This window comes from Dermacentor albipictus, chromosome 1, assembly GCF_038994185.2.
Source record: "Dermacentor albipictus isolate Rhodes 1998 colony chromosome 1, USDA_Dalb.pri_finalv2, whole genome shotgun sequence".
Classification (NCBI taxonomy): Eukaryota; Metazoa; Arthropoda; class Arachnida; order Ixodida; family Ixodidae; genus Dermacentor; species Dermacentor albipictus.
This window is the reverse complement of record NC_091821.1, coordinates 216,857,788-216,975,408: the sequence shown is the minus strand read 5'-3', so window position 1 is coordinate 216,975,408 and position 117,621 is coordinate 216,857,788. Positions and strand designations below refer to the sequence as shown.

General features: G+C 47.1%; 1 protein-coding gene across 1 annotated transcript; it reads left to right on the top strand.

Moving 5' to 3' along the window:
• The first annotated feature begins 13,445 nt into the window (after window positions 1-13,445).
• LOC139061379 (uncharacterized) lies at window positions 13,446-77,110 on the top strand. The gene is made up of 10 exons (XM_070541381.1): window positions 13,446-14,732; window positions 15,825-16,089; window positions 16,392-16,744; window positions 45,501-46,044; window positions 47,920-48,025; window positions 48,819-49,035; window positions 53,767-53,910; window positions 73,713-74,681; window positions 75,092-75,359; window positions 76,796-77,110. The coding sequence occupies exons 1-10, from the start codon at window positions 13,722-13,724 to the stop codon at window positions 77,026-77,028; spliced, it is 4,110 nt and encodes a 1,369-aa protein (XP_070397482.1). The 5' UTR covers window positions 13,446-13,721; the 3' UTR covers window positions 77,029-77,110.
• Window positions 77,111-117,621: the final 40,511 nt, after the last annotated feature.

The window sequence follows — 117,621 nt, the reverse complement described above, 5'->3', positions numbered from 1 at the left end:
CGATGTTACCCATTACAGGCTAAACTAAAAAGCCGAACATTTTTCGCTGACAATGAGCGAATTCACGCTTGTAAAAAGTCGCGCCGCGCTTGGGAATACAGCATACGATACGGCGAAGACAGTTCTTGCCGGGCGCTGCCGTGCTCTCTCTAAGCTTGGTTTGCCGCTTTATAGCAGAAATTCTTTCGGAGCAAATATCCCAGTGCTCGGTTGCCCAGCAGCTTTAAACTATTTGATGATAGTTTTCCTATTACCAGTATTTTGCCGAAAAATGAAGCCAAAGTAAATAAAACGCTCAATTACCTAATCCTCAACAAAATGAATAAAAAACTTCATTGATCAAGAAAACTAGCTCTAAAAAACTGATGCCTTGTATTCTCAGCCAGCTATTGAGAAACCAGCAATGCTTAACATGTTAACTGAATATATAGCAGCAGCACTAAAACTTCGAACTGATTAAATTTTGGAGGCATATATATGCTTGAAATCCTGCAATCAAATATAGTCAAAACTAACCTGCATGGATTAAAAGTACTATTTTACGAAAACTCTGCATACGTGGGCCGATCCCGGAGATCCCGATTTTTTTTGTCACGACCACTAAAAATTTGATAATGAACGGGTTTTTCATATCGTGTTTCCATAAACTGAAGCGATGTCATATGGCACGCATTTGTTGCCAATAGAATTCGCTTTACAGTAGAACATGACACTCAAGCATAGACAAGACGCTGCGCTTGTCCTATGTGCCCGTGTGTAGTGTTCCTTTACACAGCGTGCAACTTCGTGAAAATTTGCCAACTAGCCCAACGAGATGTTCTGATGATGTATCTGTATATACAGGTTCAACACCACCGCAACGACGCTAGAAGCGGAAAATATACTCACCAGAGACCGTAGGCGGCATCAACCGACTGAGGAATGATACACAAAGGTATCGCAAGTCAGCGAAGTCAGAGTTGCATGTGAGCCCAGAGTTCTGCCAAGTCTTGCAGCGCCAGGTGACGCTCCATAGGACACGGGCAAATGTTTTCTGGAGCACGTGGTCGCGAAGTTGTGCGGTGGTTCCACTCTACTGAAAGATAAGCTAAAGAGCAGTCAACTATAAGAAATATTTTGCTCTAATAAGTATCGCATAGACCTGCTGCAGTAGTTCTGCTATGCGTTGCTTAAGCTGCACATAAAGGACGCCAGTGTGGATCTCAAAAAACAGCGTGAGAGAAAGTCTGCCGCAAAACAAAGCTCCAGAAGCTTGAAAATTAGGAAACGTTTACTTACTCACACTTTATTAATTTTGTAATTCCGATAGTTCTTAGGGCTTGCTGCTGATTAGCCTATCTTCACAAAATATTTCAGCATATTTCAATACTTGCGTAAAGATTTTGCAGCGTATTCTTTCTGCAGACAATCATTGCATCCTCCTCTTTAAAGGTTATTACGTAGCTGCCATACATGTATCTTGCGATGCCGGAATCTTCTTGAGCGTACTTGAGTAAAATTGTGCAAGTCCTAATGTTGCTCGACACTCTTGACTTCAGTGCTTTCATTAATATGGCAATAGTGGGAGGGGGGGGGGGCTCCTTTCGGAAAAGTCACGAATAATCTCAATAAGCAAAGAAAGAATGCTGTGCCAGAAACGAGTGTTCTAATAATGTTGAAATGCTTTCGCCTCCTTGTTGTGTCGACACTGAAATTCTGATCACGGATGACCTCCAGGCAGTGATGAAACTCGTTACATAGCTCTAACACCTGTCCTATACTTCAAGCAAGTCGCACGAAACTGAGTATATAGGCTCTGTTAAAAGAAGTGCATAATGTACATTCAGCCTATAAGAGGAAGGTCTTGAAAACCATTCAAAAGTTTTGAGCAGGTTTTCCTGATGCATTGAATGCAGCCGGCTTTCGTTGCTATAAAGATATATACATACAGGGTGTCCCACGTTACTTTAACCACACATTAAAAATATGCGAATGCCTCTTCGCTGGATAGAACCAAGGCAATGTTGTTTGACGTTGCTTGGAGATACTCAGATTATTCGGGCCTGAACACAATACTTGATGTTTACTGGTAGCCGGCGGTAGAACTGTTCTAAAGCAACGCATTGCATTGTCTTTTCGGCGTCGCCGAGTGCACCCTCTTCTCTGAGCCATTCCTTCAGGTTTACCTCCAAGGTGTATGCAAAATCTGAATATGACTCACTCTTGGTCTTCTCGACTTCCCTGAATTTTCGCCTAAATGCTTCCGCTGACAATCTATACTTTTTAAGCAGGTTCGTTTTGCCTTCATCGAAGTCCTCTGCTTCTTTCTCCATGCGGGCGATGATATCAGCTACCTCACGTAGCAGTAACGTAAGCAAGCGTTGCGGCCACGTGTTTTTTGCGAATTTTGCCTTTTCACACGTGCGCTCAAACTGTCCCAGAAAAAGACCTATGTCCCTTCCTACTGCGTAGGGTGCCATCAAGTCTGTCATTCTGCGCTCGCTTTCACGTGCGTCTGTGCTAGGTCTTCCAGTATTTTGAGCTTTCAGGAGCTAAACCTCTAGGCGCTTCATTTCAAGTGCGTCGCGTGCAACACGGTCGCGGTCTTCTTTGGCCTCACGTGCTGCCCGCTCGCGCTTCTCTTTTTCTTTTAAGCGCTTATGTTCGTCTTCTTCCTCTGCAATGCTTTCTAGGCATTCCGTCAGTTCATCGTCGTCTGCCCCGGTCGCTTCGATCGCCTCAATGATCTCCGGCTTTCTGTTTGATTCGGCAATTTGGAGGCCCAATTATTTGGCCAAGCTCAACAATTCCAGCTTCTTTACTGCCTTCAAGTTCATGGCGGCCCTTAGTACTGCTAACTCTTCACTCTATAACAACCTTGACGTACTCGAACTTCCGTCAACGGTTCAAGAAAAATCACTGCACTGTACTTTTCAAAAAAAAATATGTAAAGCCAAGTGATATCTTAGTGAAGAAGAGCCGTGCACTGACCATATGCAGTCATGAATCCAGACACCTTCCTTCCGAACGTTGTTACCAGGACGAAGAGGCTACGATCTCGTAGTCGTCGTCCAAGTTGGGGTGTCCAGGGTTCCGTATCCCAATCGCTGCCAGTCAGTTTGTTGCGTACTCCAGGGTAGCGTATCGTACTGCTGCCAAGTTGTAGCGGCGCTTGCCTATCGAAGCTGGACCGACGTTACTTATTGGGCAGCGTGGCGTTGTCGGCGGGCTGCAGGCATCCGGTAGACCATGGCGACCAAGCAAGGGCGAGACGATTTCTAGTGCGAAACTTGTACGGTTTATTCAAAGGTTGATGAAAAATTAAGAGAAGAGAATGAAGTGTTCAAAAATACATTTCGGAGCCCCTTAAATAGGCTCTCTACATTCGTGGGCGGGATCTTGCTTCCGTCGACGTCACGTGACCGGCACAGAAAGAGGGCCCCTCCTCCTCTGCTTACACCGAGCCTGCTGCAAGGAAGAGGTCGTCCCGCCTCCTGGAATTGTAGACGCTTGTCCGCCCCTTCTGCTTCACGCTTCATTTCGACGAGGCCTGGTGGGAAAAGGTCGGGTGAGAGAAAGTTCTTTCTGCACGAGGAGCGGGACGCCAACAATAGCAGGCGAAGTCACGCCTCATTTCGACGAGGCAGGGTGACATGGTCGGTTGGAATTCTTTTCTGCACGTGGTGCCGGACGCCAACCCTGACAACTGTTAAACAAACAAAGCACTCTGCGTGGCAAGTCTGCACAGACAGCATCAAGGCGTAAGGACTTCCCAAACGTGACGCGAACCTTTGAGCTAAAATAGAACAACAATATCATATGCTGCAGCTAACAGCAATCGTCGCCTTGAGCTACCTTTCTTCTAACACATTTACCAAAAAAACACAATATCGAAGGCGTCCTCGGGCTAAAAGAATAAAGCTGTTAAAGAAGTATTTGCCTGTATAATCATTCCGATAGAACACAGCGTGATTACAAGCTTAGATTACAATTACTAGCCCCTTGCAAGCAAGGCGAGTCGAGAAACTCGCACTCAGAAAAAAAAAGAAAAATTTCTACATGTAGCATCAGCAACATTTCAACATGCGCAAAGCCACACATAGAACAGAAAAAAAAATGAACTGCATGACAGCTGGGGTGACAATATATGGGTCTGCATAAAACCAACAAAATCAGGCTTTGCAAGCCTCAGCAGCTTTAACATACAACACAATTCACTCGCACAGTCGTGCACCCTAGCTAGAGCAATACGGTAAAGAAGCAGCAACCGGTAGAAGCGGCAAGCGGCATTCTGAATATAAGGGAAATGTTTTTCAACCTGCATGCTGCATTGCGGACAAACCGAACAAAAAAGTGGGTAGGCCGTGGTCGACCTTTTCGCATACCCGTGCAAACATGATCGAGTGCAAAAAACACCGAGATGACACAAGACAATATGAGAGCAAGAAATTTCCTGCCGAGCAGCGTCGATTCCTTGCTGTCGTTGCTCCCGCTCCTGAGGCCTCGTGGGAAATGATTACAATCGTGCCAGCGGCACGTTTTTGCCGGCGTTTGAGCACCCCACCAAGCAATAATTATTCTTCGACATGCCTTGAAGGTTTGACCACCGCACGCATGTGAAATGTGTTGCTTATTTTTGCTCCGGAAACGTGAATCGAACAGAGAAACACGAGAAACGACGCAAAAAAAAAATTACGGCGGACGGCTGCCTTCTTTCCCGAGCGCATTTAGCAACGCCGCCACCGGTGGCGTGTTCATAGGCGCGCACTGCCGGTCAGCAGTCGAGATAAGCAAGAAATGTTTAGAGTATTGGTGAGTGAGTGAGTGAGTGAGTGAGTGAGTGAAGAAACTTTGTTATGGATGCCTGCAGAACGGTTAGCCTTCCCCTGTTAGGGAAGCGTCACCGTGACGCGGCCATGACGTCTTCGTGGCATGTGGCGCCTCTACTTCGGCCGCGGCCGCACTACTTCCTTTGGTCGGCCGCACTACTTCCTTTGGTCGGCCGCACTACTTCCTTTGGTCGGCCGCACTACTTCCTTTGGTCGACCGCGCATGCCCCTCTTTTAGGGTGGCAGCCTCCCTCCGGTTTAGCTCGGTCGTTGCCTTTCGAGGGCCGCCGAGATCTGCTCGACGGCCAGGGCTTGGACATCTTGGTCATAGCACCTCGTTGCGGCCTCGAGCCGCGGTGGGATCGTTGCTATCGTTGCAGCTTCGTGCGGATTTTTAGCACAGTCCCAAAGGATGTGAGCTGCAGTGGCTCTTTCCTTTTGGCACACACAACACAGGTCACTTATATAAACACTTGGACACACGTGCCTCATCAGCACCGGGGTGAATAACGACCCCGTTTGAAGTTGTCGATATAGAACCCCTTCCTTACGAGTCAATCCCGGATGAGGTGGCGGCATAGTCCTTCGCTCTAGTCTGTATCACTTCGCAATCTCGTTGTAGGAAGTCATGTTGTCTTTGGTTTCCCACCACCACGACGGGTCGACCGCAGTAGCAGCGGCACGGTTGGTTAGCCCTCGCGCCGCCGCGTTCGCCGTCTCGTTGTGGTTTGCGTTGCCGCGATCCGACACATCACTGCCCATGTGGGCCGGAAACCACTTTATCACTGCACACCGATTTTCACTCGCGAGATCGACCGCACGCAACACACGCGCGGCTTCACTACACACACCCTTGCTCTGGCGTAATTTCGCACTGCCGCCCTAGAATCACAGAGCACAGTCGTGCACTCGGGGTCGGCGATGGCCAGGGCAATGGCCACCTCCTCGGCTTGATGCGCCCCTCGAGTCCGCACACTCGCCGCTGTTCTCGTTGCGCCGGTCGATGCCCCGACGACTGCAGCAGCGTGGTGGAAAAAAAGTAGGGAGGAGATTGATACGTCCGTGCCCGTTACAGGCATAGGTAATGGCACAAGGTAGACAGAGAAGTGTTGAGGAAGAGAAAGAAGATTAAGGAGACGTATACAAAAATGCTAGAACGAAAAGCATGAATGGCATACCTGATTAAACCAAGCAGGATAGGTGACTATTTGTCACCACCCCGCTTCAAAAGTGATAATAATAATAATAATAATAATAATAATAATAATAATAATAATAATAATAATAATAATAATAATAATAATAATAATAATAATTGCTACGCGTATAGGGCCCATGTGTTCGCACTCTATTTATGAGTGCGAATATATGGGCGGCGAGCTTCCCACGACCCTGCCACCAGCCACTTTTGGCCACTCCACCGGCCGCACTGCTTGCTTAACCAGCGCCGCTTCGTCGGGAGTCGGCAACCAAAGTAGCGATTACGTGCAAGTTGACATGGCTGCAACTTTGTTCATGGGCGTCACGTTTGGGGCATCGCACTCGCGGTTCAAGCCCGATACACCGTGCAGCGTCCGAAATTTCGATTATGTCCGTTATACATTGGTGCTAAAGGTGTAGCTGCTGGATCCACAGGCATCGTTCAAGTCCGAAAAATCGGGTGTCAAAAAAAAAAAAAAAGATAATGAGTCATTCCGCTCTATGCAGGTGAATGACCAGCGAAGCTCTTCAGCACACGGCACAGAGGTGACACAGAATTTTGAACAAGGTTATACGAACACATTTATTTATATATATTTGCGTGCACGACTATATATATATATCCTCTGCATTACGAGCGCGATGAGCCCTTACATATTTTGCTTGCTTAGGGGGGTATGGGTATGAGCCATTACTAATGATGATAGTTTCTGTTGGTGCAGAGCACAATGCGCGGACGCATAGCCATAAACAGCTTCACTGTAAAATTGGTTGGCGAATGTATGACATTTTTGCAACCGGAATATATATTTTGAAGCACGTGGAAAACAAACCGATACCGTGTCGGATCCCGTATTTTCGATATTGTTATAGCAGGATGATATTCCATTAAAATAAAGCATGACCAACCAAATTATATATTTGCTTTGTTATCTCAGATACATTGTTATATCCGTGTTTGTCATATCGAGGTTCGACTGTACCATAAAACATGTTTCCATCTATTGGGAACTGAAAGACAGAGCCTCTGAGAGGGTCACTGTGTGGGCCGAAAAGTGTCGGGAGAGCAATATCATTTAGACGTACGTGGTAGGAACTCGGGATTTGCAAGTAAATGTAGAAATATCACTAGTGGACTCATCACTCACGCTAACTTCAAAACTTACCGCTGCCATGGGAGATGCGACTCGAAGATTGCGATCTGGAGGGGCGAATAGCTTTCCTAGGTCAGGCCCAGCGAGCAGCCCGCGCCAGTGGAGCTCTAGACCAAGGGCCCCACCCTGAGGAAGCCTATTTTTTTCCGTTATTATCTCTCTCTTTCAATAAAGATTTCCACACACAGACCAATATCGTCGGTACTATGAACGTTCAGCGGGCATGGCTAAGAACGTCCACTTGGGTGCATTTAATGTCCTGGGTTTCTGAGGAACGGATTTTAGTCGGACATCCGTCGGACGGAGCGTGCAAGCCGTCTGAGTATAGGTAGGTTATAGCGCTTACGCATGCTGTCCTCACCCACGCATGCTGCATAGAGTTGTCGAATCATAGTTGGTAAACAGCGCAGTGCCTTGCTCAGCAAGTGGCAAAAGCAACCATCTAAGCTTCTCATGGCACATAGACGTAACGATAGTGCACTCAATTTGCACTCCCCATAAGCAGGCCAGAGGGGGCCGAACCCTCCTTGCCCCACCCTGCCCTCTTTTGCGCACGCCTGTGTGTTTATGGAAGCTAGTATTAGGTATTTCACTCAGTGCCCTTCACGAATATAGTGCTGGTTATGTGACATTGATTAAACCGCAAACGTGTCTTCTCCTAGACCTTGTTTGTGGAACGTGGTCTTGGAGAAAACAGCTGGGCAATATGCCCTCGTATGCTACCATGAAGGCACCAGGCAGCTGAAGTGGATCATCTCGCTTTGCATTGAACCAGCAGAATTTCAAGGGAACTTAGCGGTTCGATGTTAGTCATGCAACAGGTCTATGTTGGCGTCTGAAGTGGGTGTTTTGAATGGGCATAAGGAGATCGAACACGTTGCGGCGAGAAATTTGTGCAACTGAAAGCAGGCGGTGCTGCTCTTTACCGCCTCCGCCTATGAGCGCCCTCGTGTGGAGCCGAAATGCGTCCACAATAATAAAATTCAAACAGTGCTCTCATGTCTATAAAATGCGTTCGAACTGCCTTGGATGAAGAAGCATTTATACTTTTGTGTTAACTTATAGTGTATGGAAGATTACGCTGCAATGAGTGTGATATATAGTTGTTGGGAAACCGCGGGACGTACTATGTATCACTATTTCGCGTACTGGCAGAGCTAAATGTTTGTGTCAAGAACGCGGTAGTGACTAGAAAATTTTGATAGGCAGCATTTTGAAACTAAAATGAATTCAGAAGACGAAATACGTAGAGATGTTCTATATTAATAATTTGGATCTTTAAAAAAGCTGGTCTTGTTGTGTCTAGAGAACCTATGTTTTGGCACGTAAAGCCTCAGAATTTTTTTTAAAATTACAGCTAGGAAAAGGGCTGATTGTTTCATTTGGGTGGCGGCTTATCGCAAGATGTTATTTCTGCGTTACCTCAGCAATAGTGCAATATTCCGAAGACCGTTTTGACGCCGCTTTTCACAACTTTAGCAGCCAGGGGACCTTGACAACGCTAGCAACAAGCTAGTAATCCTTTAATAAGATGGAGTTTCGGCGAACTCAACCCAGTTTTCTGTAACGGCTATCTGGCCGTTATCGTGGACCGATCCAGAAGGTAATGCAGTCTAAAAATCGGGGCCATTCCCATGGGTATGCGGAATCTAAATATCTGGGTCGATTCTGAGGTAGCGTAGTCTAAAAATGTAGGGCATTTCCGTGGGTATGTGCAGTAAAAAAATGCGGGCTGTTCCCGGGGGCATTTGCCACTGGGTATGAGCCTCATGGGCCACTGGTGATGTATCATTGATTATGTGCTGCTCTTCAATGAACTTGTTTGACGCCAACTTGAGTCCCTGGTTAATATGGGTCGTTCACGTAGGTATGTACCATTGGTTATGCGCTGCTTTTATGCTTTTATATGAACCTCTTTGACGCCCATTTGGGTCACTAGGTACAACAACAACAACAACAACAACAACAACAACAACAACAACAACAACAACAACAACAACAACAACAACAACAACAACAACAACAACAACAACAACAACAACAACAACAACAACAACAACAACAACAACAACAACAACAACAACAACAACAACAACAACAACACGTTCCATTCAGCATCAGTTCATAACACGTTGCAAGCAAAAGCATTAACCGTTCGCTGCAGAACAGTTCCCAAGAATCATTCTTTACCAAACCGTGAATACTTCGCATTACACAGACGTCAATTGAGTTAAGTCTGGTAAAATTTTTTTCAGCAAGGGGGCGCAACAATATGAACGAAATCTGCATTCGAAATCAAAAATGCTGCAGATGTAGTCGAATTTGCATATCGGGTGCTGTTGTCAGCACGTAAAAGTAACTTTTAACTTCAGATCTCATACTTCTCATCCACAGAACGCCTTCATGAGTCCTGCCTAGGCCGTGTGTATATCTCGGCCGGGGATTACGGAGAAATTGGGTGTTCACTCTCCAGGCCTGAGGCAGCTACCCTGTAACTATTGTGCCACATACCTGCAACGAACGGCGGAGCTGTTAACATTTACATATAACGACGGCGCAGCCACGTCGTCTGCAGCATGAGCAGCTTTCGTCATTCTGCATCTATAGTTGCTACACGGAGGCTCAAACCGCACAGTAGGCCTGCGTTAGCTGATGGCGAACGATTGGTTATTCGGGTCACAGTTTGATGCGTTAACGACCAACTGCTTTGTGCGCGTGTGATGCCTTGTGATTCTAAGCCTGCATCACAAACAATCGCATTGCGCACACAAATGGGATCCTTACTATGTGGAGTAAACGGGTTAATTTGTAGCAAACTCTGTACCAGTCGCTTTCAAAGTTTGCAACGTTTTGCGACTCGATAACCAGATTTTTCCACCTTGTCTCAGTTAAGATTTCTTGTGTGTGAAAAAAAATGTATGTTGGAAAAGTAGCCGTTTTCTCGCGGTCTGGAAGGATTTTTATGCCTAATGTAAAAATTTAAGTGAAAGTGAAAAATATTCGGGATACGTTTTGCGACTGTTCTCATCCGAACATACCCAACTGGCTCGTCCACTGTAGTGGCGCCATCGCGCTTTTCCGCTTGGCTGGTGCATCGTTCACGTACACAGGGAGCATTTCAGATAGCAGGTGTAATAAGAGATCAACGCCAGAAATACGTTTTCCCGACTCGTCTTCAAAACTTGCTATATGCGCTCTCGCGTGCTTGCTACTTCAACGTGCCGTATAGTAATTAAGAATACGGATGCAGGGGCCCTGAAAACTCATTCTCAACTCATTTCGTGGCTAGAAAGAGGCCAAAAAAGACACAATCTGAGTCACTGTTCTTCACTACAAGAAAAAGAACGGGTTAAGAATTCAGTATTTGTCTGATCTTTATTTTATTATTAGACCAAGACATATCGTTGAAATGACCATACATGGGTCTTAAAATAGGCTCAATTTTCTCAGCTAAAAGAAAACAATGCAACCAGTTTTTGCAGTACTAGATTTACCAGTCCTGCGTGGGTATACTATTAAATTTTCATAAAAATTGGCGATAGATATATATTTTTTTAAAACGTCTCGAAAACATTTCAATTTTCGCTAGTTTTGCAATTGCGGCATTTTAGGGAGTTTACAACGAAATAAATACGTGATGTGGTTGCATACTTCATTTATTAATTCGCATGAAACCTTTCGAAACTTTGTCAGAAATATTTTTGCAGCTTCGTCGTCTTAGCTAAAATCCCCCCCCCCCCCCCCCCACAAAATAAAGAAAACTGATTTCGAAGTTAGTCAGAGGCAGTTGCTCAAAAAACAAAGCTAGGTAATTTAAAAAATATATATAATGGGGGGGGGGACATAAATTAAACTTCTATTGGACGTTCCCTTGGGCGTTGTAGCGGCGTAGATTTACCGAAAACATCCTTTCTTTTGGGGGGGGGGGGGGTTACAATGCGTTAATTCTTGCGCGATAGGCCTTCGAATTTGTAAAATCTGCAAGTCGTTAAAACTATCTTTTCCACGTTTACTGCAATAAGAATTTTTTGCAAGAAATCCATGCTATGTTTCGCAAAACGAAGGTTGATTCCTTCCTAGAGAGAATTTCCCATCTCATTTAAAACTTTCACTGAGAACTACAAATAGTCGGGAACTCCCTTAGTTTGTCCTTATCGGAACACACCCAGTAGCAGCGTTTACCGATGTTCTTGCCATGACTTCGGTAGACTCGGCCAAGCAGAATTATTGACGCTTGTGACACCATCCCTGTATTTCTGACTTCATTTACAGACCTTTGTAGGAGGGCTCATAAACTTATCACTGCGCTGATTTGCTATTCGGCAAAGATTGTTCGCATGTTTTCAGGCTTTCCTTAACAAAACAGTCGCAACATAGCATTCCTCTTACTTGGTGTATGGAAGCAAGGATGCCGCTATAGAGTCCCGATTATTTTTACCGGAGTACTACGTGCAGCACGCGCTTGAACGCGATCTTTTTCATCAGTCGTGGCCGCCACCATTACGTGTCCGATGCACAATAACACCAGTCATATGAGAAATTATGTAACTCATACGGTTTTCCACTGAACGACCGTTCTAATACGAAAATCGTCTGTTGCTGAGGGCAGCAGGAAACTCATCATGGAGCGGAGGTCAGTGCAAGATCACAAAGCGCAGCAGCATCAAGAGTTGAGCGTTGTTGCTTTCCAGTGGCATCAGTGTAGCCAAAGCGGGATGCTTCGGCAGAGTTCTCTGAGCCCATGTAAAAGGCGAAGGAGGTAGGCTGTTTCCTTTCCTTTAAGTGCCACAGATGGCACTTAACAGAACAGAACACAAGTTTTAGAGAATGGGGACAATGGTTACTCTTGGGGTTTCTCGCAGAAAAAGAAATCAGGCGAATACCATGCACTGTGGAAATTGGTTTAAGGGGAGCTTTCTTTGGTGTTTGCGAGCAAAGTTGTTCTTATTTAGCGACAATTTGCGAAGCATAAACCACACGACGAAGTCGGACCTGTTTTCACCGTGAAACGACTTGCTCAACGTAAACTTGCAGCGCTCCAACACCGCCAGACATGGCTGACGGAAACCAGAGTCTACCACACACGTGACCACACCGAACCGAGCTCTTCCTGCACGAAGCGCTTATCAGAGTACATGTTTGCACACGTACACAAAAAAAAGAAAAAAAAAGGAAGCAAATGTTATAAAGAACCAACTCCAGTTGCTATTTAAGAATGCGATTAGCATTCTTTGGGAGGTGGTCATTTGTAGCACTGCATTGCAATATGTGTTATGGGTGGCACTCCCCTTACCACCGTTCCTTACCACCATTCCTTATCTGTACGCGGGAGCAAACCTACATTTCGAACGCCACTTCTTCGAGGACCACTTCAAAACCCCGTACAGCGCCTGCGACCGCTTCCGGTAGCAGACCAGAGGCGCAGCGTTATGCTTAAACAGTCTCAAGAAATCGCAATTGATACTAAAAAAAAAAGAATGCTACACCATGTCACCATATAGGAGGCTGTGGGTAAACGCATTGAAAAAAGAGCGGAAGAACAACAACAAAACAAACATAATACACGGTGTCGTTCCGCGGCTGTCTCATCACTTCATATCGATGTCGCCCGGGTTCGCGTTTTCGAGCAAGTGGGCACTCGCGGTTCCAGCCGCTCTTCTATGCGCATCGACGCTGCTCCACTTTGGACGTTTGTGGGCGAAATGATGACCGCGCTTCTCGTTGCTCATCGCAGCTACTCGACGCTGCTCCACTTCGGGTTTACGGGCCAGCATGCGCTCGCGTTCTAAACCATGTTTCGCTGCGTGTCCAGGACGTTCCTGCTAGTCGACGCTTCCGGGCCTCTGTTTCCTCCGCAATCAGTATGTGCTTCGGCTACACTTTATAGGAGTTACAGATCGCGTCTGCGCTCGGTTTATAATTTCCCTGGTTGCCCCGGGCGTGCTCGATTTGCACTATCTCTGGGACCGGTCCATCATGATACACAGCAGCCAGCACACGCAAAGTGTGTGGAAGAAGCAAAGAAAGCTTCGATTTAGATGTCGTATTTTGTTCAACCAGTCAGTCACCACAGAGGATAGTTCGAGGTCTGGCCCTTCGTGGAGCCATGACCCTTCGCGACTCATCGTTCAGTGCAGCAGCCAGCACTTACATAGTGGGCGGAAGAGGCAAAGAAAACATCGCTTTAAATAATTACAGCTGTAGCAGTGCTTGGTGCGTGCTTCTAGCAGCACGTATCAAAAACCGAGCGCCTAAATCAATGGGACATGAGGAGGAAGAGGAAGATGCCGAAGCTTCGCCTAGGGCGCGCGTTCGCCGTGCATGGCGTTTCTCTTCCGCTTCGAATATCTGCATAGAGTGCGCCGTGTAGCCCACCGGAAGACCATGGTGGGCGTTGGGAGAAGCTGAGGTTCAGCAGAAGGCGGCGTGGAGAAGCTCGCGTGGGCGATGACTTTCCGGTTTCACTGACCGCCTCCTGGTCTGCAGCAGCGAGTCGGGCGAGCGCCATGCTGCCGTGTAGCGTCGAGCACAGACCTTGCCGCAAGATGTGTCCTCATAGATGTGGAGCGCGTGCCACGTCGTCCAGCGGCAATGTGCCGTAAAGGCGCGGGGTGACGGCATGCAAGCGAGCAGCCCGGGCCAGGGTCTCCCAGAGCCGAGGGGCAGCGTGGGCGTCCTGTCCCCGGCGCAAGCGGAAGGACCTTGCTGGGACCCGCGGCAGCGCAAGCAGCGGCTGCGCAGAAATCTGCTCGTGGTGAGCGCCAGTTCATTCCTCGTCAACTCGGCCTTCTTGTCGCTGAGCCACCTGCAGACGAACGTGTTGAACGTCGAGAGCGGCCTAGGCACAGTGTCGCTGAGCGCCATTTCATCCTCGTTCGTGCTCTCGTGCATGTTCCTGGCGCCCTTCTTCATCAGCGTGGCGGGCCTCAAGATTACCATTGGCGCTTGCACTCTACTCTATACGCCGTACTTCATCGCCAACTTCTATCCACACTGGGTGACCGTGCTGCCCACATCTTTCGTACTGGGTTTCGGAGCAGGGCCATTGTGCACGGCCAACAGTGCGTACGTGGCCGAGCTGGCAACCCAGTACGCCGGACTACATCGCCAGAACGCCGACGCGGCGCTGGGCCGCTTCTTCGGCGTTTTCCTTATGTTCGGCCAGTTGTCGCAAGTGTTTGGAAATCTCCTGTCGTACGTGGTCCTCGGGGCCGGTGGCGCCACTACCGAAGGCACTGTGGTGAACCAGGAGGCCAGCAGTGACAAGCGCGCCAGTTGTGGAGTTAACTTTTGCCCTCAATCGGCGCTTCCGACCAACATGACAGCACCGTCAGTGACGAGCCGCTTCCAGTTGTGCGTGGTGTACACGGCTTTTGGTTGGATCGCCGCGCTGGTCGTCTTCCTGCTGCTCGATCCGCTTGAGCGCAAGGTGCAACGTCACGACAGGGCATCCCTGCAATTACTCATGCTCACTATGCGACACATGAAGAACCCGTACCAGATATTCATCATCCCTTTGACCATTTTCAGCGGATTGGAGATTGCGTTCATTGCGGACGACTTCACGAAGGTCCGTGATTAATTCGTGTGCAGTCTGCCCGACTGGGCTGAGTAGAGTCGCGAAACACGGAAAGCACATTCGCGCACTTGCAATGTATTGGTTGTTCTCGCTCAAAGTGTTTTTGACGGAATTACAAGAGCGCTAGTACTGCATTAGCATACAGTAGAAGCATGCCGTGAAATCATTATCCTCCTTCTGGTATTATTGATTCTGATGGAGAGTACGAAAACGTGCACAGCTTGTGCCATTTATCATGTGGTGAAACGCTCATGTCTACAACAACAAAAACATAGGCATTACATAACTTCACACTACCGACAGAGCATAAGCACCTCTCAGAAAGGTAATATTTATTGAATATACTTTTTATATTGCGCGCATGGAGCAAAGATTTCATTTTTATCAGGAGGTTTAAGGCCATGACTGCGCTTGGACCATCTAACAATGTAAATGAGCGCATTCTCTATCTCCCATCCTCCCTTTTCAAACCAACCCTCCTGAAACCCCCACTGTTGTTCCGTCTCGTATGGCCCCATATAAGCTTAACATCAGTTGTATAAAACAGTGTGTCATTTACCTTTATGCACGTAACGACTTTTCAGCGCTTGCATAACGCTTACTCCGATGTTTTCTCGCTGTGTAGACTGAAAAGCATTTCATAATATTCACATCAAAGCACAGATATAGCACGTTGTGCTTGATTATCGTTACGATGCACTGGCTATTCGGTGCAGTATGCTGGCTATCCTGTCATGTGGCGCAGTTTGTGAGGAGTAGCTCCTCCCAGCGGCGAGGTACCTACCCATTGGTATCCATCGATGCCGGTATCACTTGATCTTATCAGGGCAATTGAAATCCCTCCAATCAGGCAGGTAGGCTTGGATAGCCATGAATTTTGTGAGAAGGATTGAAATAGACCTATCCGTGTCGAGTATTTGCACTAGGAATATTAAATTTGCCTAATATCATCCTTCACAACGAGCTTGCGGCTGGTGCGTGGTGGGAAACAATGTTTTTTTTTTTACGGGGTACAGAACCCAAGGCGCACTTATTCTTCTGGCAGTCATTCGCGCTCCACGTGCCTTGCACGTCGTGTTGCAGGCGTACATCACATGCACATGGGGCGTATACTACGTGGGGTTGTTCTTGGTGAGCCTCGGCGTGTCTGGAGCTCTCTTCTCGCTAAGCTTCGGCTGGCTGCTGCACCTCACTGGCCGGCCGCAGATGGTGCTGCTCGGCGCCGTGGTGAACGTGGCCATGATCATTCTCATGCTCAGCTATGAGACCGGCTACCTTCTCCTGGTCCTACTCGTTGCCTCCGGGGTCTGGGGCATCGCCGACGCTGCCTGGACCACGCACCTCATCTGTAAGTCACTGGGTCTGTTTGTCGACGCCGCACATCCTTTCCAGAAGGCGACGCAAGATACTCCTTTCATGAATTGTGCATGAAAAGCATTGTCAGTAAAAGCTTAGATATGACGTACTCAACACTCGGCATGTCCATGCATAGAATGTTGACCTTGAAAGCGGTTGGCGAGCGCGTAGCAGTCGATGGATGCCTTCAAAGGCTACACACCTTATACCGTAAACATCAAAACTGAAAGTCGTACAGCGGCGTCAATGGCGCGTACTTTTTTTCGGCACCTGCAAACGTTTCCTTTGGCGCAGCCTTCTACGCCGTGGCCTTCTGGCAGAACCCGGAGGCAGCATTCGCCAACTGCCATCTGTGGCGATCCGTCGGCACCATCGCTTCGCTGAGCTACAGCAACCTCGTGTGTACCGACATGAAGCTGTACATTCTGCTGTGCGTGCTCACCGTAGGTGTGGCCGGGTACTTTGCCGTGGACGCCGAAGTGAAGCGCGCCGCTGCTGCCGTGGCGCTGCCGCACGCCACCGTGGTCAGCGCCACCGTGACGCCCCTCGTGAGCGCGGCCGGCCTGCAGCCGTTAACCGCGGCCCGAAGCCTCGACGCGGGCATTCCAGTCGTCATCCCCGCCCTGCTCACCTCGAACCCTGTGGCGGCACGATGAGCTCAGTAAACTGGCCCCATGCTGGCCCGTGCTCCTCTGCACTGGGGGCGCTCTCCGTGTTGCTCCTCTCTCGCCCGCCTGGGTGGACCGCCATCGGCGGCTGGGTGTGTGTGTGTTTGCGTGCGCCTACTTGTTGTCGTTTGGAAACTGAGCCTCGAGCCTCTGCCATGTTTCGCCTGACATAAGGAAACGATTATTAAATATGTCTCGTTCGTTACCAAGGTGGTGCGGCTGTACCATCGTATCGGAATCAGCGTGCCGAATGCGTTCAGTTAAAGATGAACACCGTGATCCCTCCCTCGGAAAGAAAACGGTGACCCCTTGGCCCAAGTAAATCTGTGTGCGCGCTAGATTTGCCAAGTTTAACGTTGCTACAATAACAGAGGGCGGCCGACAATTTACCCTTGTGTCAAAGTCGGCTTATATGCCGGGTGTTTCAGCGAACACTTCCCATCTTTTTTTAAGTGGCCTGCGGCAGATATCGTAATTCTAGTCCGTGAGCTGGTCTACTCGAAGAGGTGGACATTACTAGCGCAAGAAATTGAAAATGGATAATTGACTAATTAACAAGAAGGCACTAATTAAGTTTCTAACTAATTACCTTATGCACATATTTCAATTTACGAATTCTAGCCGGGGAGTTCGCAGGGCATTTGGAACGAATTCAGAGAATGACACCAGTTTCGAGATATTCCCGAACTTTGCGAAGAAATGCATTGGCGTTCCAGTTACTTTTGTGCTTCAATGCTCAAAATGACGTTTTGTTGAGAAAGTAAGTGGACCAAAAGTGCATTTTTACCGCAAATTTGACGGCGCTTATCTCGTAGGTGGTGTTATCCACACAATTCTTTTCAAGCGGATGTGCCTTGCAGTCTCACCCGCTAGAATTTGTAAATTGCAATATGTGCCATAAGGTCATTGGTTAAAAACATAATTAGTTACTCTTTGCTAATTAATCGCTCATGCACTTCATTTTTTTGTTCAAGTAATGTCCGCCTCTTCGAACAGACCAGCTCATGGGCTAGAATTGAGCCATCTGCCACAGGCAATTAAAAAAAATTTTCAATGTGTTCGCTGAAACACCCTGTATAATGTAGCTTGTGAAGATAGTTGACATTTTCGTTGCTTAACAGCGTTCTCGCTGTCACTGTGCGATGATAATCATAAAATATTAGGTGGTCATCATGCAAAAATAGCCGTTCTTGAGTTTGCTTGCGATAATCTAAAGCAGTCGGGTTGTGTTTATAAAGTGGGCAAAAGTGGACCGAGTCAGCTTGTCGAGCTGAAGTTTGCCTTGTGTGCATGCAGTTGAACGGTAGTTCAAGGGTGCTATTCTCAGACGATCACTTTCATGTGATAGTTTCACCTTCGCGAGACTCAGCCCATGAGAGCCAACGAAAGCTCCTTTCTCACGCTTGTCTGGTCCTTGTGCGCATACGACCAGTGCCGATCCTCGCGAAATCTCGCGAAAGTGAAACTACTTCCGAAAGTGATCGTCCGAGAATACGTTCCCAGCAAACGTTGAACTGCGGTGGCTCAGTGCGATATGCTTGCAAAAATGCATGTAAACGCGATACGGTGGAGTCTGTGGTTCTAACTAGCGGAGAAAAGCTGGATCCGCGTGCTTTGCTGTCTAATTCCGATGCAGGCTGCCGCTGGCACCTCTGCCTCGCAGAAACACGTGTACACGCTTTCGGGTTGGGCTGTTTCAGCCTGACTCGACCTTCCCACGTCGCGTTCGTGTATCGAACACACTTGAAAGTCTGCGCCGTTCGAATGTTGAAGAGGGCACGTAGTATTTGCGCTGAACCACCTCTATGATATAGAAATACGCTGGATACAGGAAATTTGGCTTTGAACTCGTGTACAAATGTACATGGCGCCCTTTAGATATCCATCCGTAAAATGTGCCAGCAAAACATGCAAATGAAGCATCAGATATTCTAGTGCCCGTTTCGAGAAAGGAGCAAAGTCCTTGTCAACTGCCGCATAAGAGTATTGTCTACCTTCTGTCGACACCGTGTCGCCTGGACAGCGCCGTCATCAGAAGTCTTCTCTACAGAGCCGTGATTTCACGTTCGGCCGAATGTCAGTTTAAAGGATCGGTTCCGCTTCATATACGTGTATTCCGATCTTATTTTACAGCAACAGCTGTTATGTGCTCTTCAAAGTACTAAAATATTTTGTAGTCGGCGATAAGAGTGTCGTGACTAAAGTTTAAGCTGATTCCCGACGCGGAGCTCCGTGTGGCCACCGTCTTCGTTGCTCTCCCAAAGCAGTTTAGAAGTGAAGGGGTGTTTCCTGTTGCAAGAGACTGGCAGTTGCGTACTTGGCACAGGTCTTCTGTGCAGTGCGTTTAAGCGTGCCAGTACAAATTACCCCAGTTTGTGACAAGCTTGTGCCAATGAGACTACGTTTGGATAAACGCCACGTACAATCATATAAATTGTGGACCAACACGGCAGCCCAGAAGTATGTACGTATAGTGCCTTTTAGCATTGCAATATATATGATTTTTGTAACCATGAATTGTGCGAACGCTCGTTAACGTGAGCTGTACTCTCTAGGTAAAGCTAGCTTCTCGCCGATCTAACGCGAGCTCGTACGATGTCGTCCGCCCTTGCCAACGCCTATAGGACACAATGTATACTATGTAAGAAGAGGTGTTTTCATGGGTTTCTTTGCTAGCGCTACCCCAAAAAAGCAGTCATCACAGTCCCCAGTACGTTTAGCTATAGACGACAGAAAAGGGATTTCAAGTATTCAGAAGATTCCTGCGTCTTTTCTTGTACATGTGTGTTCCTTGAAATTTATACCACGAACAACATTATTGACCATTCTGCGCTGTTTCGGGGCGATAACGTGCAGCTTTATAAATTAAATAAAAAATCCAGATCAAGAACTTTATTTTTTGCAGCCTTTCATATAATTTCATTGCACAGTTTCTGCTTGATAGCGCGTCGATTTTAAAGAAACAGATAAATAACGAGCTAAATCAAGGTTTTGGGATACTTATAATGTAATTCATTCGAATCCAGAGAAGACGGAAGCACTAAACATGCAAGCGGACTTCATCTTAAAGTTACCAACTAGCAGCCTGACGCGATGCATCAGCTTGAGTTTCCCGGTGATGCCATAGATTTTTGCAACATATGTTCGGGACTGGTTCATAGTTTATTGGTAAACAAAGCCCATATTCATTAGAGAGACGCAAATGACTCGCGCTAGTGCGTTACGAGAACTTTATTCACACAAAAACAGTCTAGACATGCTTTAGTATATCTGTAAATCCATGACGTGACGCTGACGGTCTGGCGCTGCAGTTAGGGCGGCCAATTGAAGGACGGAAACTCTGGCCTTGATTTCATCAGTTAACCTTCTTTGCCGTAAAATAAACAAAATAGCCTTGTAGAAAAAAAATCCAAAGTGAGCGATAGCTTTGTTGTTTAACCTGCTGCATATCCCTGCGCCATCTGCGAGTCATGACACTTTAGGACACATTAAAGCGGACACATGTAGTGGCAATCTCGCCGCCAACCACAATACCGAATGATAGCACGACATAGTATATATTGTTGTAATCACAGTACCCGTGTGTCACATCTTGTGCCACCTTGCCATAACCATTCTGGGGGGATTGGTCCAGAATGGGCGCACAGCAATACCACATACGCTGTGCCGAAGTTGTCCGTTCGGGCACATACCCAGTGTTGCATTTCTTCTGCTCGACAAGACAGCAGCCAGTACATACCCAGCGATCCAAGTTGACTCTCCTACCGCTTTTTATTGTGCGAGGTTGCCCGGCGTCCATCTAAGGTGGGCGAGGTAGCTAAACAAGTTATCACTTCATACTTCACCAGGCTAACGCTCCAAGGGATATATCTAGCTAGTACACAAATACCCAAGAACTGGACAAAGGGACGCCCACCCGACTTAGACGCTTTTCGCAAAGCAGTTTTCTCTAGAGGAACGCGATGGCGCTTTCGGCGGCACGCGGCACGTTGCCTCAGCGAAAGCGAACGAATACGAAACCATTACCACTTCTGCCCTGCGACTGTGCGATCAGCTGTCGGAAATGCAACTGGGTGTTCGCAAGTGCACTATGCTCCATTCATGCAGCAAAACGTGGAGCGCTACAGGAAAGACGTGGGCTGTAATCATCATCAGCCTGGCTACACCCACTGCAGGGCAAAGACCTCTCCGGTCATATGCTAATTGTGGCCATGTTGTCCCTGCAAACTTCTTAATCTCATCCACCCACCTAAGTTTCTGCCTCCCCCTGCTACGCTTCGCGTCTCTTGAAATGCAGTCCGTAACTCTTAATGAACATCGGTTATCTTCCCTCCTCATTACATGTCCTGCCCATGCCCATTTCTTTTCCTCGATTTCAACTAAGATGTCATTAACTTGCGTTTGTTCCCTCACCCAATCTGCTCTCTTCTTATCCATTAACGTTACACCCATCATTTTTATTTCCATAGCTCGTTGCGTCGTCCTCAATTTAAGTAGAACCCTTTTCGTAAGCCTCCTGGTTTCTGCCCCGTAGGTGAGTACGTGGGAGACACAGCTGTTATGCACTTTTCTCTTGAGGGATAATGGCAACCTGTTGTTCGTGATCTGAGAATGTCTGCCAAATGCACCCCAGCCCATTCTTATTCTGATTATTGCAGCCTCATGATCCGGATCCGTGGTCACTACCTGTCCTAAGTAGATGTATTCTCTAACCAGTTCCAGTGCCTCGCTACCTATCGTAAACTGCTGTTCCCTTCGGATAGTGTTAAACATTACTTTAGTTTTCTGCAGATTAATTTTTAGACCCACCCTTCCGCTTTGCCTCTCCAGGTCAGTGAGCATGCATTGCAATTTGTCCCCTGAGTTACTAAGTAAGGCAATATCATCAGCGAATCGCAAGTTACTAAGGTATTCTCCATTAACTCTTATCACCAGTTCTTCCCAATCCAGGTCTTTGAATACCTCTTGTAAACACGCTGTGAATAGCATTGGAGAGTTCGTATCTCCCTGCCTGACGCCCTTCTTTATTGGGATGTTGTTTCTTTATGAAAGATTACGGTGGCTGTGGAGCCGCTATAGATATCTTTCAGTATTTTTACATACGGCTCGTCTACACCCTGATTCCATAATGCCTGCATGACTGCTGAGGTTTCGACTGAATCAAACGCTTTCTCGTAATCAATGAAAGCTATATATAAGGGTTGGTCATATTCCGCACATTTCTCTATCACCTGATTGATAGTGTGAATATGGTCTATTGTTGAGTGGCCTTTACGAAATACTGCCTTGCCCTTTGGTTGACAGAAGTGTAAGGTGTTCTTCATTGTATTTGCGATTACATGTGCTGTAGTTGGCTGCAAAAATGGATTCTTGCATATTAAGGATTGGAATGAATCTGTGTAACAGAATTCACGGACTGCTGCTACATAAGGACTGCCTGTGTTGCAGGCCCTTCGCGATGCACGTCTTTCCTCAGGGATAAAAGAAAATTCACTCATCTGCCAGCGTTGTATAGCTAACCTCCAATGCAAGGATTTCAGCCCCAGAACTGGGACAAAGGAAGTAGCGCCGCTTCCTGGCATAGTAAGTTTCTTGCACGTTATCTGTACGCATCTACCCAACTGAAACGCAAACTTACGCCCATCAACAACGTATCAAGAATAAGTGATTGGGTGCAGACTTGAATAAATCCGCCGAAGCATGGGTGACGGTGACTACAGCGACAGCACAGAAATGTTCGAAGCTGAATGTTTCGTGAAGGTACACAGATTGAGCGAGTGAGTAGCGATAATACGCCTTTGCAACACGCTAGTGCAAAGTACAGAATATCTTTGTTCCAAGCCTTGTGCGCAGCAAGAAGAAATGGTCGCAACTGAGCACACCCGTGAAGGATTAGGAAGAAAATAAACTATAGATAGTGGCATCGAGGAACGTTACTGTCAGAAGCATGACAAGCCGCTTCTTCAAAGTGTTTGTCAAATAAAGGAAGAAGAGAAAAACACACTGATCGTGATTTAATTCATCAGTGGAAAGTTTGGACAGCTTGGAATAGATTTCTAGCGCCGCATTCAGTACAAGCACTGTGTATACTACTCACGCCGTTTGGACCGGGCGTAATATGCTCCGAAAGCGCATACGTGCACTGTGAAGCTGCGGCCAAAACTTCGTGTCGTTCACCCAGTCACGGTCTACGTTATCCAGCGAAACAGTGGTTTGCTGAGCCCTACCGGCAACGGGCACGTCCATTGTAATCACGGAGGGAACGGAGGAAGCTGAGACAAGCAATGGTCGCGTCACCACGTGATCAAACATGGCGGCGCCCTCGGGATTGCCGTGAAAAGGGGTTTACATAGAGTCAATGCTGGAGCGTCACACGCTGGAAGTGGGGAAGATGTGAGTTCGGTTCCCACCGGCGGCTCAGTTTTCTCTTTGTCAACTGTGATTTCCAGTTTCCTATTATTTTTGCATTTCAAGTATCGGAACACCTTCCTCTGTACTTTCCCTGCTTCATTGTCTGTTGACTGCAGCTGCGTATGACCAATTTCAGTCGCTGCCAGTGATTGTTTCTTGCATTCCGGGTCACAAAAATGCGGCTCCCGTTTCTTGTACGTGTGCATCATGATAAATATGACAGTTACATACAAAGCATTGCTGCGACTCTTAGCAGGCTTTCAGAACCGTTTCAACCCCGTTGACATACACACAACATCCACTGTTATTGCAGATTATTTCCCTTTCAATCAGATAATAATAATAATAATAATAATAATAATAATAATAATAATAATAATAATAATAATAATAATAATAATAATAGTAATGATGATGATGATTTTTTGTGGTGTACATTGTTAGCAGTAATATCTGCTGTGCTCATGGGATTTTGTTTAGTTATTAGACTTGCTTATGTGGGTTTTTAAAATGACATCACATTATAAAGATTAAAATTTGGCCATCTGCGATTTAGGGAGGCATTCGGCACTGCAACTTTGGGGGGGGGGGGAGCAACGGGGCGAGTTTGCGGCGGGCGCACTGGTTTGCGCAACGCTGTCAAGCTCACTGAGCTTATTGAGGGGCTTGTAAAAGTTGACGGTCACTTTAGCATACGCCAGAGAGGATGAAGGGGAAAGCCTGTGCGCTCACGAGACATTCATTACATTACTTAACATTATCATTTGAATGCCTTGTTACTTCCTATCGTTTTCTCCCACCCAGCAATGGTCTAGGGTTCGAATCTTTGTGAATTTGGGTACCATGACACCGGACATCGGATTTTTCGACCCATGAGCCATCTAAGGCTTTCGCCTTAATAAAGGGGCAGCCGTGGTCTACGTATGTGTGGGCGTTGCTATATAACAATAGGTGTGGTCAATGTGTAGGGGCTACTTTGCGATAACTGCATGGTACACTCTATACCGATCGTTTCTTACCGGCGTTCATGGTCGAGAATTGCTTGGTGGCGTTAGGGCTCTGATGCTCGGAGTAAGAGTTGGTTTTGTCCTTGTGTCTTAGCGTTTACACCGACAAGGACAGCGGGGACAGTCCGCTTACCGCTTCTTGTGGTCCTTGTGAGGCACTTGAACATTTGATATTGCAGGCTCCTGCTTTCTCCGCGCAAAGCACATCGCCACTGAGATACTATTGTCTTTTCCTGCTGTGTAAGACCCTCGATGAAAGCGTGTACTATGCCAGTGGTTGTGCGTCTCGACACAGAAGTGCTCATGGCATCCTCCTTTCTTTTCCTAGGAGAAACTGATCTGCTTTGCAGCGCGCACATTCTTTTTTTTTGTTTCCGAGTGACGATACCTCGGATGTTTTCTTTTTTTTCATTTTGGAGTATACTTTCTTCTTTTTCAAGTTACTGCGAACAGAAGTAATGCTGTTCCTACTCCCGTGCTCTAGTTTTTGTCGTTCTGGTCTGTCATATTGTTGGTCGTTTCCTCTTTCCTTGCCGTCTTGCTATCTTCAATGTCTATGTTTGTATCTTCTACTTTTTAAACAGTAGGCAGGCCTTGTGCCCTTTCCCGTTGCATTGACAACCTGCTCGTTTCCTTCTTTTCTCTCTGTCTATATTTGTATACATGTATGAAAATAGTAATTAATCAATTGATCAATTGTTTACTTAGCGTGCCTAGGAACGACCTTAAGGTCCGCATACTGGTGCACGGGTATAGTAAAAAAGAAAATTAAGTCGAAGATAATTACACCAGAATGTGAGTAAAGACGAGGGAAAACATACAGAGACAAAGAAAAAATAAAGGACATTGTAAATAAAAATAAGATAGCACCATATAAGTAAAAGGACAATTATGAAAAAGAACACTTGGCAGTCAACAAGAGGAGCAGGAATAGCGGCCAGCAGAACGCAAAGCTAATTTATAACAAAAAGACGGAGAGGAGAAATAAGATTTGTGCAATATGGGGAAATAACTGACACAACAATGGGGTGACGCTGTATCGAAACAATGACAGCGGCTTATAAAAAATTTTGAGATCAGTAAGATAAGTTTAATGACTTTGTATTGTATGCTCATTATAGAATAAATAAATAAATAAAATGAATAAATGAATAAATAGACAAATCTTATTGATGCACCCAGGAACAACCTGCCGGTCTTGGTCCTGGCGCACGCGAGAATGGGCATAATGTAAACACACAGCCGGTCAAGCGTTCATATCACAATATTTGGTTCGGTACATGCATCAAATGAGTATCCGGTCAAAGTAACTGTAGCTCATCACGACAAGAATACACATGAAACAAAGAAGTATTCGAAGGTGCATTGTAACATCAAACATACATGGTATTTGTTAAATTGAACAAGACGGATATATATACATCAATACACAAGAATGAAAAGTAGATATTTTATACGATAACGGGTTTCAATATACCACACAAAAGACATTCATTGAGATTTCTGGAATTAGGTTATGACATGGAGCCAAATGATGCTTGGAAAGTGCGCAGATGTTTGGGATAGATGTCACTTTCGAGTGAGTGTTCTTTGCCGGCGCGCAGAATCTTAGCCATTTGATTAGCTGAGACGCGAGAAGTAAATACATGAAAAATTTTAGACACCTTAGTTATTTTTCATGGAATTATTAAACTACCACCATTTAATATTTTTGTACAATCAATGAGGCTATTTATAGGCTTGAATGTGAAGGTCTAGTCAGCTTGGGTGTGTCTGTACTCCACGTCTTCTTCACCGAGCTAGGACTGAGAGCGAGGCTGTTCACGGCCGACCTGCCTCGGGCAACTGTATTGCAGTGTAGACACAAATAACTTCCGAACTCTGTCTACTCGATCTTTGTTGGAACGACATGTACAGTTACAAACGACAGCGACATATTCTAGCAAAGTTTGGCAGAAGGATGTGTAATGCTTAAGAAATACACCTGCATTTTTAAGTTCCCTCGAGATTCGACTTGTGCCCAGGGGGCTCACGCCACGCTTAGTGATACAGTCCATGTGGGGCGAGAAGGCAAGTTTGGAACCAAAGATGACTCCTAGGTCAGTAACGTCGCCCTCCCCAGAGAGTGTGTGTTTACCCAGGTGATGAGGAAAACGCAGTTTATCTGTCTTGCGTGCACATATGACACCACTTTCGTCTTTTTGCCGTTTAACACCGGTTGAACACCAGTCAGCAAAGGCGGATATGTCTTGTTGAAGTAGAATGCAGTCACGGAGGTTGTGAATTTATTTGAACATCTTTATGTCGTCTGCATGAAACAAGAAAGACGAGTTCTGTATGATTTTGGATATATGATTTACGAATAGCCAAAGGAGAAGCGGTCCAAGGGCAGAGATCTGTGGCACACCACTGGTAGATATGTACTGGCTTGAGGGCTGTCCGTTCTAGCTAACATAGCGTTGTCGGTCTGGCAGGTATTCTTGCAGCAAAGGTATCATTGATGCGGAAACACCGGATTCAGTGAGTTTTGGGACCACTGACAACATAAAACGCCTTGCTTAGGCCACAGTAAACAGCGTCCGGCTGCCTGCTGTTCTTCATCGCTTCAGATGCGCAGCTCATGAAAGTGGCGAAGTTTGTTGTTGCTGAACAGCCCGGGTTAAACGAATGTTGATTAGGTATTAGACTGCTGCGCACACTCCATGGGATTAATGTGTGCGGGATAGACTCAATGATTTAGCAGCAAGATAAGAGGAGAGATATCGGTCTGTAATGTTTCGCGTCTGTTTTATAGGAAGTTTGACCCCCCCCCGTGGGCTTTAGTGTTGCGCCGCTAAGCACGAGGTCGCGTGATCGAATCCCGGCCACGGCGGCCATACTTCGATGGGGGCGAAATGCAAAAAAACACCCTTATACATAGATTAAAGAACCCCAGGCTGTCAAAATTAATCCGGTGTCCCCCACTACGGCGTGCCTCATAATCAGATCGAGGTATTGGTACGTCATTTAATTTAATTTTTTTCTAGCCCGTTTGTACACAGGAATGGTGCGATATATTTTCCATGGTATGGAAAACGGGTTTTGAGGCGGGTATCGTATATGCAAGTTAATATTGGAGTAAGCCGAACTGTGCATGATATAATAATAATAATAATAATAATAATAATAATAATATTTGGGGTTTTACGTGCCAAAACCACTTTCTGATTATGAGGCACGCCGTAGTGGAGGACTCCGGAAATTTTGACCACCTGGGGTTCTTTAACGTGCACCTAAATCTAAGCACACGGGTGTTTTCGCATTTCGCCCCCATCGAAATGCGGCCGCCGTGGCCGGGATTCGATCCCGCGACCTCGTGCTCAGCAGCCCAACACCATAGCCACTGAGCAACCACGGCGGATCGTGCATGATATACATAAAGCCATAGGAATACCATCAGGGCGACATGAAAGCGACGGCTTTGCACTGCGAATGCCTTTGAATGTAAGTTCTTCGCTGCAGTTGACGCAGAGCCTGGCGCATAGCCACTGGGTAATGGATGGTCAAACGAAATGGGGTCACTGTTACTGCTGAAAATTAATTGAAAGTATTGTGCAAACGCATTTGAGACGTTTTCAATAATTTCATGATTGCTTGTTAAAGGAAGGGCAGTATCTGTTTCACTTTATGTAGTCCTCATTCGCGTATATTTTCAGATATTTCTGGGTTTTTTAGAGATATCATTTTCGACTGAGCTAATGTTGTTAATCAGATCACATGGATATAGTTTCTTATGGCGATATCAGTGCTCCTAGAATTCAGTTTTCCATTTCTCCGATCTGCTTTTCGCTCATTTGTGGGCGCGCACTTTGCATTTCGGTGACATGCGGAATTCAGTTGAAAACCAAAATGGGTAGCTTAAAGAACGACATCTCTTTAGCGGTTCGCACAGACGCATTCCCTCCCGCAGGGTGCCAGTGAAACGTTAGACTTGAAAATTCGCCATTATCTGACGTTAATATAGGGGACCAGTCTGCATTAGAAAGATAGTAATAAAAGCTGACGTAATCACCAAGGGCGAAATTATACTGCGGAGAGGCCGACGCTTTCGGTGTGTTTCTTTTGAAGCCTTCTTGTCCGTTTATTGCCCCAATTGAAAGAGAAGTGTGACACTTGTCCGTCCGAACTAGTTCCGTGTCATCATGGGAGATACCCATACTTTCACTGTTCGACAAACACGAATATGTTACCATAAGAGTTCGGCGTGCAGTTCAACTGCTGAAAGTCCTTAAAAGAAACGAAATTAAGGAGGTTGGATCCTTTATGTGTACTATAGTTGTTAAAGTGAGGTATTTAGAGGTTATCCTGTTGTATTCCAGTTACGTTAAAATGTCCAAGAACTATAAATTCATGCTTAGGGTGAGAAGTGATGAAGTCCTCAATTGATGATAAATGCTCTTGGAACCAAGACGGATGCGTAGAGAGTGATATGTAAAATGCACCTAATAGTAAGCGCTTTACCCCTTCGCAGGACAGGGCTACCCATAGACATCCAGGCACGGATTCCAAGTCCACACGCACGCAAGCGCAATACGAACAGCGATCAGCACTCCTCCGCCGATGCTCTTTCCGCCATTGGTGTCATGGTCGCTGCAGCAGGCGCGTTGCGACGCGTGCATCTGCACCGTTTTTTCTGTGTGTTTTTTTCGCTTCAGTCACAGCATGTGAAACAACCTTTATAGTTAGGTGGAAAATAATTTGATGAGGATATGCAGAAAGAAAGCCACGTCTCTGTTAAAACTAATACAGAAAGGGATGCAAGGAAATTGCAACGACATTAACAATAGCTGTTGTCCACAAACCGCGAACATTCTGATTGTACACATTAAAATTTATGCTCATGATCATTGATAATGCTATCTAACTAACTTGCATGAAGCAGACTTTCGCGGACAGGTCATTCGAATGTCTTTAATAGGAATTCTTATGGCCACATGAAGGGATCACGCAGGGGTTGCAACGGTTTTTCATCAGAGGAGACATACGAGGCGTACGATCGATCGATCGATCAATCAATCAATCAATCAATCAATCAATCAATCAATCAATCAATCAATCAATCAATCAATCAATCAATCAATCAATCAATCAATCAATCAATCAATCAATCAATCAATCAATCAATCAATCAATCAATCAATCAATCAATCAATCAATTTTATTTCATTTGGATAGAAGGAGTACGGGACTAAAAGCTTGAGCAGCTGACGAGGTCCCGACTCTGTTTCAGTTGGCAAAACAGCAGAATGACGGTCAGTCATGCAAGAAGAGTTCAAATAAATCTACGAATATTACATAACATCGAGTAACACAAAATTTTGTAACAAAGCGCGAAATAATAGAACCCATTTGCATAGGTTTGAAATGACACGAACATGAAAAGCAGCGATAGACAAGAAGATGGGGAAAAAATTCGAAAGGATGTACTATTCCTGAAAATAAATGGACTGGGCGGAGTGTTTAAAGAGACAACTTTGATTACACGAAGGCTCGAAATTTTCATAGTTTAATAAGTTTAGAAGGGAAGGTAGCTTGTAAGACAAATATTGTTCATCGTAAGTAGTTCTAGGGGTGGGTACAGTCCACAATTTTTTGTGCCTGGTTGGATGAACACTTGTGTTTGCTTTTAACTCAGCAAGATTAATTATGGCATCGATACCATACTTAACAAAAGCTTTATAACACAACTTCAGCCTTTAATTATATAAAGAGAACATTGGAAGAATTTCGTACTTTATAAAAAGAAGTTTTGTAGAAGAAGCAGAATGTACAGCAGCAATATGTCATATGGCTCTTTTTTGCAGCAAATCCAGCTTGCGCAAATTGGTTACACCAGTAGTACACCACAATATGCTGCAGTACAGCAACAGAGAGGACACTAATAGTTTGTAGATCATAATCTTCGCCTTTGTAGGAAGAATACATCGCGTTCGTGCAAGGACACCAATAGCAGATGACATCTTTGAATGGAGGTTTTCAGCATGTACACATTCCATGCAAGGTGCTTTGAAAAATGTGTTTCAAGGGTTTTAACAGAATCCACCATATCTAACTGCTGAGAGCCCAGAAATAAATTCAGCTTCTTTGTCAGTGTTTTTCCTTTAGGCGTGTACAAAAAAACTTGTGTTCTTGAATGGTTTATTTTTAAAGAATTCACCGAGGACCAGACATATAGGTCAGGCAGCATTTTGTTAGCCATCGCTTCTATCTCTGCTTCCAAATTCTCTGTAATAAAAACTGTCGTGTCATCAGCATACGAGACGAATATGGCGTTGTCTGTGCAGTGTACAATGTCATTTACGTAAATAAAAAATAAGAGTGGCCATAGTATGCTTCCCTGTGGCACACAAACAACGACCGGATTCCTTGCAGTTGTTTCATTCTTTGTATCTACGAATTGTATTCTGTTTGAAAGACAGGATTCTAAAAGCGCATGCGCTGTTCCACGCACACCATAGTTTTCTAATTTGCTAAGAAGGATGGTATGATCAGTGAAGTCAAATGCCTTGGAAAAATCTACGTATATGCCTAATGCCATTTGATTAGGACTAAATGCACCTATAATTATTTCTTTTTGAGTCAAGAGGGCTGTTTCGGTAGAGCGATGCTTCCTAAACCCATGTTGAAGATCTTAAAACAAATTGTGGTGATTAAAAAATGATAGCAATCTGACATGCATTAATTTCTCAATACCTTTCGAAAACACTGGCATTACCGAAATAGGTCGATAGTTGTTTAGTGACCCCTTATCACCGTGCTTGAAGACTGGAACAACGCGTGAAGTCTGCGTATGTTTAGGAAACATGCCTGTAGATAATATTAAGTTATAAATATGGGTAAGAACAGAGCAAATAATATCGAGCACATACTTTATGGGCCAAATCTGGAGACCATCGGCGTCCAGGCACCGGCTGTTACCTATATCGCTGAAGCAAGAAAACATTTCTAAGGAGCTAGTTGGGGCAAGAAATAGTGTTACTAAATGCGCTTATAGGCAGGAACTGACTATAGCTGTTGAGGACATCGACGTCATTTAACTTATGTTTTAATGAGAATATTTCATTAAACACGTTTGGCAAATCATTTCCGGAAAGTTTCTGCCTGTTATGGCACAAAACATCTGGAATTGCTGAAATTGAATTGGGCTTTAAAAAGGGGGCATTCAATAAGCGCCAAATTACATCACTTTTTTGATTGGCTGCGTCTCTAAAAATTCCCACGAAATAAGCATCCTTAGCAGCCCTAAGGTGATTTGTGAGATTATTTCTATATTTCTTAAACTCCCTGAGCAGGGCTGGATCTCTAGATTTCGGAAATCGAGCATACAAAGCAGGTTTGTGTTTAACCATACCAAGAAGCTCAGGTGTTAGCCAAGGTTTTCGTGCTTTGGATGGCCGCGTCATTTTTTTTCACGGGGAAATATTCATGGTAAAAAGTTTTGAAAGTGTTCAAAAAGGCAGTATGCACAGTCACTATCTTCTGCTCGGTAAACGCTGTTACAAGTTACATGAGTAATAGCTTGGCGAAATGCTTCAAGATTTGATGAAGTAATGGACTGAATAAAGACTGCTATTTTAGTTTTACTAGCCATGCAGTGAATTAGATTTGCTGGTAATATAATACCCAGATGATCACTGATATCAAGATTCAAGATTCAAGATTCATTTATTTCTCCAGTGTACAGAACTTCGGCCTCTAATGAATCAATGTTAATGTTTGAAATGAATACATCTAATAGGGATGCGCCTTCAATAGTCACCCGCGTTGCAGTAGATATTGTGTTTGAAAAACCATAAGTTGTGATAAGAGACTTCAAATACTTTTGTAGCGGGGAAGACGAAATCACGTTTTTATTGACGTCACCGCCTAATATTAGATTGATTTTCTCTTCTAATGCATCACTGAAAAGTTTATCAAGAAACACAAAAAAATGGGTTGCGTCACCTGATGGTCATCTGTACACAACGGAAAACACGTGACTTTGCATTGTCAACAACTCGTAGTCGGAAGTTATACCAGGGAATTCATCTACGGGATTAGCCACAATATCACCCCTGAGCAAAAGCGCGACATCGCCCCCACGGTTAACCTGACGACTTCGGAAAAACGATTGATAGCCAGGAGGCTGAAACATGTGCCATGTGGGCGCCAACCAAGTTTCAGTTAACATTAGTGCTGTAAACCGTACTCCGAAAGTGTAGATTAATCATCTATTTTATTTGGATGTGGTCGAACATTTCGATGAAAAAAACGTCAATTCCGGCTTTTAACTGACACCAATCGTTTTATTTCAGATGGAACATAGCCCATTTTCAAGCCAAGTGAAACATGGTTAGACCCAAATAGGAAATTTTAGACAGGTCCCTTACGCTTCCAATGACACACACCCGGCTAAGCTCCGTTTACCTCGCCTTGATGCGGCAATCATCGGTCCAAAGAAAGTTCCATATTTTTTCTCTCTTCAGAGCCAGTTCCTGGGCAAAAAGGCTCTTGTTGTCGGCCGTCAAGTGTTCATTGATAAAGGCTAGAGTGGCTGGGGTCTGAGAGAGATCAAGGTCTGTCGTAGTTAACCAGGCGTTTCTAGCTTTGCTGCTAAAATCAGCCTTCTTTGTTCCCAGGCAAAATCGGGCTAATATGTTTGTGTCTTTCTTGGCGGGTACGCGGTGAAGGACGTCAATATCTGCAGAAGTCACTGGACACCCAATCTTGTCTCCGACGTTTTGCAAAATGGCATTAATCTCGATGTTGTTGACTCGAGAGTACTACTCCGAATCTGCGAGCCTTTTGGCTAAGCGCTCGTTTTCTTGCTTTAAAGCTTTGTTGTCCAATGCGAGCGCTTCCTGATCTTGTTTCATTTTTTCGTACAGGGAGTTGAACATCTCTAGGCTTTTTCACATTTCAACCACTTCTCTTCGAAGTACGTCAACCTCGCGCGCCATTTCTGCATTCGTGACCATAATTCACAAGGATACAACAGGTTGGCAATAGCAGGTTGGGCAATATGTATTGGGTGGAAAGATTCAATTGACGAAAACTAAGCTGCGTAGTGAAATGCGTGGGCTTATCGGCAGAAACTTGTTGCCACAGCCGCTGCTGCCAACCGAAGTGCAGAGCGATGAGCGTGGTCCCGCTTAAGTGGCGTCGATGGCAGCGCGACGTCAGCGTCCACTTCCACTCGTCACTGCAAACAGACGCACGTGTCGATCTGTCGCCCTCAAGGGATGGTACCGACGGCTTGGAGTGGTGGCCGCTGAAAGCACTGCCTCGGCGCCTGCGTATGGAAATGCGTGGTGAAATGCGTAGTGAAATCCTCGTTATCTTCAAACCGTTGTTTTCCAAGACACTGTTTCATGTTCAAGAAGAGGAAATAGTCACGTGGTGCAAGGTCGGGACTTAAGGATCGGTGATCAAAAAGCTCCCAACCAAAATATTGAATCTCGTCCTTGGTTTGGGCAGTGGTGCGAGGACGCGCGTTGTCATGGAGGAGGACATTTCCAGAAGACGGTTTCCCGCGCGGTCTATTTTTGATCGTATGTCACAGTTTCGTGAGCGTTTCGTAGCATACGTCAGCTATAACGGTGGTTTCACGCTCCATGAAAGCAAACAAAAGAACGCCCTTTTTTGTCCCAGAAAACCGTAGCCATCATTCTCCCACTCGAGTAAGGAGATTGCTTGAATTTTTTTATTTTGGTGAAGAGGAATGACACCACTGCATTGATTGTTGTTTTGTTTCTGCAGTGGTGTAGGATATCCAAATCTCGTCGCCTCTAACAATGTGCAAAAATGACTCATCTCCGTCTTGTCTGTAGCGGTCTAAAATGCTCGTCCACTTAACATCCTTTGGTGTTTGAGTTGGTCGGTGAGCATTTTTGGTACCCACCTTGCACATACTTTGTGGTATCCGAGTTTATTCATTTACAATAGCGTAAACTGTAGTCTGTCCAACAAGAGAATATTTATCGGCCAGACAACTAACTGTCAGTCGTCGATGTAATCGCAAATACGGGTCCAGTTGTTGAACACTTTCGTTGGTCTTGATGCTGGGCCTGCCACTCCGCTCTTCATCGTGCACGCTTGTGCGGCCATTTTTGAAGGCTCGACACCATTTTCTGACCTTTCCTTCACTCATCACTGTAGCTACACAATCTGGGCACAACTCCCCATTAATTTGGGAAGCTGATGATCCTTTTGCATGCAAAAATTGAATTACAGCTCGCCCTTAAAACAGGCGGGAGCAACGATTCTCACCAACATTGTCGTCTACGTTCTCCGACAAGAAGACGACTACTGGGACAAAGCAATAACTTCGGTGTCTTATCGAAGGCCTAACAGATGGCACTGTTCAAATACAACTTTATTCTGACGTGTATATATCTAAATATCAGCAAATGTCCCTTACTTTTTTTTGAACCCTCGTACGACAAACAAGCTCGAAGGGCACGTTGTTTCGTACATTTAGCCTGTAAACAGTGTCAGGATTGGGGGCTCAATCCCATCGTCCGTGGTCCTTTGCCAAGATTGGAGTACGGCATGAATTCGAAGGTAGCTGGCCCATGCCGTCGTCCAACTTATTTACGCTGAGATCGTTGATGAAGTGAAGAACTGCTTCTCATCGAGAACGAGGAAAAGGGTTTATTTACAGAAATTAACTCAGTCTAACATGACTGCTTGAGAAAAAGAGTAACAGTCCAACATGACTGCATGAGAGAAGTGACTCAGTCTAACATGACTGCTCAAGAGAAGTGTCCTCAGCATTCGCACAACCACAGTTTTTATACACTCGATCCGCCGGTCCTACGACGCGGCGACTGTTCGTTTACTCATCACCAACGCGCCGCTGCTCTGCAGAACAGTTTACGTACACAAAGGCAACCGCGCTCTGTACACAGAGGCAACCGCGCGGGGTGCCGTTCCGGGAAACTGCTTGCGTCTGCTTGCTCTTCCTGCAGGCTAGAACTCTGACACTCTAGTGCTACGCTCTCATTGAGCTGGTCAACTGGCAGGCTCTCCTCAATTGTTCTTTTGTCCCTCGGGCCTAGCTCGGATTCGGGTATTGAAGCTATCCCCTTTTCTGCTTCAGCTGGAGGAGCTTGAGCATTTTCAGCCGAAAGCGCCGCGATCTTACGAGCTTGGCCTCGGGTCAATGCCTGTACTATGCCCTCTCCCAGTTTGAGCCCTCTGTCACGCAGTAACTGATTCGAGCGATTCGAAAAGATGTAGGGATACTGCAGTGACAAAAATTTGGAAACTGCAGCCTCAGTCTCTAGCTCCCCGAATGGTCCACTGATTTTGACTTTGGCCATGGGCAGACACACGCTGTGTTCTTCTACAACCTGTTTTATCCACGCTACTTCTCCGGTGAAGTCATCTACCATCACGTAAGACGGATGGACAATGTCCAGCGTGGCGGCACTGTCTCTTAGCACTCGGCATGGTTTTCCATTAACTTGCAGCTCGTGGAGATATGGACTTAAAAGTGCCATATTCTCATCTTTTTCCTCCACGTAGGAAAAAACTACGCTAGACTTCTCGCAGTTTACAGCTATATGTCCCAGTTTGTGGCATTTGTAACAGCGAATTGGTCTAACAGATTCGAATTTTCTTTTCTGTTCTTTTTGTGCGGTTTCTCCGTTAGGTTTCTCCTCGCTCTTTTCTGCGGGCTTTTCCACCATGTCTACAGGCTCTGATCGTCTAGTTTGCGCACCCTTTTTGAACGGAAATGGTTTCCGCGGTCCATTTCGACCGTCCCAGTTTCCCTCCTCGGCGTTCAACTTTCTACGGGTTGCGTACTCTTCGGCTAATTCAGCCGCCCTTTCCACAGTGTTTACATTACCTCTGTCTTGCACCCACAGTTTCACAGCTTGGGGGATGGTTTTGTAAAACTGCTCTAGACACATGCATTCAATGATCATGTCTCTGCTGTCGTACGCTTCCGCGCTTTTAAGCCACTCGACTAGGTTGGCCTTTAAGCTATATGCAAATTCCGGATAGCCCTCGCTATCTTTCTTGCCTGTGCTCCTAAACCTTTGCCGAAAAGCTTCGGCTGAAAGGCGGTATTTCTTCAGGAGACTAGCCTTAACTTTTGCATAATCATATGCATCCTGCACACTCAATCTGGCGATTACTTCCGCCGCCTCACACGGCAACATAGAGAGCAACCGCTGTGGCCATGTACTCGGGCCGAAGTTCATCTTCTCGCAAGTCCTTTCAAAATTGCTTAGGAACAAGCCTATGTCGGTCCCGACCTCAAATGGCTTTAATAGCCTGTCCATGCGGTACGATTCTGCCTCACTTGATCGTCCCAGAGCGCCTTCACTTCCTTGAGACATCTCCAAACGTTTGCTTTCAAGTTCCAGTTGCATTTTTCTTAACTCGCGATCTTTATCGCGTTCCTCTCTCTCTTGTTCTTTTCTCTCTCGTTCTTCTCTCTTTTTCAGAAGTTCAAACCCCATTTCAATTTCTTCCTCACTGGCCTTTTCGGAAATTAGCTCCAATAATTCCGATTTGAGCATTTCCTTGCGTACATCTAGGCCCAGTTCCTCACCAACAATCAACAACTCGTCTCTCAGCAGTGTCCTTAACTCCATGACTGCTGCTTTACTGCCTTGATTCTGCTCTCTAAATCTAGCTAGGAAAACACAACCTAGGTAACACACACCAATCTAGCTTCCCTACTGTTCTAAACAGAACAACCACAAACTGAAGCCTAGAGAGTCAAAGCAAAAACCAAGCACTCACCGCAGATACAGCACCATGTCGCAAAGTCCATCTCACCGCTGTCAGCCAGTTGTCAGGATTGGGGGCTCAATCCCATCGTCCGTGGTCCTTTGCCAAGATTGGAGTACGGCATGAATTCGAAGGTAGCTGGCCCATGCCGTCGTCCAACTTATTTACGCTGAGATCGTTGATGAAGTGAAGAACTGCTTCTCATCGAGAACGAGGAAAAGGGTTTATTTACAGAAATTAACTCAGTCTAACATGACTGCTTGAGAAAAAGAGTAACAGTCCAACATGACTGCATGAGAGAAGTGACTCAGTCTAACATGACTGCTCAAGAGAAGTGTCCTCAGCATTCGCACAACCACAGTTTTTATACACTCGATCCGCCGGTCCTACGACGCGGCGACTGTTCGTTTACTCATCACCAACGCGCCGCTGCTCTGCAGAACAGTTTACGTACACAAAGGCAACCGCGCTCTGTACACAGAGGCAACCGCGCGGGGTGCCGTTCCGGGAAACTATCGGCGCCGATCGAGGGTCGCTCGTTGTTCCGTGCTAGGCCGAAGCGTGAGACGCTCCAAAATACGTCGTCCCCACGGCAGCTTGTCCAGCCGTGTCAAATCAGCTCCGCGTTGGGGAACTCTGGAATCATTGTCCACACACCGAACTCGTCCCGTCACAATGTCGATGGGGCTGGAGGAAGGAAGCGGGTTTTCAGCACAAAGGCCGCTTCTTTGAACGCCTCCCAGCTGCAGCGACGGAGAGGGAGAGGTGCGCGTCTTGCACCCCTTGTCGTAATCGGGTGGCAAGGTGGCAATCTTGCTTAGCGGCTCGCCATTCTTGACAACAGAAACTTGGAGTTTTCTCGAAGTACACACCAAGATATTTCATTTCATCGACCCTTGGCAGTGAGCGTCCCGAAGGGTGTACGAAAGAAAAAAAATAGTTGTGGTGTAGCTGTATCGTATTTAGTAGCGCTCACTGTAGTACGACGATGCAGCAGCAGCGGTAACAACCGCAGTGTATCATACACAGGGTGTCCCAACTATAATGCACAAAGATTAAAAAATGCGCAAATGCCACGTAGCTGGACAGAACCAAGTCAATGTTGTTTGCCGTCGCTTGGAGATACCCGGATTACTCTTTTTGCATTCCACTGAATTACATAATTAATCAACGTCAAAAGATTGGAATGAACTTCCCTCTGATAGTGTTTCCATTAAAAGCAATGATCATTCTTGAAAAGCACTAGATAACACTGTATGATAGCAAGCATCTGTACGAACTACTGCTGACTATTTTCTTTTTTAATGTTACTTATATATGCCATGTTCTATTACTGTATTTATTATACTTTCAGCTAACATTGTATAATTAGCAAATATTGTGTATAAGTTCGTAATACATTTCCTCCTTAATTCTTGTATAACCCACTCCCCTCTCTAATGCCGAAAGTTTCTAAAAGTAAATAAATAAATAAATAAATAAATAAATAAATAAATAAATAAACTTTTAAAATATTATAATTACATGAAATGTGTCAATGAGAAAATTGTAGAGCAACATGAAAAACTCCCGAGACAGCTTTCTGTTGCGTAATGCGTGCTATAAAAAGGTGTTTTTCCGAGCGTGAAATAGGCCCGCAAATGCACGCAATATGGCCGCGCGACGGGCCGCTCGAGGCACTTTGCGTGTATTTGCGGGCTTCTTTCACGCTCGTAAAAACACTTTTATGTAGCACGTATTGAGTTGAGAACAGTTGCTTTACCCCCCTTTTTCCAGATAAGTGTTAGATAAGGAGGGTGGTTTATCACTGAGCTGTTGTTCGTTGAATAATGCCGCTGCACAGGCTCATCTCGACAAACAGTTAAGGCGTGTGCTGTAATCTCAGGTTTTCCCTCGGAAGCCTTGTTATCTGCCGGTGCGAAGCTATCTGTCACAAAGCCGCAGGTTCAACTTCCTGCCGGAAGGGGGGGGGGGGGAGGTGGGCTCTGCATTCTGATGTAAGCGGGGTGCAAAAGCCCTCGTGCACTTTTGTTTAGGTGCAAAATACGAGAGCTAAATGTAGTCAGCACAAACTCGAGACCTGCCGCTATGACGCTCTCATAGCCCAGGGACCGGGTTTTGTCACGATCGTGTTAAATATCAGTTGATTAAATTATGGGCTTTTAGGTGCCAAAACCACGATCTGATTATGAGGCACGCCGTAGCAGGGGACTCTGGATGAATTTTGACCACCGGGGGTTCTTTAGCGTGTACCTAAATCTAAGTACAGGGGTGTTTTTGCATTTCGCACACATAGAAGTGCCGCCGCTGTGGCCGGAATTTGATCCCGCCACCTCGTGCTCAACGATCGTGTTGATCTTCTATTCTTTCTTGCCTTTTCTTATAGGCTCGCACGGAGTTATCCGCCACTATCGCCAGGATCGGCGGCGGTGCGGGAGGGATGGAACTTTTGATAAGAAATTAATATACTATAAAGAAAACACCAATATAAAATACGGCCACAGGTGTTGCTTTGGAACCTTAAACACATGAATTCGTTCGTCCGAATAACCTGCATGAATTTCAGCTCGAATCGGTTTCATAGCCACTGTTGTTTTATACTTTTCAATCAGCAACTTTACTAGGGACGCAAAGATTACTTTAAGGAATTCCCAAAATTGCATATTTCTCTTCTATTTCGTTACTTTCAATTATTTTGCATGAAAATGAATTCAAGGTTTATTCTGATATTCGAAGTTTTATTTGCATTATAATGCTGCGCGCACGCGCGCACGCACACACACGCACACACGCGCACACACGCGCACACGCGCACACACACACGCACACACACGCGCACACACACACGCACACACACACGCACACACACACACACACACACACACACGCACACACACACACACACACGCACATACACCCCCCCCCCCCCACACACACACAAAATCTGCTTTGAGCTTAGATCGCTCACGTTGCAGCGACTAAACATTTCCGTTCAGCGCGCCCACATCTTCACTAATAACGTCTTCGGTGTCAAAACACTTTTAGCACATGCGATCATGTATCAAGTCAAAAGAATTGTTCTTACCTCCTACGAGGGGTATGGGGTAAGAGCCATTGTTTGGAAGCAACAAAAAACATTCATGCGCCCCTTGCTGCATGCCGATGGACGCCGTACATGTTCTTCGCCGTATCTATCGCAGACAACCAAAGGCCAGCAGACCGTTGCCGGCAATGCCCGGCTATTTTTACTTTTTTGCACTAGTTTGTAGTACTGAACGTGCTTAACGAGGCGGTTGGTCGCTGTTTGCTGGGAAGGTTTATTGAATATTTTTTGGCTCGTGCAGCTCGCATCTATCATATTCATGGCGCATTCGAGTGGGCGGAACAGGAGCATAGGCGTCCGGTCTGGAAGAGGAGACTTGTCGCTGACCGGCCACTTTCGCTAATATGTCCAGCATCACGATAGGTTGGAACCTGCTCTTAAGAACCGTTGTGGCGTGAATCCAAGCCCAGTGGCGGCGCGAGAGCTGCGCTGCTTGTTCTGCCGCCGGAACGTTCCACACGCTCGGAGATCGGGCGTAGCGGCGGCGCAGGCGGCGGGGGACAGTAGACTTGCCACCTGACCGAAATTTCTAGCGTTCTGCGCGTGCCAGCTGGAGAATACTTGTTTGACATTCGCGGCTGTCATACCTTCAGTTGCACTGGCGCGGCGCGTCGTATACGCTGCGGCCGCCTGCAACGACCCCCCGTCATGGAATCTGTGTCCTGAATTCACAGACTTTTTTTCAGCCGTCACTGTTTGTAACTGGCCGGCCGGCTTCGCTAATGGTATGTCCGCTATCCGAACTGGCTGGTTCTTGTTCTTATGCGAGCTACTGTACTATGGGCATTGTTTCCAAAAAGTTTTCACGGAGCACCGCGTTCGACATCGCGTTGTTGTTGGCGTTACAAATAGAGGCAGCAGTTTACACGGATTCCGTAGCAATACAAGCTCTTTTGGTGCTCTTTTGTCTGGGCGAAGATAGCGTTCAGGCAGTTTTTTTTTAATAATTGGCAAGTAGCTGAGCAACGTCTAAGGGAATCGCTCGCAGCGAACTTCCTCCTTTGACCACCGCTTTCTGTATGCGTGTGCAATAATCGGCGTGTGCGCCGGACGTGGGAAAAACCCGCGTACTTGTGCAACGCCGTGAAATGAGCTCCTTATCACGTTTCTCTCCGCTTTCGGCGTGGTGGCATGCGATTGTTTAGTAGAACCCGTCCATAGGCTCGCGTTTACTTTAGCGAGAAAGAAAAAGAATGTGCGGTTCTGTATATGCTGTGTCTTTAAACACAGCGACACCTCGCTGCGCCTCCTCCTGAACATAGAAAAAAAAAAGGAAGAAAAGAAAAGCTGTGATCATTGGTGACAAAGGAAGCCAACATGTGAAGAAAAAAGCGTTTGCCTTCCGCGTGCGCTATCCCGCAAAACTATCCAGTGACATACGGAGTCCATATATGAAGGTAGGAAAAAAAAATTGAACCGCGAAAAGCACTGAGGAAGCTTCTTTTTTAATTGTAGAAATAATTATAGGCGATGGCTTTATTAAACTCGACTACTTGCCCTGCAGCGCAAAACGGGCGGTGCATTTTATGTATAGAGGGTGTTTCAGCTGGCTCGTGTCAGGCTTTAAGAACACGTGCGCACTACGCGACTGCAACCAGCTCAGTATTGTTCACTGCACTTTCAAGCAATTCAACGTGTTTTTATAGAAATGAAGTCATTAATGAAAATAAATAACTAACCAAATATTAAAGGGACGTAAACGCTAAACCAGCACTGAATGGCCAAGTTGGAGAGTCTATTTAGACATAGTTCGCGGATTTCTTTCCATGAAAGTAAACACTGTCCTTTTAATTTTTCGGTTCCCCACCAAAATTTCACGATATCTGAAAAAAAAAATAACGAACCTTGTGACTAGGCATTTGCGTGCATAGCGTTTCCTACAAAAATTACTAGAGGGAACTCCAGCGTTTCAATGTTCACCTACCGCGGGAATGGTGAATATTAGCACATAGATTTACATGATCTTCGTGCTTGTGGCTTCAGACATTCTTGCGACGTTATTCACTACGCCTTACTTTTTTTCTGAATTTCCAAGCACTCATAATTTATCTCGGCGGACATGCGTAATAATTTATAATCACTGCATTTAGAACTCAATATGTTGATGAAAATTATAAATTAGTGCGATTTAGAAGGCCGCTTGATGCTGCAAGGACGAATTTTATAGGCAGATGCATGGGATTTTCATGATTCCCATTACCGATGCGGCATTGCGCACGGAGCAGCAATAGACACCATAGAGATACAGTAATTTTTGTGGGAAACGCTATGCTTGCGCAGTGAAATCAGTGCCCTCAAACAAGCTTTGAGCAAGTCATCGGTGCTGCAGGCAGACAGGAAGTATATGAAGAGGCTGCGAGTAACTAAGCTTGAACGAGTACAGCGTTCGTGGCTTCGCTTGTGGCTTCACCGTGTGCTGAAGCGACAGAGTAAATGCAGCCGCACGATATGGGCCTCGAGCTCCACCACTGGAAAAGCTGGCGTCACCGTCGGCGTGACGTGCTATTAGGGATCACGTGGACATAGCGGCCGCGTCGGCTGCTTCGGGAGTGCCGAAACGAGCTGAAAATGAGGGCTTAAATTCCCGCGTACGCTGCGGTCCTCATTTAGTGGCGAGATTTTCCCGCTTGGAGTGTCTACCTTACAACGTTTGAAAGCACTAACAGGTAGTGGCTGCCTTTGAAGGCGCGCAAAATGGTAGGCTATTGCTCGGTGCCGCAGTGCCGGACGTACGCAACGGAGCCCGGTGTCAGCTTTATTCACACGTAGTCGCAGGACAAGAAGCTGCGTGAAGCTTGGCTCGCGAAACAAAACCGGCAAACAGACATCGGCTACAACTCGGGTATGCAGCAAGCACAGACGCGGGGAAGATTTCTGCTACGGTGCCGGGTCTGCGATGTTCGGAGACGCGCACTGAGACGCTCGCCCGCGTCCGCTGCCCGACTAATGCCATGACGATTTGGTCTATAGCCGCGTTTACATGAATGCGACAACTGGCGCATCGCATCCATGTAAACCGGCCTAATGCGCCAGGAAATCGCGTCACATTAATGCGCCAGACCGAGGTGGATTGAGACGAGTAAGTCGACTTTCGCAATGCATGTAAACGCGATCTATGAACTTGTCGATGCTATAGATACTGGCAAGTTCATTGGAGTGGAAAGGGAGCGGTAAGACGCACAATAAAAAAAAAAAGCATGGCATATGGTCATGTTTGTGTTATGAATTAATGCACTGGATTACAAAAAAGAAGCAGCGGGAAATCGCACGCTGAGAACACCGATAAGCATACACTGCGACGCAACTCGAGAAATAATATTGAAACGTCCAAGAATTTAGGATAAAAAAGAGATTGAATCGTCGCGACGACACATCACAGTCCCCGTAGGCGTCGAAGTCTCTACAATGAAATTATTTTTAAACAGCTCTGATAGCGCCCATGCAACAATGGTTGCTAGTATACTGTCAAATGCTCATATTCTGCGGCCTAAAGCTCATGGCACGGTGCGAAAACGCGCACGCGGTGAAAGCGAAACAGTGCGCGGACAAGCGTGCAGACGCGCAGCCGGTCGCTGCGAATCTGTGCAATCGCTGCATTGAGGCTTCATTCTATCAAGCTCCATTTAGTTATACAAACACGATAAGAACATATTTCAGATAGTTTGTTCTCAGTGTTTACCTACCTTTCACGCAAGAAGCCGGTGCGGGAGACTCCATTGCGGCGACCGCGCGCAGTGGCGTTCAGTACGTATTCGGCAAAGAGATAGCGTCTGTAAACGATTCTGTGCTTTCAGTTTGCCCAAGACACTAATTTAGACACTTATTTAGACACTAAAAAACTTCTCTCGTTTCGAAAGTACTTACAGAAATGTCCGGGAGAGCTCCCGCGTGGTGTTTTCAGTGAGCGCTGACAGCAAAACCTATGAGGAGCGCGCCGCGTGATCCCTCATACTACGCCAGAGGGGCGCTTCCGATAGATGGCGACTCCGTAACTCCTCGCCGCCAATAGCGATAAATAGTCCACAATAACTATAGTAGCTCTGTCGCTTTTTTTTTCTGCTGACAGACTGCATAAATGACGAGAAGGCTTTCGTGGCGGATGACAATGCGTCCAAGATGACTGTCGTCGCCGTCGGCTCTCAGCCATTCATTTTCACTTGCGGCCTATATTCATACCTTCGTTCTTCTTACAATACAGATTATTCGTGTCGCTGGCCTAGTCAAGTATTTTTCCGATCGTGCACGCTTTCTTTAAAGCCCTGAAAAATAAAACCAAGGTAATTATCTTCCTGCAAAAAAAAAAAAATGTGGCAGAACCCACGACTCTCGACGGTAATGCGTTATGGATCAATATATATCTACGTGGTTGCTCAGTGGCTATGGTGTTGGGCTGCTACGCACGAGGTCGCGGGATGGAATCCCGGCCGCGGCGGCCGCATTTCGATGGGGGCGAAATGCGAAAAACACCCGTGTATTTCGATTTAGGTGCACGTTAAAGAACCCCAGGTGGTCCAACTTTCCGGAGTCCTCTGCTACGGCGTGCCTCATAATCAGAAAGTGGTTTTGGCGCGTAAAACCCCATAATTTATTATTGGATCAATATTGCGACACAACGTATTGACCCCGTCGAAACGAGTTATGTATGAGGCGTGTACTGCAGCGGGACTTCTCGTTCGCGCTTCTCTAAGAACATCTAGCGCCGTCACCGTGAGACCTGCGCGTGGCCTCCGAAATGCGTGGCGCACCGGTGCGTGGGAACACATCGTGCGGCAAGCGGGCTTCTTTCTCGCGCTTCTTTTTGAGAACGCTGCGCCATCTAGAGGCACGGCCGAGAGGTCCGCGCGTGGCCTCCGAGACGAGAAGCGAGACGCGGCGGTGCCTGCGAACGCTGGGAATTGCGTCCTTGCTTGCCGCACACCCAGTGGCACATACTCAGTGACTCAAGTTGGTGAGAGGTTAATTAAAGAGCGGCACATACCCAGTGCATTCATGAAGCAGCTCGCTAAAGTGTTGACCCTAAGAATGCTAACGCATTAAAAATTACTTTCAGTTGTACTAGAGAACAGCGAGCCATACTGAGTTAGTTGCGTTCAAGTACCTAATGTGCGATAATATAGCTCGCCTGCTTGGGCAGCGTCAGCAGTTACAGCGCCGCTGGGGCACTCGTGATGCGGTCTATAAAAGCCGCTGCTTTGTGATAATAAGGGTTCTTTGGTTGTTGCTTGTCGATGGTGAAAGACGCACACTTCTTTACGTCTGTTCGCGACGCAAACATGGTGTCAGAAGTGGGACCCGCCGATCTGAGGCACCACGGCTCTCGGACGTCAGACTAGCCCTGAAACGACGACGCCGCGGGCCCACTAAACGGTGCCAGACGCCGGACACGCCAACGAGTGCCTTACAAGGAAAGACCAAGTAAGATGCTTTGTTTCAAATTGCTCCACCCGAGCCCTTCAGCTTCGCAACGCCCAACGACTGGCCTCCCTGGAAACAGCGATTTCTTCGCTTCCGAACTGCATCTGGACCAGACGGGAAGCCAGAAAAGAGTCAAGTAGATGCATTGGTGTATCTAATGGGACCTCAAGCCGAGGATATCTTCAAAACGTTCAAGCTTGAGCCCGGCGACCTCAAGTTTGAGGTCGTACTGCTAGAGTACGAGGCCTACTTTGTTCCTCGACGAAACATCATCGATGAAAGGGTGAAGTTTAACACCCGAACGCAACAAGACGGCGAATCCGTCGAGGATTTTGCTACTGCACTGTGCGCGCTTGCTTCCACGTGTGACTACGGGGAGCTGCGGGAGGATTTAATTCGATATCGTCTCGTGGTGGGTCTCCAAGACCGTAAGACCTCGAGAGCTCTGCAACTCGATCCGGACCTAAAACTACAGAAAGCGTTGTTGGTGGCACGACAGCACGAGACCGTCAACCAGCAGCAGGCAAATATTCACCGCGTGCGAGAACAGGAAGTTCACCGTATACAGTCCCAGAGCGGTACGCGACAAGTTGGGAAAAACGCGCCTCCGCCTGAAAGTGGCAACAACGTTCCCAAACCATGCGGCTGGTGCGGAAGAAGCAGGCACAGTCGAGCGTCCTGTACAGCGAAAGATGCAGTCTGCAGAAAGTGCGACAAAAGAGGACACTCCGAAGCGGTTTGCCGATCAACCAGAGCTGTCAGGAACGTCGAAAACCGGACCGAGGAACCAGGCTTCCTCGGAGTCGCGTCCCATTCATCCGCTTACAGGTGGGAAGTTCCCATTCTTGTTGAATCCTCGAATGTGGTATTTAAAATAGATACTGGAGCGGACGAAACGGTCATTCCGGCGGAGCTCTTCACTCGCATCTTTCCCGCGATAAAACTTCAACCACCAATCGTCGGCTTCAGGGCCCTGATGGTAAATCCCTTGCCATATCTGGTATGGCTGCCATGAAAATGACGTTTGCAGGAACGAGCAGCCGTGAGGACGTGTACGTACTTCAAGGCCTCCGAACCCCCCTTTTTGGGAAACCAGTGATAGAAAGGCTCTGCGTAATACCACAAATCAACGTAGTGAAGAAACTGGACCCCGAATCTGATTTTCCACAAGTGTTCCAGGGACTGGGGACCTTCAAAGAAGAGTACGACCTCAAGTTGAATCCGGAAGCAAAGTCTTTCGCGCTGTCGTCCCCACGTAGAGTCCCCCTGCCTTTGTTCGAAAAAACAAGACAAGAGCTCGAGCGGATGCAAGCACTAGGCGTCATTTCTCCTCTCGCCGAGCCTACTACATGGTGCGCACCTATGGTTGTCGTTCTTAAACCCTCGGGTGCTGTTCGAATCTGTGTTGACTTCACGGAACTCAACAGATACGTTCAACGAGAATGGCATCCCATCTCGGACGTCGAGTACACCATCGGAATGCTACGGGGAGCCAGTACGTTTTCGAAAGTCGACGCGAACTCGGGTTTCTGGCAGATACCGTTGAGTGAAGGGAGCAAAGAATACACAACTTTTATCACGCCGTTCGGACGATTTGATTTCAACCGACTTCCATTCGGAATTTCGTCGGCCCCCGAACATTTTCAAAGACAAATGGGACGGGTTCTTTCAGGACAGGAGGGAGTCGTCTGCCACACTGACGATGTGCTTTTTTGGGGTGCCACGCAGGCGCAGCATGACGAGCGGCTTCGGGCAGTGATGGACCACCTCCGCACAGCGGGCATTACCTTGAACAGAGAAGTGCGAATTCAGTGTCACGCAAATTTCATTTTTGGGACATACAATCGGGAACAACGCAGTGCGTCCCGATAAGCAAAAGCTTGACGCGGTGACAGAAATGCCACACCCGACGTCCAAGACAGAGTTACGGCGCGTGATGGGCATGGCAAATTATCTGTCCCGCTTTGTGCCCCGCATGGCGGAAGTCCTTCAGCCTCTTTCGTCCATGACGAGCTCAAGACAGGATGTTGTGTGGGGTCCCGCGCAGGAAGCCGCTTTCAAGAAGTAGAAGACTCTTCTTTCATCGGACCCTGTTCTGGGAATCTGTGATTCAAACATGGAAACAGTGGTTACAGCAGATGCCTCATCATACGGTCTTGGAGCTGTCCTGCGCCAAAGGCAAAAAGACGGTCAATTCAAAGTGATTTCTTATGCTTCCGGAACTCTTACAACCACCGAGCGGCGATACGCCCAAATTGAAAAAGGACTTGCCCTCGTGTGGGCTTGTGAAAAGTTTCGTGATTATCTCGTAGAAAAGCGCTTTAGCCTCGAGACAGATCACAAACCACTCGTATCTTTGTTTGGGTCAAAATGAATTGACAAACTAACACCGAGGTTACAAAGAATGCGCATGCGTCTGATGCGCTACACATATGACATTGTGTATGTTCCAGGCGGGGACTTGACGGTGGCGGACGCGCTTTCTCGGTCACCTCTTCCACAAACGGAATCCCTGGAACTGGAGGACGAGATCCAGAGCTATCTGCGATTCTTGACTTCGTCAGTCCCGGTAACAGCGCCGAGTTTACAGCTTATCGCCCAGGAGCAAGAGCAAGACCCGGTATGTCAAGCTCTTATCAACCTGTTTGATAACAAATCAAACAAAAGGCTGGCCAAGCCGTCGAGACATTGGGTTTGACCTGAAGCCTTACTGGAATGTGAGGCAAAACATTGCCCTTGTTGAAAACCTGCTCATGTGCGGCTCTCGGATAGGGATCCCATCGATACTATGGCAGCCCGTCCTTAAAATAATTCACGAGGGACACTTCGGCATTGAGAAGTGCCGGGCACGTTCCAAGAGCTCAGTTTGGTGGCCAAGTATCGACGCGCACATTGAACGACTTGTTGAGAACTGTCACAGCTGCCTCAAGGAGAGCACCAACCGAAAGATGCCTCTGCAACAGACTAAGTTTTCAGATAGGCCATGGCAGCGCATTGCGATGGATTTATTCTTTCTTGAGGGAAAATGGTGGCTGATCATCACAGATTATTTTTCGCGATACCCGGCGCTCGTAGCGCTGAGTAACCTGACTTCCTCAGCAGTAATAAACCACTGCAAATCCATTTTTGTCTGACACGGGATTCCGGAAGTAGTCGTTTCTGATAATGGGCCTCGATTCTCAAGAGCCTTCGGCGCTTAATTTTCAAAGTTTGCATCAGAGTACAACTTTCAACACGTGACATCTAGCCCTCATTATCATCAGAGCAACGGAATGGCAGAGTACGCCGTGAAAATTATCAAGGGCTCCTTACAGAAAACTGCTGACGCTTGTAAAACTCTTCTGGCCTACAGAGTAAGCCCACTGAAGAACGGATACAGCCCCGCCGAGCTGCTCATGGGGAGACGACTGCGCACGGCCCTGCCCACGTCCAGCGAAAGCCTCCAGCCCCGGACACCAGACTTCCAAGAACTGGCAGCTTTCGAGAGGTCGCAGCGTCAGCGCCAGAGGAGAGACTACGACCGACGCCACGGAGTGCGCGATCTGCCCGAACTGTCCGAAGCAAGAGACGTATGGATCGTAGACCTCCAAAGAGGAGTTGTTCGAGGAAGCACCGACGAGCCTAGGTCGTACTGGGTCGACTCCGGGGAAACTTCTCTACGCAGAAATCGCACTCATCTCGTCCCGCTGCCTCTGACTAGTTCAGAAGACAGCCGAGGAACAACGCAACTGACAGCGGAATCGCCAGAAATACGCGATGATGAAAGAAGTAGCGCGCGACAGTGTAACGATCCCTGTCACAATCACACACGAAGCGGAAGGTGTGTGGTCCTTCCAGAACGATTTCAAGCTTCGTAACAAAAGTGGCTTCATTAAAAAAAAGGAGAGAGAGAGAGAAAGATGTGCGATAAGATAGCTCGCGAGCTTGGGCAGCGTCGGCAGATACAGCGCCGCTGGGGTACTCGTGATGCGGTCTATAAAAGCCGCTGCTTTCTGATAATAAAGGTTCTTTGGTTGTTGCTTGTCGATGGTGAAAGACGCACACTTCTTTGCGTCTGTTCGCGACGCAAACACCTAACATCTGATTTTTTTTTAAAAGCTTGGTGCAATCAGGGTCCTTCAAGACTTTTCATCTGGTCACGAGACTGCCTCGGAAGCTTTAAAGAGGGACAGAAGCTACCACGAGAGGCACTGGCGTAAGTAGAAGGGTACCAATATATCCGCGCTGGTATGGCCGGAGTTGCGCGATCACGCAAATCTTTTATTTGGCATTTTAGGAGGCTCAACATATAGCATAAACTTTAGGCCAAATAATTTAGCGTGCGGTGTGTTTGTGCTTCACTTATACAAGACAACGCTATGTGTTGAACCTGGGACGCCAAATCTCATTGCTCGCAGAAAAAGTTCCAGTCAGCCGTGCCGCGCGGTAGCAGTTCGCCATGCCCTTCCTTCTATCCTGTTTATTATAGCTGTCACGTGGAGGCGTGTGCCAAGTACCCCGCACACTGAGCTACCTTTGCACGAGTCGGAGTGGAACGTAAAGTGAGCGCGCTTTATTCTAAGCAGTATATACATTGCTTACATTCCAGCTTTCAGTGGGACGAATTACTTTTGTACATTCATTCACTTATGGTGTTTAAAGCCCTAAAATACGACTATGAGAGACCGCCTTGGGAAAGGGCTTTGGAACCTGTGGCTTTCTGCTCGTCGGCAAAACAGCGTATCCACTGAGCCACCATGGCGAGTAAAGAACTTCGTAGTAGTAAAACAGACAAAGCTGACGGCTGTAGAAGAAGCAAGTAGACCTTAGTTGACTCATTTCTTGAGTTGGAAACTCAGTCGCGGTAGGAATGATGAATTCAAAATCTCTTTGGTAGGAATTGTGATCTGCGCTCGCTACGCATCCCCTTGCAAGACAGCCTGTTTTCTTAACGAAAGAGCCCAACGGTAGCCATCTCAAAGCGTTTATTAGACAACTGCAAACTGCTATCGTGTGAGTGGACGATACCTTGTCACTGGACGAGGCATTCCAAAATCCTCGGAATGGCGTCTACTTTGAGCTTAGATTACTCACGTTGCAGCGACACGTCATTTTCCGTTCAGTGTGCACACGTCTGCACGAATAACGTCGTCGGCATCAAATTGTTTTTCACACATGCTGTCATGTTTCCAGTCAAAAGTGAAGCGGATAGTTTCTCACCGGCTTCCGCACTTGTGGGTCCCTCGGGTCAGTAGAAATACAAACAAATATACTTTTTCTTCGGCGCCCTTGCAACCTGATCAACGAGCAGGAGCACTATGCACATTGTCGCTGTCATGAAGCATCGCTGTCACCACTCGGGGAGACATAGGTACAGTGGTCAGATATTAAAACGCGAACAGCAACGAACGCCCCTTATGCGTAACTACATAACTACATAGACGTGCGACGTTTAATCACTAAGCATGGAGTAGCCCCAAGTGTACGTTTTGGAGTCTGGATGGAGTAGCTGTTACAAATGCAAATGAACGTGGAAACGAAATAACGCATTGGAGTAGTTACAAAATTGTTCGCGTTTCAATTTTTTCCGCACTGTACAGAAACGGAGCGGCAATATGCGCGTTGTGCCGACCATGTTCGCACGCCGCTAACGTCAAGCGACCATTGCCTAGCAGTCCGCGTGGACGCAGAACGCCTACGGCGTCCGTCCGGCGTCCGCTCCGGTGCCTTTCTATCTGCATCAGCGCCGCGGTGCGTCCACACGCAAGAATTTCATGCCCCCCCCTAGAAAAAGAAAATGAAGGACACTGGTACAAATTGGAACAGCGTATACGCATACTAACGATTGTCTTCAATAAAGTCAAAGGTAAATTTGCGTTAAATTTCATATTATTAATCAAGTTAAGGAGAAACTAAAATAGGGGGAAACAGCTTGCTGCCGCTGAAAGCCGAACCTACAATCACAGAGTGCTCTATCGGTGAGTTATGGTGACGGCTTGTTCTTCGTCCACTTTCTATGTATATTTGTTTAAAAGCTAGCCCTGGCAGTCTTAGTGAACGCGAATCACGGCCATAGCGATGGTTGTATAACTTCCATCAAACTGCAAGTATCACGTAGTACTTGATCATAAGAAGCCATCGTGTGCTATACAAAAGCACCATGATTGCCAGGGTCATCCCGAACTTTTGCCATTTGATTTGAAGTACGGTCCCAATGCAGTTTATTGCTTTGGGACCTCCCTCTGTAGTATTTTTTTTGTGTCCTTTATAAAAGTTTGCGCAATATCTGACGTCCAAGCAAGGTGTTCGACGTTTCAAATTTATTTTTAGTCTATACTCAAAATAAACTTTCAAATTCGGGCTATTTGTTTAAACAAGTGAAAATGTTTCCCTAGAAGCCGAAACAAAATTATCGAGAGGCCTCTAGTCTTGACTCATCGTTTAAGGCAACAAGGAGGTCTAAAAGCATACATATACGGTATGTGCCTATTCTTCTGCCGATACAAAGGTAGCTGCCTTTACACAAAGGAAGATATACAACCTCCAGAGTTCACTGATATGTTTGAAGGCTCCAGATTGTGTAGAAGGTACACCTGCCCATGAATGTTTTTCGAATGTGGAACCTGTAAAAGAAAGAAAAAAAAAAAGAGATAGAGAAGTTTGGAGGGCCTGTTGGCGGAATGCTACGACTCCATAAAGGAGAGGAAAAACCTACGTCAACTATGGCTACAAATTTCGAAATCTCTCCCGGCCTTCTCTATTCTTTATAAATCAAAACCCATTTAGAAGAGTAAGCCTTACTCATACAGAAAGCACAGACCGACACTTTGCTTGCTCGGCATTATACGCATTACATTTACAGTGGCCCAGCTGACCCCACCCGAACACGCCACGAAGCTTATACCGATACCAAATTCAAACCGCATGCAAGTGCCCTTTGAACTCTCTTTCAAGTTTAGATAGTATGTAAATAGCATTTAATGAAACTGCACTGCAATTAAAGACCTGCCGGGTGCCATTGACACAAAGTGAAATGCTGGCTGGGATCAATTCAGCGAAGTGATTATCAAAGCCTCGTGAAATGAAGCCGTGGTTGTCTTTAAATCAGGCGCTCGTGAGGCAGTCTGCACAATGACTGTTTTAGTTGAAGAAGAGCAGGTAGATCCACAGCCACTTTGGCGCAGAGAAAGACACTGCAGGGGAGTTACCTGACCAACGAACCCATATGGCGTATTAAGGCAGCCACCAAGCAGTAAATTACAGTTGACGTCCTGTATCATGTGAGATAAATTCTGTTATTCCTTATTGGACGATATAAAGCCAACAGGCAGTGAAGCCAAGGAAAGCATAGGGGCAATTAGCAGTGGTTGAAATTGAAATGTACAAAATAAAGAAGGGGGGAGAAGTGGACGAAAAGATAACTTGTCACCGGCGGGTTCGGTTCCCACCGGCGACAAGTTGTCTTTCGTCCATTTTATTTCTCCCCCCTTCTTTATTTTCTACATTTCAATTTCAACCACAGCTAATTGCCCCTATGCCTTCCTTGGCTTCACTGACTGTTGGCGTTATACGGTCGTGACTATTAAAAAAAGAAAAAGAAAAAGGATCGAACACCTATGTTTCCGCTATTCTCGTAAATTTCTTAGGGTTACTGTTGCATGTGCTTCGGTAGAAAAAAGCCAACGTGCGTAACAATCTTAACGTCCTGATATGCCTACCTTAAGCGCTTGTACCTGTTAACGGATAAGAACGCTTCGTTGAATTTCTGTTCTGATGGGCGCGAGGACCACCAATAAATGCTGTACGTCCCACCCATCTGAAAGTAACAGCTGGGGGGGCGAAGTGCATCCAAGAAACGTTATTTTATACAGATTTTAATCGACTGGGAATTACTTTCTGTTTCACCGGCGCCGCATGCATGGCAGTTATATATTGGAAGTCGGAAAACGACCTCTGAACTGAGCCCGCTGCTACCTTGAGCAGGACTGAAGGGGGAAATCGCGCCGGAGAAAAACAGCGAGTGTAGTCGTCCTTCGGAGGAAAGGTAGGCAGAGGAGGAGTAGGAGCTTCGGCGTGGAAGTTGCGCACCGGCGGTCAGCGCTATTTCTTGGCACGTGCGCGAGGACTTGCTTCTCGTGTGTCGGGCGTGAGCGTCGCAGAGGAAAGAGGGGAGCGGGGCGTGCAATCGGAGAACGGCACTTGCAAAGAATGGCTCGAGGTCCACCTTGACAGAACGCTGGCCAAGGAAAAAAAGAAAGTAAAGGAGGAGAGAAGGAGTTCGGCGCTCTTTTTTCTGTCTATCGCACGTATCGCCTCGATAACGCACGACGCGTCAAGTCGCACATAGCTCCGTTATTCTTTTTTTTTTCGTTCTTCCCCTGTTTCCTGCGGCGCGCGAACACGCTGTTGGACGCGTCGCCACCCACTGTGCCAACCGCCATGCGAAACGTCCGACGCAGCCGCAGGTACTGTTCCCAATGTTCTCGCCCATCACTGCTCGCGCTTTCGTGGCAGCGTCCGCGTGTCGCAACCTGGCGCGCTACACCCGGACGTTGCATCGTAATTATTGTGCTTCGGAAATTTGTTCGCTTTGACACGCTGTGCGTCGGACCTGTTCAACACGGCGTTTTCACCGTTAGTGCCGGCGGCGCTCGCCTGATTTTACGAGGAAAATGAATGGCTCGAAAATGTTATTGCAGAATTAGGGACACAAATAGAATGAAGTCATTTCTCTCCCTCTCTTTTTTTTTTCGTGCGGATAAATTTAGCACTACCGTTAAAACACATTTCTGTACTTGGATTTAGTCACGAAAAAGAACGTCTGTGTTCATTGCCCCGGAAGTGTTGTAACGAGTTTAGTGCAGTTGCAGAAAGTGTTGTAGTTATGGGCTTTTGTCAAGAAGGGGCCGCTAACAAGGCTGTCCCCTTCTTTGGTTCTTCAACACAGATTACATATAGTGTGTCTAAGCTGGCACAGCCACTTTGTTTTAACACTCTGATATGTAAGTAAGGATACGTTCGAAACGTGGAGTGATTTGCATGGCTTGGAGCCAAAGTATGAATATGTTTGCATGTTACGTACATTAACCATAATATAAGACATTCATGCACAGAAATATTGGTACCACGACTGGCACTGCAAGACTGATAGATATAATCCTGAAACTGTTTCTGGGGCAACATAGGTGTCACAGGTCATGGTCTTACTTTACGAATTTATTACAAATATAGTAGAAATAAGTAAGCCAAATAGTATCACGCGAAGGGTATCGGAAGACGTGAAATATTCTGTGCTTTTTTTTTTCATTTGAGCACTTTCGTTCTACGTTAAAACATCTGTAAATGGTTGCAAACCTTAAAAAGGCATTGGGACAATTACGTATGCAGTGGTCACAAGATCCCATATGTGGTAACCTCTGGTTCGGTGACCGATAAACCTCACGCGGTGTGCTAAGGTTACTGTTCGCAGATAAAGGATACGTTTTTCTTGTTGCAGGCATAACAGCAGCGCCAAAAACGCTCACAAAAGAAAATAAGTGCAACAAGTGACCAACTTGCCAAAGAACTCGTTTTACTGACGTTTTCCTTGCTTTTGGACTACTGCGGCTCTTGGCAAGCTAACGTTGACCCGAAAAACGTGACAAGCAAATATGTTGTACAAGAAGTTAAAGAAAAAAACATACAGTGGAAGCCTTTCTATCGTGTTTTGATATTGATTTTTTTCTGTACTTATGATGGAAAACGAAACATGCGCATAGATGTACGCGTAATTGTGCGGATTCATAACCGACTATTTTATAAGGTAATCCGAGTGACAATATTTACAAAAGTGTCGAGCTTGCTAACCGACGCGGTACTTCAGTGGCTATGGCGTTGCGCTGCTGAGCACGAGGTCGAGGGTGCGATTCTCGTCCGCAGCGGTCGCATTTCGATGGGGAGCCGGAATGCAAAAAAAAAGAAAAAAAAATGCTCTTGTACTTTATGTAGGTGCACGTTGAAAAACCCCAGATGGTAGAAATTAATCCCAGCTACACAGCATGCCTTATAATCAAATCCTGGTTTTGGCACGTAAGAGCCCAGAATTTAATTAATATAGTTAATTACCAGAGAAACCAAACTAGTTGTAGAAATTTCTAAAGCGTCATTACGGATTACAGTTCGCGCAACAGCAATCTCTATGCTGAGTGAAAAAAATATATATATATAATAGATCAATAGGAAGCAAAGGATGTTCGAAAATGTTTTCTAGTATACAAATAAGAATATCGCAAGAAAACTGGGAGCCCTTCAATGAAAAACCCTACATGAATGTAAGGCGCATACAACTTGACATTCAAAACTCCAGAATGATTAAATTGCATATTTACCAGAGGCGCGCGAAACAGGAGCACATATAAAATTAAATTATGGGGTTTTACGCGCCAAAACCACTTTCTGATTATGAGGCACGCCGTAGTGGAGGACTACTCAGTATTGCTCGCTGTACTCTAGTACAACTGAAAGTAATTTTTAATGCGTTAGCATTCTTAGGGTCAACACTTTAGCGAGCTGCTTCATGAATGCACTGGGTGTGCGCCAAGCAAGGAAGGAATTCCCAGCGTTCGCAGTTACCGCCGCGTCTCGCTTCTTGTCTCGGAGGCCACGCGCGGACTTTTCGGCCGTGCCTCTAGATGGCGCAGCGTTCTCAGAAAGAATAAAGCCCCTCAATCTCCCAAAGTAGCGCCATTCACTTCTCTCCTCCTCCGCTCGGCGCGGCCTCGACGGTGGCGCCGCCGGCAGTGGGCCTGCCGTAGCAGACGACGGCTAACACGCTACGGGAGGAAATCCGCGGAAAAGTTCGTTCGAGTCCTGCGGAGCAGATTTTCAATCTAGATCTTGCTTTGTCAGTCGGTAACTGGCCTTAAGAATGTCGTGTCGGATTTGCGGAAGAAATAGAGAAAAGCACCATTATTCAAGGCGTATTTAAGGCGTAAAGCGCGCGCACGTTGAAAGTTCGTGTTGCTGAAACACGACACAAGCACGCGGTGTGCTCAGACACGCGAGTAATTACCAGAGTTTCAGGTTTTGACAGCGCGAAAGTATGTGCACGTGGTTTCGTAGGTTAATTTACGTACCTGCAGGATGCTTTTGTTCGGCCGGCGCGTGAGAGATTCCGACTGTCTGCGGTCAGCAATGCCTGGCAGCAGGGCCGTTTCTCTTCCGCGCCTTTTACAGATGTACGTAGCTCATGCACAGGTTGTGGTGGCCATGAGCAACATTTTCACACATAGGCGGTATAGATAATTTTAACAACTTACCAGCATATGAAATCGTTATTTATTTATTACAGTGCAAATGGTTAGAATTTGATAGAAAAGAAAGAAGGAACTTGATGGGACAACTGGAAAGAGGTTCAGAAAATAATTATCCCCCTCCCTCATTGGCACCAGCAACACTTTTGTTGAAGTGCTAGTTTTATCTCTGTATACTACGTGCGTCTGTATTCTTTTGCGTTGTAAGTTTTCACAAGGAAGCAGTGTTGCGTTAACTGGAACAGTCAAGGCACACAAGACAGAAGAAAAGTTGATTCTTGGGTTTTACATCCCAACACCACGATCTCATAAGGCACGCCATAATGGGGGCTCTGGATTAATTTTTTTTGCAGCTGGGGTTCTTTAACGCACCCCCAATGCACTGGACACGGGCCCGTTTTGACACGGGCGTCAAAAGAAGAGGTTGGAGGAGCCGTGTCACTTCACAAAGCCGCGCGTTCTTTGCCACTTGCTCGAAGTCAGCCCGCCCGATCTTGTGAATCCACACTTTTCTTCGTTTTGCGTTGCGCCCGGCAGATGGTAAAACAAAAAAGCTTTTTGCCGTCACTGGGTCTGTTGTGGCAACCGTAGGCGCAGCAGCACGGCATCGCAATTAAGCACTCGGCCCTAACACATTGTATAAAACTACCGCGCTCCTTCAAACCGCCTGCCGTACTTCGTCGCGGAGGCCCAAGAATGGGGGTCGCAGGCCCAAGATTGGGGGTCGCAGCGCGCTGGAAAGAAAAGATATACAAAAGCGCGGCGCCTGCTCTGCGCCGGAAAGAAAAAAATATACAAAAGCGCGGGGCCCGCTTTCACGTGACACAGATTGGCCAATGGGGGAGCGGAGGAGGCTGGGGCGACAGGAGGAGTGGAGGAGGAAGCGCCTGGGTGAGCGGGGTGGCGGAAAGATCTAAGAATGGCGCTACTTTTGGAAAATTGAGGGGCTTTAAGAAAGAAGCGCGAGAGAGAAGCCCGCTTGTCGCGCGATGCGTTGCTCAGCGTTCCCACGCACCGGTGCGCCACGCATTTCGGAGGCCACGCGCACGTCTCACGGCGACGGCGCTAGATGTTCTTAGAGAAGCGCGAAGGAGAAGTCCCGCTGCAGTACACGCCTCATACATAACTCGTTTCGACGGGGTCAATACGTTGTGTCGCTATATTGATCCAATAATAAATTATGGGGTTTTACGCGCCAAAACCACTTTCTGATTACGAGGCACGCCGTAGTGGAGGACTCCGGAAATTTGGACCACCTGAGGTTCTTTAACGTGCACCTAAATCTAAGCACACGGGTGTTTTCGCATTTCGCCCCCCATAGAAATGCGGCCGCCGTGGTCGGGATTCGATCCCGCGACCTAGTGCTCAGCAGCCCAACACCATAGCCACTGAGCAACCACGGCGGGTAGGCGCACATATACGCGGGGCGTTTTGTTTTATCGGTAACAGAATTTGCATAAGAATTAGTATTACTTGCATACGAAATATAAGCGAATATGTGACTAATTAACACTTTTTGCTAATTAACTTTGGGACTAATTATTTTATGTCACATATTACAATGTGCAATTTGCAGCCGGAAACTTTTAAAGTCATATCCAATTGGAAAAAAAATTCTAAGGATGACACCAGTTTCGAGATATGCATTTCCAAAGTTTGCGACGAAATGCATCGGCGTTCCAATAACTTTTGAGCAACAGTGTATAAAAAAGTAACTTGGTAATAAAGTAAGTGGAACAACAGAGCATCTTTACGGCAAGTTTGACTGCGTTTATTTCACAACTGGTGCTAGTTTCAAAATTCGTACCGAGTGGACATGCCTTGTGAAATCACTGGCTTCAATTCGTGTATTGCAATATGTGCTACACTTTGATCTTAGCCAAAAGGCCGAATGTGCGCTAAAGTAATTAGTTAAAACGTCTATTACGATATTTTTAATTAGTCAAATATGCCTACTGATTGCCAAAGTAAGTATAGCATACCTTTTCATGTATTATATCTCAATAAATAGATGTGTGCTAATATCACAGGCGATTTTTAAAAATTGCGTTAACGTTAACGTAAAAAATTACGTTAACACCAGGTATTTGCTAAATCTAAGTAACAAAATAGCTTTTTTTCTCTCGTTTTTATGTTATTATAACCGATATCAGTTTGAATTATAAATAAATTTATATGTAATTACTTTTGTAATACTTGAATAATTGAAGATCGCGATAGCGTCAGCTTAATTCTCGAGAACAGAAGAAGAACACTAATTCCACTTAATATTATGGTCTTAAACTATGCCTTAGAGCAATGCGTCCCCAACATAATTAAAAGCGAATCTACAGTTCTGAGAACTACAAAAAAAAAGTGCTCGTCGAAAGCGATGAAAATATCGTGCAGTTTCGTGCACACCGTAGCAACATGAAAAGCTGAGTTAGTGGTGGACGTTCGGTTTAGTTGTAAAAGAATGCAAAACGAGATACCCAAGAGAAGTAAAGGAGCCATAGGACTTGCGAGCTGAAGGCTCATTGGCAAACGGGTAAAATACAAACCAGGAAAGACAAAGGAAGAACCGGAACAGATTCAAATGATTGAGCGATACTTTATGCGCTGACAAATAAAGCGACACTTGATCAGCTGACTCTCCGAGACGTTACGATGGCTTTGATCACAGTCAGGCTCCATTATCTCAAGCGTGTCTTCGTGTTTGATCATTAACATCGTTCAGTGAACAAGGGCATGCATCCGCATTCGTGGCAGTAAGAGGACAGGTGCGGCGACACTGTTACGTTTATTACGTGATGATTACACTGTCTTGTTTTAAGATTAAATAACTACGTACCATAGCGTTTCCTAGGAAAATTAGGAGAGCTGGAACTCTGACGCCAGTAGTGTCTGCGATATCTGCAAGCATGGTGGTTCAGCCATCATAAGAATCATTGCCAGTGTATGAATTTGCTTAAACTTCGTCCTTCTGACTTCGGATGACCTTTCGACATTGCAGATGTGTTATTTTCAGCAATGTGTTGCATTATACATGCAACAATCTGCCATGGTTACCACCGTACGCAGAGACTAATTGTCCTGCTGTGTTTAGAAAACTGTGAGTGCTTGAAAATTTAGGAAGATACGGGCTAACAAATACTGTCACAAGAACGACTGAAGCCACAAGCACGAAGATGAGACAGATACATGTACTGCCAATCATTCACATGCTATCCCAACGATCGCTGCGCCAGCGTTCCCTGTAGTAATTTTTGTAGGAGACTCCGGGGCTGTGGACACTGAATTTGCGTGCAGTTTTTTTTTTTTCTGGCGGTGGGTTTGCAGCAAAAAAAGTTTCTTCAAGGCCGCAGCGTTGAGGCTTCGTGGGCTGGCTGCTGCGGCATCATGCATGCTACGTCCATCAAGTCTATTCGAGTAGTCTCAAAATCTATGGAAAATGCACTTTCTTAGGCCTTGCCAGGCTGAGCGCATTCCGTAGAATCGCCACTGTCCGACGTTCTTCTTGATGCTTGACATGTTTGTGAAAGGGCGCGCAGTGTCCGACTTGAGGAGTCCTCTTCTGTGTACGGCCGAAAGATTGATGTTGCCGCGTGCCGCGGAAAACCATTGGAAAGCAGTCCTGCGTTGATTGATGTTGTTCGCAGGGAAATGAAAAATGGAAGACATGAAAGTACGCCCTCGGGTCCGTTACGAATGCGCCACGAATGTATCGGTGGCAGCCTTCGATTGTTGCGTTCCCACCATCACTGTAAAGTGGAATAAGAAATGATGCAAAATGTCTTTTTCATGGCCATGCACTTAAAACTTTCGAGTGGCCTGCAGCAACTATTTTTTCTGTATAGGCGCGCATGTATGACTGTATATATGGCCACAGTATGAAATAAGGTATACCTATTAATTAGAATAAAGCAACTGAAATATAATGAACATTCCGCACTGCGCTCATTATGGCAGGCTATGGCAACAAGGCAAGCTCGTTTACCTTCGGTTAAACACGTTAGTAAAGCGCATCTATGAAGTCGTGAAAGATTCCCTGTTTTAGTGCAACATAGAAATTGTTTGGATTGAGACTCATCCTTCGAAAATTTTGCACGAAAATTCCATGCTTATAAGCGAATTACATTGCAGAAATTGACTTTGTAACGTGCAGTGGCGAGAGATTGATACAAAATATCACGCCCGGTGTGCACTTTATTTGGGAGCGTCTCCCATTTCTTTGTTTTTTTTAATGTCCAGCTTCTCACTTCAAGTGAAATTCGCATTATATTTCAGAATTTCGACACGTGCGTCAGTTCCATCTTGTCCCTTCAGTAGTGACATCAGCTAAATGCTTGCACCGTATTAGTATAGACTAAAAAAGTTGTTCTAAAAGAGCCCTTGTCATTAAAAGAAATTCGGCAGAAGCCATCTCACGATGATTGTCGACGGTAATGCGCTTAGCATTGAATCAATAGAGCGACACAACGCGTTGCCACCATCGACACGAGTTGCGTATGAGACGTTTACTGCATCGGGCCTCCGAGACGGGAAGCGTGGCGCGTCCGTACCTGCGAATGCCGAGTATTGTTCCCTCGCTTGCAGAGTGCCACATACGCAGTGACCCAAGTTGGCGAGATGTTTGTTCATTGAAGAGCTGCTCATACACAACGCATTCATGGCGCAGCTCGCTAAAGCATTGGCGTGGAAAGCATTAAGCGGCACGCACATACCCAGCGTATTTCTGGCATAACCTGATAAAGCACAGGACTGCTGTCCTTGAGGAACCCGCGTGACGTAGGCACGTAGGTTTGATTCCGCCTAGCATCGGAGAAATATGAAGGATCTTTTCTTTGTGGGTGTAATTGTAGAGCGGCACACCCCTACTGGCACGCACCCAGTGACAAAAATTGATATTAAAGGTGTTCATTGAAGAACAGTGCAGATCGTTTGACACATACCCAGTGCTACAAGTCAAGGAGTTTCATTGAAGAGCGGCATATATCCAGTCCCGCATATGCAATGACGCATGTCGGCGAGAGAGAGATTCGTTGAAGAGCAGTGTATTTATAAACGCTGCCACATACTCAGTGATTCAAGGTGAACCTGGGGTTGGTTTCGAACCCTGTTCTCTCATCATAGCCAGCCCGATGCTCCAGCCATTCGACCATGGAGTACAGTATGACCCAGGTTGGCGGCAAAACGGTTAGATACAAGCACACATAGATATATAGATATAAAGCTAGCCTCTGGAAATTCTGTGTAGTAACCTAACGCATTAAAAATGAGCAACGACAGTGATATGGAGGCGAGAGTACATGATGACTTGGGTGAACATTGCGCAGTGGCGTACGAGCATACCAGAAAAAAATAATAGGCGACGCTCAGGGTTGGTGGTGGTATATAGTGGCACTACACAAACGGAGGTAGAAGGCGTGGAAAGCAGGGCATCACTGGCTGCCAGCTAATCCTTGTATTGAAAAGAAGCGGAAATATCTGCAAAAAGAAGCCAGAAAAGTAAGAAATTACCAGGCACGCGATTTACATCACAACAGTTGGAATCATGGTACTCTACGTCAAAGCGGGAGCCAACGCTCCGACAAGTGGACTTGTCTTTTTCAAGGCATTTTTCCGAGGCCTTGAAAAAGACAAGTCCACTTGTCGAAACCTTGGGTGCCACTTTTACCTTGTTCTCGTTTTGCTCATTTCACACACTAGTATCAGTGATATTTGTGTAGCGCGGTCGACAACTGCGATGCGCTGTGTTGAAAGGCCGTGAGCGTGCGCTGCGGCAGCTATGCGTATGCACCTGGCACCTCGAGCCAGACTCACGAACGCCACTGAGCACATTTAGATCATAGATCTCTGCATATATATTACCATGCGTATGTTAGGAGGCGTGCACACCTCTCAATAACGAAATTATTTCTCGGAAGTGAGTACATATATGCGCTTCTATATGACTGATTTCGTTGAAAAGGGCAGTTAACGGGGTTATGGAACAGTTCGAGAGAACTTCAAGACACATGCAGTGATCTTGATTTGCGCAAGTACTGAGGATTTAAAGAATAACCTGGCAAGTGCCTGTGACAAAGCGGCTATGAAGGCGGCGAATTGGTTCGTGAAAGTGAGACACTCATTGTGTATACTGCGGAAAACGGAGCGCGAGCCTTCCTAAAGGAGTCCGACCTCAAGGGAGTTGCGGTCGCGTCACACGGTCAGTGACGAATTAAGCAGAAGTCGCCACTGGCGCATTGGGCGCTCTTCGATTTATGTACGCGCACACAAAATTCGCCTCTATAGTTACGCCTTAAAGCTATTTTACTTAATGTTCTTTACCACAAAGAATTGTTATACACAATTCCACGAACACACTCGCTACTTCGCTTAAGAGTGGCTATGCGGTCAGCGACGCTGGCAACTATCTCCCCATCCTTGTTTGTTACGAAGTTGCGCGGCGGCGCGGTTACTAGCCGCTTTGGAGCCCTAAGTGCTTTGCACACAGCTGTTCAGCGGCAGCATTAGTGCGCAAGCGCACAACGCCCATGCCGGCAGCGGAAGAGAACGCTGCCCCCGCGCTGCTGCCGAGCAGACTCAGCGGAATGGGACGATGGCTTTGCCGTTTTGCAGCCAAGCTGACTGCGCGTCCCTCGCGAAGACGCGCTTATGAAAGAAATGCGACGTCCACGCAGTTCTCCGCACTGCCTGAGCGCGTGAAAAGGGAGAGGAGTGGACCGCTGAGCGACACTCAGCAAGGATTGTGCACTAAAAATTCTGGCGTTCTTGCTGTGCCCGTGGCGTGGCCGCAACTGCGGCAGATTGGTGTGCTGATCATTATAGCCGCCAGTTTGCCCAGATGCCAGGCATGACAGAGCCCAACCACGACAGGACACGCGCGCGCACCTAAGCCGATCAGCAAGGGAGAGAAAAAAAGCACTGGCGTGTGCAATCAAGGGGCGTTTTGACTCGAAAGTATGGGGCAGCAGTAAGAATAAATGTGGTTAACGAGTGCTTGAACTGTTATATTGTGCAACAAAAACTGTTGCAGTCACGAGCAATGGCGTTCAGCATAAGCAATAAATGTCGCAGTTTCAGCCGAAAAGCGAAGCGCCGATTGCGATAGCAATTACGCAGCTATACGAAGTAAGGATAGTAATTTTATGGACCGTTAGATAACTTGGAAACACTCGCTTACTAACTAAATTAACAAGTATGGTGTCATGCGCGCACAGGCAAACATGAACAAATCACGCTCGAAGACCGCGGGCACTCGCTATCAAAACGCTGGCTTGAGGAAGAGCGGCAGCACCAGCTAACGAATTGCCCCTCGTGCGTCCTCTGGCTTCAACGCGAACTAAGCGGTGAGAACCCAGCGCACACGAAACGATCTGCCCTCGGCGTGCCTATACTATATGCACCCACAGCAGATCTCTTTCAAGACAGGGCCCGTGCGACCGCAGTAGAAATGCGCCTGGAGGGTTCATATAATTGCTATCGCAATAAAATTGATTTTCATGTTATATGACATGCATTGTGGGAATAAGCGTACCTCCTTCAGGCGTAAGGAAGATAGCCGAATCCCCTTCAGCAGACTGGTGACATGCACTGAACGCGTTACGATCAGTGATAAATGTGAAGTTAAAAGAAGTTAACGGGTGTCCATGTGCCAGGGTCCGTGATTATCAAACTTACCGCGCATATACATGCGTTGCATCTGCATTACTCACTCTCGCGAGCTTTGGAGTGCCCCGGCTCCGATTTCTGCACTTTCCGTGGAAGACTTTCTTACTCTGCCCTTAATATGTGGGGTCTTTTGGCGTCGCTAAATGCCGTCGATGTCACACGAGCGAACGCTGAGCAAGCAAGAGCGAAATGCACACAAAGTCAATGCTATCGAAGTTCTTTGCAAAAGCCGACAGGTTCTCTGAGGAGCTTCAACGTATTCATATGGAACGGCTTGCTCTTGAGCGTGCGGAACAATCTCCTGATCGAAGGTGAAGCGTTATCAGTCTCGACACTTGGGGTTCCGCTTGAGATACGGTGGCATCTTGGGCGTTGGGCCCAAGGTCTTTTTGGAAAGGTTCTGAGAAACTGTCGGAAAGAGCTCTGCATTTTCCTGTCCATTTTGAGGCTGAATCAGTGGTTGGAGCCTTTGACAGATTCCACTTAAAGCGAGCACAATCCCTTCCAATAAAGCCCCGCATAGCAAAAACGAAATAGAAAACTGGTACACATTGTGACAACACATACCAAACATTGTTTGCAACCGCGTTGTAGAGTCTAATGATTTGTTGAAATAGCCAGTGTATGTGCATAACGCATGTAAAATATTAGACATGTGAACCTAATTACTGAGATCGTTTAAACCGAATCTCAGTGCACCATACTCAGAACGTACTTGATTACTCGTTTTTTAAATTAAATGAAAATACAAGAAATTAAGATATCCTAGTCGTATAATGGTGACGGTTGCTCCTTTTCACATAATAGTAACAATAGTAAAAATATTCTAAGATAAGAAGGAACAACGTCATAGATTGGAAATATCTAGAGCAGAGTTCGCTAAAAAGAGCCAATGAAGTTCGCATGCAGTCCTGTATGCATGCACAAAAACGTAGAGATAAAAGGCGAGGACAAGTTGGCACTGCCCACTACACTCAGTCTCGGCATATACGTGTACACAGAGTTCCAAACACGGGGAGTCCACGATGCGACCTGAGATGAGCACGTGAACAGTTGAGGAGGTACACATCTGAAAAAGTTGACTCGCCATCCGGACCTTGCCAAAGTGGATGTCCAGTGAAGCTGTTGAAAACCACCACTACAACTGCTGAGGGGGGTATGCAATAATTTATTGCTTTAGAGTCACGGTAGTAATGGCAAGTTAGAGTAATCGTAGTAACTGGAGTTAACGGTAATTTTGGCAGCACTCCGCCGCTGGTCGTATTGCCGTTTATTTTCCCTTTGCAGTCCCTCGTATTCACGTTGCTCCTCGGGTGTCTTAACTATGCGTTGCCTACCCATAGTGGTGCTGCACCAAATATGAAATCAATTGCTAGGCGAGATCTTCTATATATATGAAAGGCTGGTGACGTCACTCCCCACGTCGCAAGTTGCCGTTGCCTCGGCAGCTTGCGCAACAGTAATCTTTACCGGGAAACGTTATGCGGGAAGCGCTGCGTGCATCGAATTGTTACCAGGAGCGCCTTATCAGTTATGTGATCCGGATATTGTTTTGTACTTGTTTTTTATTGAAACCAATGCTGTGCTGTATGTTGCATGTGAGATAGCAAAGAATATCTAAACTTCTCGCTTCAATCGCTGGAGATTTTTTTTTAAATCGCTGAAGGTGTACTTTTTTTCCGTGAGGACGCGCCGCGAAAACTTCCGACCAACTAGAGGCTACTAGCTTCGCTGTAATAATGTACGCACAGTGACAGGACGGTCAAAAGCGGACTTCATCACACGAGGCGCACAAAATTGAGTGTAGTACACATAATGTTTGAGCCTACATAAATACAAATAGATGTACGTTGTGGTTACATTACTCTATCCACTGCGGCACCCGCACTGGATAATACAAGTTAAAGGGAAGCTGAAGAGTCTGCCGAATTCAATAAGACGCTCATATACGGAGGCAGGAACCTTATAAACCACGCAGGTACAATTTGGGGGGAGGGGGGGATTTTTCACTTAGGAGCAACCAGTGGCGTAGCCAGAAATTTCTTTCGAGGGGGGGGGGGGGGGGCTCACTTTGCAGCTCGGCCTACTGCTTATAGAAATTGTCGAGCGATCAAATACATTAAACATTAATAATAAGTCCGTTGCCATTGCCAAAGCTGCTGCAAACGAATTCTTGAACGCTACACACTGTCAAGACAAGTTAAATATGTATTTGTTCATAAGAGAATACACATGTATGTCTAAAAAATTGTGCCCGAAATAACTGATATCAATTCTTCCATGTTTCTGTATATTTAATACGTAAAGCAAATATCACACGAACTTTAGAACTATATCAGTTTGAAACCAGCAAAGCAGCGCATGCCGCTGATATGAAAAATGTAAAGGCCATGAAATGAACAAGTTGAGGACAAATATTTTAATAAAATGTTGTTAGCCTCCTCGCCTTTCTCAAAATGTAAGCAAGGTTCTTGAATGACAGAGAGAGAGAGAGAGAGAGAGAGAGAGAGAGAGAGAACTCTCTGTCATTCAAGAACCTTGTTTACATTTTTGTACATATGCAACGACCAGGGAAAAATTTAAATGACGCTGTCGTTTGTAAGAATGTATTGCGCAGGAGCAGCTGTCACCGGTCGTGTATTGTAATTGCTCCGAAACTATTGTCGCAACGGAGAGCACTATAAAAAGCAGGATTTCTGCAAAATATACAGGGCGAGTCAAATGAAAGTGAGTCAATGTGAATATATGACAAACGGGGTACTTTTTTTTAAAATAAACTCCATGAGCATTTAGACACATGTCCCACTGACTAACGAGTCGCGTAATTCCTGTCTCATTAAGTCCCTTGGTTGCTGCTTCAAAAAGTCTTCGACTGACTCACGTCATTATCCGACACGAATCTGGTTCCCTTGAGCTGTTTTTTCGAATGCTCCAAAATGTCGAAGTCGCAAGGCGGCAGGTCTGGGCTGCATGGCAGATGTTGTAGCGTTTCCCACTTCAACTTTGCCAGTTTTGTATTCACTGCTACAGCGACGTGGGAACGGGCATTGTCGTGGAGCAAAATGACCCCATTCCTCAATTTTCCATGTTGGTTGTTCTTGATTGCGACACGCAGCCGATCCGACGTTTCACCATATCGGAAACGATTGATAGTTACTTCAGGTAAGCAAATTCGATCAATAATGGCCCCTGACGATCGAAAAAAAAGTCAACAACACCTTTTCGGCAGCAATGACGGCTTTTGCTTTCCTTGGGGTTGCTGAATTCAAATGGTTGCACTGTAAGCTTTGCCGTTGTGTTTCCGGCTCTTAGTAGTGGCACCATGACTCATATTCACACGCCCTGCCAATTCATCGATGCTTATCCTCCGTTCTTGTCTAATTTAGCCTTTGCAACTGTGTTGGGGGTGATTGAACGGTGGCTTTATCTCGGTATTGGATCATCTTTGCAACTTTGATGTCCTTTTTTGATCCGTATGCTCTAACGTTTCACAGTGGCCAATCAAATGCAATGTTCAACGTACACGGCAGCCATACGACGACGAATTTCTTTTTGGGAAGCATCTTCATCTGTCAGAAACCTCACGACACCCCGCTGCTCAACTTCTGGAGTGTCCATTATGTCACACAACCATGTTCAACTCAGTGTATGAGAGCATTAAAGAACCTTTATCCTCACACCTGCGTGTCACTTTTGTAAATCGGAGATGCCTCTGTGCCACCGCACGCCTCGCAGATAATGAACCGAGCCATTATTCCGCAGGGGGGGGGGGGGGAGGTTGGTTCACCTTTATTTACTCGCCTGCGTACATTAGAAATGCGAAGATACAATGCAATACAAAAATGCGAAGATACAGCTAGGACAAAATAGTGTCACTGGAAACAAAGTTCACTGCACATATACACAAAACCTCGAAACAAGATATTTAAATATACGTATAAGTCTCCAATAAATATCCGTATGTAAGAAACATTCACTATATATGATGCGTCAAACAAGGCCAATAAACATGTTGCGCAACCACAGATTCACAGATCACAGCCCCCTACCACTCCACTCCCCCTGATGTAGCTTGCGCGACGGAAGGCGGCGCGCTTCATCCCCGATTTTCTCCCTTGCGCACACAAGACTGAGCCACCATCGTCGGCTCATCCATGCCGCCTTTGTGCCCCTTTATGCTTTCATTCGCACATACAGCATGCGGAGCGCGGTCGCGATGTTATCGCCCTTGGACTTCATACGGAACATGAAGGCGACGGCGACGGCAGGAATGCGCCTTGAGTGTTTATATAACTGCTATCACACTAATATAATAAGAGCACCCGGCTACTGAAGCGTCCCGTGGCCTTTTATCCGCCGGAAAAGAAGTAACGAAATCGAACTTTCACCATGCGGCAATTCACTGCGCCGCAACAATGTTTTTTTTTTCTTTTGCGGGGTGGGGGCACCGAAATGAAAAAACGCAAAGGAAAGTATGTTGGCTACAATCAAATGTCTACTTTGTGCACCCCATGTGGCTACCGAAGAAATATCGAAGAAAGCATGGGACGCTTGTCCCACAGAGAATTACCATATGCATACTTCTCGGCATCCTACAATGGCGAGACAAGACTTTCCGGACAGTTTGCGCTCAAGCGAACGCGTTGCAATCCGTCGAGTCCCCACAGTGATGGCAGCGAGTGACCAGTAATTGTTTCTTTCACTCGTCTGCTAGCCAGAAAGCGTCCAAAACTCTGCCAGGCAAAAATCAACCGGGTGAGACAAACGAATGCGCCCCAAAGTGCGCCACGTGGTGGTCGGAGCAACACGAGAAAAACGCATGCGCTCTGGCGGGCTCTGGAAGCCCATGGCTAGAGAGAACAAGAATATTGAAGAGGCTCAATGTGTACTCGCGAATAAAAGTCAAAGTCGAAAACTGAATATAAACGTAGTTACCTTTGCTGGCTTTAGTGTCTTGACATGGATGCTTTGGCGCAGCTGAAAAAAATGTTGATATTCTTTTCTTTGGCATAGCGGCACAGATGAACCACCACAACGCTTCGACTCATAGGACCTCGCTGCGTACTTTGCAAACTTTTGTGACAGTGTGTTGACTTGGTTTGTCTCATTGTATGGTCCGACGTACGACTTTTTAAAAAACTCAATGCACATTTGGCGTGAAATGTTTATAACAACATTAAATCCGCAAAGTTCCGGAATTTAAAACCAAAAGCATGACTTTGGAAATGCCAATGCACCTTTCGCATCAAACGTTTACGAGAACTTTATACCCATAAAGTTTCAGAATTGAAATCCAAGCGCTCCCTAGATTGCGCGGCCTGCGCGAGATGCCGCGACAAGCCCGCTCGCCATTAAAACGCCTTTGAAACTTTGTGCTCGATGGAGCTCCTTTGGCGTTACGATATGTGACTCCTGGTGCATTGGCGTTGCCGTGAAATCCAGCCCAATTGCGCAATGTTCGCGCTAAAATCTCTTTTCGAGCGTGAAAAGGACATTCTAGGCGAAATCGAGCATGATTTCCGGCGCCGGGGGTTCTTTTCGTCGGCGGCGCATGACAGCACGAAAAAAATTCGGGGGGGGGGGGGGAGGGGCTGAAGCCCCATAAGCCCCCCTGGCTACGCCCCTGGGAGCAACGTAATCGTCGGTTAAAATTGCGCTGTCGCTCCGCCTCCCCGTCGAACGCCGCGCGCTGTTGCTGACGCTGACGATGTGAGCGGAGACCGGAAACCGCGGCGTAGTGACGTCAGCACTGGTGTTTCGTTCCTTCGCAGTTTCCGCGTCCGTGCCTGACCTTGCTTGTTTCTGCGTGCGTGCTGTCACAACCTGCTTCGCTTGACCCTGCATTCCTTTGTTTGTGTGTATGTAGAGTGGCAGTTGACGTGCACATCATCAATTGAAGTGGTGGGCCGATCATGCCGGCGTTCTGGGCAGCCTATGGTTGCACGAACACCAGCGGCCGCGATGATTTTCCGATGTTCCATTACTACTCACAATACAAGAAGCTTTCAGCTAACCACTTCCGTGATGACGATTACTACCAGAGTTTATCAATAATGCACGAATGAGTGAGAGTACGACTTGCTGCTAGCAGGATTTCTAAACGCAGCGCGAAAAGGTCGGGGCAACGAACACACAAGGACGGGACGGGTGTGGGCGGACGGATGGTGACTGGTCTTGGAAGACCTTATGAATACACGAACTCGTCCAAACCTGGATTTTGATTTACTACTATTTCCTTCGTGTTGGCACGCTGAACGGAAGGTGCATGTTTATGTCCCTCCCTTGACGCAGGTTTCCTCGCAAACCGCCGTTAATTTTCTATTCGCACGTTTGTTGTGAAATATCTTGAAGGGGCAGCGCAATAAGACGATGACAGAAGGCAGGAAACACACAGGACAGCGCTGTCCTGTGTGTTTCCTGCCTTCTGTCATCGTCTTATTGCGCTGCCCCTTCAAGATGTTCAACCAGTACCAACTCGCCCAAATGTCGATCCTTCTCTGTTGTGAAATAGCCCACATGCAGCTACCATAACGCAGGGAAAGTGTAAAGTTCGCATGTGCTTGAAAGCCGGCGCACGCCAGGACGCTGCGCTCCCCCTACTCTCGCACACAGGGAGAAACCGGCCGTCGCACGTAGCCGACGGAATTCGCGGCGTTTACGGCTCCGGTTTTGAGTAGCGTGCGGATGACGCGCCGATGAAGGTCACTACACGTGGTACAAGAGCCGGGAAACTTTTCCCGCATGTAAACCATCTGTGTATATTGCCGACAGCTTTGAGGCAGCGCATAAATGCCGACGATCGCATCCCCGCTTACGTTCTACCAGGAGGCACGCAGGAACATAACAGTAGAGTTTTTTGCCCGGAAACAAACTCACTGGATCGCTGAATGCATCTTTGCAAAAAACATACTCATCAAAGAACATTTATAACCTGAGGAAATGCTAACACTTCGCTTTCGTTCCCGTCGAAAGCACTGCTTTCGACGGGAAAGCAATGCAAAGCATCTTTTGCTTCTTGGAGAGGCCGGCTCCGCGCAATCGGCTCGTACATATAGGGAACAACGCCGAACTCTCAGAAAAACGCAAGCTCTTGAAATTTAACGTTACCGACCCAGCAAAACGACAGCGCCAAACCACCTTGCACCGTGCTTCATGTGTAGCTGCAGCAGCCTTTACGGACGAACGCCATTGTTGACGTCACGAGGCGCGCGAGCTGCCTCGAGTCTGCTGCTGCACTTTTCATCGAAATAAAATCTCTTTGCGCTTTCTTTCGCTCAATTTCGATGCGATATTCGAATTCGGAGGGTTGAAAACCATTACGTACAGCTCCTCACTCATTTTTTCTGGATAACCCTTCAGCTTCCCTTTAAGTATGCCTATGTCTTCGAAGGTACCTTCAGTTTTCTTTTATCAGCCGTGGCCCGTTTCTCTGTATATAACGGGTGTTGTTACAAAGAGTGCCAAAAATTCCTAAAAGTAGGGCGCTGAAGAGAAAAATTAGATTATTTTGAAACCGGATTATCTGAAACAGTGGAGGTCAGGAAACAGATTATGTGTTCTAATTTTCTCGCTAGTTAGTTAAGTACACTAATAATATATTTAATTAGCGCAGTTACGTGGGCACTGACAATGTAAAGCTCTTAGCCGCTGGCAAGGTGAGCTCAAATCAGTTTTCAAACTGCGCGGGAAGTTCTTCTCCGAGGCCTTGCAGCACGGGAGATGCTCACATTTTCACTCAGAAACGGAACTTGGCTGCTTGAGTAGCGGAGGAAACCACGCACACCAGAAACGTCAGCTATTGACGTTTTCTGAAGTCTACCAGTCTTCGGCACGCAAGCCGAACCATCTTTTCCATTTCGACGTGGTGATTATGGCTCGTGGCGGACGCTTCAAGTCATCGATGCGCCAAAACGAAGCTTAACGCACTATCTGTTTAGTCACGCTTGTCTAGAGCTTGCTTGGCGGGTTTTCTCGTTGGGTAGACATAGATGCGCTTACGCATTTAAAATACTTCGTCCTATAACTGCGCTTGCTTGCTGACCATGTCAGCTAGCTGCGTCGCGATATTGTAGCGATGCCTTTTTCGATTATATTAACAGCGGAGCTGTTCTAAGTCGAGCCTTCGCCGTCCGGTGTCCGGTGTCACTCAGGGGGGCAGAGCACGCGCCTTTTCGCGCCATGGATTCCGCTCGGCGCGGGCGGCCGCCGGAGCTTGCACGAGAGCGGCAGCGCCGACGTCGTGCAAATCGTCGGCTTCGAGAGCGAGAAGCGCAAGCAAAGCGCCAGCGGAGGGAAGCCGCTACCGCCAAGGGTTGAGAACGGGAAGCGCAAGCCAAACGCCGGTGGAGGCAATCCAACCCCCACTTTCAAGAGAAGGCAACCCAAGCCAAGCGCCAGCAGAGGCAAGGTAACCCCAAACTTCGAGAGCAGGAGGCCGAGCAGAGACGTGAACGCTGAGAGATTCCTCCCACGGACGGTACCGATAGACGGTTCAAGAGAGAATTCGTCGACCGTGAGTGTGGCCCCAGCTGCAAGGTGTGTGACTGGTTTGATCCCAACCTCACGCAACTGAAGAGTGTGCGCAATCCGGAACCGAAGATCGAATCTAGCAAAACGACAACAAGCCAAAAGACGTTTATGAAAATTGCGCTAAACACGAGTTCAAACTTGAGAAAACGACTACCAGCTTTCACTGCATGTGGCTTTACTTTTTCCTTTTTGTACTTTTCGCACTTCGTCATTGGTCAGAGCGACGCTCGGCCTGCGTTATGAATGGTATCAGTCGGCCGTGAAAGAAGATATATAACCAACTATCCCAGATTATTAACATTATTACAGTATACTGAGGTTCTTCCCTAGTGCTTGTTTTGCTGTCGAGATGCTTGCGAGTCGATTTGCAAAGAGATGATAACATGACAGAATTCCGAAACTATTTGCTTCACACGCCTGTGACGAGTTGCAACGAGGAAAAAGAGTGATAAAAGGAGCACGCCCCTGCCTCTGATCGGGATGCCTTCTACTGCTGCGCCTTCAAGAGATAATTACGCAACTAAGCCAACTTAGCTCAGCCAGCGCCCGCGGCTCCGTCCCACGGAAAAACAGGATGTGCCACCGTCCAGTACCATTCACCCCATTTCTGAAGGTAACATCGACAAAATTTCGGTATTCTACCGGAACATGGCGCATGTCTCGTAGAAGACAATCTACGGGTGACGCGCACATGCAGGGGAAATCATGCAACCTTATTGTCGTTCGTGAAAAGAGCCGTGGCCATGACAGAATAACCGACGATTCTCTTGTTCTTGTCTTCTTTTTTGTTACAGCGGAAAAGGCGGTTCGTCCTAGTTGTCTCTCCCACGGCAAGGCTGCACGCATCCCACAACACGGACGTCATGGCGAAGGTCCAAGGGAAAGGCGTGGTTTCGGCGCCCGAGCTTGTGTGCTGCGAGGAAGCCACCGCGAGGACTCCGAGGAACATAATAAAAAACGTGGTTACCGTGAGCTTCGGCTTCTTGTTGCTCTTCACAGCCTTCCAGTCGGTGTCCAACCTGCAGAGCAGCATAAACTCGGTTCAGGGCCTGGGCACATACACGATGGCAACCATCTACATCGCGCTCGTGATTTCATGCATGTTTGTGCCGACGCTCATGATCCGCAAGCTGAGCCTTAAGACCACGCTGGTCGTTTCCATGTCCATGTACGTATTCTACTTCGTTGCCAACTTCTACCCGACCTGGGCGACCCTCATCCCGGCCTCCATCGTGATGGGTCTGGGAGGCGCACCCCTTTGGACCGCCAAGTGCGCGTATCTGACTACCATGGCCCACGACTATGCAGCCCAGACTCGCCAGAAACCGGTCGACGTGGTGACCCGCTTCTTCGGGCTCTTCTTCATGATCTTCCAGACGGCCCAAATTTGGGGGAACCTCATCTCGTACTATGTGCTCAGGCCGGCCGGCAGACCGGCCAACGTGAGCGTGAACATCGATAGCTGCGGCATTCGTTTCGTGACGGCCGAGGACGACGCAGACAATGAGAACCTGCAACCGCCGGACAGCGCCAAAATTTACACGCTCATGGGCATCTACACGGCGTGCTCGCTGCTCTCGGGGCTCAGCGTTCTGATTCTGTTGGACCCGCTTGCGCCACCGCCCAGGCTTGCCTCAAGGAAGCCGGCATCGCTGCTCGTGGAGACGCTGAGGCACCTGCGCAAGCCATACCAGTGGGCCATCCTGCCGCTCACTGTCTACAGCGGCATCCAGCAGGCTTTTCTCATCGCTGACTTCACGCAGGTGACGTTCCGTCGAAACATACTCGGAATAGGTGGAGTGCGTGCTTGTGTATTTAGCATCTCAATGTATACAGGTCGCGTGACATTTTCCGGTTTTCGTGAAATTGATCCAAGAAAGCCATGTAAACATTCGTTGTTCGACGTTCCAGAGTAATAAAAGAACTGAATGCTTTGAATTATCCAGAATGAATCACCGGAGTAAATTACATCTCACTTGAGCTTTATATGTAAGACAAGTATCTAATTAATGGACCCCAGACAAGCTTTTATATTTTGGTGGTCGTAAATTAACCCACCAACTTTTCAATTACTACAAATACCGTTGCTGACAGGATAATATTGCGGTCTTTGCGTGCTCCACGTCCTAGAGCACGGATATGCCTACTAATTTGTGCTTTTCTCTCATTTCAGGCTTACGTGAGCTGTGCTCTTGGTATTCATTACGTGGGCTTCATCATGATCACTTTTGGTCTGGCTGATGCTGTTTTTTCGATGGCGTTTGGCACCATCATAAATTTCGTCGGCAGGATACCCATATTTATTCTCGGTGCTGCTGTTAACGGCGCTGTAATAGTTGTTCTTTGTCTGTGGAAGCCCACGCCGAATGAGTTCTACGTTTTCTTCCTCATTGCCGGCTGTTGGGGCCTAGGTGACGCTGTCTGGCAAACGCAAGTCAATGGTGAGCTGAACTGCATGTCAATACGAAAAAAAAATGGCCAGGCTTTGCTTGGTTAAGCCAAGAATGCGTTGCATATTGCGCGAGTTGGGGCCCAGCTTTTCCTCCGGCTGTCGTGACGTCACGTCACGTGGTTGCGCTAAAGGTGGCTGCCCGGCCGCGCCCAAGGGCTGAACTGAGTGATTGCAATATGCAATGCATAAAAATAGAAGCAACTTAATAACAAACATTGCAAACTTAATAGAGAATAGACCCACATATGAGACGCGCAGCAATGAACAATGGCTCATACCCTCAATGGTGGCTGCCCGGCCGCGCCCAAGGGCTGAACTGAGTGATTGCCATATGCAACGCATAAAAAAAAGGAGCTGTTCGTTTACAAGGCAAAGATATTGTGTTACTCCTAGCACTTGATGACGTGGCTACTTTCTTGCTCTCTATTTGCTGTCTAAACACCCCAACGGATAATAGATGCCAGATTTGTGGAATAATATTAGCCAATTGCGGCTGATAAGATATACGTGCATTGTAATTATTGATCCCGGAGATAAGAACGGAGGTACCGTCCATCCTAAGTAGTTTCTGCTTAGCCGTTCTATTCTTAAGTGAAAGTCTCAATGACCGTTATATTAATCGGGATGACAGGTGGCAAAAAATTTTAGATTAGGTCTCTGTTCTAGAACAGTCGAATCGTAACGTTTAGCGTGATGCCTTAATGCAGCGAAGGACATTCTCTGAGGGCGCAGTCGTTTTATGTTGATCATCCTGACGTTGCAATTAACAACTACAAGACCTTCGAACAACCCCTAATCACAGTGTGCTTATGCACAAATTTACTTCATTACGCTTCGGCTAGCTTGGACATGCCATTCGACCTAACAGGCTCTGTTTTAACGTGTCTGTTATTTAGAGTCAGAAGTAAAGATAGCGCAGAGCAATACTGTATTTTGATGTGGGTTCTTACCCATTGTTGGTCACAGTAAAAGTAAATAATGCGCATGACGCACACAAGACGGGAAGCTAGCAAATAACGTCAAGCTTCGCAAGCGTGGAATCGCATCGCTATTCACACTTGGAAAGCGTGATGAAACTGGTCGATGAAAAAGCATGCATGAAGTAAGCGTGCAAAAAGTGTCTCCATGTCACGCTTTCCGAGCTCTAGGCGAGGCAAAATTAACGCAAGGAATCCTGTTTGCTGTGTGTGACGAAAACTAAGCGTGTAAAAGATGCGTGCAAAAAGTGCCCCTAATTCACGCTTGCTCAGCGTTACGACATTAAGAGTTTTTTTTTTATTCGTCGTTTGGAATATGCTGCGGTTATACCTTCATTTTGTTCGTCTCAATTGTATACTGTTTTGCTCAACGAGTGGCGTATTATCTAAAGCAGCAGTTTGTGTTTTCAGTGCCTAAAACATGTGATTTTTCCTTTCTTAATTCCAGCCTTCTATGGCACGGTGTTCATGGAGGACGAGGAAGCTGCCTTCGCCAATTACCGGCTGTGGGAGTCTTTTGGGTTCATCATTGCGTTCGTCATTCAGAAGTTGCTTCCAATTCCCCACAAGATTATCGTCCTAGGGACATTCTTGGTCAGCGGCATGTTGGGCTACCTGGCCATCGAGATACATCTGGCGATCAAGAAGCGGAAGGTGGTGGTTGTCACGAGACCTAGCTGATGATCGCCTCGTGCCGCGATAGGTTCTGCGCGCAAATTGGATTTTAGCCTGTAAAAAGTAAAGCTGATGATTTTGAAATGTACGTCTTCTGTTTGCAAATTAGCCTAGACGAAACTAGTTCCGCAGTATCGTATGAAAATTCGGGGCACGTTGCCATGACTTGCAACTCCGAAGTGTTAAATGCGCTATAGCTCGGTGGGTTTTCTGGTGTGCTCTTTCACTGCATCGTGCGCGCAGTTTTCCGCACTACTGTCCCAGTTTATGGGCGCTGATGTCACCATTAGCGTGTGGCGTGCGTAGTTTAGACAGATGTGACTAAAATGCATGCTAGTAACTGATATTCGGATAGCGCTATCAGGAATCGAGAAGGCCCAGTTTCCTTATCGGGTACTTATAGAGGTCGCGCTATGTTAGCTGTTATATAAGCGCTGCGCTGCGCGTCCTTGTGTAGCATGCTAAGCTCGTCAAGCGCGATATACATGTATAGAGATTTATATGGAATTTATAACCTTTAAACCTAAAGAAACGACATTAAATTGCGGGATTGAATCTCGCGAAACTGCATAGTGGGTTATGAGGGACGCCGCTGTGAAGGGCTTCGGATTAGTTTTGATCACCTGGGGTCCTTTAACGAGCATCTGAACCTGAACGGCGGCAGCTAGGCATCTAAAGGTACCTCGATGCCAGCGCCGTCGTTCAGGGTGGAGACACCATTTCACCCGCCCCGCGCCACCGACTCCATCTGGGGCCAAAACGGCTGTGCGCTTCGCATTTTTCGGCGATGGCGTGTCGTTTAAAAAACCTTTTCTGGTAGCTGCCGGCGCGTGGATATTCGCTGCCGCTGGTTTGACTGAACCACTAGAAGCCGAGAACTAGCATCTATGACGGGGTGTTGTGTCCCGTTTTGCGCCGGATCCACGGGAAGAGGACAGCGGTGTATCCCTATTCCACGCGAGGCGACATGGAGGAAGTGGGAATGCCGATTTCAAACGTGGCCACTCGAGCCCACGAGTGAGTCTTCGCATGGCTGCCATTGGCTGTTTTGAAGCAGACGGTCTTTCAATGCTAGCGCCAAGGCCCCCTTCAGTTACGGCCCTAACAGGAGGGCGGTGCTTTAGCAAAATGGCGGCGCACACGGTTGTTTACGTTGTCATGGCAACAGGAACAGCAGCCGCGCGACGCCTCCTCTCCCTGGCGTTCTTTTTCTTTTTGTTTTTATTATGCCGACCCGCACCGCTTCCTTCCCTCCATGCCGCGCGCACCGCTTACTTTTCTTTTGTTTTTGCTTGTATACGCGGCGCGTTCTAGTGTTTTTTTATTGTTTTTGTTTTATCGTGCGCCCGCTACGCCGCACATTGACACTGCTTGTGAGCTGGCGCGTGGTGCGCCGGGGGCTATGTGTTGCCCATTCTTGCCCAGTCTTGCGCATACTTATGTTATACCAGCATGTGCCGGGAGATAAAAAAATTCCACTTCCAACGCAGCAAATCTTTGGTCTCGCTTGATTGAGATCGTTTCCAAAAAAAATTTTTTCTTATAACGTGGTGTGATACACGCTCAAAAAATGAACAAAAGTGAAAGGTGCATGAGATATACATGAGCACTAAACACAAATGTTTACACAGTGAAATAACAAGAACAAAAAAAAGGGAACGCTAGAAAACGCGAAGGCCGTTTCGTGTACACACAAATATATAAAAAGAGTTTTATATAACCCCTAAAGACCAAAGTGTATACGAGCTTCCGATATATGCACTAATGTTGAATTCCAATGGTGGAGTCGGAGCAAGTTTTTCTGCTCGTTTCGGAGCAAGTGTGTTCCAATGACAGAGTGAGGGCGGGAGTAAGGTGTTCCAATGAGAGAGTCAGAGGGGATTCAGAGCGGGAGTCACTCCGTGGAGCAGAACAAGATGTTCCGCCAAAATCGGCGCAGTGGACCGGAACTCTGCGTGACGTATTTCCTTTACCACGTTTGTCTGCTGGGAGGCGCCATCGGTCACGACTCGCGAGGAAGCAAAAGCTGCTGCACGCTTGGCGAGATATCCATACCGCACTTTGAAAAAAAAACAACAACAGGTGAACGGCGCTGAAGAGACAAGTGACCGGTGCGGCGGTGCTGGGAGCAAACAGCGGAAGGAAATGACAACACGCAAGGCATCCTGGGTAACTCGGACATAGAAGTTCCGCTTCCGCCTTGCTCCGGCGGCGCAGGTTGTGTTCCACTCGCGGATTTCGAGGCGTTGCTCTACGCCAGAGTCGAGTGCTCGCTCGCGGAGTCCGTCGGCTGCTCTGACTGCGCCATTGGAATTCAACATAAGATATTGCACAAAACTGGACGACGTGTATGACAGTCATGACAACTGAAGAAAGCGAAAATTCACTGGCCATGGCAAAAAAAAAAGAAATGGCACGCAAGATGCCTAAATATATACAACGAAAAGCAGATTGTTTTGTTGACAGTCATACAAAAATAAACAGGAAATAATTACTTATATACCTGCACAAAAAGTGTATGAAATGCCCGATATGTTCATTACTACTGGACAAAATGAAAAAGCAGACATGGCACAAAAAAAAATTTGCACTAAAAAAGCAAATACACATTATCGCAATATTTTGCACTTGGCCACACATTTTGTAACGGTGGCCAGCGGGAGCAGAAGGTAGTCAGCTTTTGCAGCGGCACATACAAAACATTCGCAGAAAAGCCTATTCTTCAATCAAAGACCAGGTGAAATAAACCAACAACACGACTTTTCTTTTACCACGAATGCAATGCTTAGCAGTAAAATTACGTCACTTAGGGCACTAACCGGGCACTCCTTTGTGTAATAAACACAAACTGCAAAAGTCTGTATATAGGACACTTGCAATGCTCATGCTTTCCAGAAAAAAACGCATATCATGCCTACACATGAAGATTGTTCGCGCGGATTTCCCATCGGCGATTACTGAGGTAATACATAAACACGAACGGTAATTTTTCAGTTGTTAGTACGTTTGTAGAACGGTGACACACAAAAAAAATGACTGAGGGCGGAATGGAAAGCTGGGCGTGTTAGTGAAGTTGCAGAATGAGACTTGGCACAGGAAAACAAGTCATAGACCAGGTGACAATGAGGAGGAACATCTATTTGTCAGCTTTTTCTACCGGTAAGAGGGACGTGTAGCACAGTCAAGGCGCAACGACGTCCGGAGACTCATGGAGCACGCACATGCAGAGGTCCGTGTTCGTGTACATGCGTCTTTTTGTGTCCTTGGGTCTGCTCGCTCACCTGTTGTCTTTAGTCACCTGAAAAAAGAACCTTGCAGGGCTTGTTTTTGAGGTATTCGTGCATCACTGCATGATGCACGCGTGGTGCGATTCGTGAAACGGGTGAAACATCGCGGAGCACAAGCACACAGCTATCGAGGACCACGTAACTGACGAAACTGCCCCCGCCGGTCAACGCACAGCAGCGCACCGCTTCCCGATAACAGGAGATAACTAAACGTAAAACTTCATGTGCCGGGCCGGCGGGCGCGCGTGAAGCTAGTCGAAGGTGAGGCAGTTACGAGGGAGGGCAAGGGGAGAGTAGCTGAGAGGAGAGGCGAAACAGAGGAGAGGCCGATCTAAGAGGCCGTGCAAGGGAAGTGGAGTTGCTTTCCCGCCCTCCCGATGGATGGCGCCAATTACCTCTGCCACGGACGCGGCGGAGTTTCCGAGGCCGGACTCGAGCGGTGTAGCCTCTTTAAAGATTGGTCATATTGTTGCGCTTGGGCAAATTTCGAGCGCCTGTCTTTCTGGTTTTTCTTTCCTGCGAGTCCTCTCCCTTTTTCTTTTCGTTCTTTTATTATATTATTGCTGTTTATCTGCCAAATCAGGCCGTGTATAGTTGTCAGGAACTAGGAAAGGAAGTACACTATAGATACGCTGCATTTTTTCTTCCGGGCATGCGTGTTTATCACACGGTATATGTAGGACTGACCCTGAAAATGTTTTGACTGTGTTTCCTGCTATGACAACTAGGTAATACAGGGTGAGTGCGCGTTTCCTTTCCTATGCGTATTGTAATCTGAGAATGAGTGACTGTCGGTGTGTAATAATAATATTTGGGGTTTTACGTGCCAAAACCACTTTCTGATTATGAGGCACGCCGTAGTGGAGGACTCCGGAAATTTTGACCACCTGGGGCTCTTTAACGTGCACCTAAATCTAAGCACACGGGTGTTTTCGCATTTCGCCCCCATCGAAATGCGGCCGCCGTGGCCGGGATTCGATCCCGCGACCTCGTGCTCAGCAGCCCAACACCATAGCCACTGAGCAACCACGGCGGGTCGACTGTCGGTGTGTCTATCTGTTATTTGTGTGCATGTGTACGCGTTTCCTTGAATTTTGTAACTACAAATTTATATACGTGTGCTTTGCGTTTCTTCTCATGTTGCCCCCTTTTTGCCCTGTGTTCTTTTTTCTTTTCTTTCTACCAAGAGCACCTTATGGTTTAATGTACTAAATGCAGTGCGTTTTTATTTATGCTATATGTGCGAGCGCAGTACTTTGCTATCGACATCTATGATTTTTTGTTGTTGCTCTTAATATGTGGTTGCTGAACGCAGTTTAACTGTATACATAGGGGGACCGAGCTTTGTTAAACTTTTCTCGAGCAGCTTTTACCCGTCTTTCACCCTTGGAGATAAAATAAAGATTGATTTGATTTGTTCTACGAGTCCATCTGTTTCTGGTTATCTCGCACTTCTACTGAACGCTGTACCTTGTTTGTAATAAAGACCGCACCATTGTGTTTCCGTACATGCTCAAGCTGCATGAAATTGCATTCACACTTTGCTTAAACGTTTTGAGATGTTGAAAAAAAAAGAAGCACCCTAAATTAGGAGGTGGTTGGTCTGGTTAATAGAAGGTATTGTAAATGACTGCATGAAAAGACAGTTTGAATTTATTTTTCGAAGATCTGCTGCATATTTGAGTGAACAGCATGTATGACTGCCTGGGGTGAAAAGTCTGTGCGAACGAATTTTCAAAAATAATTTTGGCTTTCATGACAACCGCTAACATTTGTGCTAACTCTATTCAGTAGGAGTTGAGCTAATACATGTATAATACATTTCGCAGACTGATGTGTTTGTAAATGCAACTGAAAATTTCTTTTTAACAGCCTGCAGAAAGAAAGAATTAGGAAAAAATCCCTCAGTTCAATTTAAGATGCATGGTTTTTCTGAGGTCCATTTCTTTACTGTGTCAGCTGCCTGTGTTTCTAGTGCTATAACGGAGGAAGGTTGTGTTGCAAGGTAATGCATGCTAGAAATAGTACCTAGAATGAGTCGGAGATGGTTGAATAAATATGTTCTCCAAGTTGTCACTGGCATGCACCTCTTCAATTTTTACGCCGGTTGGTTTACTTACCGTGATATTTCTGCTCTGTGACATTTGGTCAAGATATTTTTTCTGACGTGTGTGTGCTATATTTTAGTTCCGCGTAAGTGTAGGAACACACGCTCTAGTTCACACGTAAGTACTAAAATTCAGTACTCATCCAAATTTGAACGTTGCTTTTGGCAAAGCTACAATCAGAAAGCGCGCCCAGGCTAAGCTTTCCGCATTTGACTCAAGATGGCGGCGCCAGCGGCAGTGTCTCCCTACCTAAAGGAGAAACGGGGTGTTAGGCAACCTAGTCAAACTTAGGGGGCCTTTATTTCCACCTCGCCCAGCAGCGGGCGAGGAGGACACCGAAGCACCCTGGACACCCTAGCCACAGGCTTCTCGAGCCTTATTTAGGCAGGAGAAGGAAATAGGTTAGGGTTGCCAACTATCGAGTGGACGGAGTAGGTACAGAGAGGGGAGTGAGGAAGGGGAGGGAGGCGGCTGGCGGCGACCGACCCTGTCAGTGCCAGGGGCCGCCAGTCTGTACGTGCAGCAATGTTGAACAATTTTTTCTAGTCCTCCCGTGTCGCGATATACAACAAGAAAATGGCAGTAGAGTGGCCTAACACGGCTACCAATACGAATAGAGGTACTGTGAGTGGTGAGGGCCTGCAACAGAACTACAACCACCACAAGAACTAAACCCTTTTTATGTTCATGATGATGCAAGAGAGCAGACGAAACAAGAATGTGCAAACGAGCTGTCAGGCAATATAAAATGAAAATCTGGTCTATTAATCCTGTAGCAAAAAATGCAAAACTCAGGAAATTTGGCCATCCAAACTGGGTCAAATCAGCACATGGGAGATTTACTCAAAAGTCGGGACTGTCCCACTAAATTCGGGTTGGTTGGCAACCCTAAATGAGGTTGATATTATGGAGTAAAGAAATACATTTTCCTTGCGTCAATTCTGATTCACTAGCAGTCGAACGCTTTTTAACTCTTACATCGATTAACAGAAGGTAGTCGGCACTCAGTACACGTGATGAATTTCGATTAGCATGGAGCACACGAAAATAATCTTGGATATCCAGAAGAACGGCTCATTTGGTGGAGCCCTATCTGAACTCGGTACGATGTGTTTTTGTGTAAACAGAATGTGCAGTTACGCACACCTAATCCAATATTAAGGTCAGATGGTTGCTCAGCGGTTGTCCACTCGATGATACAAAAAATGGTCAGGTGTTGTGCTAATGAAGCTTCCTTTCATAACATAGTCTTGTGGCGCGTTGCCCGACATTGCCTGATGTGGCACCTTGCGTTCCTTGGGTATTCAAAATACTCATTCAGGTGATATGACAACGGCGTCCATCTTTTATGGAGTGACGTCGTAATGCAGCAGCAAGCTCATTCGGTGTGGCTGTTTCATAGAGCTCATCCTGCAGGTATGCGTTTAATAAGAGTTTACGAAAGCGCAAAGCACGTGACCACTCCGGACGGCGCCAAACGTCATGTTTTGGGATGGTAGCGCCTCCACCCCTCTCCCTCTTCCACACTCCCCTTTATAAGCCCACCCAGACCGCTCGCCTAGCCTAAACGAAGCCGCACTAGTCGATATTCCACGCTCCGCAAGACGAGTAACTTTGGCAGCTGAATATATTCAGCATGTATAAACAGCCTATGCTACCTATGACAGAAAAAAAAAATACGGAGCGAAAGTTCTGGTACTTACGACTCGTTGAAATTCAATGTATTATGCATGTGAAGTGTTTGTCACATACTTTTGCCGAGGAAATGATGGATGACAAATGGAGTATTATGGGAGGAGTTTGCGTTGAAGGCCAGCCGTACAGGTACGACTCTTATGGTGGAGGTAAACGTCTCGGGAGAATGTTATGTCAACGCCATCAACTCAAACAAAATGACACTGGGTAAAAAGCAGTGTGGCAATAAGAGCAACCGATTTAGCAGCATTCATGTCTTGTGTAGGGACACGTAAAGTCTCTCGCGTGTAACAGAGAGAGAGAGAGAGAGAGAGAGAGAGGGAAATGTGCCAGTCATAACCATGTCGACACTTGAAAATCTCAGGCTTACGCTTAACGCATATACAAACAAGGGGCGGAAATAGCGCGTTCCTGTCATTGCCTCTGAGACAAGTTTCAGTTTCAGTTTATTATTCGGTAACATACAATGAGCACATTACAGATAATATACAAATGAAGGTCCCAAAATCAAAGACTGCAATGGGACCCTCGGTTAATAATACGAATGTAGAGACATATGAGAAGATCAGCAAGTTAAGCAAAACAAAGTAAAAATATCAAAAAAGAACAAACACAATAGCGCGAAATGCAACGTAACAAAGACACGTGAGGGACCCCGACAAATGAACGACTTGTCGCGGTCAGCAGGACGTTGTACTCGATACAGCCACAGTAAGAGTTAGCACAGCAGTTAACGTAAATCTCGTTCTAGGCACGTTTAAAAGAGCCGTTCATATTTGTCAAGCATTAATGCACTATGGTTAGTATAGGAAACCTTGGGGACGCATACTTTGCCGCCGGCATCATGAGCTTTGATTGAAATTGTCAGTAGGTTGCGGTTTACTTGCACCTTATATGGATTGAGCCTATCGATGCTTTCTATAAACGTCATCGCCGCTGTTGGATTGAGGAAACTATTGCCTATTATGTCATAATTGACCTTTCAGATTGTTGAAGCCCGGACTCGTCGCTGGCAACTGCTGGCCGAGAATGTTGCAGCGCACATTGCCCGAGCTTTACTTCGATAGTGTTGTGGTGTTTTTAATTAGCAAGCTATTGCGAAAGGGCCCACCGGTACAAAGGAATGTTGACATATTCCACTTGTGTGAGGGAAAGGAACGTTTATGCGCTGGTTTCTAACATGAATCAATACGAGGAATAACAGATATGAAGCCGAAAATAAAGTTTTGTTGCACACGCGAGCACAGAAAGAAGCGAACGCACAAAGTGCGCGTGTGGTACCGCAGAAGGGCACACTTGCAATAATAATAATAATAATAATAATAATAATAATGTTTATTGCCACACAATATACAAAACAACACAATCAGGCCGGTCTAAGCCTTAGTTGGCTTGTAGGACCGTGCCAATGAATATGATAGACAAGGCAAAAGATGTACAAAAATTGATGAGAGATGAAAAAAAAATAGAAAAAAATGAAAGGCAAAAAATAAGAACAAGATAACATTTGTTTATCTACATACAACAAAAATTGAAGAGGTAAATATTGCGATGCAAGAAAAAAGCAATGTACAAGAGGGTAATTTTACTCTAGCTGTTTTAGGATGTGCTTGAGCGTTCTTTTTGATGTCGCGTTAAATAACTCTTCTGGTAGTTTGTTAAATATGTCAGGCACATAAGCACAGCGTCTGGCCGCGCCATACCTTGTGGCTGAACGTGGAACAACATAACGGAGATGTTTTCTAAGCTCCCTTGCGGCGGCACGTTTTTGTTTGAAATCGGAATTCCAGAAATGTTTAAGGACAACTGTTTCTATAAGTAATGAATGGAAGTTTGGTAGCCCAAGTTCACGGAAGATGTTTGCAGATGTTACTATTGGGGAATTGTACGCAACGTTTTTAAGAATGTTTTTTATAATCCGGTCAACCCTGCATCTCCAACGATCCGAGCAAAAGCCAAAGACTGTAATGCCATACCTTAACACACTGTAACCTAGTGCCTGTGCTATTATCTTTTTTACAGACAAGGGCGCAATACTTTTGATATTAAATAACAGCCAGGCTACTGACCTCAGTTTGGAACAAACAAGTGATAAGTGATGTTGCCACGATAAATTACTATCAAAATAGATTCCGAGATATTTCACACAATCCACGTATGGAATAGGTGCGCATTTACAATGAACACAGTCTGACTCATGCAAGTAGAGAGGCAAGTTAATAACAGTAGTCTTAAGTGGGGAGCGAAAACAAACGAGTTTTGTTTTTTGGGCATTTACAACAATTCCATTATTATAGAACCAAAGCATTGCCTTGTGCGCGTCATTTTGCAACATTTCAGTGGATGTTTTATAAGAAAGGTGTTTCGCTAATAATACAGTGTCGTCAGCATACTGGAATACTGAACATTTCGAAATTGCCAAAGGGAAGTCGTTAACAAAGATATTAAACAACAATGGCGACAAAATGGACCCCTGAGGAACTCCAGCTTCTACCGACAGCTTAGAGCTAAATATGCCCTTATCATCGGTAGAGACCACCTGAAATCTGTTGCTCAAATAATTTTCGAGAACTTTGTAAAAAGGCCCACGAAATCCCCAAAAATGCAGTTTACTTAACAAGATTTGATGATTCAGGGTGTCAAACGCTTTCGCTACATCTAAAAATAGCGCACATGTGAAAAGATTATGATCAAATGCCGAAAACAGTTCATCTGAAAATTCCTCAAGCAGTGCCACAGTACCACGCCCTAAAACAAAGCCAAACTGTCGATTGGTCAGGATAGAAAATTTGTTAAGAAAAGAAGACATAGTGTGGAAAAGAAATTTTTCTAAGACCTGAGCAATAATCGGCAATATTGAAATTGGTCGATAGTTTTCAATACTATCTTTCTTCCCTGACTTGTGTAGTGGCACAATAACTGCAGTTTTTAAGCATTCTGGAATTTCGTCGCCTTCCAAAAAACCATTCAGTATATGAAGGATAATATCCGACAGCGCATTGAAATTCCTCCTGATGGTGTGTAAAGAAATTCCATCATATCCAGTGGGCTTGTTAGGACGGAAACTGAAAATAATTGCCTCCAGATCACCCTTCAAAATTTTCGGAAGGAAAGCCGACGCAGATACGGAATGCCCTAACGGTGAAGTGCTTGTATATGGGGAAAGGGCCCTTTGGGACGCTTTAACAAAGTGCCTGTTGAAAGCATCAGCCACTTCTGTGGGAGGTTGTTGAAAAACACCGAAAATAGAACGGCTATTGGAACTCACTCCTCTGAGATGATTTACCAAAGACCAAGTTTTGCTTACATTATTTGAAGATTGTTGGAATTTATAAAAAAAGTAACGGCGTTTGGCGCCACGCAGAAGAGCAACAACTCTATTTCTTGCCGACTTGTATTCTAATCGCAGTCTTTGGTTTCTTGGATTTCTTTTGCAGCGTTTCCACAAGTTGTCTCGATACGAAATGGAAGCAAGAATTTCCGTGTTCATCCAGCAGTGACCCTTCCTTATCGGCTTAGCTATCAGCCGTGTGCAACGCAATTCAAAATTTTTCATTTGCATGCAGAACCTTTCATATACTTTGGCCGAAGAATCTTCTTTGGCTAAGGATGACCAGTCAAAAGAAACGATAAGGTTATCAAGCTTGGATTGATTAACAGTAGGGACAAGGCATTTACGCTGCCCAGATCCAGTTTCCACCGATAACTTTCTAGACGCGTCTGGTAGAACTAGACGACATGCTACGAAATAGTGGTCCGCCATGCGTTGTAGAATAGTACATGACCTAAATGAACAGCAGGGAGCTCTGATCGCTATGTGATCTAAACAAGATTGCACTAGGCTATTATTAACTAATTCCGCTCTAGTAGGAGCTGCAATTGTACATTCCAGACCATAAGCGGACAACGTAGATAAATAATCACAAACAGTCACTTTTTCAGGGCATAAAATATTGATATTCAAGTCTCCGATCAAGCAAAATTGGTCCACTGAGCTCCACTGCCGCAGAGCTTCTTCAAGCTCAACAAGAAAACGTGACAGGCTGCATGAGGGTGGTCGATATATCGATAAGATATGGACAGAAAATGACCTTTTACAAACTTTGACCATCATAGATTCGGCATGTACAAAAGATGCATCAATAGAAGAAACTTCACAGTTGTCGTTTACGTAGAGAGCAATGCCCCCGCCACGACGCCCGCTTCGTGTGACAAAATGTGCGGAAAAGCCCTGTAATGTAAACGTATCAAGACAAGCCTGGGAAACATTGATTTCTGTAATCACAAATGCGTCTACAAAGTTAGCTGCGGATTCAGCCTGAAATTTAAATTCGTCCCAGTATTTACGAAGACTTCGAATATTAACGCTCATAATGGTAAAATCTTCATCAGAGCTGCACAGAAATTCTGTTTTAAATGAACTGAAGTCTGGTAGTTCGCTGAAAGAAAAAGGCATGTTGGCTAAGCAATGTTCTCCAGGTCTGCTTGTTTACCAATTCGAACAAGAGACGCTGTTTCATTCTTTTTCACGAAGATCTTGCCTCCTTTCGTCCAACAAAACTGATAACCCTCCTCTTTTGCCTTCGTTCTCGCTTTCCAGAAGAGATCACGGTTAACTTTGGTCAAGTTATCATTGAAGTAGATCTTTGGAAAAGATGAAAGAATAATAATAATAATAATAATAATAATAATAATAATAATAATAATAATAATAATAATAATAATAATAATAATAATAATAATAATAATAATAGTAATAATAATAATAGTAATAATATAGAGAATCAAATTCTGGGATTTTGCGTGCAAAAGCCACGATCTGATTACGAAGCACAACGTACTCGGGAATTGCAGGGTAAGTTCTGTTAACATGCACCTAAATCTAAGTACACGAGCGTTCTTGCCTTTCGCCCGCATCCGAATACAGTTGCCGCGGCCGAACATTCAAAACCCGAGCACAGCAGCGCAGTGCCATGGCGACTAAGGTGTACCGGGGTGGGCGTCCACTTACGGCGCCCATGCTGCACCTATGCTACCGCAGCGCACATTTGGGACACGTGCACGCAAGTCACGCGAACAGCACGTTCAGCGTTTGCATACTGCCTCGAAGTGAGCAGCCGTCGGGGGCTGCCGGTCATGGCGCAGCAACGCCAAGGTCTCGACCGGGCGCCGTCGCTCGCTTAAGCATGACCGCGATCTGACCTCATTGAGGCTGTCGGCCTTAATGCCATTTTGTAGATGGGATGATCGGCAGCGACGCGCCGCCGCGTTCGCTCTCTAACGTTATCAGGTGTTCGCTTCGCGAGGCGGAATTCGAGGATGGCCCATAAAAACTGAGCAGCCATACATTTATGGGCAACCCCGCAAGAGGTCCTCCCAGAAACGATCATCGGAGTCGCCCCTGCAGATGATGTAATTCAACGTGGGCCGGGGCTCGCCATCACTTCGGGTTTATGTAGGCCATGCGTCACGATTACCGGCATGTTCCTGTCGGTGCGCACGGGCCGACGGCAACGAGCGGAAATTCCGGGCCGTATGGACGGCGCGCAGCAACAGGAAGTCGAGGCGTCCGAAGCTTGCGCTATGCCGGCGCAATATAGGATTAGAAAGACCACTGCCAAGGCACTTCACATGCATGGTGCCTCCAGCGTGGTTCAACGACAGATGCGACCGCTAAGTCTGCTGGGATTTCCGAGGCTTCACGGGGTCCTCGAGTATGAACGCACGCAAAGACGGCTCGTTTCTGTCGGCACTGTCAACGTTGCTTGGCTGCACTCATCACTGAAGGACTCAGAGAAGTACCCTGCGCCATGAAAGGCAGTTGAAAGTAGTTAGAACCATAAGCACTGAGAATTATAAGTATAAACTTACTATTGGCTGTGTATGGTTGAACCTGTTATTTTCTCAAAACTACTTTTTGAATTAAGCACTATGCCCCGCATTGGTTTTTGATTTTTTTTTAACAATTTGTTTTTGCAGACGTGTTACATGCAGTGTTGAAATGATACTTAGGCCCGCTTGGCTGAACCAGCTCGTGACAGCATGCTCCCATGCAATGTCCTTGTCCCCAAAAAGGCTCCAACTTTTGACTTAACACCTGTTAGTTGTGGTTCACAGTGCAAGGTATTCGCAGGTTAGAGTGCTGACGCTGTAGGGCAGAGCAGCAAAGTACCCATTGGCCTGCACTTCAGTGTAAAGGCCAAACTACAAGGAAGAATCTTTCGACGCATTCACGGCATATGCGTCATATACGTACGTACACCATTTAAGTCACTGCGAATAGAAGTTGGCAGTCCCAACCTGCCACACTTCCAAACGTGCACTTCCGCTAAGATGTCAGCCTACGCTACACACACAGGGCTACTGCTTCGGCGCAAGTCATACGCGCACCGGGCGTGCAATGCTTAGGTCAGAGCCGCCCATTCGCACGGGCTCCCTTATCAGCGGCGTGCCGCCGACCTGGAGCACGCTCGCTTGTAACTCTGACTTCGCCACTCAGACAACGAACAAAACAGTGCAGCAGTGCGCACAGCCGCCTTTCCTCTGAGCACGTCGCTCAGCAACTAGCGAACCAACAAGTTGATAGCACAACATGCGGTCATCATCGTCGGGCCAGCAGCAGAGCTTCCACCGAAGCCACGTTCGCCCATTTCCGCGTTGTTGTTTTCTCTCTCTCTCTCTTGTTTTTTTTTAGGGACGAGCACGCTTGGATGCGACGGAGCAAGGAGGAGTGCTGTTGTGGTATTGCGGGAGGAGGCAGGGGATGAATGCGGAGCACTGCTAAAGGCAGCAAGGGAAACGCGCGTCCGTACGCGCTCGCCGCGCGTGTGCTCGGGGCCAGTGTATGGGCGCTTGCCGGCCACGTTTCGTTGCCATGGAGACGCGGCCTGCTGCGTCGCTGCGCGTGCGGTGCGAGGAGCGTGCGTCCCTGCCGCCTGCTCAGGAGAGCGAAGCGCGGCCCGTGTTCCCTGGAGCATGGCCTTGGCGGGACGCGCAACACGGCCCAGTTGCTAGGAGGGGGCACGTCTGCGGCCGTCTACCTGTTGTTCCGGCCACGCATTGACGCGTGCCCGCACTGGCCGATGGCGGCCATGCATCACCGGGCCGTCAAGATGCGCGCGACCACCTCCCTACGGAAAGGCCCGCGCGAGGTTCCCGCTGCGCGCACTGGGATTTTTCTTTTTTCTGGCGGTGTCGACATTTCAGTGGCTGCAAAATACTAGCGCAGCAATGACGCGCCACCGAATTTGCCGAGATTCAGCACAAAACGGAAAGTCGGGCTGCTGGTTGGTCGGGTCAGTTGGCCTTGGTAAATGTAGGTAGATCGCCTACAAATTCAGAGTCCCTTAAATTTACCTACATTTAGCGCAACGTAAAAGCACAGTAGCTCAATTGAAAAAAAAAAGATAGGTACGCTTCATTACGATGTGTCTAGCAGTTCAGGGCTCGGTCAATTCACGCCAAACGCCCCAGACACTGAGCTCGGCCACCTGGGATTTCTTGCTGAAAAAGGTGTGATTGATCTCGCTTACAGTGACGAGTGCTTCCGTAGCGTACTTCCGGCTAAAAAAGAAAAAAAAATTTTCGCCTTCTTGCCGTCATTTTGTTTTCGCGGATGCGGCGAAGACGTTGCTCGAGAAAAGAAAACTGTTAGAAAATGATTTTTATTGTCCTAAAATTTTCGCGGATGATTTATAAAGCATCGTTTGCTGAGATGGCATTCGCTCTGTGAGTTTTGTCAAATTTTTGTGTGTTCACACCGGCTAGAAAAATGGGAAAATGAACAGTATGAAATTTTTAATTAATATTTTCTCTTACAGTCATAGTCAATCCATTACATTTTACCGTTAGTAGAATCAAAACAAGGGGCAATATATCTTTTTGCTTGAGAAGAAATAAAAGTCCACAAGCATAATTTTTAATTTCCCGAAAGAATAGCGCAGTCCTTCATGTTCCGCCGCAGATCACATGGGGAGGTGGTCCAAGAAGAATATATATAATTTAACGCCTCTGTTAGCTAACATAATCAGCATTTATTTCTGAGCGCCTAATAAAAACACTTTTTGTTGTAGCAATAAATTAATTTTTTGAAGTTGAGCTTTGCGAACCCTCACGGACTTTCCTGATCCTGGCTTCTGGGTGGTGCTGCATTCTTGCCTGATTTATTTTTATTTATTTATTTATATATACTGCGATCTGTAATCATATCATAGCAAGGTGGGTATACATAGAAATATGCAAGGCATGTAAACGATACAAAATTCATCAGATATGCAGGCATTCTTCAAACATTGGTGAAGAATACATAAAAAACATATAAGCAAATAACGCACACAGATTCATAGCATTTGCAGGCATTTTTCAAACATTGATAAGGAATTCTGGGTAACAATCTCAGAATTAAGATTATTCCAGTCTGTTTCCGTCCTACAAAAAAAAAAAAGATTTGAAACAGTTATTCCGTGCATTCAGGGTGGTTATTGATAAAGTATGCATTCGTCTCGTGTTATAACCTGATGAGTAAGTAAGGAACTTGGTAGTGTTAATTTTATAATGGCCATTTACAAGTTGAAAGAGGAACTTTAATAGGCAGATACGGTTGCGCCCAGTCACCGGGTGCAATCCACTGCGTCTTACGAGCTCACCAATATTGGTTAAAGTGAATGGGTCCGAAATAATTACGGCATATTCCAACAGCGGACGAATGTAGGAATTGTACGACAATCAACGAACACTAGGCGCAAATGATTTCAGTGAGCGCCTCGAGAAAAACAGTTTACGCAAGGAATTCGCAATAACAGTATCTATGTGCTTCGCCCAGGAAAGCTCCTTGGTTATCCATAGACCCAAATATTTGTACTCCGTTACCTCTAATAGAGATACGTTGTCAACATTATATGCAAATTGAAGAGGTTTTTTTCTTATGTGTGATTCTCATAAAAACAGTTTTTTCGAAATTAATAGACATTTGCCATTGTTCGCACCAAGCAATGACCTTTGCCAGTTCATTACATTATTTAGACGCACCTGAACCTTAACAGAAGATATCTTTTCATAGAAAATACACAACAGCAAAATCCTCTGCAGTGGGGCGCCTCGCTGAGAGATGGCAAGCCGCCCTCCTCAGCGAGGCACCCGAAGACCAGGAGTGGGCCATCCAGCGGGCCAGGGCCGTTGCCGAGGATCTCGAAAGATTTTCCTCGGGCGATGGACCCCTGGCAGCCTAGCCCCGGGCACCAACATCAATAACCGTTGGACAAATAAAGTTTATTCCTATCCTATCCTACAGTCATCTGCATAAAGTTTCACGGAAACTGAAAGTTCTGCGTCTATGTCATTAATAAATAATAGAGATAAAAGTGGTCCCAAACTAACAAGTACTCATACGAGAAAAAGAAAAATCCGAGGACACCTAAGCGATCCTTAGGAGTTGTGTGCGTTGGCGTTACCGAGGCGCAGTTAGAACGCAGGCGAGCGCTTACGTGGACAAGGAACTCGCGGGTAACATCGGCTTCCGAGAGTGAGGGTGACGTGGCGTCGCGGCAACGCCCTCTCCCCTCACGCAGCGCCTGGCGCGCTAAAGCGGCAGCAGAGGTTCCCTTTCGCCCTCTGTGCTCCATCGAGGCGCGCTCACGACGTGGCGGCGCAGCCAGTGGTAAATTCGGTACCGTTTCGCTCCTACAGATGACAGACGCCGGTTTTTTTCGTTCAATGAGCCATTTGACGCTTTCGCATCAAAAATTGAATTACGTGCCTGATGATGGGATCGAACCTTGGTCCCCCCAGGCCAGCAACCCGAGGCTCTAACCATCAGACAACAAACACACGTGTACTTCTACCGGGGCAAACCCCATTTTCTCTTTGAGATCATCGCCGAGTGCATCGCTTTGCGTATTACGAGTGCACGAGAGCGCATGCGCGCGCGTCAGTTTACGCCAAAGACGCAAGAATTAAATGGACAAACCTATACCACTTTATTAATCGCTTGACGAAGGCTTCGCTTTTCATAGATTCCAAGATGTGCATTGGTCCGCATGATCTTTAAGCATGAAATGCTTTTAGCTCCCGTTGTCGGTGACCTTCAAGTGACCTTGAGCCAAAAGCCAGAGCCATTATCCTGGCACTCGAACGAGAACATTCGGGCAACCAGTCACAACTTATGACCATACGGTCTCTGGCCCCCAATCCTCCGCACTGGACCGCATTACATACGCTAGTTACTGCCCAAACAAGTTAGATTGCTTCCAAGTTCTTCCTGATGCTTGTTCACAATATTAAAGCTCTAACGTTCTAGTACGTTGAAGTTTAATTTGTCTTATTGCTAGCCACGGTTCAAAAGGCAGATACAGGGCACCATACGCCTCAATGTCATTTTTTTGGCGCTGAGCGCTCGTTTTTCGTCGCCTCGAGAGATGGCGCCACACCGCGTAGCGCCTCCTTCGGTTCGCTTCTACCCGCCGCGCTGGCGAGCTTGCGCTGCTGAGCACGTGGCCGCGGGAAAAAATCCCTGCCACCACGGCCGCATTTCGATAGAGGCGAAATGCAAAGACGCCCGTGGTCCCGTGCACTGGGGGCACGTTAAAGATCCCCTGGTGGTCAAAATTGAACCGGGCTCACCCAGTGCGGCGCGCCTCATTATCAAATATGGTTTTGGCCCGTAAAACCCCAGAATTCAATTAATTCTTCCAGCTGAGGAGACGCCAGGGAGCCCTGTCTCCCTGGCGTCTTTCGCTGCCTGTCGTACGGCCTTCAGCCGATTTTCTTCTTCTAGCTGGGCAGCGTCCATGTGGACCAGTGCACAGTATGGCGTGGTGCGGTGTAGGGCGGTGTGGTGGGGTGGGGAGTGCCATTGCGAACATGCGCTACACCCATTTTAATATTGTGGCTAGTATCATCTCTAACCAATCTGCTTGGCTGGTTGCCATTCCATGCTTACATCTACTCTGCAGCGATTACGGGAGAGCCAGAATTTATTTAATGCTTTACATGCTTATAGTGAGTGTCGGGAAGTCTCAGTGTACAATTGTGGGTGGATGAAAATTAGCCGCGATGTCGGAATGTTTGGATGTTTGAATGTTGGATGTTTGAATGTTCGGATGCCGCGATGTCGGATTATTTCGAGCATGTATGGTAAACTGGGAAGGATCTATCTATCTGTTGCGTCTATCTAGAATGAAGTGGTCGCAGGCTACAGATAATTTCTAGGCGTTTCTCAAGAAGGCGATTGGTGTGCCGTCCTTGATTCCTGAAACTCCTTTGTAGATTAGTATGATATGAGCCCCGCAAGGACAGTCGAAGGCGTACACGGCTTTAAATGATTCAATGTTGTTTTCCAGAGACGGCAGCTTCAAACGTTACAGAGGGTTGCAATTTTCTTTCCTCAACTGTCCTCCTATGTATCCACAGAATGATTGCCTTCATATTTTTTTAGCCCAACTGAATTCTATTATGCCTATTACTTGAGCCCAAGTGAGGGTGTAAGTATATGACCTTCACAGGGTCTTCGCAGACTAGCCCTTGCTGTCAAACGCTTGATGGCTCCCCTAACTTCACCACATTCGCTCTTCCCATGAGAAGTGTCAAAAGGATTCCCCTTGGCTTCCATATTCAAATTAATTTCGTGGTAGCTGAGGTTTAACAAGGTTTTCTTGTTTTTATACTGGGATGAAGCACCATCGGAAAAACCGTTTTTTTTATTTCTGATTGATTAAAAATATTGAGAACTGCAATTTGAAAAGCAGCCGCAGCCACAGTGGTGTGTTCTTAGTCATCTAAAATGACAGCAAATGATTCGACCAATAAAGCATCGCTGTCTTGAGATCGGCAATACACCACAAATGGGTGCACAGTGGACCAGCGCGTGTTGCACACAGTTGGGAACAGTGGACCAGTGCGGTGAACACTGCGTGTTCACCCAGTGGTACGACTGTGGCGCATCTTGGGCAATACTTGTATAATTTTCCGAGGAGTTTATGATACCAACAGGGTAGTCTTTCTTTGTCTTCGATTTCAGCGCCTGCAAGCACCTTGCTTCGTTCTTGCTCATAAAGTGGTGAATTATGAGCCTTTTGAACATTTCCCGAATTTTTTTTTTTTACAAGATTCTTTACGTCTCAGAATAGCGGTTTCGAGTCTGAAACGAACACAGCTGATTCAAATGAGCACCCGAAGATTGTCACCATTTCCCATTTCTAGCGTTGGTGCGTTCAGGAGCAAAGTGACAAAAAAAAGAAAAAAGGAACGGCCCTTTATGGGCGCCAGTATACATGCGGTGGCTCCATATTCCGGTAGCGCGGCGCGCCGTTGATGCGGTATAAGGGTATGAGGGATTTATAAGGGTTGATGTGGTATAAGTTATAAGGGATAAGGGATGCAGTATAAGGACCGCACGCTCTTCATAGCGCAGTCTGCCGGTGCTCTATTGAAGCATCGAGCAGGCAGCCTCCTGGATATTTCTGTGAGTGTCTTGAAAACGAAAGAAGTCAGTTGGCAAGGGCAAATTGTGCACGCAGAACACTTCACACCCGCCGTATCTTCACAAAATGTAATGCACTGCCACTGTGTGCGGTCGTTGCAATGGCGTCCGTCGAGCCGGCTTTTTTCGAGAAAGAACCAATAAAATATACAGGGCGTACTTTTTTGGACTATACGTAATTTTTAAAAATCACCGGTGGCCGATAGCGTAAATGTAGTTTTTGAGCTGGATTACCCGAAGCGACGGACGAGCGACTGAAATGCATAGTACAGTAAATAAAAAGAATCATGATTTAGATTTTAAACGTACTACTTTACAAAGCCGGCAATATCGTTACTAATATGGATGAGATAGTTCAAGTGGCTGAGGAGTTCTACAGAGATTTATATAGTACCAGTGGCACCCACGACGATCGTGGAAGCGAAAATAGCCTAGAGGAATTCGAAATCCCGCAGGTAACGCCAGAAGAAGTAAAGAAAGCCTTAGGAGCTATGCAAAGGGGGAAGGCAGCTTGGGAGGATCAGGTAACAGCAGATTTGTTGAAGGATGGTGGTCAGATTGTTCTAGAGAAACTGGCCACCCTGTATACGCAATGCCTCATAACCTCGAGCGTACCGGAATCTTGGAAGAACGCTAACATAATCCTAATCCACAGGAAAGGGGACGCCAAAGACTTGGAAAATTATAGACCGATCAGCTTACTGTCCGTCGCCTACAAAGTATTTACTAAGGTAATCGCAAATAGAATCAGGAACACCTTAGACTTCTGTCAACCAAAGGACCAGGCAGGATTCCGTAAATGCTACTCAACAATAGACCATATTCACACTATCAATCAGGTGATAGAAAAATGTGCAGAATATAACCAACCCTTATATATAGCTTTCATTGATTACGAGAAAGCGTTTGATTCAGTCGAAACCTCAGCAGTCATGGAGGCATTACGGAATCAGGGTGTAGATGAGCCATACGTAAAAATACTGGAAGATCTCTATAGCGGCTCGACAGCCACCGTAGTCCTCCACAAAGAAAGCAACAAAATCCCAATAAAGAAAGCCGTCAGACAGGGAGATACGATCTCTCCAATGCTATTCACCGCATGTTTACAGGAGGTATTCAGAGACCTGGAGTGGGAAGAATGGGGGATAAAAGTTGATGGAGAATACCTTAGCAACTTGCGATTCGCTGATGATATTGCCTTGCTTAGTAACTCAGGAGACCAATTGCAATGCATGCTCACTGACCTGGAGAGGCAAAGCAGAAGGGTGGGTCTGAAAATTAATCTGCAGAAAACAAAAGTAATGTTTAACAGTCTCGGAAGAGAATAGCAGTTTACGATAGGTAGCGAGGCACTGGAAGTGGTAAGGGAATACATCTACTTAGGGCAGGTAGTGACCACGGATCCGGATCATGAGACTGAAATAACCAGAAGAATAAGAATGGGCTGGGGTGCGTTTGGCAGGCATTCTCAAATCATGAACAGCAGGTTGCCACTATCCCTCAAAAGGAAAGTGTATAACAACTGTGTGTTACCAGTACTCACATATGGGGCAGAAACCTGGAGGCTTACGAAAAGGGTTCTGCTGAAATTGAGGACGACGCAACGAGCTATGGAAAGAAGACAGACAGACAAAGAACTTTATTAATGGTCCTGAGGAACCGGCGTTAGGGTACCCCCCTTTTCAGGGAGTCCCCGTAGCCGTCGCGGGCCGCACCCACGTCGGGGTCGGAAGATCGTGGTCCTCCGCCCTGTCGCAGGCCCTCTGGACAGCCCGTAGTTGCTCTGAGAGGTCGCCGCTCTTAAGGGCTGCCTCCCAGTCGGTTAGAGTGGTTAGCGATGAGCTGCGTAACGCAGGGCATTGCCAGAGCATATGGGACAAGGAGCAGTACGCCTCCCCACAGTCTGGACAGTGGGGTTCTACGTTAGGCGCGAAGTGACTGAATCTGCCCCTGGAGGGAAATGACCCCGTCTGAAGCATGCGAAACGCCGACGATTGTGGTCTATTAAGTTTAGGGTGTGGTAGCGGAAAGGCCCGCCGAGCAAGTTGATAATGTGTCAAGACTTCGTGGAAGGTGAGAAGCGAATCCCTATACAGCCCTAAGTCGCCGCCCGTGAGTCCACCTGAACCGCCGCGGTGTGTAAGACCTCGCGCACAGTCATGGGCCAACTCATTGGCGTTAACAAGCTCAGAGTGTACATTGATTCCCATATGGGCCGGGAATCATTTGATGCTATGAAAACCAGCAGCCCCCTCGCTGCCGAGGACGGCCGCCGCCTCCTTTGAGATCGAGCCGGAGGCGAAAGCTAGGGCTGCCGATCTGGAGTCTGTAAAGATATTGGAACGTAGAGGGTCCTTCAGTGCTATAGCTATAGCAACTTGCTCGGCTACTGTTGAAGAAACCTTCCGCACGGATGCTGAATTAATGAGAGTGCCATTACAGTCAACCGAAACTACGGCATAGTGATCACAGCACTCGTACTGGGCGGCATCAACGAAACATGCCAGATTCGGAGTGGCAGCAGCCGCTTTTAACAGGGAACGAGCCCTGGCTACCCGGCGCCCTACATTGTATTGAGGGTGGACGTTACGTGGCATGGGATCTACCTTGAACGTATCTCGGACCATGGGTGATAGGGTCACGTTGCGCTCCGTGATTTCCTGGTGACCGCATCCAACGGATTCGAGGATGCGTCTCCCCGCTCGCGATGATGATAGTCGAATTATTTGAGCCACTCGTTGGGCCTCGATCACCTATGATAGGGTGTTGTGCATGCCTAGTTGCATGAGACGCGCGGTGCTGGTAGTGAGTGGTAAACCCAGCACGCGCTTGATGCTTTTGCGCATGAGGGCGTCGATTTTGGCCTCATCCCCTTTAGACCAGCGCAATGCGGAGGCTACATAGTTAACGTGGCTCATCAGAAACGCGTGGCAGAGTCTGAGTAGATTGCTCTCGCTTAAACCCCCTCTGCGGTTCGAGACCCTGAGGATAAGCCGAAGCATATTCTCCGTCTTCGAAGTAATGCGGGCTATAGTCTATGAGTTGCCCCCGCGAGATTCCAGCAAGAGTCCGAGGACCCTGATGGTATCCACTCTGTGAATTTGTTGTCCGTCCTTCGTATAGAGGGCTATGGGAATTTGATCTAAGGGTGTGGAGCACCTAACCCCCCGTCGGGTGGGCCTATACAATAGAAGTTCGGACTTGGTTGGTGACAGACTCAGGCCCGTGTCTAGTAGGAAGTGTTCTGTGATGTCGAGCGCCTCTTGGAGCGCACTCTCAACTGCAGCGTCAGACCCTCCCAAGCACCACACGGTAATATCATCCGCGTAGAGGGCGTGACCCGTTCCTCTTACTGTGGCCAGTCTGTCCGAGAGGCCCTTCATGGCGATGTTAAACAGTAGGGGAGAGATGACCGCCCCTTGCGGGGTGCCTCTCGCTCCCAATGTAAATTCCTTCGATTTGATTTGCCCTATTTTGACAGTGGCCTTGCGATCCCTGAGGAAGGAGCTAACGTACGCATGGAATCGTGGCCCCAGGCCCAGATCTGAGATGGCGTCTAGTACGAACCGGTGCGAGATGTTATCAAAAGCCTTGGACAAGTCTAGAGCAAGGATGCCCCGAGTGTCTCTAGTGTCGACATCAATGATTTGCCTCTTTATAAGTAACATGACGTCCTTTGTGGAGAGTGCCGGCCGAAAGCCGACCATGTTGTGAGGGAATAACTCATTATTTTCTATATGCCTAGATATACGGTTGTGAATGACATGTTCGGCCACCTTACCCACGCAGGACGTGAGCGAGATGGGCCGCATGTTCTCCGGCCCAAGAGGTTTGCCTGGTTTCGGGATGAGCACCACTGAGGCTGTCTTCCAGGAGTCGGGGACTAGGCCCGTTTCCCAAATTTTATTGACCTCCCCGGTGAGCAGCGCAACTGATTGTTCGTCCAAGTTTCGGAGGAGCTTATTGGAGATGCCATCCGAGCCCGGCGCAGAGCGACCGTTGAGCGTTTGCAGCACCTCCCAGATTTCGGATTCCGTGAAGGGGGCGTCGAGCTCCCCCACCGCTCCCCCCCGATAACAAGGATAATCCCCGTCACCGGAGTGGCCCAGCGGAAGATACTTTTCGGCCAACTCTTGCAAGAGGACGTGTTCAAATACGCCCGCCGCCTTTTGATTATGAACTATGCGATCGATGGCTAGTCTCTGATTGCTTTTGGTTTGCGAGTCGTCGAGTAAGTGTTTGAGCAGGTTCCATTTGCCCCCCGTTCTCATCTGCCCATCAACCGAGGAGCACACTTCATTCCATTGTTGTTTGGAAAGTTCGATGGAATGAGTTTCAATTGTACGATTGAGCTCCGCAATTTTCTTACGAAGCCGGCGGTGGAGTCTGTGCGTTCTCCAGCGGTGCAGGATGGAGTTTTTGGCTTCTAGGAGGTGTGCAAGGCGCGCGTCCATACGATCTACCTTTAGGTCGGTCTTAACCACCTTGGTCGCAGCTTGTACGTCCTTCTGTAGTCTTGTGAACAGACTATCGAGATTATCGTAGTCGGTCTGGTCCGCCTTCCGTATTTTCCGGAAGGCATCCCAATCCGTCACTTTAAATTCCCTGGTAGGGCTGTGCTAATCGTTAGGGTAATCTCCACAATGAAGTGGTCGCTGCCCAGGTTCTCTTGCAAATTTTGCCATCCTGCTCCGGGGGCGTTCTTGACGAACGCCAGGTCCGGAGTGGTGTCTCGGACTACCGACGTGCCGGTTCGCGTCGGGTATTGAGCATCCGTAATCAATTCCAGTGAGCAGTCAGCAACTGCCTGGACAAGGAGATTGCCCTTGGTGGATTGGCGGGGGTATCCCCAGGCATTGTGGGGGGCATTGAAGTCACCCGCTATCACTATGGGGGCTCCCTTGCTCAGGGCCACCGCCTTTGTCATGATCGTGGCGAATGACTGCCGTTGATCCGACGGCGAGCTGTATATGTTTAAAAGAAAGACACTGCTCTTAAGCCAATTGTTAGGGATAATTTCGACCATAATGATTTCCGCCCTAGTTCTGCCAATTTGTAATTTGTGTACTTGAAAGGAGCACTTCCGTGCGACCAAGGTTGCTAAACCCCGCTTTCCTTCCTCCCGTATCGATACAACCCGGTATCCCGGGAAGGTGGGCGCGTCATCGAGAGTTTCTTGTAAAAGAATTACGTGCGGTTTGACCGCCTGTGCCGAAACGAATTGCTGCAGCGGAGCTTTGCGCCGTTGGAAACTGGCACAGTTCCACTGCCACACAACCAACTTATTGGGATTGACCGCCATGGTGATTGCCTTGGATTGGCCATTCCACCGTCTTGTTGACGGGGACGGCGCTTGCGGGTAAAGGTGCCCGACGGGGCTCCCTCGAAGGCTGTCTAGCCGTAGCTAACGCGGCCTGTGCACTTTCCAGGGACGCCATCCTTTTAAGGAGGACAGTCACGCTTTCAGCGAACTGCTGAATAGCCCGCTGCATGCTTTCTAAGTCCTTGTTATTGGACTCGGTCTCCATAGAGTCAGCGTCCCCCTCTGGGGGCGCGGCCCTACGTTTACCCGAGCGCGCTTGTGGCTCCCCTGAGGGGGGCACCGGTTGCTTCTCGACTTGCGAGGGGTACGACTTACGGAAAGACTCAAAGTCGGCCCTCATCTGCTGCATTTCTGCTTTGAGTCGAGCGTTCTCTTGCATGAGTTGAGCGACTCTGGGATCAACCTTATGCTCCGGCAATGCTACCTGCGTTACCTTTGAAGCCGGCGTCGTCTGCTTCGACTTGACACGATCGGCCCAGGTTGGCGTTTCCTGGATCCGAACCCGGGAGTTAGAGCGCCCTCGGGAACGAGAGCGCCCTCTGGAGAGGCTGCGTTGTCGACCAGAGGGCGTGACGGAGCGCTCCCTCCTGGGGGCTCCCGCCGCGCTGGAGCCACGTGGCCTGTTCTCCTTGGCCAGCTGTTGCTGCTGGTGCTTGTTGTTGGCGCGCTTACGGCGCCGTCGGCGTCTGCGTACGACGTATGGGACTTGAAAGCGCTGCTTACACGTTTTGTCCGCCGTAAGATGCGGGCCTCCGCAAAGGGCGCACTTCGGCGAACACTGGTGGTCATCGGGTGGTGAGCTTAGTCCGCAGCCCCGGCAATCCTCATTGGTGGGGTTGGGGCAGACGTCCGCGCGATGTCCCAAGCCGCCACACGCGTAGTACAGAATGATCGGTGTAACGTTAAGGGATAAGAAAAGAGCAGATTGGGTAAGGCAACAAACGCGGGTAAATGACATCTTAGTTGAAATAAAGAAAAAGAAATGGACATGGGCCGGACATGTAATGAGGAGGGGAGATAACCGATGGTCATTAAGAGTTACGGGCTGGATTCCAAGGGAAGGGAAGCGTAGCAGGGGGCGGCAGAAAGTTAGGTGGGCGGATGACATTAAGACGTTTGCAGGGACAACATGGCCACAATTAGTACATGACCGGGGTAGTTGGAGAAGTATGGGAGAGGCCTTTGCCCTGCAGTGGGCGTAACTAGGCTGATGATGATGATGACTTTACGGCACATATTGTAACTTACGAATTGTAGTGGGCGAGTTTTCAAAACATATCTGCTTGGAAGGATCGCGCATGTTTCGAGATACGCACGTGAAACTTGCGGTAAAAATGCGCTGTTGTTCCCCTTACTTTTTACCGACCGCTGTTTTACGCGTTGCAGCGCGAAAGTAAGTGGAACGCCCATGTAGTTCGTCACACATTCTGGGAATGAATGCTTCGTGTTTATTTGTCCAGTTTGGGGATTGTTGACAACTTTGCGACGATAACTATCATATAGGAGAAGAGGAGTGGCCGGTGCCACGCATAGGTACCGCCCTCTTCTTAAATACCTTTAATTAAAAAAATAAATACTTCGAAACTGCCGTAAACGGGAAAATTCGTTCCACGTGGATGCGCCTTGCGAACTCAGCGGCCACAATTTATAAATTGCAATATGTGCCATAAAGTAATGCAGTTACATGTTAATTAGTGAGCTTTTGTTAATCAGTCGATTCTGTATTTCGGTTTCTCGTGCAAGTAATGCCCGCCTGTCTGAATATACCAACTCAATGATTTGAATTATGCTATTTATACAGGCAATTTTTAAATGTTCTGTATGATCGAAAAAAAAATGGTATGTCAGTGCGGTACGCTGTTTGTGAAACAGCAGCCAATGTCGTTTCAGTGCAGCGATCGCACGGACACTCAACGATCGTTTGCACATGCGCATGTATGCTTTCGCGCGATGTCTCAGTTTCCATTTATCGCTCAGTATTTTCATTTCGCTGCAAGTGTGGTAGCACTTGTATGTGTGGTTTCTTTTTTTTTAGATGGGAACTAATTTATTCAAGATTGTTTGTGAAAGCTAATGCAATTATGTCTGTTCAGGCGGTGCATATGAAGAGGCGGACATTATATGCGCAACAAATTAAAGTGGCCGTGTAGTCAATTAAAAAAAAATATACACTAATAAACGTTTTAATTATTCGCTTTTCTTGAAATTGTGAAATTAAAACGGAAACTTAGGGAAGCAATATATGCACAGCAGAAATCTCGAAACTAGCATCACTTTTGATATGTCCCTCACCAAAATAAGCTAATGTATGCGTTGGCGTTGCAGTTATAGTTGCGAACTCTCAGAGGGAGGTTCTTGTGAAACTATTAACACGAACGCCAATATATTTCGTACAGCATTTTGGATGCGCAGATGTCGAAATTGGTGATAGTATGAAGATTTACACTAACCAGGCATGAATTTACGCAGCTGCTCGATTTAATAATCTTAACGTTTAACATAAAATGCGCATTTGAAGAGTTGTGCTATGTTCACACTACGGTCGTAAAGCGCGTAACAGCTCTTTTGGCGTATCGAACGTAACGGCTGTAAAAAAAAACGTTACGGCAGTTAAGCCGGCACCTTTGTTCACATTTACTGCTGCTTAAATTACGGCTTTTACAACAGGCCAATCAAATTTGGAGCTGCAGAATCGACGTCACCAGCGGTCCAATATCGCTCCTGCCAACATGCGAGCGCTGGCCGAGATCGAAGAAATTCACGCTCAAAACAAACTTATAGTAATGTATTCAATCGCCCAAAGACGACGAAGGCGACGCAGAAGGGTTTGGGTGCGGCAAGTATTTCTCGACAGGGCCGTGGACGGCGATTTTCACAACCTTTTCGCCAAGCTCCGAGTTGGTGACGCTGCGATGTTTCATAACATCATGTGCATGTCGCCCCAGCAGTTCCGCTTCCTTGAAAACGTAATGAGACCACTCATCGAAGTTCGGAGCACGCATCTGCGGCCATCGATTTCCTCGGCGGATAAACCAGATGAACTGAAAACAGTCTCGCGAGGCGCACTGCAAAAATTTTCACGAACACAGCCAATCGTGCGCACGGAATGGCGGAATGGCACTTCCCGCGCCCGGAGCTGTCTGCAGACGGGAGGACGGAAGTGTCGTCACCGGTTGTTGAAAGCCGAAAGCTTATCGGTCATTGGCTGTGTCGCAACGGTCGTAACATAACAGTCGTAAATGTTGCCGACCCTTTAACACTCTCACCCACAATTTTTGCGAGAATTGCGCACGTTGGTACCTTTACGTTCGCAGTCTGAACTAGACGCATACGCTTGTTGCGCTTCCGCTTACGTATGTTACGAAAAATCGGCGCCTTACGAACGTAGTCTGAACATAGCATTAGTGAATCTTTTCAATTATATTTACCTGGAAATGACAATTTGCCGTGCAAGTAATGTCCGCACATTCAGATAACGCATTTCAAGAGCCCGAACTGCGCTTCCAAGGCATATTTTAGAAGTTTATGCACTAATAACAATAAATGACTAAACAAAACACCATATATTGCAAAGGCGTCTGATTTTAAGCTTGGTATACCGCTTCATGACCGAAAAACAATGCGAAAAGCGCGACAATAAATAAGCGGTCAGGACAAATGCGGTGTTCAGTCCGCTGGTGTCCCGTTTTTCGGGCAGTACTTTCTCTTTCGTCATCAACGCGCTACACCTGTATGTAACGCACGTATCTGACCCAGTGTCGTGGCTTTATGTTGCAGCATATGCGGATTTGACAGGAAAAAAACTAACATGGCTGTTAGAAAGCTTCCGGAACCGTTGGAAAACATTTCTCTAGGAAGCTATAGAGACTTCGTCGCACACGAAGGCATGCGATAGCCCTTCGCAACAATTGAATCTTTTTTTTTCTGAATTCTTTTTGATGTATTGCTATTTATCACAGGTGAGCTGCTAACAAGAGCGCCGCTAAGGCTTCTCTGGAGCTGCTAAAGCTTTCCCTCTCAGCCTACACCCCTAATTCCGACGCAGCAGCTTTGCCCGTGTGATCCTTCATGCCATGTCCGGCCGACTGCAGCGCCAGTCTTTCCAGTGGAGGTGCTCTTCCCCACCCGCTGATATCACAAACGGCAACTCATTAGTTGCCATGGTATTGCTTGATTAATTTTCTCTGCCACTGACTGGCCCTGGATTCCAAGGGAAGGGAAGCGTAGCAGAGGGCGGCAGAAAGTTAGGTGGGCGGATGAGATTAAGAAGTTTGCAGGCACGGCATGGCCACAATTAGTACATGACCGGGGTTGTTGGAGAAGTATAGGAGAGGCCTTTGCCCTGTAGTGGGCGTAACCAGGCTGATGATGATGATGACTGGCCCGCCGAACCTTCCCTCCACCCAGCGACAAGCTGCACAGGGCGCAGGCGGTGGCCCTCAGACAGCTGCAGACGCTCACGTACCCTAACCCGGCACCATACTACAGTCTCTACCCTGGCACATACCTGACCAATATATGCAAGGTATGCCAGACCGATATAGCCACTTTAACTCACATGCTCTGGGGCTGTAACAAAAACCCGCATGGTGATGACTCTGGAACCTCTTCGCCGTGGTGGGCCGCTGCCTTGCGCAGCCCCAGCCTCGGTGACCAACTCTGGGCCGTCCAGCAGGCCCGCGAGGCGGCAGCGAGGCGACACCTCGACGTCCCCACGTGGGAGACCTGAGGCGCCGTCGGCGAAAGCTCTGCAGGACTATAAATAAAGTTGTTACGAACCAACCAACTGACTCACTGTGCAGAGTGGCCGGAACATCGCCGCTGCGCCCCTTGTTCTTCGGTGTGCACTTCCACTGAACATTTCTGAAAAAGAAAAGTGAGTGAGTGAGTGAGTGAGTGAGGAGGAGGAGGAGGAAAGAGATAAGGAGAAGGCAGGGAGGTTAACCAGAATAACGTCCGGTTTGCTACCCTACACCGGGGGAATGGGAAAGGGGATAACAAAGATAACAGGGAAAGAGAGGAGGGAAGGAAAGAAGGAAATTGCGGTGAGTTCGCTGACGTGTGTGGGCTTACAGAAATTTCATTAATAGTCACAGATGGTCGCACAAGCCCGTCATCCTTAAGTAGCACAAAAGTGCCTTCACCGCTTTATGGGCCGACGGGCGATGGGGGCGCTGTTCCAACAGCACCTGCACAGAAAGCGGCCGATTGTCCAGTTTTTGAAAGGCTTTGGCAAGTTCTTGTCTCTCAGGGGTGTATCGTGGACAGTGGCACAGCAGGTGGTCGATGTTTTCTTCGGTGCCACAGACCTCGCATGCTGCGCTGTCACTCATTCCAATTAATGCAGAGTATGCCTTTGTGAAGGCAACTCCTAGCCAAAGGCGACAGAGAAGCGTAGCTTCACGTCGAGGAAGTCTGAGTGGAGGTCGGAGTTGCAGGGAGGGGTTTAGTCGATGCAGTCGTGTAAGTCGCAAGTTTGGCGAGTTCCACTCGGTCAGTGTGTGAGACTGCGTGCCAGGTGTCGAAGCTGCATTGCGGCGTCTGTCCTCGAAAGCGGAAGTGAAGTGAGTGAGTGAAGTAACTTTATTTTGGTCCAGAGAAGACGCAGGGGAGACCCCGCGCCACCCGGCTAGTCCCACGTAGGGACCGCCAAGCCGAGCTTGACGGCCCGATCGCGGGCACTCTGGACGGCCAGGGTTTGGTCGTTGAGTTCGGGGCTGCCCAAGAGCGCAGCCCACCTATCCTCGCTGAAGGAGGAGCCGATGGCTTCACACCCCCACAACACATGGTCCAATGTTGCCCTTAGTCCACAGGCAGGGCAGTCGGCACTGGGGTATCTTTCGGGGTATATGGCATGAAAAACCGTGAGGTTAGAGTACGCACGGGCTTGTAAAAGTCGAAGGGTAACCGCCCGCGCCCTACATAAGGCGGGGTGCGGGAGGGGGAAGACCCGTCTTGACAGATAGTAGTGCGTGGTGATCTCATTAAACGTAAGCAAGGGTTCCCCGCGGGGCTGAGGGACTGCTGAGGTGGCGCGGTCAGTGAGTCCTCGCGCGGCCTCGTGTGCGCCCTCGTTAGGGTTAGAGGGAGAACCCTCAGTCGACCCCAAGTGAGCGGGAAACCAAAATAGAGAATCCACTGCTACTCGCTCACTGGCAATAGCGCGGCGAATTTTCCGACGTGCAGAGCTTATGCGGGTACATCTGCTACGCTGTGCCGAGCTTGCGCACAGTCTTATTTACCAAGCAATCACTTTTCTTTTTACACCCACCCAGAGAGTAAAAATAAAAGTGATTGCTTGGTAAATAAGACTGTGCGCAAGCTCGGCACAGCGTAGCAGATGTACCCGCATAAGCTCTGCACGTCGGAAAATTCGCCGCGCTATTGCTAGTGAGCGAGTAGCTGTGGATTTGCATCTCCTAAGCTCAGAGTTGCCTGGCGAGACTGAAAATCTCAAGCCCGACTGTGCACTCCGAACCACAATCCTAAATTGAGCCTTCCAAGAGTATGCAAGGTACATGTAAACTTGATGCGAAGCTTCCCTAGAAGCCCACATGTCAAGAAAATAACGGCTCGTTGCAACCGTCGCCATCTACGTATCGGGGGAACAACTAACAGCAGGCAAAATATTAAAAATAAGAAGTGACGTCACAACCGAAAATGGCGTCGGCGTCAAGATCTGATGCTGCTTGGCGCGAATGTGTGAATTTCTTTAACGTCCGGCATTTCGACCGCTACGCCTGAAGTTATTTTTTAATATATATATTTTTTAGCTGAGGTAAGCTTGGTACTCACCTCAACTGAAGCGCCAGCATGTTATTAAATTATGGTATTGACGTGTGTCTTAATGTGAACACAATTAGGTTGTATTCGGCTGCATTAGCCGCAGTAGATTCCTTAGGAATGTGAGCAAATACAAAGGAAATAAATGACAGTGCCGCATAGGTTTCAAAAGCAACTTCGTTTTTATTCGTCTAGAACAATGCAACCAATATAACTGACCAAACAAAACATGTTTCAATAAATGACAAGTACTATGGACAGCACACAGTCGTGATGTATAGCAACATATGTGAAACCTTTTCACAGAATCATTCACCATTTCACGCGACACCATGTATTCATATCCGACAGTTATGTGACAAGACAACATTGTCCCACAATATGCTTTAGAAAACATTCGACTTACTAATTTTGCTGCCTATCGGACACTCAGAGCCTGTGTTACGGAGAGGGAACAAACATCGTCGTTCCGCATTTATCGTCACGACGAGACACATCGCGTCGGATGCCGCAGCGTGAACTTGCAGGATAACAATAAGCCTCCAGTCACACTTTTCAACAATGAATGCCGTGCGCTAGGTCACGCAAAACTTGAAGCGCACGCTACACTTTGAACAAACACGGAAGGAAAAAAAGAAACTCGGATGAAAGCACCGCGTTCAAGTGAACAACGCCATTCAGCGTGGCGTAATAGTTGGTTTTTCACAGTCTTGCCAAGCCAGAATCACGGGTTGGTAGGGGTCACCAAGAACGAATAAATTGTTAAATAGAAAAAAATAACACTTGTTGCTTTAGTAGAGCAAGAATATCTGAAACGGAATATTCATTCGTATGACAGTATTCTGATTTAAAAATTTTCGAACAATTTTTTTTCACTTAGGTAAGAATAACTTATAAGAACTTAGGCAAGTTGTTATAATGTTGTTTTCCTCATGTTTTATTATACTGGTCAATCACACATAAATCCGGCATTGGTTAGCTTATGTGGATGCTTTTCTCACCAATTGGCTTTGTAGTCATTTCTCTGCAGAGCTGGCAGAGGAGCCTTTCATTATAGATAGACATGGTTCCAAAGCACCCTATTTGTGTTTGCGTTAACGCCTCTTCATCCAACATAAGTGCCTGAAGTGTTATCTGTGTATATAAAAACAAGTCACCATTTGGTCTGATTCTTTAGGAACTGTTGACATACAGAAACTAGCGATAAAGATTTCGCAATCATCTTTCCCATTATTCCTCAGGACCAGCCTTATCTGCGCAATCAATCAATCAATCAATCAATCAATCAATCAATCAATCAATCAATCAATCAATCAATCAATCAATCAATCAATCAATCAATCAACCAATCAATCAATCAATCAATCAATCAATCAATCAATCAATCAATCAATCAATCAATCAATCAATCAATCAGATTTCTACCAATAAGATTGCTATAAAAAATTCTCTAAGTGAGCATTCAAAGCAGCCCCTTCCCACGAACGCACAACGCTATTTCTCTACAACTGTTGTATGGTCCTCATTTGATAGAAGGGCGACGAAGAGCTACAAGTACTGAACGAGAAGCGATGCCGGCGCCATGGACCTAGGCGAAAATGGACTACTGTTACGGCTGGGTTAATGCCAGCAGGCGCAATTTGCGCACATCCGGCGGCAAATGGCCAAACTTGTTGTCGACGGGCGCAAGCAGCACGTTTTATAGCGGCTCGGAAAGGCAACAACGCTAAGCTTAGCCTTATTGATGGGGCTCGGCGTGCATCTCGCCGCTCCCGTACCTTCTTGGTAATACGCGGGTGCGAAAGTGAACGCACGGCTCCCAGCAGCTTAAGCATGTCGCTAAAGATGAGTGCCCCTAACGACCTGTTAAGTAGCGCGGCAGCAAAAGAGCGAGAGTAGAGGACACCCCCGCGATGTTGCTCCGCTTTCAGGAGGGCAGAGAATGGGAGGCGAAGATGAGACATTTTCTCAACGCGCGCCACAGCGCTTTTACGCCGCCGAAGACACTTGTGAAAGGCGGCTTCCGGATGATAAAAGGCCGATTATTATGAATAGGCCGTGCTACGCTTTCGCGTTAGGCCTGCCTTAGGATCATCGCGCGTCGTCCCTAACAGCCTCGAGATGCGACGAGAAGAAAAACTTTTGGTGGCGCAAACTGCCGGCTCGCTCCTTGCCCGGTAACGACGTGCGATACCAACGACTGGGTTGCGGGGTTTTGCTGCGGCGGAAAGACAAACAAAAAAAAGAACTTGCGAAGTTAGTTCACGCGTGCCATAACTTCGGTCAACTCCCTTTCTTAGGGTATAAGGTTAGCGCTTGCTTTGCACCACAGTAAGCTACCAACCACTATAAACTGATACTTACAAGAAAGATCCGACGTGCTCTCGTAAATGAGGCCTTATACTTTAGTGAATGTGCGATAGATGTATGAAAGATGCACCTGTGTGTTGTAGCGCCCCTTGCATTTATTCAGCAGCCGCGAGGAACATAGCTTTTTGAGCTCCGGATAAGCACGGGGGAGAACAGGTTAGCTGACGAGTAAGGGTGTCTCCTTGTCGGTGCCATATTTTTACCACTGTTGTTGTTGGAGTTTATTAGCAAATGCAAGGTACAGTACATGTCTCATAGACTGCTTACCTCAAGCGCAACTGAAGTGGTAGGCGGGGTGAGATGGGGAAAGTGAGCGGGAAAGAAAGATTGTTGAGACACAATCTTTCTTAGAAGATACTGCAAGATTTATGCGGCAAGAGAAATGGCAAAAACTGAAGTTGTGACTGCAATTGTGGCCACTGAATGCGTGTCAAAAACTTTTGAAGGACGTGGTTTCTAGACATTTTGAAGGTATTTGGAGAGGACGTCTAGAAACGCCATGGACGAAAAATTAGGTAGGCGTTTGCTTAAAGTAGAAAAGCGTTACCGTAAATCAGCTCGGCTGCAGCAATGCACAACAGGTTCCAACATAATAAACGAAGCGAAAAGCAAACAAACATAAGTAAAATATACGCTTGCACTCGGGGATTGGGTGTGGGGGTGCAAGTGCGTCCGACAACCGTGAAGTTGCGCAGAACAAGCAACCTGTGCCATGTGAAGTCACCTCTCAAAATGAACGACTTGTATTCCTCGATAGCCAGGCCAGTTGCCTTGCTTGCATCTGCAGTTTGTTACCAGAGAATGAAATATATATATATATCTATACAGATAGAGTGCGAAGAGCACCGCTCGAACAATGACCAGCGAACCCCGGTTTGGCCGCGCGTCGGCCATTTCTACTTCTACGGCGGCCGGGCTCTAGCCTGGACCCCGTGCCCAATCCGCCTCACGCGGGTTTCACTCGACGCGGGGCCGGCGTGCTCCGCCCGAGCCGCCGACCGGGTCCGGCTGCTCCCACTCAATTCGGCGTGGCTCGCGCTCCGCTGCAGCTGACGGAGGAACAAATGAGCCGCGGAGGGCGCCCCGAGAGCAGGGGCGTCGCGGGCGCACTTCAATAATCTAATGAGAAAAGTTGGAGGAAAAGAAAATTGCGAAGGGGGGGGAATCCAGCTGTTGCATCGGGCCCTTCCCGGCACCTTGGGGCTCGCGTGATGGGCCCCGCCGCTGCCTTTGCGAGCCGCCGCCCCGTGCGCCGCCTGGAGAACGTTATCGTGCGCACCGGCAAAACGAATAGCGCTCGCTCCGGGCTAGATACTGTTGGGCTGCACGCGCCTTCCTTTTGCTCTCTTAGTCATGTTTTCGCCCTCGCCACGCGCTATTGCGCTCGGCAACCTTAAGCTTCGCTCGGTTGCTGTGTCGCCTCCGTAGCTCCGTGCCCATTTACAATTGGATTCAAATTCAATTTCGCTTTGCTGTGAGCGTATTTCTTTTTGTTTCTTTTTTCTCTTCTCTCATTTTCTTTTTTCATCGAACACCACCCACACATCCCTTTTCCATGTTTGTACCGGTACTCGCGCCAGATTTTGTAGATCGGCTTTGTGGTTAGTACGCGTGTCATTCTAGGAGTCACTTTCCATGCGGCTAAGCAATTGGTTGGCGGAAGGCATCGGTGAACAAATTTTATCACAAGAGATCAAGGGGAAAGAGAGAGAAGCAGCGAAATTCACGCCATACGCAGCAATTTACGTAAAATTGCTAAGCCTCTTTATTATCCTAAATATATAGTTGAGAAATATTGCTAGCGTTGTCATTGTAAAGTATTAATTTGGGGACCCAAAGGGGAAAGTGCAACACTATTGTTTAGGCTTTCTGTTGTTGCGGCACTCGCATAACTGTTTGATATTCTCCTAACGCAACCGGCCAGTGCACGGTTTTACGAAAGCGTTAAGGGACCCACAGCTCATGTGCAAAGTTACGAAAGCAACGGAGTTACCAAAAAGAAGCGGGGAAAAACAGGAATCTACATATAATGCTTTTCTATTTCATTTTAACTGAAATAACACTCAAGGTAAATAAATAAGTTGTTTCGATGCATCTAATTCTTCAAATTTTTACGCAAGCTTCCGACGAACCATTTGCCGATATTCTGTAAAGCCTGTTTTTCTGTTAGACTCATCTGTGAAGAAACAAAACACATTTTCAGGAGCAGATGATCTGGCGTTTCGCTACACCCCTAGAAGAAAACCAATAACAAAATGTTAACCTAAGTCAAGGTAACTTTGCCACAATTCATCGTTGTATTTCCTCTTTGGTTCCCTTTACTGGCCTCCAACAGAAGTGCAGAGGTCGAAACGATTTGCTTTTTTTTCTTATCTTTCTTTTTCTTATTGAATCGAAGTCGCTTTGGGCTTTGATCCTTTACCGCTTGATTTGTTATTAATGTCCAGCCAACGATTCATCATCTTGTAATCAGGATCTTCGCGTGCTAGAGGAGATGGGAAAAATTATGCAGATTATCGGCTTGAATCATTAACGACCTTCTGTGCCACTCCACCCTCTGAAACGGGACCGCCATACGTCGTTTCATCTCGTTCTCCTTCTTCTACGATTTCGCTCTCACTTTCTACACGGGAGGAGAGGTTCCATTGTCTCTCCAAACATGGCTTGAGAGAGAGAGAGAGAGAGAGAGAAAAGGGCAAAATTACGAATGTCTGCAAATCGTTTGTTAGGTATACGGTGTGATAGGTACTGTAAGACGAACGAGCAAAGTGCTCTTATAGCACACCAACGATAATCAAGGGTGGCAGTTTCGTAGTACCTATTTAGTTTAGTACACAAACGCAGACGCACACGCGCACACACGCACACACGCATACACGCACACACGCATACATGCACACACGCGCATGCACACGCGATCGCGCGCGCACGCAAGAACAATTTTAGCTGCTGTTCTTTGTTCTTGTAATAGCATGTTTTGTTATCTGCACACATGCTGCTTATGCAGAAAGAAACGTCTCTTTTGTAATTTGCCCGCTAAATCAACAGCTACGAGTAGCCCATTCGGTGGTTTTCTTTGGCCTCCTTTATATGATACGAAAATATTGTAGAAAGAAACCCTATTAACATTTCGATTGTTCTTCAAGGGAATATTATTGGTGACTGCGCAGGCCTCTCTTCTTTGGTGTCGCTGCCGCAAGACGGAAGGCAAGCTGGCAGCCGTTTCAAAATTCATGCGTCGCCGTCTTCCCGGACCGCAAGCCCGTGAAAGGCGCATTTGCGTCGAGCTCAATTTGTGGGCATCTGGAACAAGCGCCTCGCGGCGGCTGCGAGAGTAGCCACTTCCGTCGGGTCGCCCTCCGGCTTCCCCATCTTCCGGGCCTGATTCCGTCCCGCGCGCTTTGCTGCCGACGCGCGCGCTGTCGTTCCCCAGATCAGCGGTGCAGTCGTGTGGCGTGCGCGTCCACGTCTTTTCGGGAAACAGCGCACGCCTCGCACTGTCGGCGCCTCGCCAGCAGAGCGCTTTGAATTGAGACCCCCGGCAAAGGAGCCTTTTCTTGCGACCCGCGATACTTCTCCCCTTCTTCCTCTCGTTCTGCAGCCACGCTCTTTCCTTTTCTCCGTCTCTTCGCTCTCACACTTGACATGTTGCTCTGCAACAGTGTGCTGCTTGGCGCGGCCTGGTCGTTGCTTCCCATTATTCAAGCGGTCTGATCGAAGTCGGGACGCTGGAAATCGAATTTTCTCCCGAGGAAGGCGGGGTTCCGAAGCGCCAGAATGAAAGCGGAGCGCGCGCGCACAACGCCTTCCAAGGGCGCGGAATCGGGACGCGCCGAGAAGCGCTCGCTGCTGCCGAGCACCGCCGTCGCCGGCTCGACAGCGACGACGAGAAGCCGAGGTGCGCTCTCTCGTCAGCATCCGGGCTTTCTTGAGCGACCAGTTGAGTTACCGAGTGGGAACTCTCGTAACGTAGTCTTGGGGGGAATGGAAGAATTTCACGTGTGCCTCAAAATTGACTTCCACCGGTCATTTCGTGTACAAGCGCCGTCCGTAGCCCCTCTTGTCTGAATCATTATTATGCATGCGATGATAGCCTACTGTTGCGGTACAGAGTTTGGAGTGGCTCGGAATTCTTGATGAAAGTGAATGAAAAGGTTTAGATGCTTCTTACCGGTTTCTCATACCGTTACACATGCTACAAACTAATTTCTTATTGGGTGCTTTGCTGCTGCTTTACGCTTGTTTTTATGCCTGTTGCCAATTCTATTTGATTATTGGAATATAGAATATGCCAAGAGCTTGTGGGCACACCTTTGAGAGCCGTAACCACCTGTTAGTTCTTTTTTCATGTCACCATCTGACCTCTGGAAGTGTTGAAGAATATGGAAAAAATTCATGAACCATGTGAATTTCTTTAAAGAGCCAGGAAAATTCACTAAAATACTCGCGTGGGGTAGAAAGCATCGACAATGATTGTCAACTGTAAACGAACGAACGAACGAACGAACGAACGAACGAACGAACGAACGAACGAACGAACGAACGAACGAACGAACGAACGAACGAACGAACGGACGGACGAACGAACGAACGAACGAACGAACGAACGAACGAACGAACGAACGAACGAACGAACGAACGAACGAACGAACGAGCGAGCGAGCGAGCGAGCGAACGAACGAACGAACGAACGAACGAACGGACGGACGGACGGACGGACGGACGGACGGACGGACGGACGGACGGACGGATGGACGAAAGAACGAACGAACGAACGAACGAACGAGCGAACGAGCGAGCGAGCGAGCGAACGAACGAACGAACGAACGGACGGACGGACGGACGGACGAACGGACGGACGGACGAACGAACGAACGAACGAACGAACGAACGAACGGACGGACGGACGGACGGACGAACGAACGAACGAACGAACGAACGAACGAACGAACGAACGGACGGACGGACGGACGGACGGATGAACGAACGAACGAACGAACGAACGAACGGACGGACGGACGGACGGACGGACGGACGGACGGACGGACGGACGGACGAACGAACGAACGAAAGAACGAACGAGCGAGCGAGCGAACGAACGAACGAGCGAACGGACGGACGGACGGACGGACGGACGGACGGATGGACGGACGGACGAACGAACGAACGAACGAACGAACGAACGAACGAACGAACGGACGGACGAACGAACGAACGAACGAACGAACGAACGAACGGACGGACGGACGGACGGACGAACGATTGAACGAACGAACGAACGAACGAACGAACGAGCGAGCGAGCGAGCGAGCGAACGAACGAACGAACGAACGAACGAACGAACGAACGAACGGACGGACGGACGGACGGACGAACGAACGAACGAACGGACGGACCAACGAACGAACGAACGAACGAACGAACGAACGAACGAACGAACGAACGAACGAACGAACGAACGAACGCTCACGCACGACAGTCACTCCCACCTTTCACTCGCCCCTCCAAACAGCAACTCGGTTGTGCGAGAGCTCACGCGCCTTTCTCTCGGCGCCTTTGTATCGCAAGTCCAACCACCGAAGGCCTATCGCCGCCAACCATTAAAACAGGCGAAAGAGGCAAATAAAGCTCTTCTTTTTATAACCGGCAGCATCAGGCATGCAGGCTCGCAGTTAATTAGAGAACGTGTTTACATGCGTCATCATCATTATCAGCCTATTTTGTGTCCACTGCAGGACGAAGACCTCTCCCTTCGATCTCTAATTACCCCTGTCCTGCGCCAACCGGTTGCAGCTAGCGTCTGCGAATTTCTTAATTTCATCACCCCAACTAGTCTTCTGCCCTCCTCGACTGCGCTTCCCTTGGCACCCATTCTGTAACCCTAATGGTCCATCGGTTGTCTAACCTATGCATTACATGACCTGCCCAGCACCATTTCTTTCTCTTAATGTCAATTAGAATATCGGCTATTCCTGTTTGCTCTGTGATCCACACAACTCTCTTCCGTTCTCATAACGTTACGCCTAAGATTCGTCGTTCCATCGCTCTTTGCGCACTCCTTAAGTTCTGTTCGAGCTTCTTTGTCACTTTCAAGGGCGGCATGCACGAACGTTTAATAACGAAAACAATAACGAATTGAAGAACGCGTTCTTAAATGTTCCATAGACAACGCCTAGTCCGCGCAAGAACGCGTTCCTGAATTCGTTATTATTTTTGTTATTAAATGTTCATGCAAACCACCCCAAGTTTCTGTCCCATATGTCAGCACCAATAGAATGCATTGATTGTACACCTTTCTTTTTAATGATTTTGGTAAGCTTCCAGTCAAGACCTGACAATGTCTGCCGAATGCGCTCCAAGTCATTTTTATTTTCCTGTAAGCTTTGTTCTGATGATGCGGGTCCCCTGTGACGTACTCCTTGAAAAACTCTAGAGGCTGACTGGTGATGCTGAACTCTTGTTCTCTTGCCCGGCTGTTGATCATTATCTTTGTCTTCTGCATATTAATCTTCAACCCCACTCTTATACTCTCTATGTTAAGGTCATCAATCATTAGTT

Bases quoted from the DNA above. Each gene is read 5' to 3' on its own strand.
- LOC139061379 (XM_070541381.1), top strand. From the start codon at position 13,722: ATGTGGAGCGCGTGCCACGTCGTCCAGCGGCAATGTGCCGTAAAGGCG. The intron at 14,733-15,824 runs GTCCGTGATTAA...GTCGTGTTGCAG, and splicing joins TTGCGGACGACTTCACGAAG to GCGTACATCACATGCACATG. The intron at 53,911-73,712 runs GTACTGTTCCCA...TTTTTGTTACAG, and splicing joins AACGTCCGACGCAGCCGCAG to CGGAAAAGGCGGTTCGTCCT.